This window comes from Oncorhynchus mykiss, chromosome 5, assembly GCF_057628025.1.
Source record: "Oncorhynchus mykiss isolate SJ-2025 chromosome 5, ASM5762802v1, whole genome shotgun sequence".
In the NCBI taxonomy this organism is placed as follows: domain Eukaryota; kingdom Metazoa; phylum Chordata; class Actinopteri; order Salmoniformes; family Salmonidae; genus Oncorhynchus; species Oncorhynchus mykiss.
The window spans coordinates 61676510-61797805 of NC_143026.1; the positions used below are offsets into that span (position 1 = coordinate 61676510).

Consider the following 121296-nt stretch of genomic DNA (forward strand, 5'->3'; position numbering starts at 1 on the left):
CTGTATGCCTATGAAAAGTAGTCATAGCTAGAAGGGATGCAGCTTTTAGCTCTTTTCCTTACCTTAACCTAATTCTCCTAACCTGCTACTTGAATTCTCCTCATCTGTAACACATAGTCAAATTACGTTAATTTGACAAAGGATGGATACATTCTACCCATGTAGAATGTACAATATGAGGTCCCTATAGCCCCCCCAAAAAACAATGATCATTTGAGAACTTTATTCATAAGAGAGAAAATGTATGGACATTACAGCATAGGAAAAATGCCTCAATGGGTTAGGACAACCTGCTGTGTTGACTGGTGTTTCCAGCCCAACAACATATTTAATCTTTATATGACACACTGGTGGTGGTGTTGGTCCATGTCAACTCCTCAGTGATGTGGATGCAGAGGATCTTAAAACTTGTGTCTCTACTGCAGTCCCGTTGATGTGGATCGGTGCATGTTCCCTCCTCTGCTTTCTGAAATCAACAATCAACTCTTTTGTTTTGCTCACATTGAGGAAGAGGTGTTTGTCATGACACCACAATGCCAGTTCACTTACCTCCTCCCTATAGGCTGACTTATTGTTGTTGGTTATCAGGGCTACATCCGTGGTGTCGTCAGAAAACTTGATGATGGAGTTGTGTCGTGCAAAGCCACACAGTCGTGGGTGAACAGGGACTACAGCAGAGGAAAGAGGACACCCCTGGGGGGCCCCTGTGTTAAGAGTCAGTGTGGAGGAGGTGTTGTTGTCAATCCTCACAGCCTTTGGTCTGCCTGTCAGGGTGTCCGTGATCCAGTTGGAGAGGGTGAACAATAGTGTTGAATGCTGAACTGTATTCAATGAACAGCATTGACTACAGTTCACATACTGTAGGCGTTCCACTTGTCCAGATGTGTTACGGCCATGTAAATAGCGATGGAAATGGTATCTTCCATGGATCAGTTGGATCTTTAGCCAATGTTAAATCTATTGCATGAATTAATTTACCTGATTTTTAAGACTTTATATCTATAAATATGGGATCAAGTAGATGTATTTAACGTAAACACTGGGCAAAAATGCAGAAGAGCACAAATCATGAGTCCAGTCTTGTTCATGTTCTCGAACTCATTGTTTCCATGTTTTATAGTATGACCAGTGATAGCAATGCTGAAGTGTAGAATGAGTCATAACAGGTTTTATCCCAACTTGTTTTCTCTCTGCCAGTTGCCAAAGGGTTGTAAAAGGTGTGCTGAAGGGGCCGGAGTTGTGTAAGGACCCTGTGAAGCTCACCTCTCATGCTGTCAGAGTCAACATTTTTAAGCAAGGAGACAACCCTGCACTTAAACCACACAAGGAATACCCAGTGGTAAGTGCTCAAATGTGGTACTAACTTGACAAAGAGAGCTGGAGATCAGTTATGTTTTTGTGGGATATTTTGAGATATAGCTTTCACTTGAAAAATGTAAATATGTCCTGTTTAATGCTCTACTTCCTGTTAATGCTATACTTCCTGTTAATGCTCTACTTCATGTCCATGAATATCAGCTTTTGTTATAAACATGTAGCGTTGTGTGTTTTTATTAATGAATAAACACAAAAGCTTTATAAACTATTTAAGTGACACAAAGCTTCTGCCCCCCAGGCTCTTCCAGTTACAGCTGGGTCCCCTTAAGAATATCTACGAGCTGGAGCCAGATAGCTGTGAATACTGGAAGGTACTGAGGAAGGAGCACGTGACGCTTTAACAGGTTACACATAGGGAAGAAGCTGTAGGACACTATAGCGTAGCTGTAACCAGACACTATAGCGCAGCTGTAACTTGACTGAGTCAATACTCTCAGCTTGCATGTCATCTTTCTGCTGAAAGGGAATAACCCATCACCTCGAGAACTTGGACTTAGTTTACAGTACAAAGGCAAATAGAAAGACCTACATTTTGAATCCATCTCAACTTTTGCCTTTCGATTTCTTATCTCAAATGTTACCATGTCTAGGCTTCTTTGAAAAAGAAGACGCATGCAGACATGTTATTTTAGAATTATGTGAGGGTATGCGTTTTGATTCACACCTTGCAGATAGCATCTGTAGTACTCTGTGAACATACAAAAGGATTTATCTTTTGTCTCAGTATGTGTAGCCCATCTATGTCTGTTCAAAAAGTGTATAACACTGTTGGCAGTATACAAAGCGTGTGAAAAGTTAGGATTTGGCTTGACACCAATCACATCAGAAGCCAAACGTCATTGACAGAAACAAACTTGAATTGTTGTGTCGTTGTCCTCCGGTGTCTAGCTAGCTAAAATCGTCCCTTTTCATGGATAGAGACAGGGATTTGGAGTTTTGGTTTTACTTAATTCTCCGTGCTGGTCAATTATTATAAGGGATAATTCTGATCCAACCATAAATTCATACATTGTGCCCCTGGCCTGAGAGGATGGAAGATCAACATGTAGCTAGTTTAATTAACTGGTCTGGCACATCATTGCCCATGAAAGGAAGTTAGGCTAGCGAGCAAGCATTTTAGCCAGGTAGCCTAGGACAACAAAAACTATAAACGTGTGTACTGTATGACATAGACCGTTTAGGCAACATAAAAGAGTAGGATGGCATTTGCATTTCCCTACAAGTAGGGTGAGTCAACATGTTTTTTCTACTTACACACACACACACACACACAGAACTCAGTCCCATGGACTGACATCTTATTTAGCTTAAGTTGATTGGACTAAATAGTTGTTGGTATATTTTAGTAGTCAGATGAAGTGTAGCACATGAGGATGTGTGAAACTTACTCCTCAGCCTGAAGTGTCCACACTTGTGCCAGCGAATAGCTAGCTTTTCGCGTAGCACCGACTGGTAAGACGTTACAGGAGGGCGGTCATGTGTGCTAGCACGGCAGAGGTCCCAAGTTTGCGTTCAGAAAAATGAAGGCCTTGTTTATTCTCGTCACTTGTCAGAGAGAGAACACCTAAATACTTTTTGACCTCTGCTTATTTCGTGCAAGATTTTGTGTATCAATGGTGAATAAAATGACTGCTTTGATTATTCTGTAAGTGATTATTTTGATTATTCTACACAGTGCCGTGTTCATGGATGCCAAGGGAAGCCAGGCTCCCTCAAATATTTGACCAATACCAAAATATTAATACAATTATATTTCGTCTCTGTGTTTTCATAATTTGAGTGTCTGAATCTCACTGGAGACATCATTGGAGCGAGGGAAACAGCGGCCCTCTGTCTCAGTATGTGTAGCCCATTTATCTGTTGCTATCTGGACCTAAAAAGTATAACATGTTGCCACCGTAGCATTTGATTGAATGATACCAGCAAGCATTTGGACAAAACTTCAGTGTCGGTTTCTGGTCTGCTTGTGTTGATGTCCTGCAGTAGCTAGCTTGCTAAATCATCCCATTCCTAAACCATGGATGGAGATGGGGATTTGGACTTTGTTTTGTTTTCTCTGTACAGGCCAATGATTGTGATGGCGATTCTGATCTAACTATAAATGTATATGTTGTGCCACTGGCCTGAGATGATTGAAGTTGAATATGTAGCCTAGCAGGCTCCCATTAACTAGCTAGCAAGAAAGGAGGTTTGCATTGGCATTCAACTAGTCTACAAGTATTGTGAGTCCCCAAAAATGTTTTGCTTAATCACGCCCACCCACACACACACAGACTGAAATCTGTACCATGGACAACCACATGACATTTAGCAACACTGATTGAACTAAATTGTTTTGAGTATATTTTAAGTTTGTTTTCAGTGTATTAAACTAAGCATGTATAGCCTTGTTCATTTGATGATGTTTAAGTTGAAATGGTACTGGAATAGCAGAGGCAGTGCTCCTGTTGTTTTTATGCTGACTTGTGGTAACTGGTTTTAAATCAGTAGTTGTTTAGTAAACTGTTGAAAACATGAACTTGCTTGACCATGTTGCTGTTGAAATTACTGTTACATGCAATATTTGCTTTGTGGACTTCACCACTCTGGATTTGTGATTAAACAAAGGTGTGGTTGAATTTATTCTGCCACTGTGGCTTCCCAGGTAGCACAAAACGTCTGGCCCACATCTGGCCTGAATCCGGCATGCCAGATCTAAAACTGCTGGCCCGGGTCTGGCAGCCGGATCCTGCCCGACCCCGAAATTAATGTCGGTACAGACTAGGCCGGAGTCATTTGGGACAGATCTGGCAGTCTGAACTGAGCCAAAGCTGCCATTTTAGGGACAGAATCGTCCCAGCGATGGCCCAAATCCACTTGATTTTACCCCCCCCCCCCCTTCTCCCACACACACACACACACCGCTGCAAAATAATATGAAGATTAAAATATGTGGAGAGGTGTGCAAAAATGATCAATGTGACATTAAGGAGACGTTTTTATCCAAAGCGACAGTATGTGTCAGGTATTAATTTTCCGTTCGTGGACCCAGGAATCGAACCCAAAATCATGATGTTTCGGGCGCCATGGTTTTTTCCAGTGACAGCTATGGTCGTTGTTTATTTTAGATAAAGACTAAATTTGTACATTTAATAGGCTTTTGGAATAATTCAACATGCATGGTTGTAAGCTGCATCACTCCTTCAATTTAGGTGGCAGATTATCAAATGGAAGATTTAGGCCTATGTTTTTGGAAAAATACAAGTATTCTATGTCTTAGGATACAACACAGTGCAATGAGAAATGTATTATTGTTAGTACACAATTATTGTTTTTGCTGTAAACTGCAGTGATGTAGGCTAATATGAATAACCCCTCAAATGTCCTTTTGTGTTTCGTGCAGAAATAAAGCCCTGATTATACAACCATTTAGGAACAGTTTTTGCTTTATTCTCTACAGTACAGGGTCCAGAAAATGAGATGTATCGACGTTTACACATAGGCTATAGCTAATTGTTCTATGGTAGGCCTATGACACTGAGATGTGCTGTCTGTCATAGACAGTGGTGTAAAGAACTTAAGTAAAAGTACTTTAAAAGTATTAATTAAGTAGTTTTTTGGGGTATCTGTACTTTACTATTTATATTTTCAGCTACTTTTACTTCACTACATTGCTAATGAAAATAATGTACTTTTTACTCCATACATTTTCCCTGACAACCAAAAGTACTCGTTACATTTTGAATGCATATCAGGACAGGACAATGGTCCATTTGCACATTTATCAAGACAACATCCCTATTGCCTCTGATCTGGTGGCCTCACTAAACACACTACTAACACACATTTGTAAATTATATCTGAGTGTTGGAGCGTGCCCCTGGCTATCAGTAAATTTAAATAACAAGACAATGTTGCTGTTTGGTTCGTTTAATATAAGGAATTTGAAATGATTTATGCTTATTAAGTATATTTTAGCGATTACATTTACTTTTGATACTTAAGTATATTTAAAACCGAATACTTTTACATTTACTCAAGTAGTATTTTACTTGGTGACTTTCACTTTTACTTGAGTAATCATCGGTTCCTCTTTTTGTGTTGTCCGTTGTATTTTTCTTTTTACTCAACTATGACAATTTGAAACTTTTTCCACCACTGGTCGTGGATCATGTATCCCAAATCATCCTATAATTAACATTGCCACCAGCATATGCCTAAAAATCGCTAATGCCATTATACTAAACCAGGATTGGCCGGATGACTGAAACTAATAGAACTGTGAGTGGGGTTCGAAAAAGAAATCTGTAGTAAAATCTATTTCATTTATACTAGAGATTATCTAGGGTCATTCTCCATCTAATGGTTTAATAGGCCGATTTTTTGCTTGCAAATGACCTAGCAAATTCGAGGTGAAATTATTGCATTCATTTGTTTTTTGTATTATTCCATCACCTGCCGAATAAAAAATATAATATTGCCCTACTTCTGAAAAAGTTAGATATGCTGAGCAAACAACGCAATTATCACAGGTTGGAATATGGCATTTTTTTGTGTGGTTTGGCGTCGCTTGTGATAGAGTTCTTCTGAAAAAAATGGCCTTGTTTATTCTCGTCACCTTTTGAGATCTACTTATTTCGTGCAAGATTTTGTGTGTAAATGGTGAATATACATGTTTTTTGTGGATTTAAACTTGTTCCGCCACTGTGTGACTGTTGTCTATTTGTTGTCACGGCCTTATTGTATTTCACGGTGGCGTATGAATTAATGGGTTGTAGAGCAAACAACGCAATTATCATACCAGGTTGTAATAGCTTTTTTTATTGGCTTGGCTTTCTCAGTGATTTTACCCATGAACCGATAGTGTTTCTGCAACGCGATGGAGTTGTCTCTTTTGTTGATAGTTCCAAACTTCTCTCTGATACATATTTCCACTGACGCTGAGTTTTGGTGTGATTCTATTGGCGTAGGGAAGGTGAAAGTAAACTTGAGGGGGAACATGGTTGCTTTCATGCAAATACAAGGGACAACACAAAAAGAGGAACCGAGGTGAAATGAGAACCAAGACATTGTTCAACCAATTGTGAGAGTTGATTCACACCGAGACGAGATTGGCAAAACGGACTACTCTAGTTCCGAAATATATGATTATCGATAGAGATTTCTGAACTAGATGAGAGCGGTCGGTTTGTCTCTTCTTCCACTGAAAACTATTGAACAACTTCTTGTCTCATCGAAAACATCGTCGGAATCGGTAAAGAGGCGGGCGTTTGTAAATTTTGAGATAAAGATACAGTAGTCTCGTTTACGTGGACGAAGAAATCCATCTCAGGTTATTCCGGAAGCTGCTGAATAGAACGCAGGTAAATGGATGCGCTTTCAGTCACTCATTTAAGTGAGCGATACATTCGGATAAATAGGCTATAGCAGTTGACCGATATTTAGGCCTATTCGTTATGTTGTAATGTGCTTGTTTAATTGTTATAGCTTTTAACTAGGCTACGTACAATCCAATCATACAAATATTTTTTCACAGGCTTTGCATACTGCCAGTCACCATAAGCATAATCAAGTGAAAGTTGTAACCATAGCATTAAGAATACTAGAATGGACATGAACGTTGTTATGATCATATAAAGGTCAGCCATTTTGGTCAAGTTTGTCAACCATGGTTTGCCAGTGCTGTGATTAGATATTGTGTAAAATAATGTATTTGAACAATTTATCTGCAGTGTATGTTTGTTAGCTAGCTATAGCAAGCCAGTTTTAGAGGAATGATTCCATTAATGGGTCAAATGAACTGCTAATATTCCAACATTCCATTCAAACAATGCAATCAATCCACAGCCTAGCGGACTAAACTCCACTTCCGCTATCCATTGCCATACACCGGCTGAAACTAATTGATGACAGGACTTAGACAAGTTGTAAATGCAACAAGTACTCATATTGTATCATATAATAGCACTCACAGCTTTATAAGAAAACTGAGACATTTCTGGCCTGTTTACATATATTGTAGATGCTATTTATAAAGAAAATAGATATAAAACCTGTATAAACTGTATGTATGTATATGACAATATTTTATGTTGACAATAATTATATTACACAATTTCTAAAATATCACATGCCTTACTTTTATTTTCATGTATAAGTAAAATCAGGATTATACCTCTTACTGCCATTCATTCCAGTTAGACTGTTTGGGATTTTTCCCTGAACAATATGGCTGCCATTTTCTTCCCATTCTGGAACTTTGAGGATCTATGACATATCCCTTCTAGTAATTTAACAGGATATCTATGGTTGGAACAATGTGTCTTCTGTAGTGTGTTCTGTCATCACAGCCACTCAAGGCGTGACTGGCACGATTGACTCTGGATGACCACTGTTACAAGTTTATTCCAAAATGTTTTGAGGACTGTGAAAACTAAGGTCAATAACCATTAGCTGTTTCTTTTCTTCCCTACACAAAAAAAAACAATATTGTGTGAAGACAGACTAGAGATGGGTGACTGGAATCTCAGCATTGGGACTTTGAGTGAAGGAGCTCAGAGCAGGTTAGCTGACATGCTGGATAATGCTAAATGTGGATGGAGACAACTTGCCAATGTTGTCACTGAGGAACCTCGATTCCGCTGCAGGTGAGACTTTGAAATGAAACACTCAATGCTAATAGCATTGTTAGAGCTATGATGTTGATAACTGAGTTCGTACCCAATATTCTTAACGAATGATAACACTCAATCTGTAACTTTTCTTAATGGTGATGTTGTGAAATTGTGGTGTCTTAATGATGGTATAAAGCCATACAGAGAGAATGTCGATGTTTAGCCTGACCTGTTAGTGGTTTGTCACCATTTACTGACAGTGAGAATGAGATGACCAGCTGTTCGCTCCAGGTGCTCAGCCCGACAGGCAGCCCCAGCCGCTACCTCCTAGAGAAGCTATCTGAGCGCTCCTGCACCCTGGGCTTCCTGCTGCACTGCCTGAAGAAGATGGAGCACCATGAAGCTGTGCAGTACCTCACTGCTAACGGTCAGTCTTAACCTCTGCCTGCCTGTCTCTTTATCTCTGAAATATATGATATTTGCTATATTTTAGCAACACTACAGGTGTCCTCTGTCACCTTACTTGTTACCTCAGTCACTGTGCGTGTGTATATGTGTGTGTGTAGTGATGGAGCGGTTTCAGATCACAGTGCAGCCCCAGGCCCAGCATGCTACAGAGGGAGGCAGGGTTGTGCTGGTCTGTAAGGCCATTGGTCCTGCTGCTATGGGCTACCAGTGGTTCAAAGGCAAAGAAGAGGTCAGTCCATTGGATATTACAGTGATTATACACTGAGTATACAAAACATTAAGAACACCTTCTCTTTCCCTGACAGATTGACCAGATAAACCCAGGTGAAAGCTATGATCCCTTATTTATGTCACTTGTTAAATCCACTTCGATCAGTGTAGGTGAAGGGGAAGAGACAGGTTAAAGAAGGATTTTTAAGCTTTGAGACAATTGAGACATGGATTGTGTAGGTGTGCCATTCAGACGGTGAATGGGCAATACAAAAGATGTAAGTGCCTTTGAACTGGGTATGGTAGTAGGTGCCAGGCGCACCCGTTTGTGTCAAGAACTGCAACGCAAGTTATTCACGCTCAACAGTTTCCAGTCTGTTTCAAGAATGGTCCGCCACACAAAGGACATCCAGCCAACTTGTTTAATTAAGGGGTGGGGGGGTGCAACTCAATATTAGGAAAGTGTTCCTAATGTTTGGTGTGCTCACTGTGTGCCCACATACAGTGTAAAGTGTATGAGTGAGATAATTTATTCTCTCTTTAGGTGCTGGGTGGAAGTGGTCCAGAGCTGGTCCTTTGCCCTTTAACCCCAACCCACCAGGGACACTACATCTGCCGGGTCAACCATGGAGAGAACTTTGTCTTCTCCCAGTGGGCACATGTCCGCATTGTCAGGTCAGCTGGCTCCAGCACAGGTAACTCAATTCAACTATATTTTCAAATATAGTTCAATCAGTAGAACTAATGTAGTCAATTTACCGATGGTATTAAAAGATCGTCTTGGCATTTAGGCTCTGCCCTTCCTGAATTCATCACATTGACTTTACCTTGCATTTTTTTGTGTCATAACCATTAGGCCCCTTGGTTGTGTTTCAGGTGTCAGTAGCAGCTTCTTCCCCCCCTCAGTGAGTGGAGTGCGTATTGTCCGTCAGCCCCGGCCCCAGGTAGTAGCTGAGGGGGACTCCTTGTGTCTGGACTGCTTTGCTGAGGCCAACCCTCCTCCTCAGTACCAGTGGTACCACAATAAACAACCAATGCCAACAGACAAGATAAGCACCCTGAGGGTCAGTGCTGTTTTGGGTCCCCTGAATATATGATTACTTACCTTTTTTTTAAACTCTATGTTTAAAAAGCCTGTATCATAATTATAGGTCCAGTTATGTCAGACATCTTGGGACTTGTATGTGTCTGTTCATTGGCTGTATATGATTGTCATGTTTGGGGTTGTTATGTGTCGTAATTGTCTGCAGATACTGTGTGTGACCACAGCAGATCGAGGAATGTACAGCTGCAGGGTGTTCAACCTGTACCATGAGGTGTGGAGCGACCAGGTCCATGTCAAAATAGGTGAGAGTGGTGCATCGGCAATGATTGTATTGTCTGTTATTTCTGTTCTGTGGTCAGAATTTTACGACGTATTTTGTAAGTTTCCTTTTTAGTGTTGGCTTAGTTGTGAGGATTCGTGCAAAAGTGGTTCTATGAATATATTTTGATTGTCCCAGAAAGCACATGACACAGTGCTTTGACTGACTTCCTTGTTTGTGGTTTTTGTAGACCCTGGTTCCTCCATTGATGCCTCCTGGGGAGAAATAGACCCTGGTACAGACATGATAGTATTTTAACTAACTTCACTGTTTTTCTACTCCATGTCGCACCAATGTTTTTGGGTGGTAATGTGATTCATTCATAACCATGTTATAAATAATGTTTTACAGCTGCCTCACCTAGCCCTGCCAGGCAGATAAGTAAATTATATGGTAAGTGCAGTAAACAACATAGCCAAGAATATGCAATGTCGGAAAAAAACATAAATGACTGTATATGATTGTCCATTTGAATAACATTAATAACAGAATGTTTTTGATGTGTACCCTTTTTCCTCATACCTTAATTTCCTCTTGTTTGTCAAAGCCACGGACAAGGTGGCTCTTCTGATGGGCAACATGAACTACCTGCACCACAGGCCTCTGCGAGCGCCCATGGCTGACGTGCACGAGATGACCAACCTGCTGCGCCAGCTGGACTTCAAGGTGGTTTCTCTGCTGGACCTCAACTGGCAGGAGATGCACAGCGCTGTAACTGAGTTCCTACTGCTGCTCGACCGCGGCGTCTATGGTCAGTTTAGTTACTATAAGAAATCATGGTAGTTAAATAGTCATATTATTTGCATTGTCCAGCTGTGTCTGATAGTGCCTATCCCTTTCCCGTTCCTCCTCTCCCGTCATGTTCCAGGGCTTCTGTACTTTGCGGGTCATGGTTATGAGAACTATGGGAACAGTTTCATGGTGCCCATTGATGCCCCGGCTTCTTATACCTCAGAGAACTGCCTGTGGGTGCAGGATGTGCTACAGCGGATGCAGGAGCGAGAGACGAGCCTCAATGTATTTCTATTGGACATGTGTCGCAAAAGGTACAGTTCTCAGCATCAACTATGTGATTGGGCTCTATGATAATGTAATAATGATATTGCTGTTATGATGTTGTAAATTAACTCAAATCTGTACTAAACTTGTACTGTTTTAGAAACTTGAACGACGGCGTCCCTCCACAGCCAGGGCAACTGAAAGTGACCGCAAACATAGTGTTTGGTTATGCCACGTGAGTTGCTTCTCTGCCAACTTAAAGTACCTCTTTCACTCATACACGTATCACAGAATGTGTTATATTAATCTCCGATTATGTCTAGGTGTGTGGATGCAGAGGCCTTTGAGGTGAACAAAGACGACCTGTCCAATGGAATCTTCATCAATTTCCTCAAACAGAGAGTCATGGAGGACGAGAAGGTCACTGTCATGCTGGACAGGGTGGCCGAAGGTATGACTAATGAAGTAAAAAAAAAAAAACGAAAACATATTTTGCTATATTGTGACACTTGGTATCGTGAATATCAATCTTTACAAATGACTGTTAATGTAGTTTCTCTGTTTTGTTCATGTATCTGTACAGACATGGGACGGTGTGAGATCACACGAGGGCGTCAGGCTCTAGAGTTACGCAGTAATCTTTCTGAGCGGCGTGCACTCACTGACCGCATCCAGAGCTCCGGCTGCCCGGAGACCACCTCGGCACGCAACCTGCAGTGGGCCATAGCACACGGTGAGACCTTTGGCTAATTCACCATGCATTTTTCAATCAAAGTACATTAGTGGAGTGACCGACTGGGTTTTGAACCAGGTCATATATCCCTCTGAGCTAAATCCAATGCATTAGCTCTGGGAGCTGATATGCGTTTTCTGGTAGACCTAAGTAAGCACTGCATGACGGCTTCAATAAGCATTAGCTGTCTCTGTCCAGTTCTTCCAAAGAGTCGTAACCTGCAGTTTGACTGTGGCGTGACGGTGCAGCTGGGCTTCGCAGCAGAGTTCTCCAACATCATGATCATCTACACCCGAATATTGGAGAACCCCAAGGAAATTGCGTCCTGCTCCGCCCATCTCACAGACTTCACTGAGGTGAGCTTCTCCATTGTCAAAATGTCTTAATATGTTCAATAGACTTCAACTGCAGCACAGTCAGGGTTGGTGACTCTTTATTAAACATTTCACAGTAATAAACTCATCAAAAAAAGAAACGGCCCCTTTTCAGGACCCTGTCTTTCAAAGATAATTCGTAAAAATTCAAATAACTTCACAGATCTTCATTGTAAAGGGTTTAAACACTGTTTCCCATGCTTGTTCAATGAACCATAAACAATTAATGAACACGCACCTGTGGAATGGTCGTTAAGACCCCAACAGCTTACAGACGGTAGGCAATTAAGGTCACAGTTATGAAAACTTAGGACACTAAAGAGGCCTTTCTACTGACTGAAAAACACCAAAAGAAAGATGCCCAGGGTCCCTGCTCATCTGCGTGAACGTGCCTTTGTCATGCTGCAAGGAGGCATGAGGACTGCAGATATGGCCAGGGCAATAAATTGCCATGTCCATACTGTGAGATGCCTAAGACAGCGCTACAGGGAGACAGGACGGACAGCCGATTGTCCTCGCAGTGGCAGACCACGTGTAACAACACCTGCACAGGATCGGTACATCCGAACATCACACCTGCAGGACAGGTAAAGGATGGCAACAACAACTGCCCGAGTTACACCAGGAGCGTACAATCCCTCCATCGGGGATGTTCCCAATAGGCTGAGAGAGGCTGGACTGAGGGCTTGTAGGCCTGTTGTAAGGCAGGTCCTCACCAGACATCACCGGCAACAACGTCTCCTATGGGCTCAAACCCACCGTCGCTGGACCAGACAGGACTGGCAAAAAGTGCTCTTCACTGACAAGTCGGGGTTTTGTCTCACCAGAGGTGATGGTCGGATTTGTACTCTGGAGCGGGATCGATTTGGAGGTGGAGAGTCCGTCATGGTCTGAGGCAGTGTGTCACAGCATCATCGGACTGAGCTTGTTGTCATTGCAGGCAATCTCAACACTGTGCGTTACAGGGAAGACATCCTCCTCCCTCATGTGGTACCCTTCCTGCAGGCTCATCCTGACATGACCCTCCAGCATGACAATGCCACCATCCATACTGCTCATTCTGTGTGTGATTTCCTGCAAGACAGGAATTTCAGTATTCTGCCAAGGCCAGGGAAGAGCCCGGATTTCCATATCAATGAGAATGTCTGGGACCTGTTGGATCTGAGGGTGAGGGCTAGGGCCATTCCCCCCAGAAATGTCCGGGAACTTGCAGGTGCCTTGGTGGAAGAGTGGGGTAACATCTCACAGCAAGAACTGGCAAATATTGTGCAGTCCATGAGGAGGAGATGCACTGCAGTACTTAGTGCAGCTGGTGGACTGTTACTTTTGATTTTGAACCCCCCTTTGTTCAGGGATACATTATTCCATTTATGCTAGTCGCATGTCTGTGGAACTTGTTCAGTTTATGTCTCAGTTGTTGAATCTTGTTATGCTCATACAAATATTGGCACATGTTATTTTTGCTGAAAATAAACACAGTTGACAGTGAGAGGACCTTTCTTTTTTTTGCTGAGTTTATGGTTCTGTCATGTGGACATACAATCACACTTGTTCCGGTTTCCAATTGTGTTCTGTATGATGGCAGGGTTTGGATATGGATCTGAAGATGAGTAATCAGGAGAACCTCCTAGATGCAGGGAGTTTACTGCCAATGGAGATCCTCCTGCCTGCAGAGCTTCCAGGCCTCTACACCCGCCTGAAGGGACTGCAGAGACTGAAGGTCAGGGTTCATTTTACACATTGAAATCTCATGGGTGCTCCACAACAGTGGGACCAGTGTTGGTATTCAAACTCCAAATCAGATATCATTGTTACCCGTTTTGTTTGGGGATACGGGAGAGCCCAGAAACCCTGTAAGAACCTTGCTCAAGGTGATTGTGAATCCCTTCTCTGTGTAGGCCTATGAGATATGTGACTATCACCATTTTCTGAGCTTTGACGCATCTGCCTTTGTTTGTTCTCATTACAGAAAGAGTTGACATTCACTGTGTGCCTTCAGTATAAGTATACAAACTTGGATGAGGAGGTCCATGAGAGGCAAACTGTCACTGTGGGCAAACCACTGGTATCCAAACTCAATCTCCACGAACCTCGGCTTCCCCGCTCCTACTCGGCCTCCTCCTCATTCGACCTTCACTCCTTCAGCCATTCCTCCTCCTTCCCAGAGGGCTTTGGGCCAAGCTTCCCTGCCTCAGAGACTTCCTCCATTGGCTCAGCCTCCACCACCTGGTCATATTACTCACAGCCAGGAGTGTCTGCCACCCCATCTTCCCCCGGGAAGTTAAATCTACCTGTGGAGGATGACAGTCCAGAGTTGTTTGATTCTGACACCCCCCAGCCTCTCACCACAAGCAAAAGCCTGCCTCATGGTCAAGTAGAGGACCTCACATATCGGTTCAGTAACATGCACAACTTCCATTCATGTTAGTCATGTCAATTTGCAGTGTTGTAAGCTGTGCAACCCATTGTGTTTTGTCCACAGACCTACACATTAACTTATAGTGCAACTTACTTTACAACAAATTGATCCCATGACCTGCATTGTTTATACGTTAAAGAATATGTAGAGAAAAACGGATGTAATCTCATTTTTTTAGCTCATGTAATGGGTGTTTGTCTTAATGTTATGAACATATAGTGCCTTAAAGCATAACCATTTGGGCATGCTGTTAATACATTTCTTTCACATCTTTCACATGGTGGATTTAACTTCTTTTTTTTTTTTTTACTGACATAAATAACTTATTAAAATGTGCTTGAACATTTTGATTCTGGCCTGTCAAATATTGTACCCAAAACACAAATCATTTAGGCTGGGATATGTTTATTATCCTGTCAGAGCCTTTATATCCAGGCCTTTGCAGTGTAAGAGATGTAAAAAAGTGTCTGCAGACGGAAGGAGCCGAGATGTGGAACGTGTGGGGGAAAATCAGGTTGATAGAGACTGTAGCAGAAGAGAATTGCAAAGGAATAAAGTGTTGTAACTGTGGTGATGAGGCAACATCCTTGGAATGCCCAAATATGGTGAAAGAGGTGGAGGTGGCCAAAATCAGGGCAGTTCAGTTCAGTCTTCTATGCGGAAGGTTCAGTAAAGGGTAGAAATAGCAAAAGGTCCGACACAGCAACAAGCAGCGATGCCTGCGTGTCACCTGCAGGATCCAGACATTCTTCAAGTAAAGAAAGTGGACTTTGTGTCATTTATAGCAATGGTGATAAATGGAACTGCAGAAGTAAAAATAAGTCAAGAAAGATCGACATTGATCCTGCAGCTGAACTCTGTCAAGGATTAAAGGATTTTACATCTGAGGAGTTGCAGTGCCTTCGGAAAGTATTCAGACCCCTTGACTTTTTCCACCTTTTCTTACGTTACAACCTTATTCTAAAAGGGATTAAATAGTTTTTTTCCCTCCATCAATCTATACACAATACCCCATAATGTCAAAGCAAAAACTGGTTAGGAAATGTTTGCTAATTGATAAAAAATAAAAAAACATCACATTTACATAAGTAATCAGACCTTTTAATCAATACTTTATTGAATATCCTTTGGCAGTGATTACAGCCTTGAGTATTCTTGGGTCTACAGTCTGCTGTTCCCACATGCTTCAAGAGGGCAAACATTGTTCCTGTTCCCAAGAAAGCTTAGGTAACTGAGCTAAACGACTACCGCCCTGTAGCACTCACTTCCGTCATCATGAAGTGCTTTGAGAGACTAGTCAAGGACCATATCACCTCCACCCTACCTGACACCCTAGACCCACTCCAATTTGCTTACCGCCCAAATAGGTCCACAGACGATGCAATCTCAACCCCACTGCACACTGCCCTAACCCATCTGGACAAGAGGAATACCTATGTGAGAATGCTGTTCATCGACTACAGCTCAGCATTTAACACCATAGTACCCTCCAAACTCGTCATCAAGCTCGAGACCCTGGGCCTTGACCCCGCCCTGTGCAACTGGCTACTGGACTTACTGGCGGGCCACCCCCAGGTGGTGAGGGTAGGTAACAACATCTCCACCCCGCTGATTCTCAACACTGGGGCCCCACAAGGGTGCGTTCTGAGCCCTCTCCTGTACTCCCTGTTCACCCACGACTGCATGGCCATGCACGCCTCCAACTCAATCATCAAGTTTGCAGACGACACTACAGTGGTAGGCTTGATTACCAACAACGACGAGACGGCCTACAGGGAGGAGGTGAGGGCCCTCGGAGTGTGGTGTCAGGAAAATAACCTCACACTCAACGTCAACAAAACTAAGGAGATGATTGTGGACTTCAGGAAACAGCAGAGGGAGCACCCCCCTATCCACATCAATGGGACAGTAGTGGAGAGGGTAGTAAGTTTTAAGTTCCTCGGCGTACACATCACAGACAAACTGAATTGGTCCACCCGCACAGACAGCATTGTGAAGAAGGCGCAGCAGCGCCTCTTCAACCTCAGGAGGCTGAAGAAATTCGGCTTGTCACCAAAAGCACACACAAACTTCTACAGATGCACAATCGAGAGCATCCTGTCGGGCTGTATCACCGCCTGGTACGGCAACTGCTCCGCCCACAACCGTAAGGCTCTCCAGAGGGTAGTGAGGTCTGCACAACGCATCACCGGGGGCAAACTACCTGCCCTCCAGGACACCTACACCACCCAATGTCACAGGAAATTCCATAAAGATCATCAAGGACAACAACCACCCGAGCCACTGCCTGTTCACCCCGTTATCATCCAGAAGGCGAGGTCAGTACAGGTGCATCAAAGCAGGGACCGAGAGACTGAAAAACAGCTTCTATCTCAAGGCCATCAGACTGTTAAACAGCCACCACTAACATTGAGTGGCTGCTGTCAACACACTGACTCAACTAAAGCCACTTTAATAATGGGAATTGATGGGAATTGATGTAAAATATATCACTAGCCACTTTAAACAATGCTACTTAATATAATGTTTACATACCCTACATTATTCATCTCATATGTATATGTATATACTGTACTCTATATCATCTACTGCATCTTTATGTAATACATGTATCACTAGCCACTTTAAACTATGCCATTTTGTTTACATACCCTACATTACTCATCTCATATGTATATACTGTACTCGATACCAACTACTGCATCTTGCCAATGCCGTTCTGTACCATCACTCATTCATATATCTTTATGTACATATTCTTTATCCCTTTACACTTGTGTGTGTATAAGGTAGTAGTTTTGGAATTGTTAGGTTAGATTACTCGTTGGTTATTACTGCATTGTCGGAACTAGAAGCACAAGCATTTCGCTACACTCGCATTAACATCTGCTAACCATGTGTATGTGACAAATAAATTTGATTTTATTTATTTGATTTGTATGACACTACAAGCTTGGCACACCTGTATTTGGGGAGTTTCTCCCATTCTTCTCTGCAGATCCTCTCAAGCTCTGTCAGGTTGGATGGGAAGCGTTGTTGCACAGCTATTTTCAGATCTCTCCAGAGATGTTCGATCAAGATCAAGTCCGGGCTCTGGCTGGTCCACTCAAGGACATTTAGTGACTTGTCCCTAAGGAACTCCTGCGTTATTTTGGCAGTATGTCCAGCCAGCCTCACATCCGCAGACCACGTGTTTGGCGTCGTGTGTGCATTTTATCCATGGCAGCTTGAATGCACAGAGATACTGTAATGAGATCCTGAGGCCCATTGTTGTGCAATCCATCCACCCCCATCACCTCATGTTTCAGCATGATAATGCATGGCCCCATGTCACAAGGATCTGTACACATTCACCGGAAGCTGAAAATGTCCCATTTCTTCCATGGCCTGCATACTCACCAGACATGTCACACATTGAGCATGTTAGGGATGCTCTGGGTAGACGTGTATGACAGCGTGTTCCAGTTCCCGCCAATATCCGGCAACTTCACACAGCCATTGAAGAGGAGTGGGACAACATTCCACAGGCCACAATCAACAGCCTGATCAACTCTATGTGAAGGAGAAGTGTTGTGCTGCATAAGGCAAATAGTGGTCACACTGGTTTTCTGATTCACACCGCTACTTTTTTTTTTAAAGCTATCCGTGACCAACAGATGTATATCTGTATTCCCAGTCATGTGAAATCAATAGATTAGGCCTAATTCATTTATTTCCATTGACTGATTTCCTTATGTGAACTGTAACACAGTAACATCTTAGACATTGTTGCGTTCATATTTTTGTTCAGTGTGTTCAGGGACAATTAACACGAATCCACGAATACAACATATATATTTTGTGTAGTTTGTGTGGATTTGTGTATATATTCGCTTCCCCGTATTGAATGTACCTTTCTCTTGTATATTTTTTGCACCCCCGTTCAGTTGGTGGCAACAATACACCACCATCTTCTGCGTGTAGCGCGACGTAAAACTCAAAAGAAGAAGCGCACGTGTAGGCGTTCACAATTATAAGAACACTGCCCCTTTTCACAAACTGTTTTCAGATGACATATGCGCAGTGGAGTTCCCTGTTCATAGTGCGCCATTTTGTGACAGTAGGCCGCTTGTTTCGTGCAAGAGATTAGTTAACCTGTGCTTGCAAACAAAATAACGTTTTCTCAGTGTAATCATGGCTGAAAACTATTCGACGGGGGAAGCAGGGGGCGTTGAGATTCCTGAGGGAGCAATTCGTAAATTGTCGGAGCTGAGAGTCATTGACTTGAAAGCAGAATTAAAAAGACGAAATCTGGACGCCACTGGCATCAAGAGTACGCTGACAGAGAGACTGAAAAAGGTAACGTTAGCCATGCTAACTAGTAGCTAGTTAGATGTGCTTATGCATCATGATAATTCACAAATTAACTGGAACCAGTGTCACGTCATTAGTTAGTTGCATGATGTATATAACCACTAGTATTTGCTAGCTGACTAAGTTGTATATTTCAAATAAAGGAAGCTAACGTCAGCTAGCCATGGCCTTGCGTAGCCGAACGGCAAGGCCTTTGTGAGCGGTAGCCACATGGTGCCCTTTCCCAAACCTCTCCTCGGGCACCCCTGCTCCGTATTCCAGAACTAGCTAGTTTAGCATACATGATTCAACAAATGAAAGCCTTAGTGATTAGTTGACCATTTGAATCCGATGTGTTTGTACTACAATACATCGAATAGGTTTAATGCTTGTAGGCACTGGAGGAGAGGTTAAGGAAACACTGAAACAAGGCCTGCAAGCTGGCTTGTCAGATGTTTGTTAGTGCTAGTTGTTGAACATTATCACTATGTTGTAGCAACTAGCACTGTGTTGTAGCTGACCACAGCCGTGTGTTTGATAATAGTCGAGTTGGCTAAACTGAAACCAGATATAACGTAGTTAACTAGCCAGGTAACTATAATAATTCCTTATGTAATTTCTCCACAGGCGATTGAAGAAGAGGGTGGAAACCCAGATGAGATGGTGGTTGTTCTCGATGCAACTCCTAAGGCGGCACTGGCTAAACGGACCTCCAAAGGTATGCTTAGGGAGTGAGACCAAGGTCTTAATTAAGCAATATTGTCTTGGGGTAAATTGATATTAGGGACTTAAATATTAGTTTTTAACCCCACTTTTCTCCCCAGTTTTGTGATCTTTATTTGCGATCCAATTACGGTCTTGTCTGCAGGGAAAAGACCAGAGAACGATGAATCAGAGGACTGCACCATTGAGGAAGATTCGGGTGATGGCCAGGTGAGCATCTACCACCGTTTTTATCTAATGCAATCACTATGCACTCCCTGGATAACAATCTATTCATAAATTCACCTTCCATAATTCCATTCAAGGATGACAACATGCAGGACATGGACATCCTGGATATGAATGTGCTTGATGAGGCTGAGAATGACAACAGTATGCCGGCAGAGGAGGAGTATGACACAGATGAAGTCCTGAACTCTCCTTCAGATGAAGTCAACACCGAGATCCTGGCTGACGAAGAGGCCATGAATGAAGATGAACGCAATGGAATCTCTGGCTCTCTTGAGCTGATGCGTGAAGCCAAACCTGAAGAGGTGAGAAACTCGCTTCTGTTGTGGCACAGTCATATCTAATGATTCCAATATTCTCACTTGTTTTTTGTGTTTTTTTTATTTATTTGGAGGCACAGCCTGAATTGGCAGACATTTAAGAGAAGGAAGATCTAAAAATTAGTTAAAATAAAAATAAAATGCAAGCACATTTCATAATAATTTGTTTAGACTGTAAAACCCCATTTGTGCTAGGAGCCATGTTACACAAGATACATTTTCCTTTTATTCCATTAGGTTCAAGAGAAGGATCCGAAGCCCAAAGACTCAAAGGAAGAAATAGGTACTGTTGAAAAGGGGTTGGAAGTTGAAATGAATGCACACTATCTTTTTGCAGTGTTAAATCCGGTATGCAAGTCGTTTTAGATTAACATTCTTGCCTGTGGTTGGTCAGGAAGAGACTGGAAATCCAAAGAAAATTGCTGACTGTGTGTTGATGCTTGTTAACTGGAATTGCTAAACACTGATATATGAATCTGTCTGTTTTGGGCACCCTCCTATTATTAAAACAGAACTGGTTAACAATCTGAAGCACAAAGACAGTAATTAAAGGTTTAGTTGTTGCAGTTTTAGCACGCAGTGTTTTTAGCTTGCCACGCAAAGACCAAGAAGAGAAGACTGAGGCCCATCATTTGAAACCAACCATTCAAAAGCCTTTTTAGGACTCTGACTAATATTCTCACTGGAGATGAGACTAATGGACTTGTTATACAAACCAAAAGAATTCTGAATTCGCTGTCACTTACCAGATTATGGACACTCATGAAGTCAGCAATTGCATGAAGATGGACCTTCATGGAGCCTCTGCTGATCTTCTGGCTTTCTTCAGATCAGATCTTTTTCTGCCTAGGGATCAGGTGAACTGAAATGGTCGACTTGAATGAGGAGTTAGGCTGCTTGGTCAGTCTCTTTGGTTTTTCCAGTCTCTTGTTACGTGTGTATCTGTGTATACGTAGTTCAATGACAGCGGAGGGCCACGTCCTTTTCCAGCCTTGCCAGTTCCACGTTAACCATTGCTGTGTTTCAGAAGTAATTAAACTCTGTGCCATTCTATTCCTGTTAAATCCGTAGAAACTGATAAAGTAGCCGGGTCTTGTTTATCTGAGCCGCTAAATGAAGAGCGCCAGGAGCCACCGACAGAAGATCAAGCCACCATCGGGGACAAGGTCAATGTTGCCGAGGAAGACAATTTGGAGCCTGAACTGTCGACTAGCGACATGGACGTTGCTAAGCTAACTGCGAGTGAAATGAAAGACACTGGCGACAAACAAAATGTTCCCGACGAGGCAGATGACGCTGAAAGCGAGTGCGCTCAGGCTGTTAGCGTAAGCGAGCAGGGCGCGGGTGAAACCGAAAGCGCTGTTGATTCGGAAATGGTCTCTAAGGCTGAGGGTGAGGAGAAGACTGAAGAGAATGCTGCAGAATCAACGACAGTGAAAGAGTCCTCTTCTGTTGAGGGTGATGATCAGAAAAAGAGGTTTGTTGTTTTCTGTCTACTAGAACAATGGCTATCTCTGTTGCATTGGGTCCTTTTTTTAGCAAGTTTTGGTGCTCCTCTGGATGTAAAATGGTCTGCATTTGTGTCAAGTTATCATTTTGTCATTTCCCACCCCTACCTCACCTCTTTACCTTCATAAAGTAATGTATTGGGAGTTTCTTTGGCCATGTAAGGCTGCCTTGTAACATTGACACCCACCCAAATCACTGTAGTGTTGTATATGCTGGGGTAATTACTATGTGCACAGGGTAAGTATAATTCATCTGGATGAGCCCCCTCCCCCAGGTCTTCTCACTTCCAGATATTAATTGTGTGTTCTCTTTGTCTTTAGTTCTGATGAGGAAAAGGGTAGCAAGCCTGACTCAAAAGATGAAAAGGGTAAGAGTAAACATTGTTCATTCTGTAATTGTGATGTGTCCATTGTAGGAAATTGCAATAGACTTCCTCACACCTGAATGAGGTGCTGAATCAGCTCTGATGAATGATGAATGTCTGTACATTTGTCTCATATTTGTCTGTGTTCTGAAAGGCCCTGCAGGTAGTGCTCCAGCTAGTAGTGGCAGAAACCTGTGGGTTAGTGGCCTCTCCTCCAACACCAGAGCAACTGATCTAAAGACTCTGTTCAGCAAGCACGGAAAGGTCAGTATCCTGAGGGGAAAATAAGCTCTTTTTTTGGTATATATGTTCATGCAAGATGTAGGTGTGAAATTGTACTGTACTTTTGGACCCCACACACCTTCCCTGCCCACGAATTAAGTGTTCTATCCTTCTCCGTCTCAACATCAGGTCGTTGGCGCTAAAGTGGTGACTAATGCCCGGAGCCCCGGGGCTCGCTGCTATGGTTTTGTCACCATGTGTTCCACAGAGGAGGCCACCAAGTGTATCAGCCACCTGAACAGGACCGAGCTCCATGGTAGAATGATCTCTGTGGAGAGGGTGAGGGTCATTATCTAACATCTATATCAGTGGCCACTGCTCTAAACCTGCAGTTTTGTCAAATGTATGGGATGCCTTCATTCAGAAAAGTGAGGATTGACCATGCCAACCTGCATGCATTTTGCGTGCCATATACGCCATTTGAGGGCTTCTAGTTGGCACATTGTGGTGTTTCACTTAATAGGGATAGGCGTCCCGCTAGCGGGACACCTGGGAAAAATATCCGGTGATGTCAGAGGGCGCGCAATTCAAATAAATAATCGTAATATTAAATATTCATGAACATACAAGTATCTTATGTCATTTAAAAGCTTAAATTCTTAATCCAACGGTGTTGTCTGATTTACAATAGGCTTTACAGTGAAAGTGTTGAATAGACTGACATCTAGTGGAAGCCATAGGAATTGCAATCTGGGAGCCAGAATTACATAGGACCCTTAGCTATCCATTGTAAAAGCCTAGAACCTAAAAAAAAATAACATTCTGGTTGGTATTTCTTTGGCCTTTCGCTTGCCATATCAATTCTGTTATAGTCTCAGATATTATTTTAACAGTTTTAGAAACGTCAGTGTTTTCTATCCAATGCTACCGATTATATGCATATCCTGGCTTCTGGGCCTGAGTAACATGCAGTTTACTTTGGGCATGTCAGTCAGGCGGAAATTCAGGAACCTAGACCCTATCCCTAACAAGTTTTAACTGTCTAAAGTTGGAGCTGAGCCAATCAGACGATTCGGGCAAGGATAAAATGATCTCTAGCTCTCCGCTCCGGCCTGCCCTGTAGTCTTAAATCCTCTTGGAACTACCCATCCCGGATCCGGGAGAATTGTCAGCAACTACACTAATTAGCATAGCGCAACGGTCAAATAATCTTACTAGACAATTTTCATATTCATGAAATCACAAGTGAAATATAGCGAAACACAGCTTAGCCTTTTGTTAATCACCCTTTCGTCTCAGATTTTGAAATTATGCTTTACAGCGACAGCAAGACAAGCGTTTGTAAGTTTATCGATAGCATAGCATAGCATTATGTCCAGCTAGCAGCAGGAAGCTTGGTCACAAATCAGAAAAGCAATCAAATTAACCGTTTACCTTTGCTCTTTGGATGTTTTCACTGATGAGACTCCCAGTTAGACAGCAAATGTTCCTTTTGTTCCAAAAAGATGATTGTTATACCCAAAATACCTCAGTTTGTTTGTCACGTTACGTTCAGAAATCCACCGGAAATAGCGGTCACGACAACGCCGGAAAATTCCAAATTATATCCATGATATCGACAAACATGGCAAACGTTTTTTATAATCAATCCTCAAGGTGTTTCAAATATCTATTCGATAATACACTGCTCAAAAAAATAAAGGGAACACTAAAATAACACATCCTAGATCTGAATGAATTAAATATTTTTATGAAATACTTTTTTCTTTACATAGTTGAATGTGCTGACAACAAAATCACACAAAATGAGGCTCAGTAGTGTTTGTGGCCTCCACGTGCCTGTATGACCTCCCTTCAACGAAAATGCATGCTCCTGATGAGGTGGCGGATGGTCTCCTGAGGGATCTCCTCCCAGACCTGGACTAAAGCATCCGCCAACTCCTGGACAGTCTGTGTTGCAACGTGGCGTTGGTGGATGGAGTGAGACATGATGTCCCAGATGTGCTCAATTAGATTCAGGTCTGGGGAACGGGCGGGCCAGTCCATAGCATCAATGCCTTCCTCTTGCAGGAACTGCTGACACACTCCAGCCACATGTGGTCTAGCATTGTCTTGCATTAGGAGGAACCCAGGGCTAACCGCACCAGCATATGGTCTCACAAGGGGTCTGAGGATCTCATCTCGGTACCTAATGGCAGTCAGGCTACCTCTGGCGAGCACATGGAGAGCTGTGCGGCCCCCCCAAAGAAATGCCACCCCACACCATGACTGACCCACCGCCAAACCGGTCATGCTGGAGGATGTTGCAGGCAGCAGAACGTTCTCCACGGCGTCTCCAGACTGTAACGTCTGTCATCATTGCGCCAGTGGCGAATTTGCCTATCTTGGTGTTCTCTGGCAAATGCCAAACGTCCTGCACGGTTTTGGGCTGTAAGCACAACCCCCACCTGTGGACGTCGGGCACTCATACCACCCTCATGGAGTCTGTTTCTGACCGTTTGAGCAGACATATGCACATTTGTGGCCTGCTGGAGGTCATTTTGCAGGGCTCTGGCAGTGCTCCTCCTTGCACAAAGGCGGAGGTAGCGGTCCTGCTGCTGTGTTGCCCTCCTACGGCCTCCTCCACGTCTCCTGATGTACTGGCCTGTCTCCTGCTAGTGCCTCCATGCTCTGGACACTACGCTGACAGACACAGCAAACCTTCTTGCCACAGCTCGCATCGATGTTCCGTCCTGGATGAGCTGCACTACCTGAGCCACTTGTGTGGGTTGTAGACTCTGTCTCATGCTACCACTAGAGTGAAAGCACCGCCAGCATTCAAGTGACCAAAACATCAGCCAGGAAGCATAGGAACTGAGAAGTGGTCTGTAGTCACCACCTGCAGAACCACTCCTTTATTGGGGGTGTCTTGCTAATTGCCTATAATTTCCACCTGTTGTCTATTCCATTTGCACAACAGTGTGTGACATTTATTGTCAATCAGTGTTGCTTCCTAAGTGGACAGTTTGATTTCACAGAAGTGTGATTGACTTGGAGTTACATTGTTGTTTAAGTGTTCCCTTTTATTTTTTTGAGCAGTGTATATCAACCGGGACAGTTGGCTTTTCAGTAGGACCGGGAGGAAAAATGGCTACCTCTTTTACGCAAGAATCACTCAGCCATCAGCTGGCCACTTACGCAATGTGCCCGTTTATGCTCATTCTTCAACATAAAGGCGTGAAACTACGTAGACACCTTAGGGAAGACGTAGAAAAAGGAATCTGGTTGATATCCCTTTCAATGGTCAATAGGGATGCATAGGAAAACAGAGCGTTCAAAAGAAGTCACTTCCTGATTGCGTTTTCCTCATGCTTTCGCCTGCAATAACAGTTCTGTTATACTCACAGAACATATTTGTACAATTTTGGAAACTTTAGTGTTTTCAATCCTAAGCTGTCAATTATATGCATATTCTAGCATCTGGTCCTGAGAAATAGGCAGTTTACTTTAGGAACATTATTTTTCCAAAAATAAAAATAGTGCCCCCTAGCTTCAAGATGTTATTACTAAGAAACGTCCCCTTTTCAGGACCCTGTCTTTCAAAGATAATTCATACAAATAACTTCACAGCTCTTCATTGTAAAGGGTTTAAACACTGTTTCCCATGCTTGTTCAATGAACCATAAACAATGAATCAACATGCACCCGTGGAACGGTCGACACCGAACGGTCGACACTAACCGCTTAGACGTAGGCAGTTAAGGTCACAGTTATGAAAACTTAGGACACTAAAGAGGCCTTTCTCCTGACTCTGAAAAACAAAGAATTGATGCCCAGGGTCCCTGCTCATCTGCATGACCGTGCCTTAGGTATGCTTCAAGGAGGCATGAGGACTGCAGATATGGCCAGAGCAATAAATTGCAATGTTCATACTGTGAGATGCCTAAAACAGCGCTACAGGGAGACAGGACGGACAGCTGATTGTCCTCGCAGTGGCAGACCATGTGTAACACCTGCAAAGGATCCGAACATCACACCTGTGGGACAGGTACAGGATGGCAACAACTGCCCGAGTTACTCCAGGAATGCACAATCCCTCCATCAGTGCTCAGACTGTACGCAATAGGCTGAGAGAGGCTGGACTGAGGGCTTGTAGGCCTGTAAGGCAACAACGTCGCTTATGGGCACAAACCCACCGTCGCTGGACCAGACAGGACTGGCAAAAAGTGCTCTTAACTGACGAGTAGAAGTTTTGTCTCACCAGGGGTGATGGTCTGATTTGCGTTTATCTTCGAAGGAATGAGCGTTACACCGAGGCCTGTACTCTGGAGCAGGATCGATTTGGAGGTGGAGGGTCCGTCATGGTCTGGGGCGTTGTCACACCATCAGACTGCGCGTACACGCAAGCTCAACTCTGTGCGTTACAGGGAAGACATCCTCCCTCATGTGGTATCCTTCCTGCAGGCTCATCCTGACAACTCTCCAGCATGACAATGCCACTAGCCATACTGCTCATTCTGTGTATGATTTCCTACAAGACAGGAATGTCAGGGTTCTGCCATGGCCAGCGAAGTACCTGGTTGCAATCCCGTTGAGCACTTCTGGGACCTGTTGGATCAGAGGGAGGCTAGAGCCATTCCCCTGAAACCAGCTCATATAGGCTGTCTACAATGTTTTTAAAACCCTATTCAGACGGGACTTCTATTAGAGAACGCTGGTTATGTATTTATAACCCAAGAATGTCCGTTACGCCAGAGGACGATTCGGACAGAATTATTTTTTTCCAAAATGCTCCCTGTAATTATTTCTCTCAATAAATTGACAGTTATGACAGAAGCCTGGGAAAAAAATTCTAGACTTGTCCAGGCGACAACAGGCTACACTGATAACTCAAGTTTCTTTAAACGATACCAAACCATCTTTGCTATAGTGTCGTCATAATATTTCAGTTGTGGAAGTGTGATCATTAGGCTATTTTAGCAATCCACAGTAGTAGACGTCCTAAATGTCCCCCAGCCTAAACAATGCTGTTGTGGAAATTCCTACACAGGGACACTCAAAGTCAATCTTAAATGAATCATTGTTTATTGTCAGTGCACTGGAGAGGTTCTCAAACTTGATGCACCATAGTGAATGTCTGTCAGGAGCTCTAAAGGGACAGTCCTGTTCCTGGTCCTAGTCCTGGTCCAGTCCTCTTTTATATATGATAGACAAGTCATATTTGCATAATTTTAGCTTATTCATAATTCGTTCAACGTTTGTTTCATTCATGTGACCGACCAATACATCACGGGCTTTTGGGTTTGCTGCCAAATAGCAGACACTAAACAAATCCTCACTATCAGTCACTAGCATGAACACAGAAATTGGTTTATAGAAAGCACCAACATAACATTTTCCATCACAGCTCACTTTTTATCAAATCAGTTAATGACTTTTTGCTCAAACCGCGAGCAACGCCTGTCAAATTCTAACATTTCTCTCATAGCATGAGAGATGCCGATTCGCAAAGGGCTAGTATTATCAGAGGAGGTTATGGTTGGAAATGTTACTCTCCTGGCATGGAAAATTTACTGACATGGCAGATTCGGACGTGACTGAAATTGTACTTTTGTACACAATTACATTACCTGACCTTACATTACCCCCAGTAAAACTAATCCCATCTGAATAGGGCTTTATATTTTGTATTTATTTAACTAGGCAAGTCAGTTAAGAATGAATTCTTATTTTCAATGACGGCCTAGGAACAGTTCAGGGGCAGAACGACAGATTTGTACCTTGTCAGCTCGGGGGTTTGAACTTGCAACCTTCCGGTTACTAGTCCAACTCTCTAACCACTAGGCTACCCTGCTGCCCCACAGAGCGTGAGCGTATCCGCCTGTTAAGAAAGTATACATTTTTGTAAAAATGTGTACATCAATCATTTTCTAGTTAGCTACTGAACCGCAGCCGATTACCAAGTACCCGTAAGTCTAGCATACCATTCCTGCTTCTGCCAACATCATTATTAAGCAAAAAAAAGTGCATTTGATGTGGGAAGTGTGGGATTTGCGCGGGAGCCGGAGATGCTGCTGCCACCCTGAAGTGGTACTCTTAAAGAAAAATGTTTTTAAAAAATCTTCCATGGTTGGCAAGTCTGCCGTTTTTATAATCCGACCTCTGTTCCAGGCTAAGAACGAGCCTGCTGGCAAGAAGCCTGCTGACAAGAGCGATGCTAAGTCTGGCACCGACAGGAGACACTCCTCAGACTCCAAGTAAGCTCTGAGGTCAATGTCATTACACATTAAGCTATGTACCTATTGTATGTCATCAGATTCTAGATTCATGTTTTTAACCATTTTCTCTATCCAGGTCCGATGCCAACAAGGATGAAATGGCTGAAGGTGAAGTCGGAAAAGATGGCAAACGTAATGAGAGGACAGTGGTGATGGACAAGTCCAAGGGAGAGCCTGTCATCAGCGTGAAAGCCAAAAGCAAAGACCGGGTAAACTACCCAAACGCTGAAATCTATGCTCAGTCTATTGAAATTTCACCTCAAACTATTGTGGTAAAAATGATTATGCAACATGAGCTTTTGTCTTGTTCAAAACAGAGCTCCAAGAGTCGCGACCGCAAGTCCCCAAGCAAAGAGAAGGACATCCTGTCGTTTGACCAGATCAAGGAGCAGCGTGAGCGCGAGAGACGGAGGCAGCGGGAGAGGGAGGTCAGGGAGGTGGACAGACGCAGGCCCTCTGGGTGAGGAGTTGCAATAGCTGCACGACATTTCACCTCAATGCTAAGAATGAAGCCAGCTTGTTACAGCAGTTAGAACGCTTTGAAAAGAGACGGATCATTCAAAGTTATTCCACTAAATATCTCCTATGCTTTCTGTTTGGCCCAGGGAGCGCGGCAGTGGCCCAGACCGTGGCAGCGTGGACAACCGCACAGAGCGTGAGCGTATCCGCCTGTTCCGGGAGAAGGAGGAGCGCGAGCGCCTCCTGCGGAAAAGGAACTGGCTAGAGGTGGAGAAGGAGCGGCTGAACTTTGACCGCATGGAGCGCGAGTTCCTGGAGCGCGAGCGTCAGCGTGTGGAGTACGAGCGCCGGCGTGAGCAGGAGAGGATCCAGCGGGAGAGGGATGAGCTCCGCAGGCAGCAGGAGCAGCTGCGCTTCGAGCAGGACCGCCGCCCCCTCAAGAGGCCCTACTCCGACCTGGACAACAGGTACACACTTCGTCCACGTCTGCCAACCTTTCACCCCTCTCCACAGCGTCAGTACCCCTGTTTGAGTTACCAGGTCTCTTATCATAGACTAGATGGCTGTATATGGCCATATAACAACCTCAGCCTTACTCTAGCTCTTCAGTGTGCATGATTGTCATCTAAAGACTTGCATGGTTTGAAAATATTTTATTGCGACTGACAGACCTGCTGCTTGTAGGAAAGACGACTGGCAGGACAAGAGGCTGGCTATGGATGACCGCTATGGGGGGCGCTCAGACTTCGGTCGCCAGGAGCGCTACCAAGACATTGACCACAGGGACCGCGGTCGCTACCAGGACGATGCCGTCATTGACAGGTACAGAGTAGACTAAGGTTATTTGCAGTGAGCTGACACCAGCTGTCATTACTGTTTATAACATCTGTTATGTAGGGCTTATGATGGGAGGGCCTCAAATATTTTCCGCCTGTTTCTGCATCACTTGAATTGATGCTTATATTTATACTTACATAAAAAGCAGTTTTAATGGCCAACTGCTTGGTGGTGAATTTGTGGTTGTATGCCACACGTTTCGGTCAATAATCAATGTGTTCAGTAATGTTTAATGTAATCTTTCTTGTAGGAGGGACACTTCACGGGCTGTAGTTGCAGACAGGGATAGCACGGTAAGAGACATGGCCTCATGCAATCTACTCACAATGCCCCATACTGACCAAGCGAAAAAAGGTTTTTAGTTTTTTTTTTGCAAATTTAATATAAAAAAATATATGTATCGTGCTCGCTCTCTGCTATGAGACTTGAAATTAAGCTCAGGTGCATCCTGTTTCCATTGATCATCCTTGATGTTTCTACAATTTGATTAGAGTCCACCTGTGGTAAATTCAAATGATTGAATGTGATTTGGAAAGGCAATCCTGTCTATAAGGTCCCACAGTTGACAGTGCATGTCAGAGCAAAAACCAAGTTGTGAGGGCGAAGGAATTGTCCGTAGCGCTCCGGGACAGGATTGTGTCGAGCCACAGATCTGGGGAAGGGTACCAAATAATTTCTGCAGCACTCAAGGTCCCCAAGTGGCCTCCATCTTCCATTTTAAGAACGTTTGGATCCGCGAAGACTCTTCCTAGAGCTGGCCGCCCAGCCAAACTGACCAATCGGGGGAGAAGGTCCTTGGTCAGGGAGGTGACCAAGAACCCGATGGTCACTGACAGTGCTTTAGAGTTCCTCTATGGAAATGGGAGAATCTTCTGGCAGGACAACCATCTCTGCAGCACTCCAGCAATCAGGCCTTGACGCTAGAATGGCCAGAGCAAAGTACAGAGATCTTTGTTGAAAACGTATTCCAGAGCGCTCAGGACGTTTCACTTTCCAACAGGACAACGACCCTAAGCACACAGCAAAGACAACACAGGAGTGGCTTCGGGACCAGTTTCTGAATATCCTTGAGTGGGCCAGCAAGAGCCTGGACTTGAACTCTATCGACCATCTCTGGAGAGACATGAAAGTAGCTATGTAGCAATGTTCCCCATACAACCTGACAACACTTGATAGGATCTGCAGAGAAGAATGGGAGAAACTCCCCAAATACAGCTGTGCCAAGCTTGTGGTGTCATACTCAAGGCTGTAATCGCTGCCAAAGGTGCTTAAACAAAGTACTGAATCAAGGGTCTGAATACTTAGGTAAATGTAATATTTCTGTTTTTGTTATTTTTTATCAATTAGCAAAATGTCTAAACTGGTTTTTGCTTTGTCATTATGGTGTATTGTGACGATTTGTCTCCCCTCAATTTAATACATTTTAGAATAAGGCTGTAATATAACAAAATGTGGATAAAGTCAAGGTCTGAATATTTTCCCAAAGGCACTGTATGCTATTAGGCACCAATATGAGTTGTTGATCATGTCGTACCACTGTTTTACAGCATTTGGTGCCTTTTTAGAAATGTGATGCGATTTTGTTTTTAATTGTGCTTCCCTCACCAGCACTTCTCGGACCGTACCGAGAGGCACGGGAGGGACACCTGGACCGCAGCAGGAAGTTATGACAAGCGTACTATTAATCCAAGGTTAGTTTGATTTTAGATGGTTTTGTTAATTTTAATTTGCTTCTCACCAGATGGATGCCACGGTGTGCTTTGAGCTGCTCATCACTCTGTCTTTCTTTCAGGGAGGGCCGTGACTGGGACAGAACCTGGCAAACCGGTCGAGACGGGGGCATCCCAGGCCAAAGTCACATGGGGGCACGGGGAGGAATGGCGAGGTAAGCTCAAATATGTGCTTATGGCAATATTGATTATGTTTTTGAGACATCCGGAAATGTGGGGCCAGTAAGTGCGAAATCCTTTATCAATTCTGGTCCTTATGGTGTCTTGTTTTCTGACCCCCAGTCGTGGAGGAGGCTACATGACAACCGGGACCTCCCAGTCCCTCTCTGGAGCTCTGAATCGTCAGAATCAGATGATGCAGGGTGGCGGGGCCTTCGGTCGCCGCTACTGAGGTCTGAACACCCTTGTTCCCAGTCACATGTTTAGATGTATTGTGAAACTGTCTGCAGCATGTATATTGCTCACAAAAGCTTTGTGAATTCGATGTTGCTTTTATAGACCCTTTGACTTTTCTTCCTCCTTTTAAAATTTAAGATTGCAATTGAATTTAACTGAACATCTGAGTTTTAAATGTCTGATCAGATCATAGTTTTTTCACTCTGTATTACCGTTTTTTTTTTTCAAATAGAAAATTGATAAATTCCGTTCAATTTGTGTGTTTTGTATGTGGTTGAATCTCGGTAAGAAATGCTCAGGAATGCGTCTGCTTAAACTTGGTTGCGGAAAAGTATGAACACAATGGTTATGATTGCATTTCAGGCTTAATTTCAATTACTGTCAAATGTGGCATTGTCTTAGTGGTAATGTACAAATCTTTTAAGAATTTGTATTGGATAGTAGTAAACGATTAACTGCGTTTGATTCAACTGCAGTTGTACAATACCACCACTGGATGGCACCAGATGGCTATTTTCTGTGAGATGAAAATGCTGCCTAATAAAGTTTTCTTTTTGCAGGCCAAGGGCAAACATTTTTATTTACTTTCTCGTCATGATTGTTTTTAAGAGCAATGTTTTGCAATCAAATATTACTAACACAGGTTTGGTTTGTGGTAGATAACTCTCCACAAATCAAAAATAATTAGACCCAAGAGCTCTGGGCTCTTCATGCAACCAGAGAAATTATAAGTACATTAATCATCTTGCCCTAGTGAAATGTGTTATGTGGGTATTTTCACCTACATACTTGTAGGCTACATGTTTGGAGTGTTACATTTTTTTTGTGACCATCTTTTCATAATGAGCTTAAGAGTGTTAAAATAACCTGATTAGTTTGGCATGATTGTTGTCTATCTACTCCATAGGGCCTAGGCCACACTGATGTAAACAGTTGTTTAAAATTGACGTTTTGTTTAATCTACTCAATTTTCTCCTAACCTACCAGCAGTTTTCCCCTCTAGCAGCCTGCCATAATCTTTGGTGTCTATCTTGCCCAGCTCAGCGATTAAAGATTAATCTTTGGTCCAGTCATAGAATTAGCATACTATGATAGACATGAACCTTAAGGTCAGCCATCTTGGTCAGGGAGTTGGACAGACAAGTTGTAAATGCAACAAGTACTGATATTGTATCATAATAGCGTTCAGTGTTCCAAGAAAAACATTTAGACATTTACTGGCTGTTTGCGTATTTTAGAGGCTATTCATATAGAAATTGTATTTATAGTGACAGTATTTTGGGTAGACAGTGTAATAATTATCACATGCGTAACTTATTTTCCTGCATAAGTAAAATCAGAGGTTTTGGATTTCTCCCTGACCAATCTGGTTGCCATTTTCACCACATTCTGGAATGTTGACGGTTAAAATTAGCTAGATAACCAACAACTGTAATGACGTATTTGAGACGAGTGCTCATTGTGAAAATGTATTTGTTTTCAATAAACATTGGAGACAATATAGTTTACATGTCAACAAATCTAAACCAACCCTGTCTGTTTTGCCCGCAACAGTTTTGTTGCTAAACCACCAACCCATCGATGGGTCCAGTACTGTCTTCGTGCCCAATTCGCGCCACACACACATGACGGGCGTTGACAGAAAAACCCGACTTGCTAGCTAACGGATCCACTGCAAAGTGATTTCACATGGATTAAACAGTCAAACTATGATTATTTACCAAACTAGCTTTTTATTCTTTCACTAGCTAGCCAGCTATACTGAACTAAAATTCAAACGCAACATGCAAAAATGTAAAATAATTTACTCAATTAATTTAAGGAAATCAATCAATTAGGCCCTAATCTGTGCGTTTCACATGACTGGGCAGGGGCTCAGCCATGGTGGGCCTTGGAGAACATGGGCCTACCACTTGGCAGCTAGGCCCACCAATTGGGGAGCCTGGCCCACCCCCACAGGTCAAAAAGCCGGATGTGGAGGTCCTGGGCTGACGTTATACGTTGTTTTGCCGGTTGGATGTACTGACAAATTCTCTAAATCGACAGTGGGAGGCAGTTTATGGTAGAACATTTAACATTCAATTCTATTGCAACAGCTCTGGTGGACATTCCTGCAGTCAGCATGCCAATTACACTCTACCTCAAAACTGCACATTTTATAGTGGCCTTTGTCCCCAGCACAAGGTGCACCGGTGTAATGGTCATGCTATTTAATCAGCTTCTTGATATGCAATACCTGTCAGGTGGATGGTTTATCTTGGCAAAGGAGAAAAGCTCACTTACAGGGATGTAAACATATTTGTTAACACAATTTGAGAGGAAAGCTTTTTGTGCATGTTTAAAATTTCTGGGATTTTTTTGTTTCAGCTCATGAAAAATGGGACCACCACTTTACATGTTCCGTTTATATTTTTGTTCAGTGTACTTTTGCTTGTTATCAAGCAAAGATACTGCTCCTTCCATCTGTGTTACAAGTACATAATGGCTCTCCAGAGTGGAGAAAAAGTTATCCGGATAGCTATGGGTCAAATAAACCTGAACATGTTTTGTAAGTAAAATCACTAATTCATATTTGGTGGCCTACATTATTGTAGCCAATTTTGGTGCTATTTCTGCGTGTCATAATACACCAAGTGGCCCAAACCTTTGACATGGTAGTCCTTGCAGATCTGAGAGTAAGACTTCAACATTTCTTCATAGAAGGTGTCCCTGCGCTTCACACAATTCATTCTGCCAGCCCAGTTAACGATCAGACAAAACACGACTCCAACAACAGTTTGCTGACGACACAACAGTGGTAGGCCTGGTCACCGAAAATGAGACAGCCTATAGGGAGGTCAGAGAACGGGCAGTGTGGTGCCAGGACAACAACCTCTCCCTCAATGTGAGCAAGACAAAGGAGCTACAGGAATATGCAGGCCAAACATGCCCCCATTAACATCGACAGGGCTCTAGACGGGTCGAGAGTTTCAAGTTTCTTGGTGTCCACATCACCAACGAACTATTACTTTTTTACTTTTTATTATTTCTTTACTTCAGTTTATTTGGTAAATTTTTTCTTAACTGCACTGTTGGTTAAAGGATCAGCCCCTTTTTTCAGTTTTCGCCTATGATGACATACGCAAATCTAACTACCTGAATCTAAGACTGCCCAAATGTGCCTAATTTGTTTATTAATAACTTTTTATGTTCAAAACTGTGTACTCTCCTCAAAAATAGCATGCTATTATTTCACGGTAATAGCTACAGTAAATTGGACAGTGCAGTTAGATTAACAAGAAATTAAGCTTTCTGCCAGTATCAGATATGTCTATGTCCTGGGAAATGTTCTTGTTACTTACAACCTCATGCTAATTGCATTAGGCTACGTTAGCTCAACTGTCCCGCAGGGGACCCACCAATCCTGAAGAAGTTTTAAGGGCTTGTAAGTAAGCATTTCACGGTAAGGTAAGCCGAACTTGTATTCGGCTCATGTGACAAATAAAGTTTGATTCGATTTACTAAGGTTGTTACTGTTGCTCGCTGGTGGTGTCTACCGGAATCAAATAATCTTGATGCAATATATTGATTACAAATTGTGTTGTGTTAAATTAATGATCATTCATTAGAAAAAGAAAAGCAGTAGGTGACACCAAATACCTATCTGAGTCTTGAAAGTATTTTTTCATGTCCTTACAGTGACAATACCATGCCAGCACCTACATTTTTTTAATTTCAAGTACAGAGGATGACCTTATCCTGTCCTCGGAGTGGTAAGGTAGTCCATGGCTGCAGGAGTGGGCCTAAGAAGCTTATCAGAGGACAATGAGAGATTGGTGAAGGCATGTAAAAAAGGGCATGTCAGTCAGGAAGGCAATTGTGATATTTCAACCGAGAATGACCTTAGCAGTGGCGGTCATGAAAGATGATTGTTAAGCAAATAATTGCTGGACTCATGGTAATTGACCGTTAATTAACATAAAAATGTTTATCTCCTGGCTTCCGCGCATAGCCTGCAAGCCACTGATGCAGACCTTTGGAACATCTACATTTTAAAAAGTATAATAAATCCATTGAATATAGCCTACACCATCCCAATAAATCCATTATTTATTTTAGACAGGTCTAAAGAAACATGATATGTAGGAAATTTAGTTTATTTCCGAAGAACAGAATAGCATACTCTTGAGTTGTCCTTATGTTAGGCCCTGATATGGCTATGCCAAATGGATGTAGGCTACACTAGTTCATTTAGCAGATAAGATTTGTTTAGATTTCTTTGGCATTATTTTGTATTCATTTATAGTATGAAGAATACAATGAACATAGCCTAATAAAATAGAAAGGATATTTTCTCCAAATAATTTCCAAGGAAGTTTGCCCACACGGCTATTCTGTGTTGAACGGTTAACAAACATACAGATCCTCCCTATATACTTAATTTAGAGATATTTATGCAACTTTAGCTGTCATACAAATGTTGGACTATATGTTTAGGTGTTTTATATATTCCAAGGCTGCATGATGCAACTAATGATGATCTGAAAAAAGTTGCATGAACGGCATGAGCTCTGATTAGTTTCATGTGCATGCTGCACACACTTCATCAGTCTCTCATTCACAATTTGACAATTTCCCGGTGGCATCCCCATTATGTGGCTGTAATACCCCTAAAAATCCACGCCTTTTGCGGCCAAAGTGGCCGTTGTGCCCTTGGGCTGAATATAATAATTCTCCCAGCTGCCGTGCTCCGAATCACCTCTCACTCACATGGCTATCAGATATCTCAATTCTTATTCGCCAATGCCCGTCATGTGATTGCGTCCTTCTCGCAGCTAAGAAGTAGGCTACAAGTGAAGACGGACACATCCCTCTTATAGAATTCTGAGGTGCATATTGAAAATGTTAGAAGAACCGTCCACATTTTGCCTAACAAACAGCAAAAACACTAGCCTATGTTAATCTACTATCCCACATAGTACAACAGTTGACCTATTCTATTTGTCAACTTGTCCTGTGTGTAACAGGGTTATATTGGTGATTCCCCTTGCCACTTTATTGTTAAGCCAATGGGTTTTAGGTTTGAGTTTGTTTTGCCTTCACCTACTCAACATGGTATCTTATTGGCTGGTTTGCGTAGCTTGCTTACGAGGGGGGATGTTCCAGTTAGAATCGTCCCAGTGAACAAGCACCAAACCAGCGGTAAGTTGTTGGTTGCAAAGCACTATACATTAAAAGTGATTTTTATACTCTCAAGTGATAATTTAAATGTACAATTTATATCAAATTATTTGTAAATGTTATTCGATAAGATGCAGTGGTTTTTGGAGAATATTTGTTGTGCATTTTGTTGTAGAGAATTCCCGCCAGTATTAGCTAGCAACTTACTGTGTCTGGTGGGGGGGTTCATATATTTTGTACAGTGCGTGAGTGCAGAGTTGGATGGTGAGACGTGCATTGCATGACGTGCAATTTTGTGTCGTTCTTATCAGGTACATGGTTAAATATATTATATTGTATATTGTAATTGTATTATTTTGGTAACTGTCCCAGTGAACAAGCACCAAACCAGCGTGCGTGAGTGCAGAGTTGGATGGTGAGACGTGCATTGCATGACGTGCAATTTTGTGTCGTTCTTATCAGAATAAAGCTACATGACTGGTGCTACATGTTGGAGTTCCGTGTCGATGACTGATTGTACACAACGCAAGACGAGTACTGTTACATGTGTAATAAATAAATATTCTTAACATAAGCTGGGACAGTTGTGGGACGCGATAGATTCGAAATGAATACAACCACTCGCATCAACATTTTTTTTTAAAGCAACACTCGCAACATATTTTTTTTTAAAGCAATGAGGCTGGTGCAACAGATCAGAACATTCAGCTTAAAATGCTGATATACCATTAGACTATTTCTTCACATTTTATGAATGTTCCAAAATGCAATCAATTAGTGGGAAAACACTGTTCTGATTGCAAATGCAATTATACATGTCATGAAAATGATCTTCCCCAAACTTGAAACTCACGTGCCGCTTATGTATGCCAGTTACGCTCTACACCATTGTAAAGCGGATTAATTAACTTAACTACAGTGGCCAAATAACTTATTTTAAATTGTGACACAAACCTTATTAAAACATTTTTGCCTTTGGGCTAGGCTAAATAGTGCAACTATGATTTGAAAAAATCAACAACAAAAAAAGGCATGCACTCTTTCTTGCCTTGCTGGGCATCATTCACAAGTAATAATACATCATTCACAAGTGATAGGCTAATATTGTCAACCATGAGACTATTCTTAATTGTATGTCGTCTATTATAGTAAATAATATGTGTGAAATTAGTTTTGATTTAGAATGGACTATTATCATGCACCTGTCTTGGAACAGGTGTCACACCTGCTCCCGCTCTCCCCCTCATTAAACACACCTGTCACCATCGTTACGCGCATCAGAGCTCATTGGACTCAATGCACTTTTTGATGAAGCCGGTGACTGAGGTGGTATACTCCTCAATGCCATTGGAGGAATCCCGGAACATATTTCAGTCTGCTTAAACAGTCCTGTAGCATAGCATCAGCGCCATCTGACCACTTCTGTATTGAGCGAGTCACTGCTACTTCATGCTTTAGTTTTTGCCCGTAAGCAAGAATCAGGAGGATAGAATTATGGTCAGATTTGCCAAATGGGGGACGAGGGAGAGCTTTGTATGCGTCTCTGTGTGTGGAGTAAAGGTGGTCTAGAGTTTTTTTCCCTCTGGTTGCACGTTTCATGCTGGTATAAATTAGGTAAAACTGATTTAAGTTTGCCTGCATTAAAGTCCCCGGCCACTAGGAGCACCGCTTCTGGACGAGCATTTTCTTGTTTGCTTATGGCCTTATACAGCTCATTGAGTGCGGTCTTAGTGCCAGCATTGGTTTGTGGTGGTAAATAGACGGCTACGAATAATATACAGTTGAAGTCGGAAGTTTAAATACTCTTAGCTTGGAGTCATTAAAACTAGTTTTTCAACCACTCTACAAATTCCTTGTTAACAAACTATAGTTTGGCAAGTCGGTTAGGACATCTACTTTGTGCATGACACAAGTCATTTTTCCAACAATTGTTTACAGACAGATTATTTCACTTATAATTCACTGTATCACAATTCCAGTGGGTCAGAAGTTTACATACACTAAATTGACTGTGCCTTTTAACAGCTTGGAAATTCCATGTAATTCCTTGTAATTGCCTTAGAAGCTTCTGATAGGCTAATTAACATAATTTGAGACAGTTGGAGGTGTACCTGTGGATGTATTTCAAGGCCTACCTTCAAACTACACAAGTGGGTTGCCCCATGTTAATGGGGGCATGTTTGGCCTGCATATTCCTGTAGCTCCTTTGTCTTGCTCACATTGAGGGAGAGGTTGTTGTCCTGGCACCACACTGCCCGTTCTCTAATTTCCTCCATTTCTACACAGTCCCTTCTAGCCTTCTCTATTTAGAACAAATAAAAAAATAAAAATGCCCAAGGTCGTCAAGCTAGGCAAGATATTATCATCAAATATGTTTAAATGATTGATTAGACTGAACGAGATCAAAGGTAATTCAATAATCAATATTGTGTTGCACCTCTAAACCACAGAGCTCTTTTTACATGCACACAATATAGTTGGGTTGCCCCATTCTGTCCCTAGGGGTCCACTATCCTGGACCCTCCACCTCCAAATCAATCCTGCTTCAGAGTACAGGCCTTGGTGTAACGCTCATTCCTTCAATGATAAACGCAAATCCGACCATCACCCCTGGTGAGACAAAACCGCGACTCGTCGGTGAAGAGCACTTTTTGCCAGTCCTGTCTGGTCCAACGACGGTGGGTTTGTGCCCATAGCCAACGTTGTTGCCGATGATGTCTGGTGAGGACCTGCCTTACAACAGGCCTACAAGCCCTCAGTCCAGCCTCTCTCAGCCTATTGCGTACAGTCTGAGCACTGATGGAGGGATTGTTCGTTCCTGGTGTAACTTGGGCAGTTGTTGCCATCCTGTACCTGTCCCGCAGGTGTGATGTTCGGATGTACCGATCCTGTGCAGGTGTTGTTACACGTGGTCTGCCACTGCGAGGACGATAAGCTGTCCGTCCTGTCTCCCTGTAGCGCTGTCATATGCGTCTCACAGTACAGATGTTGCAATTTATTGCCCTAGCCACATCTGCAGTCCTCATGCCTCCTTGCAGCATGCCTAAGGCACGTTCACGCAGATGAGCAGGGACCCTGGGCGTCTTTCTTTTGGTGTTTTTCAGAGTCAGTAGAAAGGCCTCTTTAGTGTCCTAAGTTTTCATAACTTAGACCTTAATTGCCTACCGTCTGTAAGCTGTTAGGGTCTTAACGACCATTCCACAGGTGCGTGTTCATTAATTGTTTATGATTCATTGAACAAGCATGGGAAACAGTGTTTAAACCCTTTACAATGAAGATCTGTGAAGTTATTTGGATTTTTACGAATTTTCTTTGAAAGACAGAGTCCTGAAAAAGGGACGTTTCTTTTTTTGCTGAGTTTAGTATTCATTATGATCTTACCTTTTGCAAATTCTTAGTCTGGATTGTTCTCTTGGGTCAAGAGGACCATGTACATTAATGAAATATGATTAGTACTGTAAATCCATATGTACATGTAGGCTATAAGCTAGCTAGCTAGCACTGTAGTAGTGCCTAATATAGAATAGCCTACTTGTATCTAATGTTATAGATTAACTTAATGATGATGAGCTCCTACATGTGCTCCAGTAAAGTTGCCCTCCAGGGGTGGCCACTGCTCCAGCCACATCTGGAACTCCAAGACAGACAGACAGACAGACATACAGTCTGAGAGCTGGGCAAAATAGACAAATGCAAAACTAATATTGATATTCATGTGTGGTTGGCCGTAGCAAACTACAGTATCTGCTTTAGTTTTCTAGATGATCGATCTCACCCTCACGAAAAGGCACTATGGGATTAATATAAAAGAGTATTATATAAATATATTTTTTTAAACGTATAGTATTCTTGTTGTGAATTCAGACATACTATAGAATAACTATAGCAATCTTATAGTAATAATATAGCAATAACTATAGCAATATTATAGTGATCCTATAAGATTACTATAGAAGAATATTATAGAAATATCACAGAAAAACTTTTTTCAAATTCTATAGTATTCTTATTGTAAATTCAGACATAACTATAGTTATTCTACACTATCTTAAAGGAATACTATAACATCTTCTTATAGTGATACTATAGCAATAACTAATATTATACATTACTATACCAATATACAAAGATATACTAATGGTATATCTTATGGTAATATTAAAACAATCTTATAGTGATACTACAGCAATAACTACAGTAGACTTTTGAAATGTTTTTGTTCAGTGTACATTAAGAAGTTGACAGATACACGAGGACATCATATTTGAAAGATTATCAATTTTAATACTTTTTCACATAGTTAACAAATCAAAAGTTAGGCCTTAGCCTCCAAGTTACTCCCTTTGAGTAAAAGAAAGCAGTTTTAAACCTAAATCTTGAACTTCTTAAGCAATTTCGATTCAAGCTTCAATTAAATTATTTTAAAGACATCCTTCTCCTCCATCTGGTTTCGCCTCAATAAAAGGCTGTGGAGAAAAAGAAGAGAGGGTTTTAACAAATTTGCTTTGAGTACAGAATAGTCTGCCCAACCCCAAATTAATCAACAGTCTTGGCACAAACTAATAGACCTGAGATCAGGTTACACACATAAATTCACACTTGTAATAATTAAATAATTAAATTAAATAAACTACAAAACCCCTTTTTGGCATTCAAATGTTTTCCTGTCAACGAAGAGACGGCCATCACCTCTCTGGGAAACAGAGCTGTCATGAGCTCAGAAATGCACCTTGATGGTTCCTTGCTCAGTCGAGTGATAATGTTCACCTGGAGTTTAACACCCTCTGCCAGTTCCACCTGTAAAACATCATAAAACATTAACTTTAATAAAAGACATACGCAAGTTACACATGATTTTGCTATTTGCAGAGAGAGTACTGTAGTAGTTATCAACAATGTGTATTCAAACTTTCCTTTGTGATGGACAGAAACATAGTTTTTTTTTTGCATGATATTAGAATATTTCAAACATTACTATCTGAAATCAATACAGTATTTTAATATTAGTATTTGCTATGACTTCCAGTTTGTGTGCACCTGTTCTAAAAAATAAAACTTGTCTTGTTAGGGCAATCATCTCCCCAGCATGTCTTTAATAGGGGTGTGTCGAGTATTCGGACAAAACCATTTTTGCTACCGATATTAGGACTTTGCAGAACACACACATGAATAGATTATTAACATCACCATCCGGGATTATAAAAAGTTTCTGAAAACAGAATTTCTCGAGTCGACTGCAAATTTAACAAAACATTGTTTTTGACATTGTCACGTCGTCGCCATTGATGATGGTTGTAGTCCTATCCCCAGCACTAGTGGTAACTATACAACTATTATCTAATTCTTTCTCTCTGTCTCCTTCGCTTTGTCACTCTCCCCTTCTATCTTTCTCCCCCGTTTCTAAGTACAGTATATTAGAATTGAGTTTTGGACTTAGTCAAACATATGTTCTCTGCCATCCTCTCAGATTCATGCTCAGATAAATGCTTTGTTCATAAAGTATTATCTTGAAATGGAAACTGCTGTGTTTCCTTGTTTAATGTTTTCATCAACTATGTTAAATGGGTGGTTCATCAAAAAATATGTTTAATCTCACTAGAACATTTTCCTAGGCATTAGCCTTCACCAGAGACAGTATTTAGTTTAGCTCATCAGCAAATTCTACTTCTCCCTCTCCCATAGAAACCCAATTTAAAGTCAAAGTTGATCGTCAATACCTTCAAAAGACACCAAAGGTGCCTCCAATCACTGCAATAACCCTTGCAGTTAAAATCTCGATAAGATTACTTTGGTAAAATATTTACCTAGCCTAATATTTCCCAATGATATCGGTCATTTTTTTATTAAAATCCAGGAAGTCATTAATTCGCACCGAGCCGCGACTTAGGTCAGAGTGAGAACTTACATACAAATCTTTGAATCAAGAGGAAGAGGATCAACCAAATGACACAAACTGAAGAAAGCATTACCTCTAGCAGGACGATTTTTGTAACATGTTTTAACTTCTTGGTGGCAGTATTTTCATGTCCGGATGAAATGCATGCCCAAATTCAACTGCCTGCTACTCATCCCCAGAAGATAAGATATGTATATTATTAGTAGATTTGGATAGAAAAAACTCTGAAGTTTCTAAAACTGTTTGAATCATGTTTGTGAGTTTAACATAACTTATTTAGCAGGTGAAACCCCGAGGACAAACCATTCAGAATTTTCTTTTTGATGTCACTCTCTTTTCAATGTGCTTTCATTGGGATTCCAGATTTCTGAGGGACCTTCTTGCAGTTCCTATCGCTTCCACTGGATGTCAACAGTCTTTAGAAATTGGTTGAGGTTATTCCTTTGTGTAATGAAGAAGTACGGCCATCTTGAACGAGGGTCACTTGAAGTGTACTGATAGAGGCGCGTGACCAGCAAGCATGCTTGTTTGTTTTCTTCCTGTATTGAACACAGATCATCCCGTCTTCAATTTTATCGATTATTCACGTTAAAAAATACCTAAAGTTGTATTAAAAAAGTAGTTTGAAATGTTTTGGCAAAGTTTACAGGTAACTTTTGAGATATTTTGTAGTCACGTTGAGCAAGTTGGATACAGTGTTTTTCTGGATCAAACGCGCCAAAGAAATTGACATTTTGGATATATATCAACGGAATTAATCGAACAAAAGGACCATTTGTGATGTTTATGGGACATATTGGAGTGCCAACAAAAGAAGCTCATCAAAGGCATTAATTATATTTTTATATCTGCGTTTTGTGTCGCGCCTGCAGGTTTGAAATATGGTTTCTCTTTCTTTACGGAGGTGCTATCCTCAGATAATAGCATCGTTTGCTTTCGCCGAAAAGTATTTTTGAAATCTGACATGTTTGTTGGCTGGATTCACAACAAGTGTAGCTTTAATTTGTTCTCTTGCATGCGTGATTTAATGAAAGTTAGATTTTTAAAGTAATTTATTTGAATTTGGCCCTCTGCATTTTCCCTGGCTTTTGGCCAGGTGGGACGCTAACGTCCCACATAACCCAGAGAGGTTAAAGCAAAACAGATTGTTTTGGGGCAAGTCAATGACGAGACAACATTTGTTGCATAAGTGAGGATAAATACATATCGTTTTTCATACAATCGTAAATGTCGGATTTTGAAATAAAATTGTTGAAGTCTAAATACTGATCCAACTAACCTAAACTTTCTGGTAAAAACTCATGCCTAGACAAATGTTCTAATGAGGTTAAAAGTATTTTTCTATAAACCACCCCTTTAAGTAAGTAAATGCATTTGAATTATAAAACCACTCTCGTGGTCCTTTCCGCCACGACTCAAGTAGTTTGCTTGCTGTACTCCCATTAGATAGTTTTAGTAGTTAACGAGAAATAGTTGTGTGAGTATTTTTCTGCTTGCTGTATTTTTACAAGGTTAATACACCTGCTTTTGTATTCAAATTGTGACTAGTTTGCATCCCCGCTTTACAGCTCAAGGTTTGAAGTCACCCTATCATAATGTCTGGTAGGGTTGTGATGGCTATGTCTTGGAGTGCTGTTTTGGGGGGTTGGAGGAAGGGTGTGGATTCACCAGCCATGATGTCTGGGAACACACAGTGTGACAGACAGTTAAAGAGATTTAATACAGATCCATTCAACCACGGTAGACAGTAGAGTTAAGTTGTCTGCGGTTTTTCTTCTCACTGTTACTTTTTCACTGTTATAATTTGCATGAGTTATGTTACGGGTCTCCCCCCCCATCTTCCCCTCCATCCTGACTAGTCTCCCAGTCTCTGCCGTTGAAAAACATCCCCTCAGCATGATGCTGCCACTACCATGCTTCACCGTAGGTATGATGCCAGGTTTCCTTCAGAAGTGACGCTTGGCATTCAGGCCAAAGAGTTCAATCTTGGTTTCATCAGACCAGAGATTCTGGTTTATCATGGTCTGAGAGTCCTTTAGGTGCCTTTTGGCAAACTCCAAGCGGGTTGTCATGTGCCTTTTACTGAGGAGTGGCTTCCGTTTGGCCACTCTACCATAAAGGCCTGATTGGTGGTGCTGCAGAGATGGTTGTTCTTCTGGAAGGTTCTCCCATCTCCACAGAGGACCTCTGGAGCTCTCAGCGTGACCATTGGGTTCTTGGTCACAATTTCGAATCTCATAGCAAATTAATGAGGGATTTTTAAAAATATACATATAATTGTTATATATATATATATATACTGTATATATATATACATACACACACACACACATTTGCAAAAATTATTAAACCTATTTTCACTTCGTCATTATGGGGTATTGTATGTAGATTGTGTGTGTATATATATATATATACAAATTATATTATATTTTAGAATAAGGCTGTAACGTGGGCTATGCATCCCTCCTATGTGCTGCTTCTAATCTGCATCTTTATTGCTGTGTGAACATTCAGATGTATTTAGCCAACATCTATTTAGGCATATTAAAACACTGATCACGAGAATCGACCTATCCCGACTATCAACTGTCAATTTACGGATATGATTACAAATATAAGTATGGCCATTTCGGGACACCCATAGTTAGGAAGTTATCTTTCTTGTAATAAGGAAATAATGGATTATTTTGTTTTAATTAGTTATGTAGTTATTTCGTAATAATGAGTTCCAGAAATATGCAATGTCTGGCTTTTTTTTTTATGTGTGCAAAAAATGACAAGTTAAATTAATGCCATTGCCTCATCTCTGGTCTGAGTTATTAAGAAACTGCAGACTGGGGCGACTGCCCGTCTCTAATGAAATGTGCCCAACTAGAATCCTCAAGGGTGAAATGTTGCACAGAATGAGCCAGTCAATGTTGAAGAAATAAGGTGAAAAGCTGATCGTGTGAAAGACAACCTTCGACCTGTACTGTACAAATTGTGTTGCATTGACCCCCTGTATTTATTGCTTACCAAATGACACAATCGTTCATATTTCGGACTGGTGAACATTACAGAGAATCCATACGCAAACAGATACTTCACATTGACAACATTTTTCTGACTTATCTATGATCTTCAAAAAGTTGTGATCTCTCATATCAACAACAAAATATCTGACCGGTTTTCTTTTTAAAGCAGAAGGAACTCTTCCCAATTATCACTTCCTTGAGCCCAATATGCTTATTCGTCCTCCTCTGGAGTTGTCTCTTCAGTTCCTCTCTCTATCCATTGTTCTCTGTCTTTGTGGGGTTTCTTTAGGACAGTGGCTATTTTATTTAGGAGGAAGAACGTAAACAGCGCAGAATCGCATTAGTGGAAACCAAGACTGTTCTCAGGGCAGGCCTGGTTATAACAGGGAACATTTTAGCTAACCCTTTTCATAACCTTAACCTAACTATCCTAACCTGCCATGTTAATTACCTACCTTCAGTGTCAGCCCCGGACAACTAGATTAATGTATGTGGGCAATTCCATGCCAGGATGGCCCAAATATATTTGAGGTTTTGGATCTTCCTGAAATTCATTCCCATAGAAAGGTCCTTTTGGGGAAGAATGTTTGGCATACATTTGAAGTCAATATGATTATTGAGAAATTGTATTGAAGTTGTGAAATGTGTGTCATTTTGGCCTTGCTCAGGCCTTCTTTAAGACACTTAAATTTGTCTGTAAATGCTACTACGCCAGATTTGTTGTCATCTTAAATGTTACCGTTGTTTGAAATATAAGTAGTGTTTAGATTAAGCGTTCAATTCATTTACATGAATTTATGGATCATTTAAAATATTAATTAACTCAAGTGTTTTTAGACATATTGTTTGTAATGCTATGCTCTTCAAACATGTCAAATTTCCATAGCTCTCACTTCAAAAGTAGCAGAGAGCCCACTGGAAATGTGATTTATTTATAGAATATCTTTACAACAATATGTCTAATAATTAAGAACATCAAAAAGGGTACTTTTGAGATATTTATGTTCATATTTTTCTTTGTCCATAAATTCATGCAAAAAGGTGTATTCTTAACCTAAACACTTCTCGTATTTCAGAACACACGGTAAGTTTTATGGCTTTTTAGCATCTACAGACTTTGGAGAAGGCCTGGGTATGGCCAAAATGTCAAACATTTCACAACTTTAATCATTATTTTTAAGTAATTATTTTGGATACAAATTTCGAAGATATGCCAGACATGCTTGCCCAAAATGACCTGTTTGGGCTATCCTTGCACTGTGGAATTGCCCATATATGGCCACGGCCAAGACAAATGGCATGACCTATGCAAGTGTGAAGATATCCTTCAGAATGTGATTTGCACAATGACTGTATATATGAAGGATTTGCCTATCATTCATCCAACCTTGCTGATGAAAGGTAACTATGGTTCACGTGGTGGCACATGTTGTCCAAATGGGCCAGGGAAGGGCAGCCACCTGTATTGAGGAAGTGAGTGATTTGATTAACACTGCAGACTCATCATTTTAACAAAAGTGGAAGGAAATAATGAAACATCTCCACCCTGACTACTTTAGGTCAAGTGGAAGGAACTTCAGTGCATAGGCCGACTATGTCATTTTTCTCAGACATGTTTATCCTCCAACATTCATGTTTTTTTCTTGGATGGTAATCTAATTTTCTTTTACGGTAATATGACATTTCTATTAGGAAGTGTGATATTGATTATAATATTATTATCATTAGACAAAGCTTCACCCAGCTGCAGATAACCCACATGTATGGGATCCAGGGTAAAACAAGGACGTGTTTTGGCTTTCCCCTCTACGAAAAACATCTGCCATTCAAGGATTCATTATTTAACTAAACAAAGATTAAAGTAGTTCAGAAATGTCCTTTGTTCATTGTTTTATATACGCAGAGGACTATCACAGGCTGTTTCTGATATAAAGTAGCTGATCAGGGACAGTTTCTAATCCGAAGTGATAGGCGCTGACAAACACCCCACCCAGAAGTCCTTGCCTAGCCTCTTGTTTTGGGATGCATGTCCTTGTGTCTGTTGAAGTTTCGGTCTCTTGGCTGCAGTGCTGCAACTAATGGCCCTTTTCCAAATACCATGCTTACCTCACAGAGTACGACGTTTCAAGTAAGACCCAAGTGAAGACTGTGTTGAAGTAACCATGTTTATTACAGGGGCAGGCAAACGACATGTTATGGCAGGCAGGGGTCGATAATCCAGAGTAGGGGCAAAGGGTACAGGACGGCAGTCAGGGTCAAGGGCAGGCAGAGTGGTCATGCAGGCGGGCTCAGAGTTAGGACAGGCAAGGGTCAAAACCAGGACTGCTAGGGAAAGCGCGACTGGGGGAAAAGCAGGAGCTGAGAGAAACCACTGGTTGACTTGAACGAACAAGACAAATTGGCCACAGACAAACAGAGAGCAAGTATAAGTACCCAGGGGATAATGGGGAAGATGGGTGACACCTGGAGGGGGGGTGGAGACAAGCACAAGGACAGGTGAAACAGATCAGGGCGTGACGCAGAGAGTGAGGTGTGTATCTTGTGCACTAGAGAGACTTTCATTCCCCAAAGCTTGCAGCAGGGGGCGATGAAATACCACATTTGAATTACCCCCAAGTTTACCCCCGAAGGTTGAATTAACTGCATCTGAAGATGTCATGAAGGATAGGACTTTTTCAAACAGGTAATCCTCTGTTAGTGGTGGGAATGTGGGTCTTTTGACACACACATTATGTCTATCAGACTTTCTCCCCTCTAGTACTTCACTATTTGTATAGATCATATCTGCTGGCTGGGAGTAATGACAAGATATACCTTCACCTTTCACAGTCTTTGAAGCATCCTGAAATAGTTCACTATGGCTGGGGTAGCAGTCTACTGTGCATGGGACATTGGTAGCCAGTCTAGAGTCTAACACGTTCCATGATATCATGGTTGCGGCCTGGATAGACTTCAATGGACAGAAATTGGTCGAAATGCTGACCATTGGTTACACTTGAGCTCTCCTGCCGCATGGAGTTTCATCCATGGAACCCTGACTAACATACTTAAGATACTGATGAATGGACGTTTGCCTAGTGTGGACATTGTGTGCTTTAAAGGCATGAAATGGAAGAGCATCTCTGTATTGAATCCTTTATGAAGTGGGTCATGTACTTACCTATATAGAAAATAATAATGAAAATCAACTAAGAATCTTATATGGCAGAAGATCATTTGTACAAAATGTGTCTTAAGATTTTTTGATGTTTTTTTTCCTTATATGTCAGTTTTGTATTTCTGTATGTGTTAACTTATGTATTTTGTGACTAACACACTTGAATACATGATTGTTGTGATTTCCCTACATAGATATGGTATTACATATGAGACAAAATACACTACATGGCCAATAGTATGTGAACACCTGCTCATCGAACATCTCATTCCAAACTCATGGGCATTAATATGGAGTTGGTCCCCCCTTTGCTGCTATAACAGCCTCCACTCTACTGGGAAGGCTTTGATTTGGGGACATTGGTGCAGGGACTCACTTCCATTTAGCCACTAAGCCTGGCTCACAGTCGGCATTCCAGTTCATCCCAAAGGTGTTCGATGGACTTAGGGTCTGGGCTCTGTGCAGGCCAGTCAAGTTCTTCCACACCGATCTCGACAAACCATTTCTGTATGGACCTTGTTTTATGTACGGGGGCATTGTCAAGCTGAAACAGGAAAGGGCCTTCCCCAAACTGTTGCCACAAAGTTGGAAGCATAGAATCGTCTAGAATATCATTGTATGCTGTAGCGTTAAGATTTCCCTTCACTGGAACTAAGGAGCTTGAACCATGAAAAACAGCCGCAGACCATTATTCCTCCTCCACCAAACTTAACAATTGGCACTATGCATTGGGGCAGGTAGCGTTCTTCTGCCAGATGGTGAAGCTTAATTCATCACTCCAGAGAACGCGTTTCCACTGCTCAAGAGTCCAAAGGCGACAAGCTTTACACCATTCCATCTGTCACTTGGCATTGCCCATGGTGATCTTAGGCTTGTGTGCGGCTGCTCGGCCATGGAAACCCATTTCAGCTCCCGACAAACAGTTATTCTGAAACTTGGTAGTGAGCGTTGCAACCGAGGACAGACCATTTTTACGCGGTACGCGTTTCAGCACTCAGCGGCCCCATTCTGTGAGCTTGTGTAGCCTACCACTCTGTGGCTGAGCAGTTGTTGCTCCTAGACGTTTCCACTTCACAATAACAGCACTTACAGTTGACCTAGGCAGCTCTGGCAGGGCAGAAATTTTACAAACTGACTTGTTGAAAAGGTGGCATCCTATGACGGTGCCACGTTGAGAGTCACCGAACTCATCAGTAAGGCCATTCTGCTGCCAATGTTTGTCTATGGAGATTGCATGGCTGTGTGCTCGATTTTATACACTGGTCATCAATGGGTGTGGCTGAAATAACCAAATCCAATAATTTCAAACGGTGTCCACATACTTTTGTGTATATAGTGTATAAGAATTATGAGTCATCTATGAATATTGTAAGAAAAGTGCATGTTCTGACAATGTAACCTCTACAAAATAAATGTTTTCCTATTAGGTTTCATATTGTTTTTCTAAGTCAACATATACAAACCCATGACAATTACGATTAGAAACATATAGCATATATACAGTACTAGTCATGTTTTTTTGTTTAGCACTTTTTTGGTCACTACATGATTCCATTTGTGTTATTATATAGTTTTGATGTCTTCACTATTATTCTGCAGTGTAAAAAATAGTAAAAATAAATAATAACCCTTGAATGAGTAGGTGTGTTTAAACTTTTGACTGGTAATGTATACAGGGCATTCGGAACGTATTCAGACCCCTTGACTTTTTCCACATTTTGTTACATTACAGCCTTATTCTAAACGGGATTTATAAAAACATACTCATCAATCTACACGCAATACTCCACAATGACAAAACAAAAACACTTTTTGCAAATTATTATTTAAAAAAATCTGAAATACCTTATTTACATATGTATTCAGAACCTTTGCTATGAGACTCAAAATTGAGCTCAGGTGCATCCTGTTTCCATTTATCATCTTTGAGATATTTCTACAACTTGACTGGAGACCACCTGTGGTAAATTCAATTGATTGGACATGATATGGAAAGGCACACCTATCTATATAAGGTCCAGTGCATGTCAGAGCAAAAACCAAGCCATGAGGTCGAAAGAATTGTCCGTAGTGCTCCGAGACAAGATTGTGTCAAAGCACAGACCTTTGGCAGGGTACCAACATTTCTGCAGCATTGAAGGTCCCCAAGAACACAGTGGCCTCCATCATTCATGAATGGAAGACGTTTGGAACCACCCAGACTCTTCCTAGAGCTGGCTGCCTGGCCAAATTTAGCAATCGGGGGGAGAAGGGCCTTGGTCAGGTAGGTGACCAAGAACCCGATGGTCATTCTGACAGAGCTCCAGAGTTCATCTGTGTACAGCACCATAAAAGCCTAACGGAAGCCAAAAGGCACATGACAGCCCGTTTGGAGTTTGCCAAATGGCACCAAAGGACTCAGACCATGAGAAACAAGATTCTCATGTCTGATGAAACCAAGATTGAACTCTCGTCTGAATGTCAAGCATCACTTCTGGTGGAAACCCGGCACAATCCCTATGGTGAAGCACGGTGATGGCAACATCATGCTGTGAGGATGTTTTTCAACGGCAGGGACTGGGAAACTTGTCAGGATCACATCAAATATTGTTTTTCACATGCGCCGAATACAACAGGAGTAAGTAGACCTTACAGTGAAATGCTTACTTACAAGCCCTGAATCAACAATGCAGTTAAGAAAATACCCCCCAAAAATAAGAGAAGAATAACAAATGCTTAAATAGCAGCAGTAAATAACAATAGTGGGTTATATACAGTGGGGCAAAAAAAGTATTTAGTCAGCCACCAATTGTGCAAGTTCTCCCACTTAAAAAGATGAGAGAGGCCTGTAATTTTCATATATATATACCGTTTTAATGGTAATCTTGTTGTTAATCCCACCTCAGTGTCCGATTTCAAATAGGCTTTACAGCGAAAGCACCACAAATTATTATGTTAGGTCACCACCAAGCCACAGAAAAACACAGCAATTTTTTTCCAGCCAAAGAGAGGAGTTTCAAAAAGCAGAAATAGAGATCAAATGAATCACTAACCTTTGATGATCTTCATCAGATGACACTCATAGGACTTCATGTTACACAATACATGTATGTTTTGTTTGATAAAGTTCACATTTATCAAAATATGAGTTTACATTGGCGCATGACATTCACTAGTTCCAAAAACATCCAGTGATTTTGCATAGCCACATCATTCAACAAAAATACTCATCATAAATGTAGATGATAATACAAGTTATACACATGGAATTATAGATATACCTCTCCTTAATGCAACCGCTGTGTCTGATTTCAAAAAAACTTTACGGAATAAACAAACAATGCAATAATCTGAGAAGGCGCTCAGAAGAATAAGTCACAATAGCCGCAATGTTGGCATCAACATAAACAAGAAATGACATGATAAATATTCCCTTACCTTTGATGATCTACATCAGAAAGCACTCCAGGAATCCCAGGTCCACAATAAATGTTTGTTTTGTTCGATAATGTCCGTTATTCATGTCCAAATACCTTCTTTTGTTAGCGCGTTTTGGTATACATATCCAAACGCTCATTCTGGTCACCGTTATGTCGGACAAAAACTTCAAAAAGTTAAATTACAGGTCGAAGAAACATTTCAAACTATGTACAGAATCAATCATTAGGATGTTAACATATAGCTTCAATAAAGTTGCAACCGGAGTATTATTTTGTGTCTTGATGAGCAATGGAACGCAAGTGGATACCATGAGGAATGCACGTGATCAGAAAATGGCTGACTGCCAGTCACCTGATAGATTCTGCTCTCATTGAGTCCCACAACACAGTAGAAGTCTCATTGAAATTTCTATAGATGGTTGACATCTAGTGGAACTCCTAGGCAGTGCAACATCATTAACATCTCAAGGGGATTTCATTGGGGACTGCAGTGAATACATAGAAAACTCAGATTTCTCACTTCCTGCTTTGATTTTTCCTCAGGATTTTGCCTGCCATATGAGTTCTGTTATACTCACATACATCATTCAAACAGTTTTAGAAACTTTAGAGTATTTTCTATCCAATACTAATAATAATATGCATGTATTAGCAGCTGAGACTGAGGAGCAGGCCATTTACTTTGGGCAACTTATTCATCCAAGCTACTCAATACTGCCCCCCAGCCATAAGAAGTTAAGGTCTCTTATGTCTCTTGGTAGATTGGCCTTATACAACACTGTAGCTTGTCCAAAACAGTAAAATATGTTGGTATTACCACAGGATCAACTAGTAGTCTCTTTCTATATATATATAATACCAACATATTTTACTGTTTTGGACAAGCTACAGTGTTGGACAAGCTACAGTGTTGTATATATATATATATATATATATATGAGAGCACCTAACAGAGTAAAGCCTTCATATGATAACATTATTGGCATGTTTTTTAATGAGTTGTTGGTAATGATTAGATTGTCAGTGATGCAGAAATGACAAACCAAACACAGGATCAATAGCAGCCACTTTCACATGGGCCCAGGTGAGTGATGTTGAGCTAATTGAATAATGTTTGACATTGATTAATCAAAGTGAACTGACTTATTTAACTTAAGATGTAGAAAAAGTAATGACAAAATGCACACCACTGTAAACACACTTCCCCTCCCTCTCTCTCTCCATTCTAATTTTTGTTTCTATCATGTGTGTTGTGGCTTTCTTTCTCTTTTGTGCAAAGTACAGTAGACCAGGGCAAGGTTATAATGCAGTAATGGAAAACTAAAATCAAACTGTACCTACATAATTAAACTTCTAATATTGTTTCCTACCACTTGTAGGACAAGGTCCCACAAGAAACAGAGGATACTGGGATGCCCACTCATATGGACTTACAGAAGACCGAAGTCGCATCTTGATTCTCTACTTTGCTTTCAGACACGACGCTACTGGTGTGTTGGTGGAAGACCTGCTGACACTTCTACGGTTACATTCTGCTGGGACAAGTGCAGGTCCAGCAAGCATGTATGTTTTTGAAAAACTGGCTGGTATTGTAGATCAACATGAACGTCATCATTACTGCAGAGAATGTAAACAGTACCTTGGCAATTCACAAACTAAAGTAGAAACACTCACGTGTGTCCTGTTCCTCATCTGTAACAGTGAAAGACAGTTTTGAGGAAGGACATTTCTTTATCAATGTCCCATTGAAGGATCAACTGAAATTTCTTCTTGACAATCAGGGTATGCATGATCTACAGTATGTTTACGTGCTGATGACAGTGGTCGTGTCTTTGGCTATGCCGGATTAAGTGATATGACATGCTATTCTATAAAATAATTTCTCCGTAATTAATATCACCTGATTGAGCAAACCATGTAAATGTAATTAACTATAAAATAATATTTATAGAGCTGTTATCTTCCGAATATACTCTTAAAGACCTAGTAATGTTTTACATCAATAGCAGTCCATATTAATCATCAGCTTAATTCAGTCTCATCTGAAAGTTGTAAATTCTTGGTTATCTTCACGAACCCCGGCTAACAAGTTGAATCAGCAATTCAAAATTGGGTTTAATTATTTATTTACTAAATACCTAACTAATCACACAGAATTACATATACAAAGAATGAATTATACCTTGATTACAAATTACATCATAAAGGAAAACGTCCCTAGCGGGTTGAACAGATATGACAGCTGGTTACACAAAAGAAAAGGGCTGGGTTTGAGTGAAAGAGCGGGAAGACTGAGGACCAAAGGAAGAAGCTGTGCTATTGTAAATACAGTATTTTATGCATTCTAAATTACAGCCCATTTGGAAAAGGAAAATGCAATACATTTTTACTCTGAGCTGTGCTTCGGTAGGTTGGTGGTAGATGGAAGGCCGTGTTGCCAAACCGAGTCCTTTGTCCTTTGAAGAATGTCTCTGGTGGTCAATTGGATACGTTGTAGTAATGTCGTTGTGTGATAGACAGGATACTCTGTCTGTTCCTTCCTAACCCTCGTTTGCAGCTGCTGTTGCTAACTCAACGGCTAGGAGGTATCCCTTCTGTAGTGAATAAGAGTTCAAAGTTTATACCATTCGCAACCAAAGCTCACGCTGATGTTGGCTTTGTTCTGTAGTTATTATCTGAACCATTCTGACATCGGACCGTCGTCCTCACATCCTCGGAACAGGAGGTTACATTTTCTTCAAGGGCTTTTATAGTTGAGGGAGAAAAGGGGTGTGTTTCATAGTTTTCAACCTATGTCTCTTCACGTGGGCAGGCCACTGAGTCGGGCCTAATACACTCATGAAAACCCAATTCTCACATTTTAGAAGCTAAAATCACATTTCATCCCATCAAGAATAATTTCATATTCAAACATTTAAATTGAACAACAATTCCATGTGAATCTGATAACTCTGATGTGTAGACTTTACACTGTAGAGTTTGTCATCTTATCATTGATGAGAATGTCTCAGATGACAACCGAACTGACATCATATTCATTAAGTACCACTGCATATGTTCAATTGGTCGGAGTACCAGAATATAGTTCATTTCCCCTCACCTGATGTTCCCAGAATCTCTATGTTAACCAAGGGGTGTTCAAATATAACATCAGTAGGGTAGAGAGAGGAAAAAGGGGGAGAGGTATTTATGACTGTCATAAACCTACCCCCAGGCCAACGTCATGACACAGACATGTAATACGTGACATAGAGGATGGCACTTTACATCAGCCCTTGAAGGCAAACTGTGATGATGATGTCTTGTCCCTTACATTTAATTGTGATTGTGTACCAGTCGTTCAGTCCTCCAAATTCAGTATTTCGCCAGTACTGTGTTGTCATTAAGACACTCCCAGAAAGTAAAGATAAGCATGTGCTTTTGTGCGACTTGTGGTTTGGATCCAAAAAGCCAGATGTGACCTTTTGTGGAGGAATGTGCCACTCTTTTACAGACTTGCTTTGAGTGGCAGCATCCCAGTGAACAGTCATGTAGACACGTGAAGGTGTTACGCCCTGACCTTAGAGAGCCTTTTTATTTCTCTATTTGGTTAGGTCAGGGTGTGATTTGGGTGGGCATTCTAGTTTGTCTGTTTCTTTGTTGGCCGGGTATGGTTCCCAATCAGAGGCAGCTGTCTATCGTTGTCTCTGATTGGGAATCATACTTAGGCAGCTTTTTTCCCACCTGTGTTTGTGGGTAATTATTTATTTTCTGTGAGTGTTTGTGTGCGCCACGGTTGCATCACGGGCGGTTTCTGTTTACCTGTTTTTTTTGTGAAGGTTTCACTCCTATTAAAGATGTGGAATTACATGCACGCTGCGCCTTGGCTCATTTATGACAGGGAGTTTGAAGACAGTCAACGTGACAGAAGGTGCACACATTATGTTGTGTTTGTGATGCATTAGCAAGACCATTACTACAGAACTTCAAACTATTTCATGGAGATTATGGTTGTGGACTATGCCTTCACCCTGGGCTGCAACACACAAGGGAATTGGAATGTTTAGATGAGAAACCGAACAACAGAACCACTGTGAAGTTAGGAGAAATAGCTGCGACATAAGGGCAGACTATTGCGCATAAAGGACTCATTTGCCATTTTAGGTTTACCAAAGTTTGATTTGATCAATGGAATGGTCCCTGACTACATGCACTGTGTGTTTCTTGGAGTGTGCAGACAGATTGGCACTTTTTGAATTGATTCCAAGAGCTAAGCACAGCCATGGTACAGCTATGGTACATTTGTACACAAACCCAAAGAATTGACATACACCCTCTGTCTATAAAACCTCCAATGAGTTCCAAGATCAGTAACTGTAAAAACAGTCAGCTCATCTCCTATTCAAGACCCCCAAATTATTTTAGTTTTCTTATTGGAATAAGGTCATGCCAATCATCATTATTTTATTAGCCAGTCAGTAGTCTCTATTCACAGGAGTTAGGGTAGGACCCCACCAGGCAGGGCCTTATTCAGTCAGTAGTTTTCCATCCTGATGACCAACTCTTTTTTTTACCCCTCCTGCTCATTCTACCTCCTGGGGAATATTTTTTTTCTGATGTTTGATTGTGTGTGCAGCTAAATGTAAGTGCCTACATCTTTATGTCTTGTTTTTTGGAGCTAAATAGTGTCTGTTATAAATATGTACCATATGCATACTCCTGCTATCATTAATGTTAGCATTAGTATTGCAATCCAAATGCATTACTATTTAGCATGCTTATTTGTGATTAGCATTTGTTAGCATTTCTCTGTGGTGCTAGGCATAATAATACATAGATATGTATACATTATTTGTGCATCTAGCATGTGTTTGGGTCCACAAAGACTGTTTAGTTTGTTGACATGTAAATAGGCATATTTTCCCAAATTGTGCTATATACAGAACCACATTTAGTATCAGAGATAGTGGTGTTGTATGTGTGTGCATTAAAAACCTTGAACTGGAAGCAATGCTTCCTCATGTTCTGGACGGACACATTGGTGGTTGCTACCGGCCTTAACCCAGCACCTAAGTTTCCTATCCTTATTTATTTTTGGTCCTTCGAATTCCTATAAAAAAACATACACCGGTGTACAAAACATTAAGGACACCTGCTCTTTCCATGCCATGGACTGACCAGATGAATGCAGGTGGAAGCTATGATCCCTTATTGATGTCACTTGTGAAATCCACTTCAATCAGTGTAAATTAAGGGGAGGAGACAGGTTAAATAAGGATGTTTAAGCCTTGAGACATGGATTATGTATTTGTGCCATTCAGAGGGTGAATGGGCAAGGCCAAAAATGTAAGTGCCTTTGAACGGGGTATGGTAGTAGGTGCCAGGCGCACCGGTTTGTGTCAAGATCTGCACAACTGCTGGGTTTTTCACACTCAACAGTTTCCTGTGTGTATCGAGAATTGTCCACCACCCAAAGGACATCCAGAAAACTTGACACAACTGTGGGAAACATTGGAGTCAACATTGGCCAGCATCCCTGTGGAAAGCTTTCGACACATTGTAGAGTCCATGCCCTGACAAATTGAGGCTGTTCGGAGGGCAAAATGGAGGGGGGGGGGTGCAACTCAATATTAGGAAGGTGTTCCTAATGTTTGGTATACTCAGTGTATATTTTCATGGTCCTTAGGAGCCGGATGCAGTAACTGCCACAGCCCAAGGATGCCAGTCACCAGAGAAGATCCTCCACAAGTTGTGGTTTGTCCCAGCCGCCAGACTCACCCCCCACATTGTCTAATCGACAAGGCACGCACAACAACACACAAACAACACACCACTCCAACGAGTGAGACCAAGAGGAGGCTGTGGAATGAATTATTTCCTCACATAACCAGACAAGCACCAGCTACCTTTCTGCGCGAGATGAGAGAAGTTCCCTGTTCTTCCAGAACACTCGCAACGTGCCTGCAGCTAATTGGAGAGGAATGTGAGAAGTTGACACATGAGATGATGGCGCTATTGGAAGAGCAAACTTCATCTGCTTCAATGAGTATCCAGCAGTTCAAGTCAGCACCCAGGCTGACCCGCATCTTCATCGGTTGCCATCTCACTGGCCCCCCACAGCAGGTGTATCTCGACTAGAGATCATTAAAGATCAATGCCAACTTGAGCGGTCACAGCTGGTAACAACCAAAGAGGACACACTGCGGTCACAAACGTGATAAGATAAATCAGCTCATTGAAGAACTCAGGATCAGAGAGCTCCCCAACCCAGACCAGTCATCATCATCATCATCACCTACTCCATTAAACCCTCTCCATCGTGAGCCATTGCACCATCGAGACAGGTCGTCTTCTCATTGCAGTACTCGTAGCCCTACAGTGCCACTTAGAGGGCCGACTTCACGAGATCGCTATCAGCCTACACCTGACTGTTGCTGTCAGACCCTCACATGATTGTCACCGTCAGCCCTCACTGCTGGCACTCACATGTCCGCTACCACACAATTTCTCCGTTCAGCCGGGAGCGCACCTACTGTGAACCAACACCTACCATCCCTAACTTTGTCAATGAAGATCCACAGGATTTTGCAAGCTTGAAGGTTGCCCTCAACAATGTGCTTCCTGTAGATGCAACAGAGCGCTTCAAGTATCAGGTACTGGTGGACCACCTGAATTTGGAAGAGGCTTTGCTCATTGCAGACTCCTACAGCAACAGCAGGAACCCATACTGTACAGCTACACCATGGAGTCCCTCATAGAACTGTATGGCCAGCCCGACCAATTATGACAGGGTTAATGAACGGCCCCAACATCTAGAGTGGTGAAATCAAGGCATTTGCTCTGAGGCTGAGTGCCTTGGTTGGCATGCTGGAACAGCTAGGGAGCAATGGATGAACGGAACTGAGGTGCGGCTCAATACTTCTCCCGCCTCTTAGCTAAGCTGCCACATGACCTAAGAGCCAGCTTCAAGAGATGGTTGAACCCGTTCCAACCCTCCTGGCATGCAGTTCAGCAGCGACCAAGGCAGGGACCAGCCTGGCTCACGCCAAGATCAGCGTAAAGACAAGTCTTCCCCCAAGACCACCACCATCTTCCACGGAGGTGAGCAGAGAAAGGTCATGAGAGAGGCCAAGGAAATATTGCCCATTCTGTAATACCATAAAGCACCAAATGAATCAGTGCACAAACTCCCAGCTCCATTCCAAAGAACAGATCGAATCCTGGATCAAGATAAATCACAGTTGTTGGAAGCACCAAGTGTACTCCCAAGGCAAAGCGCAAGATGTGTAAGAAGAAACATCTTGAAATTCTCCATGACGTCAACGCTAGCACTACCGCTACCAAGAACGCTAGCACGAGTGCTACAAAGACAGGGTTCAAAGGTACGCCACTCCCCTCTTGTGGAAGAAGAACATTTCTCACTTAGAAGCTCCGAAGGAGGTACTGGCTCATCTGCGAGGGACAGAGAAGCATCTGTCAAAAGATCCAGAGAATGCAGCAGTGTACAACACAGAGGTTGACAACTTGGTGGAGTCCGGCCACATCAAGAAGGTACCCTTACCGGCAGTCAGAGTGCCAAGGTTGGTACATTCCTATCAGTGGGAAGAACAGAGTCGTATTCAACTGGTCTATCAACTACAGAGGCAAGAGCTTGAATTAGAGGAGTCCTTCAGCGCGTCTGGTAACACTCTGTGGCCATCAGAAGCAACATCAAAGGTATGTTCCATCAAGTCTGCCTGCTACCCGAAGACCAGCCTCCTCTCCGGTTTCTGTGGCGAGACCTGTACTACGATGATCATCCTGATGTCTACGAGTGGCAGTGGCTTCCCTTTGGGAGGACATGTAGTCCCTACTGCGCCACATTCACCCTTCAGAAGTATGTGTTCGACCATAGCGAGCCCGTGGAAGATGTGCACTCTCTCTAGAACATTGTTTCTATGTAAACAAAAACTGTCTACCAAGCCTCCCCTCTGCGGATAGCCAATAATCAGGTGGACAAGCTGAAGCACCTCCTTGCTGAGGGCGGATTCAACCTACGCCAGTGGGCCAGCAACCTTCCAGGAGTCATCAGACACCTACCTCAAGAGTCCAGGTCAGACAGCAGTGCACTCTAGTTCCCCCAGGATGGCGTGGAACCCCAAGAGCTTACCCTTGGACTATGATGGTAATGTCTGTCTGACACTCTTGGCTACAAGCAAGGTCAAATAAAGAACGCTGAGCCCACCATACACAACATATATCGATCCTTGCCAGCCAGTAGAATCCACTTGGCTTCATCATCCCATACACCAGAAGGGCCAAGGTCGTGGTCCAGAGGCTTTGGGACAAGAAAAGAGGGTGGGATGACCCAGACCTACCTGAATATCTTCTCCAAGCGATGCTTACTTGGGAGAACAAACTTCCACAGCTGCCTCAGGTCACACTGCCAAGGTGTTAAGTCAGCACCGACATGGACCTCCCAACCAGCACAAGAAGTGTCCATGTTTTCAGTGATGCCTCAGAGTGTGCGTAAGGTGCCGTCTTATACCTCTACATTTAAGACACCAATTAACGGATCCAAGTGGCAGTCCTTGCAGCAATATCAAGAGTGGCTCTGAAACAACAACAGTCGATGCCAAGACTTGAGCTCTGCGCTTCACTCACCGGTGCCCTGCTGACCGTGGTCCTCAGAAGAGGACTCACCCTGGAGATCCGTGACTTCATATACTGGTGGGATTCTACAACTGTCTTAACTTGGCTCCAGTCAGACTCCTGCAGGTACAAAGTATTTGTTGGAACAAGAGTCACAGACATACAGGAGCTCACGGATCCACAGGCCTGTTGTTACGTGGACACGGAGAGCAATCCAGCTGACGATATCACACATGGGAAGACACTGTCTCAGCCAGACCCTCTGGGCAGTCGTCTGGTGACGACGACATCCGGGCCAAGAGAGAGTGTTTGCGGTTGTATGTAAAGGGTTCTGGATTCTGAGGGGGAGGGCAGGTATCCATCGCTTCCAGCTTGGTTGCGCCAAATACAGGAAGTGCCGAAGCCAGTCTACAAGCCTACATTATTTTCTACAGGTGTGGACTGCTTTGGACCGTATGTTATCAAGATTGGACAAATAAATTAAAATAGATGGTACATCATCTTTAAGTGCATGACCACCCAGGCTGTATATGTGGATCTACTGATGAACATGGATACCGATTTGTTCCTGACGGCGTTGAGACTGCTTTGCTTGCTTGCAGAGGAAAGCCTTTTAAGATCTTGTCCGATCGAGGAACACATGTAGCGAGAGCTATAGCAGTGGTGTTGTGTGTGTGTGTGTGTGTGTGCGTGTGTGTGTGTGGATCTTCATCCCAATTCCACAATAAATGTTTGTTTTGTTCGATAATGTCCATCATTTATGTCCAAATTCCTCCTTGTTGTTAGCACGTTCAGCCCAGTAATCTAACTTCATGACGCACGAGCAGACGAAAAGTCCAAAAGTTCCATTACAGTCCATAGAAACATGTCAAACGAAGTATAGAATCAATCTTTAGGATGTTTTTAACATAAATCTTCAATAATGTTCCAACCGGAGAATTCCTTTGTCTGTAGAAATGCGATGGAACAGAGCTCGCTCTCACGTGAACGAGCGTCACGAGCTCAAGGCATTCTGGCAGACTCATTCCCCTCTCATTCCCCCCCACTTAACAGTAGAAGCATCAAACAAGGTTCTAAAGACTGTTGACATCTAGTGGAAGCCTTAGGAAGTGCAACATGACCAATATCACACTGTATCTTCAATAGAGAATGAGTTGAAAAACGACCAACCTCAGATTTCCCACTTCCTGGTTGGATTTTTTCTCAGGTTTTTGCCTGCCATATGTGTTCTGTTATACTCACAGACATCATTCAAACTTCAGAGTGTTTTCTATCCAAATATACTAATAATATGCATATATTAGCAACTGGGACTGAGTAGCAGGCAATTTACTCTGGGCACCTTATTCATCCAAGCTACTCAATACTGCCCCCAGCCATAATAAGTTTTTAACATGGGTGATCAGTGTTTGTATACCATAGGAAACTATAGCCATTGCATGGTGCAGAAGTTGGACAGAGGGTCTCTGATCAGAACACTCACCTACATGTCAACCATCTACTTCCCATCAGACTTTCACAAAGACATACACACTAATCAGGTAGTCAGACCATGCATGCATATTCAGTGGCCACAGTCCAGCTCCATTGAATTTAGGTTAATAAAGACATATTACTGTAATTGAAAGGAATGTGAACCAAATGTGAAGAATGCCATGTTTGTATCATCACAATCAAATTGGTTTGCTTGTAGTTTTGTAGACTTTTCATTGGGGTCCAGAAAAACAATCTACAGTAGAAATAAATAAAGGTGAATACAATGGAGGAAAACAACTGATAATACTATATAGGCCTCAATCCACACCAAAACAATGTTCTATATTGGAAGTTCACTTTGTTGAAGATGATGACCTAGGAGTAACCCAAAGTTACGTATAAGTAACCCAACTTATTTCTCTGCATGTCTGCAATTTTGTAAAAATCACAACAATCCGACAGTCCCCATTCTCCAGATATTTCCATATATTGTACATGGTATGACACTGATGGGATAGTTTAGAATATTGTGCAGTAGTATATACTGATTGCCGGACACGGTGAACACAATTGCAGACATTTCTCTTCTGATGAAGACAATGTGTTAATATTCTGTGAGCAAAACAGTGCATTTTGTATTTACTGATGATATTTGTATTCAATGTTTTGCAAAAGGTAGTCTATGCAAGTCATGGAGTGGACCTTCCTCGCACCCAAACATGAAATTTGAACTTTCTACAGAACACAATGAATGAAATGAATCATGAAATTAGCCTCTGTACTTGTTATGATCCAAGTGCTTTGAAATGTGTATTTCTCATGTATGTGAGACCTTACATGTCTCACATGTCTACAACATTTCTGTAATAATAATTCCCATAAACCCAGGGACAACAAAATAATCCAGCCAGGGCACAGTCTTAACCTAATAACTTGCAATCCTTTGTCTGAGTCTGAATACCGCTCACTTGTAGGGTCAGCTTGGATGTCACATGATGTTGGTTTAACTTAGTGTCACTGGCAACCAAAAAGGCTAGTAAAAGTTGGTTTGAAGTAGTGCTGAACAACTCATCAAATTCACATCCTAATCGCTAAATATTGACATTTGCAATATCCATATCGCAAGAGATCATATCGCATGCAACATCTTTGAAACGCCACTCAGGTGCGTGTAACTTCCGTTTTTAGAATTGACCCTGTTTGTCGTCTCTCTCCCTCTCTCCTCTTGCGCCTGCTTCCTACACACAAATCCCTGCCCCATGTCACAGTTACTTCGCTATACTGTTAGGGCAGATGTGTTCAACAGATTGTTCCAATCAAGAATGAGGATTCTTTCCACTTTGCTTCTTAATATAAATAATATATTTCTATGATTCCATCCGTTAACCCAAATGTTTTAATCTATATCGCATGTAAAATCACAAAATTGGGTTAAAAAAAACCCGCTATAAATGTTTTTGCCGATATGGTGCAGTTTGAACCTAGTTTGAACAATTTATTCCCATGTTTAAAACATATTGCCCCTGTGGGACGAGAGCTAAAGGCTGAGTGTGCAGGGAGCAGAAAGGAAAGGAAAGAGCTCTATATCTGAGCCTGTCCCAGGGCTGGCTAAAGACTCCGAACCGGACTAGATGGGTACATTTACAACTTTAGAGATCTCATTAAATATTAAGATCACATCCTATTGCATGGGGAGAGGTAGTGTTTCAACCCACCCCAATGTCCTAAAGTAACCTTGTGTGGAGTGTGGTTCCATGTGGGCTGGATTTTGTGGGTGATGTCATATTTCAGATCAGGCTGTCCAACCCTGGCCAATCAGTTTAAGGCAGGAGGTTTGGGGGAGGCAGTCATAAAGTAGAAGAGCAGCTGGAGAGATCAGTTACAGCCCCGAAGAGCAAAATATTAATCTAAATGAGAGTGGCTGAAGCTCAGAACACCTCTACTTGTGACAGCTGTGTTTCTCTGGAGGTAAACCAGATCAAACAAGAAGTCAAATTAGGTTTTGCGTCTCCATTTCAGTCTAAGACACATTACATTGTCTGGCCTATATTGTGTTCTGTCATGATTAGTTCCTCTCAGTGTCCCTGGAGGCGAAAGAAACGCACACCTGTTTAGGCGAGGTGCTGGCCAGCGGAGTAGAACACCTGTTTAGGCGAGGTGCTGGCCAACGGAGTAGAACACCTGTTTAGGCGAGGTGCTGGCCAACGGAGTAGAACACCTGTTTAGTCGAGGTGTTGGCCAACGGAGTAGAACACTTGTTTAGGCGAGGTGCTGGCCAACGGAGTAGAACACCTGTTTAGGCGAGGTGCTGGCCAACGGAGTAGAACACCTGTTTAGTCGAGGTGTTGGCCAACGGAGTAGAACACTTGAAAAATAAAAGGAGAGCTGCACACTCTAGGAGCTCAGACGCAATAATTGAATAACCAACGTTTCGACAGACAAGCTGTCTTCATCAGGGTATAATGACAAACACTGCGGGTCACTTGTTTATATAGTGTCAAAGGACACACACAGGTGTCTGTAATCATGACCGTGTGTCTTGATATCATTGGTTAATTTACAGATATAAATAGAACATACAAAAAACATGAATGGATAACATACGACCACAGATACAATTTGGCTACAATGGCCAACAAACATTTACAATGAATAGCAAAATCACAAGAATGGCTTCAGATCTAAGTCTATGTTGAGACCGAGGTCACCCCCTCCCCGATATAACGTAGGTACGAAATCGAATGGTTCGCTTCCTACAAGTGGGCCACAACTGGGTACATTGAGTTTTTGCACCTAATGGTGCTACGATGCTCAGAGATTCATCCTTTAATTTGCGCTTTGTTTTACCCACTTTTTAACCAGAAGGACAAGTTATAAGTGAAAACCTTGTGAAGACTTACAGAAAACGTTTGAGCTCTGTCATTGCCAACAAAGGGTATATAACAAAGTATTGAGATAAACTTTTGTTATTGACCAACATTTGCAAATAAATTCATAAAAAATCCTACAATGTGATTTTCTGATTTTTTTTCCTTCTCATTTTGTCTGTCATAGTTGAAGTGTACCTATGATGAAAATTACAGGCCTCTCTCATCTTTTTAAGTGGGAGAACTTGCACAATTGGTGGCTGACTAAATACTTTTTGCCCCACTGTATCTAGCTAAAATTGTCCCTTTCCTAAATGATCCATGGATGGAGATAAGGATTTGGACTTGTGGTTTTACCTAATCCTCTGTATTGGCCAATTATTATAACGATGATTCTGATCCAACCATAAATTCAGACATTGTGCCCCTGGCCTGAGAGGATAGAAGTTCAACATTTAGCTAGATGTAGTTGGTTAATTTGAACTAACTGGCCTGGCGTATCGTTGCCCATGAAAGGAAGTTAGGCTAGCGAGCAAGCATTTTAGTCAGGTAGCCTAGGACAACACAACTAAAAGTGTGTACTGTATGACAGACATAGACCGTTTGAGCAACAGGAAAGAGTAGAGTGGCATTGGAGTTTCTCTACAAGTAGGGTAAGTCAACATGTTTTTCTACAATGTTTTCTACTTGCACGCACACACACACACACACACACACACACACACACACACACACACACACACACACACACACACACACACACACACACACATACAACAACAAAAAATCAGTACTATGGACAGTCACATCATATTTAGCTTACATCGATTGGACATAATAGTTTGTGGTATCTTTTAGTTGTCACTGTATTAGACTAAGCATAGGTGATTAGATATGGTTGAAATGTTGAAGTTGAAATGGTGCTGGAATAGTGGAGGCAACGCCTGTTTTCTTTGCGACTTGCAGTAACGCCGTGGTTCTAAATCAATAGCTGTTTAGTAGTCTGAAAATGTCGGAAATATTAACTTGCTTGACCATGCTGTTGTTCATGTGACTATGTTTTGTGGACTTCACTAGACAGATGTTGCTCTCCGGTTTTGAACTGAAACAAAGCTGTGGTTGAATTTATTCTGCCTCTGTGTCTTCTTATTGTCTCTGCCTTAGGCCTATATATGACGGTGTCAAGGCATATGAACTAACAGGTTATAGAGCAAACAACGCAATTATCACACAGGTTGTAATATGGCTTTTTTTCCTGGCTTGGCTTCCCTGGTGATTTTACACACGCAACGCCACTGCCACTAGGCTACCTGCCGCCTTATCCGCCTTATATAGGAACCTGGCTTTGACATGGGCTTTATATAGGAACCTGGCTTTGACACTGGCTTTATATAGGAACCTTGGCTTTGACATGGGCTTTATATAGGAACCTGGCTTTATATAAAAACCTGGCTTTGACACTGGCTTTATATAGGAACCTGGCTGTGACACTGGCTTTATATAGGAACCTGGCTGTGACACTGGCTTTATATAGGATCCTGGTTTTGACACTGGCTTTATATAGGAACCTGGCTTTATATAGGAACCTGGCTTTGACACTGGATTTGACACTTAATGCGAACACTGAGAGTGCACCATAGTTCAGTCAAGTCAATGGGTTGCCTTGATCCGCTAGGGATGGGAATGTCTCTATTGCAGTTTCCCAAACTTAAAATGTCCACATTTGTTCCTTGAATGAGTATATTTGCAAGTAAAAGGAGGTCGTTGAAAACACTACAGTACAGGTTTTTTACTTCCTTTATATTAGTCTTCCCTATAGTTACTTCCCTTTTATTAGTCTGGTGAGAATACTTTGATATGCGTTCTACATTGCTCCCCAAAATATATAAATGGTCTATTATAAAACATTCTCCAAATAGATTGGATGTTGGGTGGATCCTCTTTTCCTTTTTGGGGGAAGTGTTAATGAAGTCATGTCACAAATAGCATGACATGTACCTATGATCAGACACTTCACATCTCTGTATCACACGCTGTGTCCAATAGAAGTTTCCAGCATATCATGATCTAATACAACTAAGTAAAGATAACTTCTCACCCTAATTCATGTTAGTGTGACCATTTCAACCACAATTTACTTCCACAATTTACTTCATGACCTCTGTTATTACCACTATTACCACATTACCACTTGTCTGGGAAGGCTTTCCACTATATGTTGGAACATTGCTACGGGGACTTGCTTCCATTCAGCCACAAGAGCATTAGTTAGGTTGGGCACTGATGTTGGGTGATTAGGCCCGGCTCGCAGTCTGCGTTCCAATTCCTCCCAAAGCTGTTGGATGGGGTTGAGGTCAGGGCTCTGTGCAGGCCAGTCAAGTTCTTCCACACCGATCTCGGCAAACCATTTGTGTATGGACCTCACTTCATGCACGGGGGCATTGTCATGCTGAAACAGGAAAGTGCCTTCCCCAAGCTAGCCATCTTGATTACTTTCTTATGTCATTCTCTCTGGCACCAAAAGTAAAACAAGTGTTGATAGGGGACAGAATGCGGTCGGACCATCACATAATTGGCATATACAGTTGAAGTCGGAAGTTTACATACACCTTAGCCAAATAAATTTAAACTCAGTTTTTCACAATTCCTGACATTTAATCTTAGTAAAAATTCCCTGTCTTAGGTCAGTTAGGATCACCACTTTATTTTAAGAATGTGAAATGTCAGAATAATAATCATTGGCCTCCCATTAGCTTGGAACTGTCAGTTAAGACAGGAGATCTGCTTAAGCTTGTCCTCTGTGGAATGCTTTGACCAACAAACACATAGGCCTTCCCCACTGGGCACAGACATCAATTCAACATCTATTCCACATTAGTTCAACTTAATTTCATTGAAATGACATGGGTACAACAGTGCTTAAACCGGTGTGTGCCCAGTGGGACATTGATGCGAAGGCCTTCATGCGATGTTGAAGCTGTGTTTTGCTTGATTTTGCTCTCTGAAAACAGATCCAGTACAGCGGATCTCTTCCATCTATATTCTGAAGAACTTGAAGGTATGACATTTCAGGGACTCGTGGCATCATAATCCAACATACTGTAGCCTGCCTCCCCTCAAAAATACAATCTGCCTGCCTTTCTCTATCTCTCTCCCCACTCCATCTCTCACTAACTCCCACCTGTCTGTCTCTTACCAGATGAGAGGGGTTCCTCCTGCCACGGCTCTGTCATCCAGGGCCAGTTTGAGGGTTCCGTCCTTACAGCCAATATCATGTAGAGCCCATCCACAGATACACCAGCGACCCCTCACAACACCACTCAATCATCTACCATGAGGACAACATAGGTAAGAGGATTGTTGAACATCTAATGTGTTCTTCTTAAGTGTATATCAATTGCTATGTTGCGTCCTCAAAATGATATGGTCTATTACAAACGAAAAATATATCTGCCATTGTGTCACATGCGTATGTATACACCCTTCCTCATTTTTGGAATGAGGAAATTAATATAAACCTATAATAAGACCATGACCTCATCTACCAAAGGTCAAGCTGACATATTTTATGACATGATGGTCAGATGAAATGGACTAACGCTCAATGCCATGGCCTGACACCTTACCAGACCAGAGCAGACCATGGCATTGATGAAAACAGAGAGGATCCTGCACGAGGGCCAGACTAATGGCTGTCTATTGTTCCCTATCTCTCCTTTTATCCTAACCCAGTTTTAAACCAGCAGGCTGTGGGCCGGGGTTACCATGGTTCACTGATCCAGTCATGCCCTGTGCTGTTCAGAGCAGACAGGGGGTAACGGGTCCTCTTATGGAGCTCTGGGGGTTAGGAGGAGGTGGAGACTCACTCAGAGCTCCAGCCAAAGAAAATAAAAACCTGAGATGATGTGAGGGAGGAGGAGGAGCAGTGTCGGGTGACCTTCCTCCCAAGGCTGGGAACCCTTTAAGCTGGGTAGGCCTGTGAGAGGGCCTTACTAGAGAGGTTTGGCCAGATGGCACTCATTGGAAAGAGCCGTCATCCTATTTAACGTGTGCTTGTGTGTGTGTGTGTGTGTGTGTGTTTCAGTGTAAGATGAATTCCAGGAAAGAGGTTTGCTCCCTAAAGCTATATTACGCACACAAAGCACAACTTGCTGGTTTCTCAAGCTTTTTGTATCCCCCCAATAAACAACTGTAGTAAAACTGTCATTTTTTGCATTTTGTTGATGTTGCTTGTAAGCAATGTCCTGTACTTTTATATACATGCCAAAATACAGTATAAGGAAGTTACAGTACGCAATATTTAATTGAAACACACGAGAACTGATGGAGACCGATGTGTTATATCAGTACAATCAGTGCATGTGGGCCTGAGGTAATGTTGCTCTTTTGTACTACACTAACTTCCTGTGGTTGTCATCTGAACTTGAGGTTGGATAAGGATTAAGGATTCCTGGTCCCCAGACATGGGACAGCCTAGGTTTGTTTGTAAATAGGCCTTTAGGAACAGCCCTCCAGACAGTCTGTTTAACATCACTTTTATCAACAGACTGTCTGACTAATTATTAGGACTTCTTATTTATTTAGCCAACTAGGCAAGTCAGTTAAGAACAAACTCTTATTTACGATGACAGCCTACCCTGGCCAAACCCTAACCCGGACGACACTGGGCCAATTGTGCACCACCCTATGGGACTCCCAATCACGGCCAGTTGTGATACAGCCTGGAATCGAACCAGGGTCTGTAGTGACACCGCTAGCACTGAGATGCAGTGCCTTAGACCGCTGCACCACTCAGGAAGTCATGGTACGTGAGGTGTGTGTCACATACATTTACTCCATGAAGACCAAGCTCATAACAATGTTATGAAGGCCCCGGGTAGGACGTTTTACCACCCATGGGGTTATAAAGCATTGAGGTTATCTCCAATGGCTTTGATAAGAGTCTTTTGAAGTGTGTGTGTCCACGCGTGAGTCTGTGTGTTTGTGTGCAGGGAGGAGATAGAGCGGTGGGGGCAGGCCAGTACTGACAGGTCCCCATGCTGTGTAGAGTCCTGGCAGACAAGCCAAAGTTAAACAATATCAGAGAGAGGAGTGTCCGACTGTGTCTGTGTGTGAGCTCTCCATGGTAAACCCTGGTCACGTGACCTCTCTTTTGAAGTCACACCACCTTGGTGTGAGAGAGGGATAACTATTGAGCATTTGTCATGCTTGCTGCGGCTCTGTCATTCAGCCTGCTAGCTCTCCTTCCGCTCTGGGTATCATTAGTTAAGAGGCTCACTCATGAAAACATACTTAGACATCCCCGCCAACACCCTGCAAGCAAGCAGATTGACAAAGTCTCTAGTTCTGCTTGTAGGGGAAAAACAAAACAAAAACAACAGTGTGTATGTATTCCAGATGTGTGAAATCATTTTTGCTAAAAGATTCAAAAGATGGGCAGCCCTCACAGAGTACTTTCACACATTGTTCATATTGCAGTCCCGTGTAGCTCATTTGGTAGAGCATGGCACTTGCAACACCCATGGGGGACTAGTATGAACAAAATAGAAAAATAATGAAAAATGTATGAAGTCACTCTGGATAAGAGTGTCTCCTAAAATGTGTGTTGTAAAGGGACAGCTGTTGAATTTCATCCAGCATCGAAGACTGATTTCAGTCCCTCCATGGAGGATTTTGCGGAAAGAATCCGTGTTGGGAAATACCTCCATGACCACGCTTGCAACACCCCCACCAGGTCTTCTCCTGGCCCGGGTTGATTACATGACTTTAAGCCCACCGCGGATGACGTCTAAGGGTGGCTACTTTTAGCAAATGACTGTTACTTTGACATAACTTTTAAATTAGCACATTCAGGGTGTTCATGTGGCCAAGTTCTCCTATAGGATTTAATATGAACTCTAAAAAATATATATATCTGGTGACTGGGGGTTCTGACCTACTCTGTGGCTGAGTATGGCAGCGTCTCAGTGCACGTTTTATGGAATACACTTTTAGTCCTGAATTGGTTTGATGTTCAGGTAAACCAAACAGGAAATCCACCTATGGGTTTTATGATGGATGTAGTACGTTTAGGCTGTGTAATAGGCTGTTTAAACTATGTACGGGGTATTTCTCTACTGCAGTGAGACAGATTGAGTTTAGTTATTTAAGTTGGCAAAGAACTATGCCTTTCTTTTAAGAGTTTGGCTGCATGGTCCAGAAACTTGTAGAGCGTTTGCTTATTTTTGTCTCCCCACGCATGCATAGTTGAGAGAGAGCCCAACTCTTCATCTCTGAGGCTCAGGGAGCCCATGGCAGATGTCTGGAAATAATTCTGTCAATGGGTCAACGCCCGGCATTTAACCCCCCCCCCCTCTCCCCAGTCCAACATCCCCACCCATGCCATCTATAGAGCCAACAACTCTCATTGGCCATAGGTGCCTCAGCAGAATGGTGTGACCCAATCACACATTGTCTCCCTGAGTGTTTGATGGAGCGACAGGTCGCCCAGGCCTGACAGTAGTATTTTCTCAGTCCTCCACGGTTCAACAATCAGGTCTTCCTCTGTCAGCCCTCCAATCTGGGTCGCCAATTAATAACATCGCAGAAATCCAGGAAATCACACGTTAAAGTGATTATTGTTATGTCATACAGTGCCTTCGGAAAGTACAGTGATGTACAGTGAAAGTACAGTGATGTACAGTGAAAGTACAGTGATGTACAGTGCCTTCGGAAAGTACAGTGATGTACAGTGAAAGTACAGTGATGTACAGTGAAAGTACAGTGATGTACAGTGCCTTTGGAAAGTACAGTGATGTACAGTGAAAGTACAGTGATGTACAGTGAAAGTACAGTGATGTACAGTGCCTTTGGAAAGTACAGTGATGTACAGTGAAAGTACAGTGATGTACAGTGAAAGTACAGTGATGTACAGTGATGTACAGTGATGTACAGTGCCTTCGGAAAGTACAGTGATGTACAGTGATGTACAGTGAAAGTACAGTGATGTACAGTGCCTTCGGAAAGTACAGTGATGTACAGTGAAAGTACAGTGATGTACAGTGAAAGTACAGTGATGTACAGTGATGTACAGTGAAAGTACAGTGCCTTCGGAAAGTATTCAGACCTCTTGACTTTTTCCACATTTATTACGTTACAGCCTTAATCTAAAATGTATTAAATAAATAAAAATCATCAGCAAACTACACACAATACCCCCATACTGACAAATATTTTTGAAATGTGTTAAAAACAAACAAACAGAATACCTTATTTACATAATTGTTCAGATCCTTTGCTATGAGACTTGAAATTGAGCTCAGGTGCATCCTGTTTCCATTGATCATCCTTGAGATGTTTCTACAACTTGATTGGTGTCCACCTGTGCTAAATTCAATTGATTTGACATGATCTGGAAAGGCTTTTTAAGTGGGAGAACTTGCACAATTGGTGGCTGACTAAATACATTTCTGCCCCATATATATATCTACAGTGGGCTCCAAAATTACTGGCACTGCACAAACAATACTTTAAAAAATAGAAACAATATAATTATAGAGAAACTCAAAATACCAACATGTGAGAAATACTGTACTTTATTCATGTTTCAATGGAACCCACCAAAATCATACAATTATTTAATAGAAAATACATTTCACCAAAATCAAGGTTTCATAATTATTGGCACTCCTCATTTAGTACTTAGTGCCACCACCTCTGGCAGGGATAACAGCATGGTATTTTCCTGTAATGTTTGACAAGGTTAAGGAACACATTTGGAGGGATTTTGGACCATTCCTCTATGCAGATCCTTTCAAGATCCTTCACATTCTTGGGTTTGCGCTTATCAATTGCCCTCTTCAACTCAGCCCACAGGTTTTCAATTGGATTGAGGACCGGCGACTGAGATGACCATGGCAGAACATTGATTTTGTTGTCACAGAACCATTTCTGTGTGGATCTTGAGGTCTGTTTTGGGTCATTGTCTTGTTGGAAAGTCCATATACGGCCAAGTCCCAGCCTTCTGGCAGAGGCAACCAGATTGTCAGCCAATATTGCCTGATACTTGGTGGAATTCATTATGCCATCAATCTTAACCAGTGCCTCTGGAGCTCTGGAATTAAAACAGCCCCAAAACATCACTGACCCACCACCATATTTCACCGTGGGTATGAGGTGCCTGTCCTTGTATGCATCTCTGTTTCGACGCCAAACATGCCGATGCTGTATCTGACCAAAAAGTTCAAATTTGGTCTCATCTGACCAGAGCACCTTCTTCCAATCATAATTGAAATGACGTTTGGCAAACTCCAAGTGCTTGCGTCTGTGTCTTGGGGTCATTAAGGGCTTTCTTCTGGCAACCCTTCCAAAGAACCTGTGGTTGTGGAGGTGGCGTCTGATGGTACTTTTTTAAACCTGGTGACCCCAAGACGTCACCTAGGCCTGCAATTCTTTCACAGTGATTCTTGGGAATTTTGTTGCTTCTCTCACGATCCTCCTCCCTATCCTGGGGGGCAAAATGCATTTGCCTTCTCTACCCATGAGGATTTCAACTGTTGCATGTCTTTTGAAATTTTGAATAATTGCCCTGACAGTGCTCAGTCATATATTCAATAGTTTGTGGATCTTCTTGTAGCCATTACCAGATTTATGAAGGTCTACGACCATCTGTCCCTTTTGAACTGCCAGTTCTTTTCTTTTCTTCATGGTGTTGGATGACAAAGGGATATTGCATGTGTGTTACCTCATTTTTATACCCTAGTGAAAAAGGAAGTGATGTAATGGCTCAATATAGTTCCTTAGATAAACTTAAATAAGTGGAATATAATTCCTGGTTTAATGTTGGTAGATGTTATTTACAACAATATTTAAGGGTGCCATTAATTGTGAAACCTTGATTTGGAGGACATTGATTTTTTATTAAATCAATAAATGATTTTGGTGGGTTCCATTGAAACATGAATAAAGTACGGTATTTTTCACATGTTGGTATTTTGAGTTTATCTCTATAATTATATTGTTTATATTTTTTAAAGTGTTGTTTGTGCATTGCCAGACAAGGGTGCCAGTAATTTTGGAGCCCACTGTATATATATATTATACCAAAAGGGGTCCTGAAATGCAAAACAAATAGCTAAATGATCCACAGTTTGACCATCATAAAACAATTCCATATGTCAGCTTAGAAGATGTGGTGTCGTGTTCTTTCAATAGAGTTCCAGACACTTGTAGAATCTATGCCACGGTGCATTGAAGCTGTTCTGGCTTCTGGTGGCCTAACGACCTATTATAATGGCGCCGGAGGGGATCGCTGCCGTTTTACGGGCTCCTAAACAACTGTGCTCTTTAAAAAAAAATATGGCGGTTGTTTGTAACTTATTTTGAACATAATGTTGCTGCTACCGTCTCTTATGACAGAAAAAGCTTCTGGATATCAGAACAGCTGTCAGTTTCTCCCTAGGAGAGGTGGGTGTGTCAGGTCAGGTGCAGGAGTGAGCGAATACGAGAAAGGGCGTTTTATTTACAAGTCCAAAGAACAGGAATAGTACCACAACAGTAGCCACAAAACAACAGGAACGTAGTCCCGAAAAAACACCTGTTCAACAGAACAAACCAAAACACAACCCAAACAAAATGACAGCTACACGAACAATCCCACACAAAACCAAGAGGGTAGGGCGAGATTAAATACCCCACTAATAACCTAAACTATACACAGGTGAACAACAATACAGACAAAACCAAATGAAAAACAAAAAGGGATCGGTGGCAGCTAGTAGACCGGCGACGACGTCCGCCGAGCGCCGCCCGAACAGGGAGAGAAGCCACCTTCGGTGGAAGTCGTGAAAACAGCGATCACTGGACGAAGATTTTTTCTTTAATGAGTCCGATGCGAAGGATATACTGCTTCTCTGAGACCAGGCCCAAATCCCAGTAATTCGCGGGAAGAAAATATGGAAATACGGGGGGCGGAGATCAGGGTGCCTTGTGAGAATTAGTCGGTGAGTGTGTAACCCGGCTCTACCATCCGTTCTATTGGCCAATGTACAATCACTGGAGAATAAACAGGATTATCTCAGTTCGAGACTATCCTACCAACGGGACATTAAAAACTTGTAATATCTTATGTTTCACAGAGTCGTGGCTGAACGACAATACAGATAATATACAGCTGACTGGGTTTACCGTGCATCAACAGGACAGAACAGCTATGTCTGGTAAGATGAGGGGTGGTGGTGTGTGTCTATTTGTCAATAACAGCTGGTACGCAATGTCTAATATTAAGGAGGCCTTGAGGTATTGCTCGCCTGAGGTAGAGTACCTCATGATAAACTGTAGACCACACTATCTACCAAGAGAGTTTTCTTTTTTTTAAAATTTTCGTAGCTGTCTATTTACCACCACAAACCTGATGTTGGCACTAAGACCGCACTTAACGAGCTGTATAAGGCCATAAGCAAACCAGAAAATGCTAATCCAGAAGCGACGCTCCTAGTGGCCGGAACTTTAATGCAGGCAAACTTAAATCCGTTTTGTCTCATTTCTACCAGTATGTCACATGTGCAATCAGAGGGAAAACAACTCTAGACCACCTTAACTCCCCACACAGAGATGCATACAAAGCTCTCCTTCACCCTCCATTTGGCAAATCTGACCATAATTATATCCTCCTGATTCCTGCTTACGAGCGAAAACTAAAGCAGGAAGTACCAGTGACTCGCTCAATACGATGTGGTCAGATGACGCAGATGCTACGCTACAGGACTGTTTTGCTAGCACAGACTGGAATATGTTCCGGGATTCATCCAATGGCATTGAGGAGTATACCACCTTAGTCACCAGCCTCATCAATAAGTGCATTGACGATGTCATCCCCACAGTGACCATACGTACATATCCCACCAGAAGGTATGTATTACAGGCAACATCCGCACCAGGCTAAAGTCTAGAGCTGCCGATTTCAAGGAGCGGGACACTAATCTGGATGCTTATAAGAAATCCCGCTATACCCTCAGATGAACCATCAAACAGGAAAAGCATCAATACAGGACTAAGAGTGAATCCTACTACACCGGCTCTTACGCTCGTCAGATGTGGCAGGGCTTGCAAAATATTGCGGACTACAAAGGGAAACCCAGCTGCGAGCTGCCCAGTGACGTGAGTCTACCAGACTAGTGAAATACCTTTCATGCTCGCTTCGAGGGAAGCAACACTGAAGCATGCATGAGAGCACCAGCTGTTCCAGAAAACTGTGTGATCACGCTCTCCATAACTGATGTGAGTAAGACCTTTAAACAGGTCAACATTCACAAGGCCGCGAGGCCAGACTGATTACCAGGACTTGTACTTAGATCATGCGCGGACCAACTGACAAGTGTCTTCACTGACATTTACAACCTCTCCCTGACCGAGTCTGTAATACCTACATGTTTCAAGCAAACCACCATAGTCCCTGTGCCCAAGAAAGCAAAGGTAACCTGCCTAAATGTCTACCGCCCCGTAGCACTGACGTCTGTAGCCTCCTGGACAAAAGGAACACCTATGTGAGAATGCTGTTCATTGTCTACAGCTTAGCGTTCAAAACCATAGTGCCCACAAAGCTCATCACTAAGCCAAGGACCCTGGGACTAAACACCTCCCTCTGCAACTGGATCCTGGACTGCCTGATGGGCCGCCCCCAGGTGGTAAGGGTAGGTAACAACACATCTGACACACTGATCCTCAACACAGTGGCCCTTCAGAGGTGCTTGCTTAGTCCCCTCCTGTACTCTCTGTTCACCCCCGACTGCATGGCCAAGCACAACTCCAACACCATTATTAAGTTTGCAGATGACACAACAGTGGTAGGCCTGATCACCGATAACGATGAGACAGCCTATAAGGAGGAGGTCAGAGACCTGGCAGTGTGGTGCCAGGATAACAACCTCTCCCTCAACATGAGCAAGACAAAGGAGCTGATCGTGGACTACAGGAAAAGGAGGGACGAACATGCCCCCATTCACATGAACAGGCTGTAGTGGAGCGGGTCCAGAGTTTCAAGTTCCTTGGTGTCCACATCACCAACAAACTATCATGTATCATGGTCCAAACACATCAAGACACTTGTGAAGAGGGCACGACAACACATTTTCCCCCTCAGGAGACTGAAAATATTTGGCATGGTTCCCAAGATGGTATGGTAACTGCTCGGCATCTGACCATAAATCGCTACAGAGGGTAGTGTGCACAGCCCAGTACATCACTGGGATCAAGCTTCCTGCCATCCAGGAACTATATACTAGGCAGTGTCAGAGGAAGGTCCAAAGAATTTGTCAAAGACCCAAGCAATAAGACTGCTGAACAGTTAAACAAATGGCCACTTGGACTATTTACATTGACAACCCCCCCCCCCCCCCCCCTTCTTTGTTTTTACACTGCTGCTACTAGCTGCTTATTATCAATGCATAGTCACTTTTACCCATACCTTGATTTGATTTGACACTGATGTTGATGTTTCCTTTATTTTGGCAGTTACCTGTATGCATCAATTTCTGGAAACAAAATGTGGCCCTTGACAGCATGGCTACTCAATTATTTAAAAAAGTTCTGAGGGTTCATGGTCCCTGAGTTCTAATTCAAATTCAGACAAATTATTGTGATTCAGGGAAACCACACATGGTAATACTAAAGGCTACACAGTCAGTTTATGGTGATTGGATAAATACGTGTTTTCTACTCTGAGATAGGCCTACAACTACAACTTAAAAATGTATCATTATTTTATGCACTGGCACTATAGAATGGTATGAGTTACACAAAACAAAAAAGTTGAGTTGATTGTGTTGTAGAGTGTTGAACATTATATATGTAAAATACTGTGAGCAAAAGAAAACAGAAACTTACTTATCTATTAGGTGGTGTGGTTTGTATCTTTTGGGACTTAAAGCAATTAAAGTTGCCCTTTGCACCCTCGTGGTTGATAATAGTAAGTATTAGCCTCATGAGACATGGAGTAGATTACAGATCTCTGTATACAACTTGGAGATGTTCCATGTCATCCAGTCTGTTGTGTACATGAAGTTATCAGGAAACACAACTGCTCCTATCTACCAAGCCAGTTATTAGTAATTTAGGTCCTTATTGATAAAAAGCAGCTGTGCAACTCGTATTTCAACACTACAAACACATGTTCACTGCTTCCTGCCAAATAGGAAATGCTGTTTGATGTTTCAGTTGTCCACATGCGCCAACACATACAGTGAGTCATTAACCTTCTCCGGCCATGGATTTGATTTCAGCAATCCAGCCTCCATTAACCTAGACTAGTGGGTGTGCCGGTCATCGGTGTGTTGATTTTACACAACACCATATTAGGGCCAATACTGGTGGATTATCAACAATCATGTGACCACCTCCTACGCTTAAATGGAGGAGTAGAACATAGCACAAGGCCCATTACCTTTGGCCTACTGCAATGACTGTTTGATGGGAATTCAGAATGCTGCAGTTGTTAGAAAGAGTCTTTGCTTTTGCGGGAAAACATCAGTGTACAATCGTGATAAATATTACGAATTGAGTTGCTAGGGTTGGTTTGTGTTCCAAATAAACATTTAGAAGTAAATGCAAATGACAAAGTCAATGTGTTTGATGCTTATTTATAAAACCCTCTTAGGCCCCCCTATCTGAGATATCTACTGCAGCCCTCATCCTCCGCATACAACACCCATTCTCCCAGTCACATTCTATTAAAGGTCCTTCTTGACTTTTGTGCTGTTGACTGTGCCCAATAATGTTTGTACCATGTTTTGTGCTGCTACCATGTTGTGTTTCTACCATGTTGTTATGTTGTGTTGCTACCATGCTGGGTTGTCATGTGTTGCTGCCTTGCTATGTTGTTGTCTTAGGTCTCTCTTTATGTAGTGTTGTGTTGTGTCTCTTGTTGTGATTTGTGTTTTGTCCTATATATATTTTGTATTTAAAAAAAAAAGTTTTTTAATCCCAGGCCCCAGTCCCCGCAGGAGGCCTTTTGCCTTTTGGTAGGCCTTCATTGTAAATAACAATTTGTTCTTAACTGACTTGCCTAGTTAAATAAAGGTTAAATAAAAAATAAATAAAAATACATTTGTATTTGATACCCTGAAGAATTGTGTTGAATTAAGGCAGAAACATGCATTTTTTGTGAAAACTTCAAGAGGCTGAATATGTCTTGCACACTTGTTTAACTGTGTAGTTGTGCATGTGTTCATGTGTTCATACAGTAAAATATACATTTGTAAAGATTTTTTTTTTTACCAAGTTAGTGCACTAGGCTTTTACGACTCCTGTATGAGCATAGAAAAATACTCGTCAGCAGATCAGGGATAAAAATCCACATAGATTCTCCACCCAATGGAAGCAGCCATGACAGGTTCTGTGGTGCAGAGCGTCTGTAGCGCCTTGCCCAAAGCCTCAGATCCAATAAAGTAGGCCAGACATCACCTCACACACACACACACACACACACACACACACACACACACACACACACACACACACACACACACACACACACACACACACACACACACACACACACACACACACACACACACACACACACACAGTGTCTGGTACTAGTATTGGCACCATTATGGCATAGTGTTTGACGGAACTCATGATAAAATGGCAGGTAAGAGAAAAGATAAGAGAAAAGAGTGCCCACATAAACTCAGCAAAAAAAGAAACGTCCTCTCACTGTCAACAGCGTTTATTTTCAGCAAACTTAACATGTGTAAATACAGTGCCTTGCGAAAGTATTCGGCCCCCTTGAACTTTGCGACCTTTTGCCACATTTCAGGCTTCAAACATAAAGATATAAAACTGTATTTTTTTGTGAAGAATCAACAACAAGTGGGACACAATCATGAAGTGGAACGACATTTATTGGATATTTCAAACTTTTTTAACAAATCAAAAACTGAAAAATTGGGCGTGCAAAATTATTCAGCCCCCTTAAGTTAATACTTTGTAGCGCCACCTTTTGCTGCGATTACAGCTGTGAGTCGCTTGGGGTATGTCTCTATCAGTTTTGCACATCGAGAGACTGAAAGTTTTTTCCCATTCCTCCTTGCAAAACAGCTCGAGCTCAGTGAGGTTGTATGGAGAGCATTTGTGAACAGCAGTTTTCAGTTCTTTCCACAGATTCTCGATTGGATTCAGGTCTGGACTTTGACTTGGCCATTCTAACACCTGGATATGTGTATTTTTGAACCATTCCATTGTAGATTTTGCTTTATGTTTTGGATCATTGTCTTGTTGGAAGACAAATCTCCATCCCAGTCTCAGGTCTTTTGCAGACTCCATCAGGTTTTCTTCCAGAATGGTCCTGTATTTGGCTCCATCCATCTTCCCATCAATTTTAACCATCTTCCCTGTCCCTGCTGAAGAAAAGCAGGCCCAAACCATGATGCTGCCACCACCATGTTTGACAGTGGGCATGGTGTGTTCAGGGTGATGAGCTGTGTTGCTTTTACGCCAAACATAACGTTTTGCATTGTTGCCAAAAAGTTCAATTTTGGTTTCATCTGACCAGAGCACCTTCTTCCACATGTTTGGTGTGTCTCCCAGGTGGCTTGTGGCAAACTTTAAACGACACTTTGTATGGATATCTTTAAGAAATGGCTTTCTTCTTGCCACTCTTCCATAAAGGCCAGATTTGTGCAATATACGACTGATTGTTGTCCTATGGACAGAGTCTCCCACCTCAGCTGTAGATCTCTGCAGTTCATCTAGAGTGATCATGGGCCTCTTGGCTGCATCTCTGATCAGTCTTCTCCTTGTATGAGCTGAAAGTTTAGAGGGACGGCCAGGTCTTGGTAGATTTGCAGTGGTCTGATACTCCTTCCATTTCAATATTATCACTTGCACAGTGCTCCTTGGGATGTTTAAAGCTTGGGAAATCTTTTTGTATCCAAATCCGGCTTTACACTTCTTCACAACAGTATCTCGGACCTGCCTGGTGTGTTCCTTGTTCTTCATGATGCTCTCTGCGCTTTTAACGGACCTCTGAGACTATCACAGTGCAGGTGCATTTATACGGAGACTTGATTACACACAGGTGGATTGTATTTATCATCATTAGTCATTTAGGTCAACATTGGATCATTCAGAGATCCTCACTGAACTTCTGGAGAGAGTTTGCTGCACTGAAAGTAAAGGGGCTGAATAATTTTGCACGCCCAATTTTTCAGTTTTTGATTTGTTAAAAAAGTTTGAAATATCCAATAAATGTCGTTCCACTTCATGATTGTGTCCCACTTGTTGTTGATTCTTCACAAAAAAATACAGTTTTATATCTTTATGTTTGAAGCCTGAAATGTGGCAAAAGGTTGCAAAGTTCAAGGGGGCCGAATACTTTCGCAAGGCACTGTATATTCATGAACATAACAAGATTCAACAACTGAGCCATAAACTGAACAAGTTCCACAGATATCTGACCAACAGAAATGGAATAATGTGTTCCTGAATGAGCAGTATGGCTGGTGGCATTGTCATGCTGGAGGGTCATGTCAGGATGAGCCTGCAGGAAGGGTACCACATGAGGGAGAAAGATGCCTTCCCTGTAACGCACAACATTGAGATTGCCTGCAATGACAACAAGCTCAGTCCGATGATGCTGTGACACACCACCCCAGACCATGACGGACCCTCCACCTCCAAATCGATCCCGCTCCAGAGTACAGGCCTCGGTGTGACGCTCATTCCTTCGGTGATAAACATGAATCAGACCATCACCCCTGGTGAGACAAACCCGCGACTCATCAGTGAAGAGCACTTTTGCCAGTCCTGTCTGATCCAGCGACGGTGGATTTGTGCCCATAGGCAATGTTGTTGGCGGTGATGTCTGGTGAGGACCTGCCTTACAACAGGCCTACAGGCACAAACCCATCATTCTGTCCCTATCCCGCTGTCTTAGGCGTCTCACAGTACGAACTTTGCAATTTATTGCCCTGGCCACATCTGCAGTCCTCATGCATCCTTGCAGCATGCCTAAGGCACGTTCACGCAGATGAGCAGGGACCCTGGGCATCTTTCTTTTGGTGTTTTTCCAGAGTCAATAGTTAGTTTTCATATTTGCGACCTTAATTGCCTACCGTCTGTAAGCGGTTAGTGTCTTAACGACCGTTCCACAGGTGAATGTTCATTAATTGTTTATGGTTCATAGAACAAGCATGGGAAACCGTGTTTAAACCATTAACAATGAAGATCTGTATTTTTGCTAATTATCTTTGAAAGACAGGGTTCTGAATAAGGGACGTTTCTTTTTTTGCTGAGTTTAGTATTGTAGATGATCTGCAGATACAATAGCTATTGCAGGTCATATTATGTTTAGAGCTATAAGCTACCCTGTAAATTGATTAAATAAACAGCAGGTATAATTTTGCGTGTCAGCTCCATGAATAATCTATTATAGGCAGGCCATTGTCTCTAAGGCATGAGGCTAGTTTGGTTATGGTCCCTATATCTTGATCAACAATGGGTACAGGGAGATTTGAACATATACAGAACATCATGTAAAGTTATTTATAGCCACATGCTTGGAAACATACATAATTTCCTTTATGTTGAGATTAGCTATAAAATGGATTGAGCAGATGTTATTCCATGAGGAATTTTCCATCCTGCCGAACCCGTTCTCTCCCCTCAAACACGTTCCCACAGGTGACTGGCCTTCTGTCTATGTTGCAGAAGTATTACCTTCTATTTTTTTTACCGGACAATGTGATTTTAACAACAAACCTTAGCTTTGCCCAAAAGGGTAATAACCATACATTTGTGGTGGTGTGAGAATGTACAAGGCCGTAAAGCTACAGTGGGGCAAAAAAGTATTTAGTCAGCCACCAATTGTGCAGGTTCTCCCACTTAAAAAGATGAGAGAGGCCTGACATTTTAATCATAGCTACACTTCAACAATGACAGACAAAATGAGGGAAAAAAATCCAGAAAATCACATTGTAGGATTTTTAATGAATTTATTTGCAAATTATGGTGGAAAATAAGTATTTGCTCACCTACAAACAAGCAAGATTTCTGGCTCTCACAGACCTGTAACTTCTTCTTTAAGAGGCTCCCCTGTCCTCCACTCGTTACCTGTATTAATGGCACCTGTTTGAACTTGTTATCAGTATAAAAGACACCTGTCCACAACATCAAACAGTCACACTCCAAACTCCACTATGGCCAAGACCAAAGAGCTGTCAAAGGACACCAGAAACAAAATTTAATTTCTTTAGCCTCCTGAGGTTGAAGAGGCACTTTTGTGGGTGGACCATTTCAGATTGTCAGTGATGTGTACACCGAGGAACTTGAAGCTTTTCACCTTCTCCACTGTGGTCCCGTCAATGTGGATAGAGGCGTGATCCCTCTGCTGTTTCCTGAAGTCCGCGATCAGCTCTTTGTTTTGTTGATGTTGATGGAGAGGTTATTTTCCTAGTGCCGGTCCTCCAGGGCCCTCACCTCCTCCCTGTAGGCTGTCTCGTCATTTTTGGTAATCAGGTCTACTACTGTTGTGTCGTCTGCAAACTTGATGATTGAGTTGGAGGTGTGCTTGGCCACGCAGTCACGGGTGAACAGGGTGTACAGGAAGGGGCTGAGCACGCACCCTTATGGGCCGATGAGTTGAGGATCAGCGAAGTGGAGGTGTTGTTTCCTACCTTCACCACCTGGGGGCGGCCCATCAGGAAGTCCAGGACCCAGTTGCAAAGGGCGGGGTTCATACCCAGGGCCCCAAGCTTAATGATGACCTTGGAGGGTACTATGGTGTTGAAGGCTGAGCTATAGTCAATGAACAGCATTCTTGCATAGGTATTCCTCTTGTCCAGATGGCATCCATGTCTATGTAAGGGGGTTTATTGTGCCTGTCTTTTCAGCCCAATGGCCAAATACTTTCCAAAGTATTTACTCCAAATGTCCATTTATGGAATGGAGAGAGAATTTATTTCATTTTTGGACTGACCTCCGCCCTTTCCGTCTGCCATTTGTGAGTTGGTTCAATGGGAAGGGAGTCTGCCACATCTGACTTGTTCTGTGTTTCCTGACCCAGAGAATGTGCAGTACATTTGAAACGCCAGCATGCTAGATGCCGTCATTATGTAGTATTAGTATGCCAGAGATAAGGCATCAGGATTTCCTTGTCCCTCAGTAACCCCATCCGTTATATTTACCTTTGTTCTCGGAAGTTGTGTCCAGAACTGGAGTTACTACTCGATGTCGGATACATCTGGACAAAAGCTCACTTGTTTTGGGTCATTTGCATTTGTGTTAACCATTGTCCAACATATTTAGGCCTTCCCTGCCGTCTATCGATATCAGAACTCCTTTTTGGGAATTATAGTTTTTTTTCAGAATTTGATGAAAACCTTTGATAACTTTAGAGCTTTTGGATCTCGACTGTCTGTCAAACAAGTTATTAAAAGCTTTGCTACATAAACCAGACATCAAAGCAATCCTAATAGCGTTTGATGTTATTCAGGATTAGTTAGATTGAATAAAAGATAAATGTCAAAAGTTCAATGCTGCTATTCAGTCAGATGACTGGATAAAACAGATTATTACGGAGACATGTTGGAATTCCATTTGGTATGTTCAGTCTGAGTTAATTAAATTAGCTTTTGATGTTGAACGTTCAGGCCTGTCTGCGTTATGCATGGGCGTTAAAGACACCCCACCTTTTCTGTGCCAACTGCCAAGCCCTCTCTTCTCCTGACCACACAGCTGCTGTGGCACCACACTGGCAGGGATTAGGAGAGAGCTTCAGGGCACATGGTGCCATATGTGTCAAGGCAGTGTGCCAGGTGTAAGCGCTAGCTGCCCCATATGTTAACCCAATGCTAAGGGCATATCAGCACAGGTTCTAGTGCTATTTAGCTGCCTTCCCCTCCACAGGCCCTCAGCTACAGTCTGTGCCAGCTACACCCTTCAGAATGTAGTAACACCACTGCCATGCCCAGCACTATGCTGGGGCTGCCAAGATGGCTGCAGCCAAGTCCTTGTTCCAGGATAGTTTCCCCTGGGTGTTCGTGTGACTGTGAGCCCCCATGCACATGACACAGTCCCAGTCCCTGCAGCCCCAGAGACCTGTAGTGAACTCTGGCGTAACTGGCAGACTGACTGGGTCAAAGGCTCACCGCCCCGCCCACCAAACAGCCTGCCTGTCCACCCGCCGCCTGCCTGACTGGCTGGGATGCTGTGCAATAAATGTCCCTATGGCAGTGATTTAAGTGTCTATGTGGAAACGTCCCATAATGGAACAATGTATGATGGTCTGGATTAGAGATTGTCACACATTGATCTGGGAGTCTGGTGACATAACTTCATCTTAAAAAAGAAAAGGAAAAGCGTCACACTCGAAGAGCACCGATGCAATCTTTAATTTCCACCGCTTCGACAGCCAAGCTGTCTTCATTGGGGTATACTGACAAACAGCACAGGTCACCAGTTTATATAGGGTTTCAAAGGACTCGTGCAGGTGTTTATAATTATGGCCGGCTGTGGCATGATTTCATTGGTCGATTTACAAATATCAATAGTACATATAAAAAAACATGAATAAATAACATACGATAATAGATACAATTAGGCTACATCATATAGGCCTACAAACACAATATTAGTTACAATGGATAGCAAAAACACAAGAATCACAGGACTGGCTTCAGATCAAACTCTGAGAACGAAGGGAGCGAGGGTCTTTAAATTAAAGATTCAGGCAGCCTCTCGTTTTAACAAAGAATTGTCAAAATAGTGAAGGGACGAAATAGGCTGGTTCGCTTCCAAAAAGTGGGCAGCAACTGCGTACATCACGTTTTTGCACCTAATTGTGCTACGGTGCTCAGAGATTCTTACTTTTAGTTCTCGCTTCATTTTGCCCACATCATTTTTACCACACTGACAAGTTATTAGATAAGTAACTGCCATAGTGGAGCACTTGATATCACCTTTCATTGGAATATGTTTCTCTGTTTGGGGGGGTTTGAAGGATCAACATTTGTAAGTGCCATTGCATTGAGCGCAGCCATTCCACTTGTGGTATCTATCTGGTGGTGGCGCAAGGAGACTTTGTTGTGGTAAATCAGAGGTTACCAATTGATCTCTTAGATTTCTACCCCGGGAGATGAGATCCATGTGCGAAAACACATTACCAATACTGTCATCGGATTTTAGAATGTGATAATATTTGTGGCCGATTCCCTTAATTTGTTCAGAGCATTTTGAATAGCGCGTAGTGAGAACTCAATAATTATTATTTTTGTCTCGATTTTGTTTTTGATTTTCTCAACATCCATGTTTTGTACCCCCTTTCAATTACTTTTCTTTGAATTTCAGCCATGTTTCTGTTGAAGTTTGATTGTTTTTTGCAAATTCTTTTGATTTGACAGAATTGGCTGTCGGGCAAACTGTTTTTCAAGGGACTCGGGTGGCATCTATCAGCCTTCAACAAACTGTTACGATCAGTGAGTTTCTTGTAAATATCTGTGTATAGAACATTATCCACACAAATAATCAATTAAAAAATTGATAAGTGCTATTGATAAGAGACAGGTAAATGAGTAATCCGTTTGGAGAAGGGGATTGTAAATACACATAGCAATCGTTTTAGATTATTTTTTCCTGATGATCCTTGGAGACTAATGTGAAACCAACCATATGGAAGCAAACTGAAAATCCTATCAACATGACATGTACTGCGGCCTTATAACATAGATGCAGGGAGTCAGGAAGCAAGTGCAGTTAGTGAGTTTAATGACGAAGAACATAGAATGATACAAAACAAGGGAGAGGTCTTACATGGAAAAATAAACAATATTTCCTGGTGGGTGATAACAAAGTAGTGCTAGATAAAGGGGAAGTAATCAGGGTAATGATGGAATCCAGGTGTGCCTCATGATGGGACACGTGTGCGTAATGAGGGTTGCCAGGTGTGCGTAATAACCGGTGGTTAGTAGACCTGCTACGTCTAGTGCCGGAGAGCGGGAGCGGGAGTAGGTGACAGTACCTCCCCCCGACGCACGGTTTCTAACCGCAGGATGACGCCGGCCAGGAGGACAGCCCCAAGTACGAGGAGCAGGCCGGTCCGGATAGCGAAGGTGTAATTCTTGGATGATGTGGGGATCTAGAATGTCGCCCACCGGAACTCAGCACCCCTCCTCTGGACCATACCCCTCCCAGTCCACCAGGTACTGGAGTTGACCCCCACTACGTCGGGAGTCCAGGAGTGATCTGACGGCATTGGCACGGCTCTTCTCGATGTCTGAGGGAGGTGCAGGGTTGTCGTGGGGGACAGCATTCGCCAGGGGACCAGGAACCACCGACCTGAAGAGGGAAACATGAAAACATGATGAGATCCGGTAGTTAGTGGGGTATTGTAATATGTAAATTACCTCGTTGACGAAGAATAGACTGATGAGATTCAGAAGAAACTGTAATCGAACCCACAAATGCTGATGCTCCAGATACTGAACTAGTCTAAAGAAGGCCAGTTTTATTGCTTCTATAATCAGAACACAGTTTTCAGCTGTGCTAACGTAATTGCAAAAGGGTTTTCTAATGATCAATTAGCTTTTTAAAGTGATAAACTTGGATTAGCTAACACAACGTGCCATTGGAACACAGGAGTGATGGTTGCTGATAATGGGCCTCTCTACGCCTATGTAGATGTTCCATAAAAAATCTGCCGTTTCCAGCTACAATAGTCATTAGACAATAGACAATAGTCGGATATGCTTAACACCCCGGCAGCATTTTTCTGCGGCTGGCCATGCTTTCCTCCTGGCTACCCCAACCCTGGCCAACAGCTCCACACCCTCCGCAGCTACTTGCCTAATCCTCCCCAGCTTCTCCTTCACCCAAATCCAGATAGCAGATGTTCTGAAAGAGCTGCAAAACCTGGACCCATACAAATCTAGACAATCTGGACCCTCTCTTTCTGAAATTATCCGCCGCCATTGTTACAACCCCTATTACCAGTCTGTTCAACCTCTCTTTCTTATCGTCTGAGAACCCTAAAGATTGGAAAGCTGCCGCGGTCACCCCCCCCCCTTCAAAGGGCGTGACACTCTAGACCCAAACTGTTACAGACATATGCATCCCGCCCTGCCTTTCTAAAGTCTTCAAAAGCAAAGTTAACAAACAGATCACTAACCATTTCAAATCTCACCGTTATCTTCTCCGCTGTGCAATCCGGTTTCCGAGCTGGTCACGTGTGTACCTGAGCCACGCTCAAGGTACTAAACGATACCATAAGAGCCATCAGTAAAAGACAGTACTGAGGAGCCGTCTTCATCACCCTGGCCAAGGCTTTCGACTCTGTCAATCCCCGTATTCTTATTGGCAGACTCAACAGACTTGGTTTCTCAAATGACTGCCTCGCCTGGTTCACCAACTACTTCTCAGATAGAGTTCAGTGTGTCAAATCTAAGGGCCTGTTGTCCAGACCTCTGGCAGTCTCTATGGGGGTACCACAGGGTACCAATTCTCGGGCCGACTTTTTTCTCTGTATATATCAAAGATGGCTCTCTTGCTGCGGGGGATTCCCTGATCCACCTCTACGCAGACGACACCATTCTGTATACATCTGGCCCTTCTTTGGACACTGTGTTAACAAACCTCCAGACGAGCTTCAATGCCACACAATACTCCTTCCGTGGCCTACAACTGCTCTTGAACGCTAGTAAAACTAAATGCATGCTTTTCAACTGATCGCTGCCCACACCCGCCCGTCCGACTAGCATCACTACTCTGGACGGTTCTGACTTAGAATATGTGGACAACTACAAATACCTAGGTGTCTGGCTAGACTGTAAACTCTCCTTCCAGACTCATATTAAACATCTCCAATCCAAAATTAAATCTAGAATCAGCTTCCTATTTTGCAACAAAGCCTCCTTCACTCACGCTGCCAAGCATACCCTTGTAAAACTGACAATCCTACCGATCCTTGACTTTGGTGATGTCATTTACAAAATAGCCTCCAACACTCTGCTCAGCAAACTGGGTGCAGTGTATCACAGTGCCATCCATTTTGTAACCAAAGCCCCATATACCACCCACCACTGCGACCTGTATGCTCTCGCCGGCTGGCCCTCGCTACATATTCGTCGCCAGACCCACTGGCTCCAGGTTATCTATAAGTCTTTTCTAGTTAAAGCTCCGCCTTATCTCAGCTCACTGGTCACAATAACACCACCCACCCGTAGCACGCGCTCCAGCAGGTATATCTCACTGGTCATCCCCAAAGCCAACACCTCTTTGGCAGCCTTTCCTTCCAGTTCTCTGCTGCCAATGACTGGAACGAATTGCAAAAATCACTGAAGTTGGAGACTTATATCTCCCGCACTAACTTTAAGCATCAGCAATCTGAGCAGCTTACCGATCGCTGCAGCTGTTCACAGCCCATCTGTAAACAGCCCATCCAATCTACCTACCTCATCCCCATATTGTTTTTATTTTATTTTTTGCTCTTTTGCACACCAGTATTTCTACTTGCACATCATCATCTGCACATCTATCACTCCAATGTTAATTTGCTAAATTGTAATTACTTCGCTACTATGGCCTATTTATTGCCTTACCTCCTCCTTGATATTTCTAAGTGATGCAAATGAATAAGTTATGTCTGAATACCAAATGCTGAGAAGTGAGCAGGGAAGGTGTGCGCAGGAAAGGTGTGCGCAGGAAAGGTGTGCGCAGGAAAGGTGTGCGTAGGAAAGGTGTGCTTAGGAATGGTGTGCGTAGGAATGATGTGCGTAGGAATGGTGTGCGTAGGAATTGCATAAATTCCTAAATCTGGATCGAGCCCTCAGTGAATGTGGCACATGGCATTAGCCACGCTATTTAGACTCTGCTCCTCTCTTCTCACCTCTCCTGACTAGCCAGATTATTTCCACTCGTGACAATTTATGTTGTCCATGGCCCTTGTTGTGGCCCATTGGGCATTTTTATTTTTAAAGCAAGCATTATAATGTAAATGGTGCACTGATTTCGTCTGCCTGTAAATATGGCCCTTGTGTTGTCACTGATGACCCCATTCTCACAGGATTGAGACAAGGCTCCTGTCTCCTCACTCCGAGGTGTCAATATTTATGACAGAGGAAAGTTCACGCTGTGCGTCGTTGTTGCATGCAGAAGAGTAGGGATTATATGTTCTGTGTGCCTTGGTTGGCATGTGACTGGTTTGCACGTGTAGGGTATGCAGGGTACAATGTCAGCAGTCTCCCACTCATGCTGAAAATACAGTGGCTTATAAATCTTTGTGGAGGAGATTATGAATTGCATTAATGCCATATCCACTGTACTGTAGTTTTCTCCTTTCCTCCACTCCTGACTGCATTTCCTGCCATAGAAATGTAATGAATAAAACAGGCGTTCCCATTCAAGTCAATGGTCGCATAATGGATGGACTGGTGGCCATTGCGAGTGTATCCATAGGAGCAAAGCAGGAAGTAAAAGCAGGAAGTGTACCCATCAATATGTGCTGCAATTTCTTGATTCAACTCAACTAACATTACAAAAAATACAGTCCATAGCATGATCCACATCAGTTAACATCATTTGAAAGAACATTCTATATTACCATGGAAGTGATTACACCACTCTACAAGGCAGCAATTGTGAGTGTACCCATGAGTTTACCAGTCAAATTGTCTGAGTTAGAGGTTCCAAGCCCATTCTATTAATTGTTTTCTACAACACCTTGCTTGTTTCAACAAGGAGCAACAAAGTTGAATCACTTTGTTGAGTCCATGTTATCGCAGAAACAGACTCAACCATACAAATGACCGCCAGTCCCTTCTTCAGTCAGCTGTTCGTTCCCAAAATAGTTATGACGGTTATTTTATTTCCATGGCGGTTTTCATCCATAACTGCTGGTTACAGGGTTATATGGTAATTGTGCCAGCCCTAACTGTAGTGAGTCTCCTCAAGTAGAGAAGTATCGAATCACACTGTGTGTTTTTTGTTGTTGAATATTCTGTCCCTTTTGGCTCTGTGTCCTCCTCTCACTGGTTGCCTCCTACGAGAGAGCGGTAAATGATACTTATGGCAAGGCCGACTGTGATGGACTCCAGCTCTAATCAACTTCATAGTGAAATACCTCAGTGTAAGAACTCCTAGACTCACAATGGCTGTAATGTTTCCTGTTTCAGGGCTTATCCAATTTAGATGTGCGGATGTTACGCTATGATAACCCCGAGCTTCAACTTGATGTGCAATTCACAAACTAGTTAGGTTTTTCCTTTCATTCTCTCTTCCTTAGACTCATGCTCATCCTTAGCTTTATGACAGATTTTATAGAAATAATGCAGTGTTCTCAGGTGGTGCTGATGTGTCTGAGAGAAACTGGGAAAATGACTGTCTGTCCGACCTGCTGATCAACAGGGACTACAGTGGAGTCCTGGGGCTGGTCTGGGAGGGCAAGACAGGCACACACCCACGGACAGACACACATGACCACCTTGTCATCAATGGCCTCTAATACTAATCTGCATTATAATGCATTTGCACTATGTACACTTTCCGCACAACACTGTATATACACTGTACATAATTGCCACGGCAGAATCCATGCCTCTGTAAATTGTTAATTGTATATTCCCGCTGTAATCAGTCTATACCCTAGAGTTGGATGTAAACTGTTCCGATATGGCTATATTCTGTATGATGTCTGTGGTATGTGTAAATGTACCTGGCAAATAAAAGTGATTCTGATTCTGACAGAAGCACTCTTGTTATTATGGGGTGTGATTGAACAGAATCCCCTCAGCAGTTACAACATGGCCATAAAAACAGTCCCCCCACTACCTCTTAAACACCACTGGATTACCCACACACACAAACCCACCCCTATCTGTGAGTTGTGGGGGGCAGTGCCCATATTTGTAACAGTTGAGCTAGCTCAGCACCTTTCAAGTGGTTGGTATTTGTCCTTTGTCCGTTTCTGGCCAGAGGTCACCCCTGGCCCCTCCCAACACCCACATTGGAAAAGTTTCCATACTAAGTCAAAGTAAATAGGGTTATTGAATATTTGACCTTCACAGCATCAACTGCAGGTGACTTTGGATAAAGAAAGTTAGCATGGCTGTCATAAGGCCAGAAAAGGGTTTAGCATAGTGCTTTTTCAAGTCCATAAACTGGGCTGTGCCAACACTCCTGTGGATGTTTTTAAGATGGTACATGTAGAATAGATATTTTTCCTGCTGGCCTGTGTCCAACATGTGCTGAATTATTGTACTATGAGTGTGTGAGCCCTGTTAGTTCTCTCTCCCTACGGCCAGAGTTCAATCACTGAATTTTGACTGCACTCCAATCACAGCTGTGTGTCCAATCGTAGGCAAATTACAATTGGCCCAGAACCAAGCGGCATGGCTGGCCCTTAAATTAAAATCAAATCAAATGTTATTGGTCACATACACATGGTTAGCAGATGTTTTTGCGAGTGTAGCGAAATGCTTGTGTTTCTAGATCCGGCAGGGCATCAAGCAATATCTAACACGTAATCGAACAATTCCACAACTACCTAGTAGACACAAATCTAAGTAAAGGAATGGAATAAGAATATGTACATATAAATATATGGAAGAGCAATGACATGCAGGGGGGTGGGGGGGGGGGATATCAATAACAAATTGTCAATCTCTCCTGGCTCAAAGTTGAGGAGAGATTGACTACATCACTTTGTGAGAGGTATTGACTTGCTGAACGCACCAAAGTGTCTGTTCAAACAACTAACACACAGCTCATACATACCGCACAAGACATGCCACCAGGGGTCTCTTCACAGTCCCCAAGTCCAGAACAGTATCTGTGAAACATGCAGTACTATATGGTGCAATAACTACATGGAACTCTCTTCCACATCAAGTAACTCAAGCGAGCAGTAAAATTAGATTTAAAACAAACAAACAGATAAAACAACACAGCACAACGGCAGACTGTGAAGAGACACACAAACACGCACACTCTACACAAACACACGTTGTAATGTTGTGGTATTGTGGATTTTACATTGTAAATGTGTAATAATGTAATAATGACATGTATGATGTTTTGTTTTAATGTAATTGTTCTGACCCTGTTTGGAACCCAGGAAGAGTAGTTGCTGTAATAAATAAATACAAATGACTAAATCAAAGTTGCGTGTCCAATGTATTCGCTAGAAGCCAAATTGACATCTGAACTTGTCCACATCTGATATGCATCTTATTTGACCTAACTTGACCTGTGCGAATACCCCAGGTTTGGTGGATAAAGTGTTGTTTTTTTACAGAAACTGATCATCCTTGCAAAAACACCTCCGAAATGTCATCAATAAAACACACAGTGCTGCCATTCTATGGACAATGTGACATTTCTTAATGTCAGCGCGGTTTCACAGGCCGGTGACAAAGCTTTCTCTGTTTAATTATTGTTGTTTTGGAGGAAGTGGGACCTGTTCCCACAATGGGTGGAGCACCATTTCCATCACATTGTCAGCTAGGGCCGCCTTTTGATTGGCTAATCGGAGGGGTGTGAGAGAGAGACTCTCATGATCACACGTGACCAGAATGCTTTGAATCCTGGCTCCAGCTAACCCCCCCCCACCCACCCTCCGACGCTTTAACTTCACTGAACACAGGGCGACTGCATTCCACGGCCCCTGCAGAAGCATAGTTTGGTCACCATGGTGAGGTCTCACATGAGGAGCACGCTTACACATGCAAACACACACACACAGTCTTGATGACATCGCTGTGACATTGAATGGCTTGAACCACTGACATGTCACAACCCAAAGAATTACCACAATGTGAGAATGTTTGACCTGAGTCTAGATACAAGGCCTAAATCCACAGTATCGCCATCAGCCAAATCTTCCTAATTTATTGGTCAAGGTAGAGAGATTGGGTAACATGAACTATATGGCATGGTGTTATAAACCCAGAGACATTGGTGTCCCTGGTACCACTGGTGTCCCTGGTGTCCCTGGTGCCACTTCCCAGCCCCACACCACTACAATTAATTTTCCTTTTGACAATATAATTACGAAAGTATGGGTGTTAATTTTCCAGCAGCAACAATATAGGAGGTTATGTCTCCATAAAGCGCTGTGGTAACAAAATGGTTAACTAACTGTTTATGTTTTACTGAACAATAGGGTCAATTCTATTCAGTTCGGTCAATTCTATTCAGTTCGGTCAATTCTATTCAGTTCAGTCAATTCAGGAAGTAAATTGAAATTCCAATTGAAGAATTGAAAGAACATCATTGAATTTGAATGGCATTTAAAAAAATTCTTGAATGGAAAGGTATCTAAGGTATATATCTCAAGTTGAATAAAATTTTATAGAATTCGGCATTCACAAAAAGGGTAGGCAATGGCCTTTACATGAAAACACTTTTGATAATCAGCCATAGAAAGGGAATTTCTTTGGAGTGAGGACACTATGAGCGAATCAAAACACACAAGCCTTACCCCCACTCTCAACCCAAGACACACACACACAGACACACAGACACAGACACACACACACACAAAACACTGCCCCAGTTGTTCCTCTGTTGACAATGAACTCAGTGGAAGGGTGTCCATAGTGATGAGGAGCAACAGCTTATTCCTTTGGAGCTGCATCAACAATGTTTGGCACACAGAGCCTCACAGAGCTAAAACAGCATTGTCTGAGCTCGGTGAAAAACTAGCCTGACATACAGTAGAAAGCATAGCTCCAGCTTGGAACAGACTGCAACCATACACACATCCCTGTACAAGGACTCACATGGTACGGTGGCAACTCTCGACAACCTACGCTTTTGCTGCTTAATGTGAAGTGGATAAATGATGGGAAAGTCTTGTTGTTTTGACAGTGCAGTCTAAATATAGCACACGGTCCACTCATCTGTTTCCCGGGCGTCCTCATTCAAACGAGAGCATCACTTGAGTCAGCTCCTCCTTCTACTGTTGTTTGTTTGTCCAAGACCGTGAAAGTGTGTGTGTGTGTGTGTGTGTGTGTGTGTGTGTGTGTGTGTGTGTGTGTGTGTGTGTGTGTGTGTTTGTGTGTGTGTGTGTGTGTGAGAGAGAGAGAGAGAGAGAGAGAGAGAGAGAGAGAGAGAGAGAGAGAGAGAGAGAGAGAAGACTGGTTGCCCTCTAGGTTACAGAGAGCTGGTAGTCCCAGCCACCAAACTACTAGGTGTGAAACAGGGAAGAGGCTCAGGTGTGCTACCTATATCCCCCCAATAGAATCTCCATACTTTAATCCTAGAGAGGGAGATCAACCATTTCCAGGCTCAGGGACATGTACAAGTCTGTGGCAACCTAAATGCCAGAACTAATCATGAGCCATTAAATCCAAAGGAACTGAATAATATTAAGAAATGCTATAGATGGAAGGAAAATAGTGTGGAAATCTACCAAAAGCAATTAGGAACAACAAACCCTTCTAGACAATTTCCTGGACAAAAGGTTTCACTGTAATAGTGAAAGTGTAAACTTGGCAGTATAAAACCTGAACAGTATATTTGACCTCTCAGCTTCCCTATCAAATCTAAAAATGTCAAGCAGACAACCTAAGAAAATTAACAACAATGCCAAATGGTTTGATTAAGAATGGGAAAACCTAAGAAAGAAATTGAGAAACCTATCTAACCAAAAACACAGAGACCCAGAAAACCTGAGCCTTCACTATGGTGAATCACTAAAACAATACAGAAATACACTACGGAAAAAGAAGGAACAGCACGTCAGAAATCAGCTCAATGTAATTGAAGAATCCATAGAATCTAACCACTTCTGGGAAAATTGGAAAACTCTAAACAAACAACACAAAGAGTTATCTATCCAAAATGGAGATGTATGGATTAACCACTTCTCCAATTGTTTTGGCTCTGAAACAATGAACAAACAGCAAAAACATCAAATCAAATTTATTTATATAGCCCTTCGTACATCAGCTGATATCTCAAAGTGCTGTACAGAAACCTAACCTAAAACCCCAAACAGCAAGCAATGCAGGTGTAGAAGCACGGTGGCTAGGAAAAACTCCCTAGAAAGGCCAAAACCGAAGAAGAAACCTAGAGAGGAACCAGGCTATGTAGGGTGGCCAGTCCTCTTCTGGCTGTGCCGGGTGGAGATTTTAACAGAACATGGCCAAGATGTTCAAATGTTCATAAATGACCAGCATGGTCCAATAATAATAAGGCAGAACAGTTTAAACTGGAGCAGCAGCACGGCCAGGTGGACTGGGGACAGCAAGGAGTCATCATGTCAGGTAGTCCTGAGGCATGGTCCTAGGGCTCAGGTCCTCCGAGAGAGAGAAAGAAAGAGAGAAAGAGAGAATTAGAGAGAGCACACTTAAATTCACACAGGACACCGAATAGGACAGGAGAAGTACTCCAGATATAACAAACTGACCCTAGCCCCCCGACACATAAACTACTGCAGCATAAATACTGGAGGCTGAGACAGGAGGGGTCAGGAGACACTGTGGCCCCATCCGAGGACACCCCCGGACAGGGCCAAATAGGAAGGATATAACCCCACCCACTTTGCCAAAGCACAGCCCCCACACCACTAGAGGGATATCTTCAACCACCAAATTACCATCCTGAGACAAGGCCGAGTATAGCCCACAAAGATCTCCGCCACGGCACAACCCAAGGAGGGGGGGGGGGGGCAACCCAGACAGGAAGATCGCATCAGTGACTCAACCCACTCAAGTGACGCACCCCTCCCAGGGACGGTATGAAAGAGCCCCAGTAAGCCAGTGACTCAGCCCCTGTAATAGGGTTAGAGGCAGAGAATCTCAGTGGAAAGAGGGGAACCGGCCAGGCAGAGACAGCAAGGGCAGTTCGTTGCTCCAGAGCCTTTCCGTTCACCTTCACACTACTGGGCCAGACTACACTCAATCATATGACCCACTGAAGAGATGAGTCTTCAGTAAAGACTTGAAGGTTGAGACCGAGTTTGCGTCTCTGACATGGGTAGGCAGACCATTCCATAAAAATGGAGCTCTATAGGAGAAAGCCCTGCCTCCAGCTGTTTGCTTAGAAATTCTAGGGACAATTAGGAGGCCTGCGTCTTGTGACCGTAGCGTACGTGTAGGTATGTACGGCAGGACCAAATCAGAGAGATAGGTAGGAGCAAGCCCATGTAATGCTTTGTAGGTTAGCAGTAAAACCTTGAAATCAGCCCTTGCCTTGACAGGAAGCCAGTGTAGGGAGGCTAGCACTGGAGTAATATGATCCATTTTTTTGGTTCTAGTCAGGATTCAAGCAGCCGTATTTAGCACTAACTGAAGTTTATTTAGTGCTTTATAGCCGGAAAGAGCATTGCAGTAATCTAGAAGTGACAAAAGCATGGATTAATTTTTCTGCATCATTTTTGGACAGAAAGTTTCAGATTTTTGCAATGTTACGTAGATGGAGAAAAGCTGTCCTTGAAATGGTCTTGATATGTTCTTCAAAAGAGAAATCAGGGTCCAGAGTAAGGCCGAGGTCCTTCACAATTTTATTTGAGACAGTTTTGAATGAAAAACACATTTTTGTCTGTTAAAATAACATCAAATTGATCAGAAATACAGTGTAGACATTGTTAATGTTGTAAATTACTATTGTAGCTGGAAACGGCAGATTTTTTGTAGAATATCTACATTATCAGCAACCATCACTCCTGGCACGTTGTGTTAGCTAATCCAAGTTTATAATTGTAAAAGGATAATTGATCATTAGTAAACCTTTGCAATTAAGTTAGCACAGCTGAAAACTGCGAGAAATTGCCAGGAAATTGAAGACTCCCTTCACAGAACAGCACAAACTGGCTCTAACCAGAATAAAAAGAGGAGTGGGAGGCCCCGGTGCACGACTGAGCAAGAGAACAAGAACAGTAGAGTGTCTAGTTTGAGAAACAGATGCCTCACAAGTCCTCAACTGGCAGCTTCATTAAATAGTACCCGCAAAACACCAGTCTCGACATCAACAGTGAAGAGGCGACTCTGGGATGCTGGCCTTCTAGGCAGAGTTCCTCTGTCCAGCATCTGTGTTCTTTCGCCCATCTTAAGGTTTTCTTTTTATTGACAAGTCTGAGATATGGCTTTTCCTTTGTAACTCTACCTAGAAGGCCAGAACACAGGAGTGATGGCTGCTGATAATGGGCCTCTGTACGCATATGTAGATATTCTACCAAAAAATCTGCCGTTTCCAGCTACAATAGTCATTTACAACATTAACCATGTCTACAATGTATTTCTGATCAATTTTATGTTATTTTAATGGACAAAAAATTTGCTTTTCTTTCAAAAACGAGGACATTTCTAAGTGGCCACAAACTTTTGAACGGTAGTGTACAGTGCCTTGCGAAAGTATTCGGCCCCCTTGAACTTTGCGACCTTTTGCCACATTTCAGGCTTCAAACATAAAGATATAAAACTGTAGTTTTTTGTGAAGAATCAACAACAAGTGGGACACAATCATGAAGTGGAACGACATTTATTGGATATTTCAAACTTTTTTAACAAATCAAAAACGGAAAAATTGGGCGTGCAAAATTATTCAGCCCCCTTAAGTTAATACTTTGTAGCACCACCTTTTGCTGCGATTACAGCTGTAAGTTGCTTGGGGTATGTCTCTATCAGTTTTGCACATCGAGAGACTGAAATGTTTTCCCATTCCTCCTTGCAAAACAGCTCGAGCTCAGTGAGGTTGGATGGAGAGCATTTGTGAACAGCAGTTTTCAGTTCTTTCCACAGATTCTCGATTGGATTCAGGTCTGGACTTTGACTTGGCCATTCTAACACCTGGATATGTTTATTTTTGAACCATTCCATTGTAGATTTTGCTTTATGTTTTGGATCATTGTCTTGTTGGAAGACAAATCTCCGTCCCAGTCTCAGGTCTTTTGCAGACTCCATCAGGTTTTCTTCCAGAATGGTCCTGTATTTGGCTCCATCCATCTTCCCATCAATTTTATCCATCTTCCCTGTCCCTGCTGAAGAAAAGCAGGCCCAAACCATGATGCTGCCACCACCATGTTTGACAGTGGGGATGGTGTGTTCAGAGTGATGAGCTGTGTTGCTTTTACGCCAAACATAACGTTTTGCATTGTTGCCAAAAAGTTCAATTTTGGTTTCATCTGACCAGAGCACCTTCTTCCACATGTTTGGTGTGTCTCCCAGGTGGCTTGTGGCAAACTTTAAACAACACTTTTTATGGATATCTTTAAGAAATGGCTTTCTTCTTGCCACTCTTCCATAAAGGCCAGATTTGTGCAATATACGACTGATTGTTGTCCTATGGACAGAGTCTCCCACCTCAGCTGTAGATCTCTGCAGTTCATCCAGAGTGATCATGGGCCTCTTGGCTGCATCTCTGATCAGTCTTCTCCTTGTATGAGCTGAAAGTTTAGAGGGACGGCCAGGTCTTGGTAGATTTGCAGTGGTCTGATACTCCTTCCATTTCAATATTATCGCTTGCACAGTGCTCCTTGGGATGTTTAAAGCTTGGGAAATCTTTTTGTATCCAAATCCGGCTTTAAACTTCTTCACAGCAGTATCTCGGACCTGCCTGGTGTGTTCCTTATTCTTCATGATGCTCTCTGCGCTTTTAACGGACCTCTGAGACTATCACAGTGCAGGTGCATTTATACGGAGATTTGATTACACACAGGTGGATTGTATTTATCATCATTAGTCATTTAGGTCAACATTGGATCATTCAGAGATCCTCACTGAACTTCTGGAGAGAGTTTGCTGCACTGAAAATAAAGGGGCTGAATAATTTTGCACGCCCAATTCTTCCGTTTTTGATTTGTTAAAAAAGTTTGAAATATCCAATAAATGTCGTTCCACTTCATGATTGTGTCCCACTTGTTGTTGATTCTTCACAAAAAAATACAGTTTTATATCTTTATGTTTGAAGCCTGAAATGTGGCAAAAGGTCGCAAAGTTCAAGGGGGCCGCATACTTTCGCAAGGCACTGTACATGATCAAATACAAATCGTAGAATCAACTACTAAAGACTACCAGAACACACTGGATTCTTCAATTACATTGAATGAACTACTGGACAAAATACAAACCCTCCAACCCAAATAGGTATTTGGGGTTGATGTTATTCTAAATTAAATGATAAAATATACAGACCACAAGTTCCAATTGGCTATACTTAAACTTTTTATCATCCTCAGCTCTGGCATCTTTTCCCCAGTATTTGGAACCAAGGACTGATCACCCAAATCCACAAAAGTGGATACAAATTTGACCATGTACACAAACAACAAGTGTGTGGTTAGAATTGCCAAAAAAACACACATTTCTTTCCACAGGGTCAGGGGGTGAGACAGGGATGCAGCTTAAGCCCCACCCTCTTCAACGTATATATCAACAAATTGGCGAGGGCACTAGAACAGTCTGCAGCACATAGAATCTGAAGTCAAATGTCTACTATTTTCTGAGATATGGTACTTCTGTCCTCAACCAAGGAGGGCCTACAGCAGCACCTAGATCTTCTGCACAGATTCTGTCAGACCTGGGCCCTGACAGTAAATATCAGTAAGACAAAAATAATGGTGTTCCAAAAAAGGTCCAGTTGCCAGGACCATGAATACAAATTCCGTCTGGACACCGTTGCCCTTGAGCACACAAGAAACTATACATTGAGTTGAAGTTGGAAGTTTACATACACCTTAGCCAAATACATTTAAACTCAGTTTTTCACAATTCTTGACATTTAATCCCAGTAAAAATGCAGTTCTGCCCACAAAGTTTCTATAGGATTGAGGTTAGGGCGTGTGATGGCCACTCCAATACCTTCACTTGCTGTTCTTAAGCCATTTTGCCACCACTTTGGAAGTATGCTTGGTGTCACTGTCCATTTGGAAGACCCATTTCCGAACATGATTTAACTTCCTGACTGATGTCTTGAGATGTTGCTTCAATATATCCACATAATTTTCCTACCTCATGATGCCATCTATTTTGTGGAGCGCACCAGTCCCTCCTGCAGCAAAACACCCCCACAACCCGATGCTGCTACCCCCGTGTTTCACAGTTGGGATGGTGTTCTTCGGCTTGCAAGCCTCCCCCTTTTTCCTCCAAACACAACGATGGTCATTAAGAGCAAACAGTTCAATTTTTGTTTCATCAGACCAGAGGACATTTCTCCAAAAAGTACGATCTTTGTCCCCATGTGCGGACTTTCAGGTTATGTCGATATAGAACTCGTTTTACGGTAGATATAGATACTTTTGTACCTGTTTCCTCCAGTATCTTCACAAGGTCCTTTGCAGTTGTTCTGGAATTGATTTGCACTTTTCACACCAAAATACGTTCATCTCTAGGAGACAGAATGCGTCTCCTTCCTGAGCGGTATGACGGCTGCGTGGTCCCATGGTGTTTATACTTGGGTACTATTGTTTGTACAGATGAACATGGCGTTCAGGCGTTTGGAAATTGCTCCCAAGGATGAACCAGACTTGTGGGGGTCTACAATTTTTTTTCTGAGGTCTTGACTGATTTCTTTTGATTTCCCCATGATGTCAAGGAAAGAGGCACTGAGTATGAAGGTAGGCCTTGAAATACATCCACAGGTACACCTTCAAATTATGTCAATTAGCCTATCAGAAGCTTCTAAAGCCATAACATAATTTTCTGGAATTGTCCAAACTGTTTAAAGGCACAGTCAACTTAGTGTATGTAAACTTCTGACCCACTGGAATTGTGACGCAGTGAATGATAAGTGAAATAATTTGTATGTAAACAATTGTTGGAAAAATTACTTGTGTCATGCACAAAGTAGATGTCCTAACCGACTTGCTGAAACTATAGTTTGTTAACAAGAAATTTGTAGAGTGGTTGAAAAAAGAGTTTTAAAGACTCCAACCTAAGTGTATGTAAACTTCTGATTTCATTTGTACCTCTGCCTAAACATCGGCGCCACAGGTAACTTCCACAAAGCTGTGAACGATCTGAGAGACACGCAAAGAAGGGCCTTTTATGCAATCAAAAGGAACATAAAATTCGACATACCAATTAGGACATGGCTAAAATATTTGAATCAGTTGTAGAACCCATTGCCCTTTATGGTTGTGAGGTCTGTGGTCCGCTCACCAACTAAGAATTCACAAAATGGGACAAACACCAACACCAGACAAACACTAACACAGACTCCGCATGCAGAATTCTTGCAAAAATATCCTCAGTGTACAATGTGAAACACCAAATAATGCATGTTAATTATCAAAAGCCAGAAAAGTTACATTCTACAACCACCTAAATGGAAGCGGTTCCCAAACCTCCCAAACCTTAACCATAACAAAGCCATCACCTACAGAGAAATTAACCTGGAGAAGAGCCCCCTAATGAAGCTGGTCCTGGGGCTCTGTTAACAAACACAAACAGACCCCACAGAGCCATAGGACAGCAACACAATTAGACCCAACCAAATCATGAGAAAACATAGAAAATAATTTACAAAAATACTGAGTGACCTAGAATGCAATTTGGCCCTAAACAAAGAGTAAACAGTAGTAGAATACCTGACCACTGTGACTGACCAAAAATTAAGGAAATATTTGACTATGCACAGTGAGCATAGCCTTGCTTTTGAGAAAGCCTGCCAAAGGCAGACCTGGCTCTCAAGAGAGGACAGACTATGTGCTCACTGCTCACAAAATGAGATGGAAACTGAGCTGCACTTCCTAACCTCATGCCAAATGTATGACCATATTAGAGACACAAATTTCTCTCAGATTACACAGACCCACAAAGAATTCGAAAACAAATCCAATTTTGATAAACTCCCATATGTATTGGGTGAAAAACCACAGTATACAATCACAGCCGCAAGATTTGTGACCTGTTGCCACAAGAAAAGGGCAACCAATGAAGAACAAACACCAACGTAAATACAACTTATATTTATGTTTATTTATTTTCCATTTTGTACTTTAACTATTTGCACATCATTACAACACTGTATATAGACACAATACAACATTTGAAATGTCTTTATTCTTTTTATTGTTTATTATCTATTTCACTTGCTTTGGCAATGTAAACATGTAAACATATGTTTCCCATGCTCCTTAAATTGAATTGAGAGAGAGAAAGTGAGAGATAGCGAGATAGAAAGGAAGAGAGAGAGAGAGAGAGAGAGAGAGAGAGAGAGAGAGAGTGAGAGAGAGAGAAGTGTGTGGGGGCTGTGTGTTTGTGGTGAGTCTAGGAGACTAATAATAGGAGGCATTCATCAGGGCTCTTTCTAAGGCGGAAAGGGGGAGGAGGACATGATATAAACAGAGCTGATTGCAGTTGGCCAAACCACAACCTAAGATCACAACACTGGTGCCAAAGCCATGCTCTTTCTAGGAAATCCAGCCCTCTGAATAGCCCCTTTGGGTCCATTCAGTGAGGATGCGCACGGCATTCTTGATTAGCCTGGAGATGTTCGTGTTGGCATGCAGCCGGGCCCATGTTGTGAATTCCCCAAGCGAAGCATGCCTGGGTTGGCTATGTGTTCTCAAGCAGGGACTCCTTTTGATGGTGATTCTTAATTGCTTTTTTGATCAGCCTGAAAGGCATGGCAATCTCTAGGACTTGTGTAAATCCTGGATGCTGAGTACCATTGGGATGAACAGTAAAAACAGCCTCATCCACAAAGCAGCATGGATTAGATGCTCAAATTAAAGGTTGCCCTAACCCACAGATCTAGGATCAGATTATCATAGTTAACCTAACATAGCCTTGATGAAATCATACCTATATCAGCAATTAGGGGAAACTCCCCCCTACTTTGGGTTGGGCAGGCAGGGGAAATAGGGCACCCTTGTTTTTGCAGCTCAACCTTCACTGTCCTCCAGTGCAAGTGGTGAAAAAAGTACCCAATTGTCATACTTGAGTAAAATTACTACTTGAGTAAAAGCAAAGATACCTTAATATAAAATGACTCAAGTAAACGTGAAAGTCACCCAGTAAAATACTACTTGAGTAAAAGTCAGAAAGTGTTTGGTTTTAAATATACTGTATGTACTTAAATATCAAAGTAAATGTAATGGTGTAACAGAGTAGCTGGGTAAGGTAGGTTACTTTCTAAATGTAATCCGTTACAATTACTAGTTACCTGTCCAAAATTGTAATCAGTAATGTAACTTTTGGATTAACCAAACTCAGTAACGTAATCTGATTACATTCTGTTACTTTTAGATGACTTTCCCCTTAAGAGGCATTAGAAGAAGACAAAAATGTATGTTACCAATTGAACCACTTCTATTTCAGGATAAATCAATGTTAAAGTTTACATAGCTGGTCATAAAACAGGTTCAGCCCCTGGTTCGACCATGATCTGGCAGAGTTACTCCACCTCAAGAATTCCATTTGGCAAATTGCTCGGCACACGCATACTCGTTCAGGCAAATTTAAATAAGTGCACTCAGGCTATCCGGAAGGCCAAAGTTAGTTACTTTAAAGAGCAGTTCTCTCTCTGTGGGTTTAATCCCAAGGAAAATGGTTAAAGACCTGGAGAATAAACCCTCCTCCTCACAGCTGGCCATGTCCCTTAATATTGATGATGTGGTTGTTACTGACAAGGAGCACATGGCTGAGCTCTTTAATCCCCACTTCATTAAGTCAGGATTCCTATTTGAATCTGCCATGCCTCCTTGCCTGTCCAACATTTCCTCATCTCTCACCCCTTCAAATGCGACTATCCCCGATGCTCCTCCCTCTTTTTTCCCCTGCAATGATACAAAGTTTCTCCCTGCAGGCGGTCACTGAGTCAAGGTGCTAAATGAGCTCCTGAAACTTGACCCCAAAAAAACATCTGGGTCAGATGGTTAAGACACAGTTCGTGAAGGCAGCCACAGTTCGTCCTTTATTGAAAGGGGAGATCAAGCTGATCCTAACTGTTTAAGCCAATTTCGATTTTGCCCTGTTTATCAAAAGTGTTGGAAAAACTTAATCAACTGACTGGTTTTCTTGACATCTATAGTATTCTCTCTGGTATGCAATCTGGTTTCCGCTCAGGTTATGGATGTGTCACTGCAACCTTAAAGGTTCTATATTATGACACCATTGTCCTTGATTCTAAGCAATGTTGTGCTTCTATTTTTTTGACTTGGCCAATGCTTTGATATGTTAGACCATTCCATTCTTGTTAAATAGTACCCGCAAAACACCAGTCTCAACGTCAACAGTGAAAAGGCATTCATTGAAAAGACAAAAAAAATAGTTTTTCTTTCAAAAACAAGGACATTTCTAAATGACCCCAAACTTTTGAATGATAGTGTTTATATATTTTATAAGTCAAAAAATGGATGCAGCTACTACAGACTACAAATGGATACAGCTACTGCCCCTTTTAAGTCTATCTAAAGTGTGTATTTTTGAGCATGTGTCCATTAGGCCTATGGAGTTTAAAATGTTTTATCAGCATGAATTAGATTGAGCGATAAAAGCCCCACTTTTATTCCATAGGCTGGGATCTGCACTACGCAGCTGTTGCAAGAGCGCATTTTTCACTGGCTGTCCATTGGTTTCAAAAGCAATGATTGATAGGCAGCTTAAACTTCTTGAATTCAACTATTATTGGGTTCAAATACACATTTAGATTTGTGAACAGCCATCCACAACAACCCCAATCCGTAAGGCGCAGATATCTAAATGATAGAGCAGCAGCTTGATTCTATGTGCTATGTAGATTATATTTTTTATTTAACCTTAATTTAACTAGGTAAATCAGTTAAGAATAAAATCTTATTTACAATGACGGCCTACCCCGGCCAAACCCTAACAACACTGGGCCAATTGTGTCACCCTATCAGGGCTGGTTGTGATACTGCCTGGAATTGGTCCAGGGTTTGTAGTGATGTTAATTGCACTGAGATGCAGTGCCTTAGACTACTGCGCCACTTGGGAGCCCAAGATATCAATAATAAGTGATATCCGTTATGCCGTAGAGTACACCACTGCTGTCATCCGTCCTTCCAAGTGTTTATTCAAGTTGGATAATCTTCGAATGCCGACTGCAGTCGCACCATTGGAAGACATAGCTTGGACTGGAGCCTACAAAAGCCTATTCCTACCCTTTTCCCGCGATCCATCAAGCACATTTGGTGTGTCATCATAGTGGTCTCTGACTTGTGGTCAGACTCACTCAGGTGGAACAAACGTAAACTTGTGCCTTTTTTCAATGCTGATTTGAAGTGTAAAGATTTTTTTCCGCAAACATCCTTTCTGAATTAAATGTAATCCTCGAAGTAATCATCTAGTTTTTACAGTATCTGTAATCTGATTGCATTATTTTTTGCTTGTTAAAGATTACAGTTACAGTTTTTTTGTAATCTCTTACATATAACGGATTACATGTAGTCCATTACTCCCCAACCCAGCAGAGTGGTTATATAAAAGACATAGGTAGCACTTGCATGTGCTGGACAGGCCCTGCTACCCAAAGCATACACATCAGGCATGGGACTGAAATACAGGAAAAGGGACAGACTTGGGGGTAGGGGAGGAAATGTGTGTGAGGGAAGTTCCTTGTTCTTGTTCTTGTTTATTGTTAGCTAAGTTTATTCAGTAGTCAAATGAGACATTGTCCTTCATTGTTGTTGTTGTTGGTGGTGGTGTTGATGATGATGATGATGACTATAGTGGTTCTGCAGTGGTAGCCGAGGTTTATTGCTAGTAGCGGTTATTTCCTGGAGAACACCATAATACGTGCTGTCCTCACTATTTGCTTGTATAAGTTGCAAATATCCTTTGTCTGAGACAGGTAGAAAAGGCTAAATGCCACCCCCACATGCCCTGACCACATGACCTGAATTCCCGAACAGTATTCACAGATGTGGTAAAGAGATCAACCGAACTCGACCAAAACATTGGAATTGCCAGGTAAAAAGAATGTATGCAGCAGTTAAGGATAACTAACGTGGCAGGTTAGGAGACTTATGTTAAGGTTAGGAAAAGGGTTAGGGTTAGCTAAAATTCTCTCCTAAACTGCTGCGAAAAGTTACTTCTGGTCATAGCTGTACTCCCTCCACTCAAAACCTCAGAATCTCTTCATTTCCTCCCATCAAAATTAGCCTACACTTAGGCTATTGTTTGTATGTGTATTGCACACTATGTTGGGGTAAAAAGCGGAGTATAAAAGGTTTATGGATGTCAACCCCAATACATGTTCATGTCATCTTCCCCAAACAACTGCATTACACTTTTAAAAAATGTCTATGCTACCAGCTTATACAAATGGGAGTTAGCATTTAGCTGACATTTTTTCTAACTCCAAAAAGGACTATTTCTAAATATTATACAGCAAAAACATCGGATTTTAGTAACCACATTGTGGGTTTAACAGATTTAACAAATATATCCACTTTGTAAAAAAAAAATGCATGTCACCAATGACTGCGTCCTTGTTCTTTCCCCAATGGTCTGCATTCCATTGATCTCTTTACCGCATGTATCTAATCAATAAGTATCTGTCAGTGCCCCCCGAGAAGCAGAGCTGATCCTTTGTTGAGCCAAGGCGAGAAGACGCTGCTCTACTCCTAAAGCCCATGTCAGATCCATGACCAAGGCTTTTCAATGATCCACATACTGTCACAAAACAGGCCTCTCTGAAACGAGTGGGGGCCTAGCTGAGGGATGATGTCACAGTACTGTGTTCTGTGAGAAAAAGGCCAGCTGTTTGTAACTGGTGGCAGTGGGGTCGCCTGCAGTGCAGGAGCGTTATATAAGGTGGTCACCGATACAGATCCAACTGGCTGTGAGGCTTTCATCTGCCACAGTGAGACTTAAGCCTGCCTGCTGGCCTGTCCACACCTCCACTAATATGCAGGGGGCTGGGGACAACCGCTATAAAACTCTGGGAAAAAATTGCCCTGTTTTGTAAAAGTATTTACTGAAAGGATGTGGTAGGGTCAAGGTCACAGTGGTCATTTATGCAACCTAGAATGCAAACAATATAGTGTGGGATGGAAAAAAGTCCCTGTGGACGTCTGGCAGTGTCACGTTCTGACCTCTATTTCTGTTGTTTTGTATTTATTTAGTATGGTCAGGGCGTGAGTTGGGTGGGCAGTCTATGTTTGTTTTTCTATGTTTTGGGGCATTTCTATGTTTTCGGCCTAGTATGGTTCTCAATCAGAGGCAGGTGTCATTAGTTGTCTCTGATTGAGAATCATACTTAGGTAGCCTGGGTTTCACTGTGTGTTTGTGGGTGATTGTTCCTGTCACTGTGTTTGTCGTCACAGGATAGGACTGTTTTGCGTTCTCACATTTCTTGTTTTTGTTAGTTTGTTCATGTGTAGTGATTTATTAAAACATGAATAACCACCACGCTGCGCTTTGGTCCGCTTCTCTTCCTCCTACAGACGAACGCCCTTACAGAATCACCCACACCCCAAGGACCAAGCGGCGTGGTAAACAGAGGCAGCAGCAACAGCAGCAGCAGGAGAAGCGACTGGTGCAGCAGGAGCAACAGCAGCAGCAGCAAAAGCAGCAGCAGGAGGAGCAACAGCAGCAGCAGCAAAATCAGCAGTGGGAGAGGCTGCACTACTTGGAGAGATGGACTTGGGAGGAGATTCTAGACGGGAAAGGACCCTGGGCAGAGCCAGGAGAATATTGCCGCCCCAAGGCCGAGCTGGAGGCAGCAAAAGCAGAGAGGCGGCATTATGAGGAACTAGCACGGCAGAGCGGATGGAAGCCCGAGAGTCACCCAAAAAAAATTCTTTGGGGGGGGCACAGGGGGAGTGTGGCAGAGTCAGGAGTCAGACCTGAGCCAACTCCCCCCGTTTATCGTGAGGAGCCAAGGAGGAGCTCAGAACCAGAGCTGGTGTTGGAGGTGAGCGAAGCAGAGACTGTGAAGGAGTTAATGGGGAAATTGGAGGAGAGTGATATGAGGGACTTGCTGGTTTGGTGCATGAGGCACGACATTCGCCCGACGGAGCGTGTCAGGGATTTAATGGCACCGGGGTCAGCTCTCCATACTCATCCTGAGGTGCGTGCGAGGGGTCTGGTGAAGACTGTGCCAGCCTCACGCACCAGGCCTCCTGTGCATCTCCCTAGCCTTGCACGTCCTGTGCCATCTCAGCACTACAGTGCTCCTAGCAGTGCTAACTGTGGCGGGCGTGGTGCTGGTCAGGCACCGTGTTATGCAGTTGTGCGCACGGTGTCCCCAGTACGCGTGCTTAGCCCGGTGCGCTACATCCCAGCTCCCCACATCTGCCGGGCTAGGGTGAAGATCCAGCCAGGGCGGTTGGTGCCAGCCCTGCTCTCAAGATCTCCAGTACGCCTTCACGGCCCGGTCTATCCGTCACCACCTCCACGCACCAGCCCTCCGGTGGCAGCCCCCCGTACCAGGCTGTCTCTCCGGCCCATCCTTACAGGGGCTCCCTCCTCTCCAGCGCTGCCGGAGCCTCCCGCCTGTCCGGCGCCGCTGCCGGCGCCTCTGCCGGAGCCTCCCGCCTGTCCGGCGCCTCTGCCGGAGCCTCCCGCCTGTCCGGCGCCGCTGCCGGAGCCTCCCGCCTGTCCGGCGCCGCTGCCGGAGCCTCCCGCCTGTCCGGCGCCGCTGCCGGAGCCTCCCGCCTGTCCGGCGCCGCTGCCGGAGCCTCCCGCCTGTCCGGCGCCGCTGCCGGAGCCTCCCGCCTGTCCGGCGCCGCTGCCGGAGTCTCCCGCCTCTCCGGCGCTACCAGGGCCTTCCTTTTCTCCAGCGTTGCCGGAGCTTCCCGTCTGCCCAGCGCCAGCTGAGCTTCCCGTCTGCCCAGCGCCAGCTGAGCTTCCCATCTGCCCAGCGCCAGCTGAGCTTCCCGTCTGCCCAGCGGCGCCAGCGCCGCCCGTCTGCCCAGCGCCGCCCGTCTGCCCAGCGCCGCCAGTGCCGCCCGTCTGCCAGGAGCCGCCAGTGCCGCCCGTCTGCCAGGAGCCGCCAGTGCCGCCCGTCAGCCAGGGGCCGCCAGTGCCGCCCGTCAGCCAGGGGCCGCCAGTGCCGCCCGTCAGCCAGGGGCCGCCAGTGCCGCCCGTCAGCAAGGGGCCGCCAGTGCCACCCGTCAGCCAGGGGCCGCCAGTGCCGCCCGTCAGCCAGGGGCCGCCAGTCAGCCAGGGGCCGCCAGTGCCGCCAGTCAGCCAGGGGCCGCCAGTGCCGCCAGTCAGCCAGGGGCCGCCAGTGCCGTCAGTCAGCCAGGGGCCGCCCGAGCAGCTGCCCCTCTGTCCAGAGCAGCTGTCGCCCCTCTGTCCCAAGCTGCTGTCGCCCCTCTGTCCCGAGCAGCTGCCCCTCTGTCCCGAGCAGCTGCCGCCCCTCTGTCCCGAGCTGCTGCCGCCCCTCTGTCCCGAGCTGCTATCGCCCCTCTGTCCCGAGCTGCTATCGCCCCTCTGTCCCGAGCAGCTGCCCCTCTGTCCCGAGAAGTTGTCCCTCTGTCCCGAGCAGCTGCTTCACCTCTGTCCCGAGCTGCCCCTCTGTCCCGAGCAGCCCCTCTGTCCAGTGGGGTCATTGAGAGGGGTGGCCATGGTGAGTAAGCCAGGGAGGCGGACAATAAGGCGGACTAAGACAATGGTGAAGTGGGGTCCGCGTCCCGCGCCAGAGCCGCCACCGCAGACAGACGCCCACCCAGACCCTCCCCTATAGGTCAAGGTTTTGCGGCCGGAGTCCGCACCTTTGGGGGGGGGGTACTGTCACGTTCTGACCTCTATTTCTGTTGTTTTGTATTTATTTAGTATGGTCAGGGCGTGAGTTGGGTGGGCAGTCTATGTTTGTTTTTCTATGTTTTGGGGCATTTCTATGTTTTCGGCCTAGTATGGTTCTCAATCAGAGGCAGGTGTCATTAGTTGTCTCTGATTGAGAATCATACTTAGGTAGCCTGGGTTTCACTGTGTGTTTGTGGGTGATTGTTCCTGTCACTGTGTTTGTCGTCACAGGATAGGACTGTTTTGCGTTCTCACATTTCTTGTTTTTGTTAGTTTGTTCATGTGTAGTGATTTATTAAAACATGAATAACCACCACGCTGCGCTTTGGTCCGCTTCTCTTCCTCCTACAGACGAACGCCCTTACAGGCAGACAGCTTTAATACGGCTATTCAAGTAGAATATACAGTACCAGTCTGCTTCACAGAGTTAAAGTAACAGACACATCTCAACGTCAACTGTTCAGAGGAGACTGCATGAATCAGGCCTTTGTGGACGAATTGCTGCAAAGAAACCACTACTTAAGGACACCAATAAGAAGAAGAGACTTGCTTGGGTCAAGAAACACAAGCAATGGACATTAGACCGATGTAAATCTGTACTTTAGTCTGATGAGTCCAAATTAGAGATGTTTGGTTCCAACCACCGTGTCGTTGTGAGACACAGAGTAGGTGAACAGATGATCTCCGCATGTGTGGTTCCCATCGTGAAGCATGGAGGAGGAGGTGTGATGGTGTGGGGGTGCTTTGCTGGTGACACTGTCAGTGACTTATTTAGAATTCAAGGCACACTTAACCAGCAAGGCTACCACAACATTCTGCAGCAATACGCCATCCCATCTGATTTGCGCTTTGTGGGACTATCATTTGTTTTTCAACAGGACAATGACCCAACACACCAGGCTGTGTAATGACTATTTGACTAAGAATGAGAGTGATGGAGTGCCTCATCAGATGACCTGGCCTCGACAATCACCCGACCTCAACCCAATTGAGATGGTCAGAGTGAAGGAAAAGCAGCCAACAAGTGCTCAGCATATGTGGGAACTCCTTCCAGACTGTTGGAAAAGCATTCCAGGTGAAGCTGGTTGTGAGAATGCAAAGAGTGTGCAAAGCTGCCATCAAGGCAAAAGGTGGCTACTTTGAAGAATTTTAAATATAAAATATATTTTGATTTGTTTCACACTTTTTTTTGTTTACTACATGATTGTTTACTACATGATGTGTTATTTCATAGTTGTGATGTCTTCACTGTTATTCTACAATGTAGAAAATAGTAAAAAATAAAGAAAAACCTTTGAATGAGTAGGTGTTTCCAAACTTTTGACTGGTACTGTCTAAGTAGAGTTACAGTACAGTATATAGCACTCCTGCACTAACACCTAACACGTTCATGAGGTTAAGTAACCCACTGCAGCTGAGGTTTCACCCGCTCTATTGATACTGTTCAGGGCATGCTGTTGTCTACTGTACACATTATGCCAAGCAAATTGCCCTTTCACCTAAATTATAGTCTCAAGACTTAATACCTTACCTTTGCTCTACTTACCTTTCCCTTATATTTTAGGGAGCTGGGGAGGGATTTGTTCAAGACACACGCTGCAGAACTACACCCAGTACCTCCCCCCTCAACATGTTAAGGTCACCCTGGCCCACGAGCTGTGCCACAGCCTGAGTGCCGCTGTGAGTACTGGACAATGTCATCCTTGCCTATTGTTATTGTTTTTCCCCATTGGTGTTCCAACACATACTTTTATTTGTTATATCACTGATATTTGATGTTTGATATATCATTATATGCCATTTGATTATATTACTTATTTTGTTGTACAGGTCTTGTTGCAGCTCTCTGTGTTAATTCATTGTCACGTTCTGACCTTAGTTCCTTTGTTTTGTCTTTGTTTTAGTATGGTCGGGGCGTGAGTTGGGGTGGGCAGTCTATGTTCTTTTTTCTAGAATTTGGGATTTCTGTGTTTGGCCTGATATGGTTCTCAGTTAGAGGCAGCTGTCAATCTGATTGAGAACCATACTTAGGTAGCCTGGTTTCACCTTTGAGTTGTGGGTGATTATTTTCCTGTTTAGTGTTTTTTGTCATTCACCTTACGGGACTGTTCACTGGTCGTTTATTGTTTTTGTTCAGTCTTCTATTACTTCATTAAAAGATATGAACACTTACCACACTGCGCATTGGTCCTCTTCTTCTTCCACCAACAACGGCCGTTACATTCATTGCAGGACTTGAACCCTATGGGCTGATCTGTTCTTATCTCTTGAAATTTGTACAGTATTGCACACAATATCTAACTATTACAAAGGAAAACATTAGGCCATAGGGTTAGATAAGATCATGTCCTGGCTTGTTGTCATGCAGGATTTGTTTTGATTGTGTACATGTAGCATGATCAATCCAAAATCAAATCTAATCAAATGTTATTTATCACCTGCGTTGAATTACTGTGAAACGCTTACTTACAAGCCCTTAATTAACCAACAATGCAGTTCAAGAAATAGAGTTAAGAAAATATTGACCAAATAAACAAAAGTAAAAAATGTAATAAAAAGTAACACAATAAAATAACAATAACGAGGCCATAATACAAGGGTACCGAGCCAATGTGTGGGGGTACAAGTTAGTCGAGGTAATTTGTACATGTAGGTAGGGGTAAAGTGACTATGCATAGATAGTAAACGGTGAGTAGCAGCAGTGTAAAAATAATGTGGGGATGGGGTGTCAATGTAGATAGTCCGGGGGGCCACTTGAGGAAGAGGTTGTTGTCCTGGCACCACACTGCCAGATCTCTGGCCTCCTCCTTATAGGCTGTCTCATCGTTGTCGGTGATCAGGCCTACCACTGTCGTGTCTTCAGCAAACTTAATGATGGTGTTGGAGTCGTGCTTAGCCACGCAGTCGTGGGTGAACAGGGAGTACAGGAGGGGACTAAGCATGCACCCCTGATGGGCCACCGTGTTGAAGATCAGCGTGGCAGATGTGTTATTGCCTACCGTGACCACCTGGGGGGTGGCCTGTCAAGATGTCCAGGATTCAGTTGGAGAGGGAGGTGTTTGGTCCCAGGGTCTTTTCCTAAGTCATTTGTGGGCACTATGGTGTTGAACGCTGAGCTGTAGTCAATGAAAAGCATTCTCACATACAGTCTCTTCGGAAAGTATTCAGACTCCTTGACTTTTTCCACATTTTGCTAAGTTACAGCCTTGTTCTAAAATGCATTCAATATTATTATTTTTTCAGCAATCTACTCACAATACACAATACATAATGACAAAGTGAAAACAGGTTTTTAGAAATTGTTGCCAATGTATTAAAAATGAAAAACAGAAAAACCTTATTTACAAAAGTATTCAGACCCTTTAAAATGAGACTCGAAATTGAGCTCTGGTGCATCCTGTGTCCATTGATCATCCTTGCGATCTTACTACGTCTTGATTGGAGTCCACCTGTGGTAAATTCAATTGATTGGACATGATTTGGAAAGGCATACAACAGTCTATAGAAGGTCCTTCAGTTGACAGTGCATGTCAGAGCAAAATGTCAGAGCCATGAGGTCAAAATAACTGGCCGTAGAACTCCGAGACAGGATTGTGTCAAAGCACAGATCGGGGGGAGGGTACCAAAAAATGTCTGCAACATTGAAGGTCCCCAAGAACACAGTGACCTCCATCATTCTTAAATTGAAGAAGTCTGGAACCACCAAGACGCTTCCTATTGCTGGCCGCAAGGCCAAACTGAGCAAACAGGGGAGAAGGGCCTTGGTCAGGGAGGTGACCAAGAACCCGATGGTCAATCTGACAGAGCTCTAGAGTTCCTCTTTGGAGATGGCAGAAACTTCCAGAAGAACAAACATCTCTGCAGCACTCCACCAATCAGGCCTTTATGGGAGTGTGGCCAGACGGAAGCCACTCCTCAGTAAAAGGCACATGACAGCCCACTTGGAGTTTGCCAAAAGTCACCTAAAGACTCTCAGACCATGAGAAACAAGATTCTCTGGTCTGATGACACCAAGATTGAACTCTTTGGCCTGAATGCCAAGCATCACGTCCGGAAGAAACCAGGCACCATCCCTACAGTGAAGCATGGTAGTGGCAGCATCATGATGTGTTGATGTTTTTCAGCAGCAGAGACTGGGAGACTAGTCAGGGATGAGGAAAAGATGAATGGAGCAAAGTACAGCAAGATCCTTGATGAAAACCTGCTCCAGAGCACTCAGGACCTCAGACTGCGGTAAAGGTTCACCTTCTAACAGGACAACGACCCTAAGCACACAGCCAAGACAACGCAGGAGTGTCTTCGGGACAAGTTTCTGAATGTCCTTGAGTGCCCCAGCCAGAGCCCGGACTTGAACCCGATCGAACATCTCTGGAGGGGCCTTGAAAATAGCTGAGCAGAAACGCTCCTCATCTAACCTGACAGAGAGGATTTTCAGAGAAGAATAAGAGAAACTCTCCAAATACAGGTGTACCAAGCTTGTAGCATCATACCCAAGAAGACTCGATGCTGTAATCGCTGCCAAAGATGCTACTACAAAGTACTGAGTAAAAGGTCTGAATATTTATTTGTAATAAATTTGCAAAATAACAAAACAAACTGTTTATGTGGTATTGTGTGTAGATTGATGAGGGAAAAAACTATTGAATCAATCTTAGAATAAGTCTGTAACATAACAAAATGTGGAAAGAGGTTTTTGAATTCTTTCCGAAGGTACTGTAGGTGTTCTTTTTGTCCAGGTGGGAAAGGGCAGTGTGGAGTGTGATTGAGATTGTGTCATCTGTGGATCTGTTGTAGCGGTATGCAAGTGGAGTGGGTCTAGGGTTTCTGAAATTATGGTGTTGATGTGAGTCATGACAGCCTTTCAAAGAACTTCATGGCTACCGATGTGAGTGCTATGGGGCGGTAGTCATTTAGGCAGGTTTCCTTCGCTTTCTTCGGCACAGGGACTGTGGTGATCTGTTTGAAACATGAAGGTATTACAGACTAAGGTCAGGGAAAGGTTGAACACATCAGTGAAGACACTTGCCAGTTGGTATGCACATGCTCTGAGTACACGTCCTTGTAATCCATCTGGCCTTGTGATTGTTGACCTGTTTAAAGATCTAGCTCACATCGGCTATGGAGAGCGTGATCACACAGCCAATCCGGAACAGCTGGTGCTCTCATGCATGTTTCAGTGTTTTGCTTGCCTCAAAGAGAGCATAAGAGGCATTTAGCTCATCTGGTAGGCTCGCGCCACTGGGCAGCTCGCTACTGAGTTTCCCTTTGTAGTCAGTAATGGTTTGCAAGCCCTGCCACATTTCCCACTTATTGGGCACCCTAAAACCTACATGGCTATTTGCCTTGTTGGAGAACGAATCAATCTGCGAATGACTCACTTCACTTTGCCAAGTGAAGGCTGTTCCTAATGTTTGGTATACTGTATATGAGTCAGTGTTTGATGAAATAATGTGTGTGGGTATACATGGCCTGTCAGCAATTGATCAGCCAATCTGTGGGAAACAGATCATGGGGGAGGGGGAGGAGTGTGATCTGGGCCATAACAAGACAGATGTCAGAGAACAAGGAACCCATGGGAACCCAGTGTTGCCTGAAACCTGACAACATTGCAGGTAACTTCTGGTCAAAGGTTGCTGTAGGATCAAATCAAAATCAAATCAAATAGTATTTTTACCTGCTCCAAATACAACAGGTGTAGTACAAGCCCTTAACCAACAATGCAGTTTTAAGAAAAATAAGTGTTAAAAAAGTATTTACTAAAATAAACTGAAGTAAAAAAAAATAAAAAATCTAAAAATTCAGGTAATTGAGGTAATATGTACATGTAGGTAGAGGTAAAGTGCCTATGCATAGATAATAAACAGAGTAGCAGCAGCTTCAAAATGGGGGGGACAATGCAAATAGTCCAAGTAGCCATTTGATTAGCTGTTCAGGAGTAGGATGAAAAAAGCCCTTTGTGATTTGCTGGTCCTAGATCTGTTTCTATGAGTAATTACTCATTTCTGTCCAAAGTTTACATAACATCTCCCATGGAGCTCTTAATAAGAAGATTAACATGTTTGACAAAGCAGAGTTGTGGTTGTAGCTAAAGGGATAATTACTGCATTTCATACCATTCAAAACAAAACAGTAAACAACACCCATATTATGAAATTGTCTCTGCCTGTCTGCCCACCCACCTGTTTCTTTCTTTCCTTCTGTCCTCTCAGTCCCAGTTAGGGACTGTGCTGTGGCCAAGAGTGTATCATAAGCTGTCAGGGGATAGATGTGAGGAGGAGTCGGACTGTCAGCTGGAGAGAGTGTGCTCTGGTCTCTCCCTCATCTGCCCTGAGCCTACAGCCAAGGCCAACCTGACCGTATGTAGTCGGGGCACTCGGGTGTGTCTCAATGGAGGGCCAGATAATGACTCAACATTTTCAGTCCTTGTACCCACTGTCTCAATGTGATGACATTCCAACGTCAGCAGTATCCACTTTAACAGGATCTGTTGTCCTTGGTTGCCATCTTGAGTGAATTTCCTCCATTATTTTACCCTTTCAGATGATGAATGTGGTTCTGGGTTTGGAGAGTCGTTCTGCTTGGGAAGATTTCAATGTAAATTCCATATGTATGGCTCTCTATGGGGGCATACATCCTGACATATTAGATTTGGGCCAGAACCCATTTCTGATGCAGCCTGGGTCAGGGAACAAGTTAACTGAACACGGATGTTTAGGATTTGTGAGAATGAGTAGGCCTGTCTGGCACTATCTAGCAGACATTTTTTTCTGTGAGACTTTGGTGTTCTTTTTCTTGTGTTCTCCTTTCATTCTCTCTATGTCCTCTCCCCTCTCTCCTGTATTCTATTTCACCCTCCCTCTTTTCCTCTCTCTCACTATCCTTCCCTCCTCTTACCCTGTCCTTTTCCCTTCCTCCATCTCTCTCTCGCCCTTTCTCCCTCCTTCCCTCTCGCCTATCCTTCTCTCTCTGTCCATTTCTCCATCTATTTCTCAGAATTGTCACTTTGAGTCACAGTGTGTGAGTTACAGCCTGGAGCAGTGTGACTGTCTGGGAGAGTCCAAGAAAGGGAAGTGCCACGTGCTGCCAGCAGCCAGGTAACCACAATCCCTCTTCTCCTCCCTCACCCCCGTCTCCTCCCCTGCTGCGCTTAAATCTGGGGAATATGTTTACGATTTGGGGACAAACAAGACCGTGTACATTTGCTTAGTCTTTCCCTTAACAACCAAAAGGGCATCTGATGTGGTGGGTTGTGTAAAAGCAGAATTTAACAAGGATAAGGAGCTTGGTTACCAATGTGGGCATGTGCTTTTTCCCTCGGTAAACTCAATCTTTCACCTTTAACAAAACCTGTATTTCCCATCCATTTCTTCACCTTAGACATGCCTGCGACCTGCGACCTGCACCACTTCCTCTGTCCTGACTAAGCAGTTCCAGGTTAAGTGTGTAGCCTTGTTTGCCGGGGAGCCGTGTTCAGCCAAGCAGGTCTACTGCGACAAGTTCCTGGTGTTCTAGGCATCCTGAACACTGACAGGCCCATCGCCAGGCTGAAGAACTCCTTCCTCCACCTGGTAGACCTGGATGAGTTTGACAACCTGGCTGAGTGGATGAAGGTTTGTTTTATGGGGGTCGGCTATCTATCTACCCTATGATGTATTCAGGTTGTTAATTTACAACAGGCCAGAGGATCCTAGAAGATGTAGTGTGTTGAGATGCGTGTTGAGCTCAGTGTGTATATGGAAAGCTTCTTGTTTTAATGTTCTTGATGTTCCAGCTTGATGTTCCAGCCTCAGTTGGCTTTGAGCTTTGGCCACACTGTGAAGTGCGGTGAATCAGGAATGCCCACATGGATTTAAAAGAGCTACTTGGGTCACACGTCAGGTTGAGTTAGCGAGAAGGTGACCCCTACTCAGAGTTGGGGAGTAAGGGATTACAAAACAACGGTTACAGTAATCAGTCACGTTACAAGCAAAAATATTGTAATCAGATTACAGATACTTTTGAAAAACTATGTGATTACTTTGAGGATTACTTTTAAATTCAGAAAGGATGTTTGCGGAAAAAAATATTTGACACTTCTTTGTTTTTGTCAATGACATTCAAATTAGCATTGAAAAAAGGCACAAGTTTAAGTTTGTTCCACCTGAGCGAGTCTAACCACAAGTCAGAGACCACTATGGTGACACATCAAATGTTATTGATGGATTGCGTGAAAAGAGTTGGAATAGGCTTTTGTTGGACTGCTGTCGGCATCCAAAGATTATCCAACTTGAATAAACGCTTGAAGGTAAGGATGACAGCAGTGGTGTAGTCTACGGCGATACGGATATCACTTATTATTGATATTTACATAGTGCATTGATGTGACTCATACTGTTGCTCTCTCATTTAGCTATTTGCGCCTTACGGATTGTGGTTGTTGTGGATGGCTGTCCACAAATCTAAATGTATATTTGAACCACATAATGGATGAATTCAAGAAGTTTAAGCTGCCTAACAATCATTGTTTTTGAAACCAGTGGACAGCCAGTGAAAAATGCGCTCTTGCAACAGCTACATAGTGCAGATCCCAGCCTATGGAATAAAAGTGGGGCTCAATCTAATTCATGCTGATAAAAAAAATGACATCCATTTGCCCAATGGACACATGCTCAAACTCGCACACTTTTGATAAAGGGCAATCTGTAGTTGCTACATCCATTTTTGGACAAATTATATATATTGATGTAAGGATATCATTTAATCGTATTATTATATGTAGTAGAAAGTGAATGGTTAGAAGAATCCTCCATAACCAACCCATAAAGTAAAATGTAACATTCATGTACAGTATGGCCAGCTATGTAAACCTTAACATTGATTTATCCTTCAATAGATGTTGTTCAATTGGTAACATACATTTTTGTCTTCTTCTAATGCCTCTTAAGGGGAAAGTAATCTAAAAGTAACAGAATGTAATCAGATTATGTTACTGAGTTTGGTTAATCCAAAAGTTACGTTACTGATTACAATTTTGGACAGGTGACTATAATGGATTACATTAAGAAAGTCACCTACCCAACCCAGCCCCTACTTGCGCTTAGATGTACCGTTCACTCCCTATGACCAGGGCTTTTTAGTGTTAATGGATTTTCTATTGTCCGTATCTGTGCATCCATACCCCCTTCCAGCTCAAAGAAAAAATAAATATATTATTTTTCTCCCCAATTGGCAGTTACAGTCTTGTCCCATCACGACAACTACTGTACGGACTCGCGAGAGGCAAAGTTCGAGAGCCATGCATCTGCACTGCTTCTTGACACACTGCCCGTTTAACCCGGAAGCCAGCTGCACCAATGTGTCAGAGGAAACACTGTACACCTGGTGACCGAAGTCAGCATGCATGCGCCCGGACTGCCACAGGAATCACTAGAGTGCAATGGGACAAGGACATCCCGGCAGGCCAAACCCTCCCCTAACCCGGACAACGCTGGGCCAATTGTGCGCTGCCTCATGGTTCTCCCGATCGTGGCCGGCTGCGACATAGCCTGGGATCGAACCCGGGCTGTAGTGATGCCTCTAGCACTGCACTCGGGAGGCCCCCAGCTCAAAGTTGATGTCTTATCTTTTTTTTGATTTGAGGACAGTACTACACATAACTGGTTTAGGAGCTATGCCAGCTATGGTTAAGGTTATTAGGCTGTGATATGGCAACAGTATGTTTCCCCACCACAGCTGAACCGCTAATGCATGCCCATTGGTTCCATCCAAATCAGTGTGTCACATTTGGAATGTTAACTGACTAACGTCCTGTAGCAAATGGCTTCTTGAAGAAAAGACCTCAAGTCAATGTGAATGAAAGTAAATGGAATTGGAGGTGTTTTGGCTATTAAACAGCTAACTATAGCAGACTTGAACTAGAGTGGGCGAATGTTTGACTTGTTGTGCTCTTGTCGTCCGCAGGCTCACTGGTAGGCTATTCTCCTGGCCGTCATGACTCTGTCTGCCGTGATGGTCAGCACCGTGTGTCTGTGTGAATGCACCCTGTAGCTCCATTTCTGTCTCTGACTAGGACAAAGACTATAACCGTCAACTATCTATCTATGTTAACAAGTACGTCACAACTCTGTGCCACGTTCCTCAATGCATGTGTGGTGGAAAAGGGGGTGTTGCCAAATTTGTTT

At 42.8% G+C, this 121296-nt stretch overlaps 2 protein-coding genes and 3 long non-coding RNA genes across 9 annotated transcripts; all 5 read left to right on the forward strand.

Annotated features, from left to right (window-relative positions):
- Nucleotides 1-391: 391 nt before the first annotated feature.
- LOC149983535 (uncharacterized) lies at nucleotides 392-4784 on the forward strand. Its single transcript, XR_016496198.1, has 2 exons — nucleotides 392-1339; nucleotides 1616-4784. It is a non-coding gene; the product is annotated as an uncharacterized LOC149983535 (long non-coding RNA).
- A 650-nt stretch (nucleotides 4785-5434) lies between these two features.
- Nucleotides 5435-14887, forward strand: LOC110524204 (MALT paracaspase 2). Of its 4 annotated transcripts, none has more exons than XM_021603644.3 (17): nucleotides 5435-6719; nucleotides 7856-8003; nucleotides 8231-8397; nucleotides 8537-8667; nucleotides 9193-9343; nucleotides 9525-9712; nucleotides 9899-9995; nucleotides 10203-10247; nucleotides 10364-10405; nucleotides 10560-10763; nucleotides 10881-11058; nucleotides 11172-11246; nucleotides 11335-11462; nucleotides 11595-11744; nucleotides 11943-12100; nucleotides 13704-13838; nucleotides 14088-14887. In XM_021603644.3, exons 2-17 carry the CDS (start codon nucleotides 7867-7869, stop codon nucleotides 14544-14546), a joined length of 2445 nt encoding a protein of 814 aa, XP_021459319.1. In that variant the 5' UTR covers nucleotides 5435-6719; nucleotides 7856-7866; the 3' UTR covers nucleotides 14547-14887. The 4 variants fall into 4 exon arrangements, with proteins under 4 accessions (XP_021459319.1, XP_021459320.1, XP_090091575.1 ...); XM_021603645.3 differs by having other exon boundaries at nucleotides 6309-6719; nucleotides 7860-8003; XM_090235449.1 differs by having other exon boundaries at nucleotides 6340-6719; nucleotides 7860-8003; nucleotides 8744-9343.
- Nucleotides 14888-18433: 3546 nt separating this feature from the next.
- LOC110524208 (scaffold attachment factor B2) lies at nucleotides 18434-32479 on the forward strand. Of its 2 annotated transcripts, none has more exons than XM_021603651.3 (18): nucleotides 18434-18875; nucleotides 19497-19587; nucleotides 19738-19802; nucleotides 19898-20125; nucleotides 20378-20423; nucleotides 21212-21617; nucleotides 21970-22016; nucleotides 22168-22277; nucleotides 22425-22574; nucleotides 28386-28471; nucleotides 28569-28701; nucleotides 28810-28952; nucleotides 29098-29418; nucleotides 29636-29773; nucleotides 30039-30081; nucleotides 31397-31479; nucleotides 31581-31673; nucleotides 31801-32479. In XM_021603651.3, exons 1-18 carry the CDS (start codon nucleotides 18711-18713, stop codon nucleotides 31907-31909), a joined length of 2457 nt encoding a protein of 818 aa, XP_021459326.3. In that variant the 5' UTR covers nucleotides 18434-18710; the 3' UTR covers nucleotides 31910-32479. The 2 variants fall into 2 exon arrangements, with proteins under 2 accessions (XP_021459326.3, XP_021459325.3); XM_021603650.3 differs by having other exon boundaries at nucleotides 18483-18875; nucleotides 29621-29773.
- A 19828-nt stretch (nucleotides 32480-52307) lies between these two features.
- Nucleotides 52308-65651, forward strand: LOC149983536 (uncharacterized). Its single transcript, XR_016496199.1, has 2 exons — nucleotides 52308-57181; nucleotides 58226-65651. It is a non-coding gene; the product is annotated as an uncharacterized LOC149983536 (long non-coding RNA).
- A 2872-nt stretch (nucleotides 65652-68523) lies between these two features.
- On the forward strand, nucleotides 68524-113313 carry LOC118964531 (uncharacterized). The gene is made up of 3 exons (XR_005051588.2): nucleotides 68524-68571; nucleotides 68713-68861; nucleotides 112701-113313. It is a non-coding gene; the product is annotated as an uncharacterized LOC118964531 (long non-coding RNA).
- Nucleotides 113314-121296: the final 7983 nt, after the last annotated feature.

Coding starts and splice junctions, on each gene's coding strand:
- LOC110524204 (XM_021603644.3), top strand. CDS start 7,867: ATGGGTGACTGGAATCTCAGCATTGGGACTTTGAGTGAAGGAGCTCAG. Junction 10,248..10,363: donor CTGGGGAGAAATAGACCCTG/GTACAGACATGA, acceptor AATGTTTTACAG/CTGCCTCACCTAGCCCTGCC. Junction 11,463..11,594: donor GCTGGACAGGGTGGCCGAAG/GTATGACTAATG, acceptor GTATCTGTACAG/ACATGGGACGGTGTGAGATC.
- LOC110524208 (XM_021603650.3), top strand. CDS start 18,711: ATGGCTGAAAACTATTCGACGGGGGAAGCAGGGGGCGTTGAGATTCCT. Junction 22,017..22,167: donor TGACTCAAAAGATGAAAAGG/GTAAGAGTAAAC, acceptor GTGTTCTGAAAG/GCCCTGCAGGTAGTGCTCCA. Junction 29,774..30,038: donor GACGATGCCGTCATTGACAG/GTACAGAGTAGA, acceptor TCTTTCTTGTAG/GAGGGACACTTCACGGGCTG.